The sequence below is a fragment of the Carica papaya genome, chromosome 5, assembly GCF_054855325.1.
Source record: "Carica papaya isolate Zhongbai chromosome 5, ASM5485532v1, whole genome shotgun sequence".
NCBI classification, from domain to species: domain Eukaryota; kingdom Viridiplantae; phylum Streptophyta; class Magnoliopsida; order Brassicales; family Caricaceae; genus Carica; species Carica papaya.
Window position 1 is genome coordinate 42,101,231 of NC_142313.1, and position 110,400 is coordinate 42,211,630.

General features: G+C 33.7%; 4 protein-coding genes and 1 long non-coding RNA gene across 9 annotated transcripts in view; 2 read left to right on the forward strand and 3 right to left on the reverse strand.

Moving 5' to 3' along the window:
- Nucleotides 1–18,094, reverse strand: part of LOC110825710 (Cyclin/Brf1-like TBP-binding protein) — a 19,383-nt gene extending 1,289 nt beyond the window's left edge. The window contains exons 1-20 of one of the 2 annotated variants that reach the window (XM_088221116.1): nt 17,774–18,094; nt 17,547–17,641; nt 15,548–15,632; nt 15,376–15,457; nt 15,066–15,141; nt 14,502–14,590; nt 14,343–14,419; nt 11,173–11,229; nt 10,939–11,051; nt 10,722–10,801; nt 10,534–10,620; nt 9,399–9,479; nt 8,969–9,106; nt 8,673–8,831; nt 8,426–8,489; nt 8,145–8,260; nt 5,478–5,558; nt 5,007–5,144; nt 3,211–3,300; nt 673–726 (exon numbers count right to left, since the gene is read on the reverse strand). In XM_088221116.1, the coding sequence (XP_088077242.1) occupies nt 673–726; nt 3,211–3,300; nt 5,007–5,144; nt 5,478–5,558; nt 8,145–8,260; nt 8,426–8,489; nt 8,673–8,831; nt 8,969–9,106; nt 9,399–9,479; nt 10,534–10,620; nt 10,722–10,801; nt 10,939–11,051; nt 11,173–11,229; nt 14,343–14,419; nt 14,502–14,590; nt 15,066–15,141; nt 15,376–15,457; nt 15,548–15,609 (1,644 nt within the window). In that variant the 5' untranslated portion in view covers nt 15,610–15,632; nt 17,547–17,641; nt 17,774–18,094. Of the gene's footprint in view, nt 1–672; nt 727–3,210; nt 3,301–5,006; nt 5,145–5,477; nt 5,559–8,144; nt 8,261–8,416; nt 8,490–8,672; nt 8,832–8,968; nt 9,107–9,398; nt 9,480–10,533; nt 10,621–10,721; nt 10,802–10,938; nt 11,052–11,172; nt 11,230–14,342; nt 14,420–14,501; nt 14,591–15,065; nt 15,142–15,375; nt 15,458–15,547; nt 15,633–17,546; nt 17,642–17,773 lie in introns of both variants that reach the window. The other variant, XM_088221115.1, reaches the window with a different exon arrangement.
- Nucleotides 18,095–35,793: 17,699 nt separating this feature from the next.
- LOC148266120 (DNA-directed RNA polymerases II, IV and V subunit 12) lies at nt 35,794–43,637 on the forward strand. The gene is made up of 4 exons (XM_088221122.1): nt 35,794–35,930; nt 37,185–37,279; nt 37,588–37,680; nt 43,388–43,637. The coding sequence occupies exons 2-4, from the start codon at nt 37,240–37,242 to the stop codon at nt 43,408–43,410; spliced, it is 156 nt and encodes a 51-aa protein (XP_088077248.1). The 5' UTR covers nt 35,794–35,930; nt 37,185–37,239; the 3' UTR covers nt 43,411–43,637.
- A 328-nt stretch (nt 43,638–43,965) lies between these two features.
- On the reverse strand, nt 43,966–79,276 carry LOC110817414 (putative LRR receptor-like serine/threonine-protein kinase At1g56130). Of its 4 annotated transcripts, XM_088221117.1 has the most exons (25): nt 79,112–79,276; nt 77,754–77,943; nt 76,892–76,963; nt 76,314–76,385; nt 76,140–76,211; nt 75,628–75,699; nt 71,033–71,104; nt 66,421–66,492; nt 66,244–66,315; nt 65,600–65,671; nt 65,447–65,518; nt 65,277–65,348; nt 65,018–65,089; nt 64,866–64,931; nt 64,551–64,616; nt 63,462–63,506; nt 50,320–50,384; nt 49,111–49,481; nt 46,654–46,849; nt 46,415–46,579; nt 45,861–45,979; nt 45,436–45,646; nt 45,120–45,351; nt 44,882–45,032; nt 43,966–44,547 (listed from the first exon to the last, which is right to left on the reverse strand). In XM_088221117.1, exons 1-25 carry the CDS (start codon nt 79,224–79,226, stop codon nt 44,179–44,181), a joined length of 3,153 nt encoding a protein of 1,050 aa, XP_088077243.1. In that variant the 5' UTR covers nt 79,227–79,276; the 3' UTR covers nt 43,966–44,178. The 4 variants fall into 4 exon arrangements, with proteins under 4 accessions (XP_088077243.1, XP_088077244.1, XP_088077246.1 ...); XM_088221118.1 differs by lacking the exon at nt 71,033–71,104 and having other exon boundaries at nt 79,112–79,275; XM_088221120.1 differs by lacking the exons at nt 77,754–77,943; nt 79,112–79,276 and adding an exon at nt 77,063–77,367.
- Nucleotides 79,277–80,612: 1,336 nt separating this feature from the next.
- On the reverse strand, nt 80,613–101,469 carry LOC110808798 (putative LRR receptor-like serine/threonine-protein kinase At1g56130). Its single transcript, XM_088221121.1, has 24 exons — nt 101,166–101,469; nt 99,541–99,730; nt 98,754–98,825; nt 97,976–98,047; nt 97,802–97,873; nt 97,293–97,364; nt 95,614–95,685; nt 95,437–95,508; nt 94,817–94,888; nt 94,664–94,735; nt 94,494–94,565; nt 94,245–94,316; nt 94,093–94,158; nt 93,777–93,842; nt 92,395–92,439; nt 85,670–85,734; nt 84,406–84,776; nt 83,260–83,455; nt 83,021–83,185; nt 82,474–82,592; nt 82,049–82,259; nt 81,733–81,964; nt 81,495–81,645; nt 80,613–81,161 (listed from the first exon to the last, which is right to left on the reverse strand). Exons 1-24 carry the CDS (start codon nt 101,278–101,280, stop codon nt 80,787–80,789), a joined length of 3,087 nt encoding a protein of 1,028 aa, XP_088077247.1. The 5' UTR covers nt 101,281–101,469; the 3' UTR covers nt 80,613–80,786.
- A 713-nt stretch (nt 101,470–102,182) lies between these two features.
- Nucleotides 102,183–104,051, forward strand: LOC110808816 (uncharacterized). Its single transcript, XR_002538698.2, has 2 exons — nt 102,183–102,355; nt 103,598–104,051. It is a non-coding gene; the product is annotated as an uncharacterized LOC110808816 (long non-coding RNA).
- Nucleotides 104,052–110,400: the final 6,349 nt, after the last annotated feature.

Below are 110,400 nucleotides of genomic sequence, written 5' to 3' on the forward strand. Positions count from 1 at the left end.
AAATTTCCAACTGACAGAACAATCAACTTAAGGCGCCAAAAAAAAAAAATCCTTTACATGAAGATTCAATTAATAGTTCTACATTTGAAAAACAGGCACCAGACTATCTATATACCCACCATAACTCCAAGTTCATTCGATCAGATGTTCTAACGAAAAAAGATACAAAACCTACATGTTTAGAGTTGCTGGATGACTTATTCTCTGTATTTTTCCTCTTACCTTAATATAATTCTTTTTCAATTCCCCCAGTAAAAAGTTTCAATGTTACAAGTAACCTTTTCTAGGAAAAAAGATGTTTACTCATCTCCGTTGGCTGAAAATCCCCTAGATCCTAGGCTTGATGAACCAGTTCTCTTTGTTCTCTTAACTACCACTTTGAGCATCTCTAACCCTTCATGATCCTTGATTTCCAAATCTACCACACAGGTTCACTAATATGATCTAATACTAAAGTTGAAAAGCTACACCTCAAAACATATGGTCCAAATCAATGATGAAATGAGAAGGATCTAAGCAAAAGGATACATATGTATTCTCATATTAGGTTGCAATAATTCTAGGAATTAAACAGAAAGCCTTTTAAGATATTGTGTCAAAAGAGCAAGAAACAAGGTGGAAAAAGCTATATTGTTTAATAAATCAAAGATGGAAGAAGAAGACAAGACATACAGATGCATCAAAAAGTTTCTCCAATGCATCATAGTTGATCTTTGAGCTGATTCTCTGCAAGGAAACCATATTATACACATCAATATAGCAGAAATAAGAAATTAATGTCATTCTGCATACACTATATTAACACACACATGTACCATGCATCACCAAAATTGATAACATTTAGTGTAACTTGGGCCCGGATAACTAAATACAAATATGCCTCAACTAGTTGCCCCAGGATGAGGCCATTGCATCAAGTAGTACAGCCAAGTCACCAACTTATGGCTCAGTCGAAGCCAACAAGGGAGAAGGATGATAATCCAACCAAAAGAATTAACCATATTGGAAATACCTGGCAAGCTCCGCACCTAGGATTCTGTAATCAATAATGGAATAGACATATCTATATTCAGGGAAATTAAGATTCAAGACAACCATTCATAAGAGAATACAAAACCTCAATGGAGATTATTTTTTATGGAGTAATGCATTTACATGCACGGCAAGAAAATAAGGAACTGAATACAGGAATGAAGTGGGACAGTTCCATCTTGGATGAGCACAGCTAGATCTCTACTCCTGTTCTTCTTCCCATTTTCGGATTTTGTAAAGAGAAAGGAATACTATAAATCTTGAAAGGTGAAATTACACTTCTCTACCTGGAAAATTATAAAAAATATCCAAATACACTTATCTCAACCTGTTTCCTTTTTCCCTTTTCCTTTCTTTCTGAAAGTGACCTCTACTTTTTCTCTCTTCTTACTCCCTTTATCCTTTAAACTATCTATGAGCAGTTATTTTTAACCTTGACTGGGATGAATCTGCTAAAAATTTTGGCTTCTGCTCCCTGAATTTCATGCAATTCGAAATAAAAATCTCATCCCAAACCCAAAGCTCATCCTTAACCCTTCCTGCAATTACCCAATTGATGTCCATTAACCCATAGACCAGATGCCATAAACTATATGCCACCGGACACCAAAGAAGGATATGATTGCATGATTCAACTGCTTCTTTACACAAATAGCATCTATTAACTATAGTGAGGCCCCTTCTCATTAACTTGTCGATAGTCAGAATGCATTCCTGACTGGCTTCGCAGGCAAAAAACACGATTTGCGGGAGAGCCTTCACTTTCCAAATCTGCATAGCCGGAAATCTCCCACCATCTCCATCCCTCTTAACCAAATGTTCATAGAACGACTTGACTGTAAACTTGTCATCTTTTTTCAATTTCCACACGACCTTATCCATAGTATCGTGTAACTGTACATTGGCCAATACCTGAAGAAGTGTCATAAACTCATCACTTTCCCAGTCATTTAGGTTCCTCACCAAGATAATGTTCCACCCACTCTTCCCATCCTCCCCGCTATAGGGCTCCTCCACCACCACATTCTTCCTAGTGGCTAAAGCATAAATACTAGGGAATAGATTCCTAAGGGTACCCCTCCCACTCCCGTCATCATCCGAAAAGTGAATACAATTACCTCTCCCAAGCTTCCACTGAATACAATCTGAAAACCGAACACTGTCCGAGCCAATCTTCCCCCACAAACCCAAGCCATGAGGATGTACCAAAGTCCTATTGTTACCCCTCCCATCCAATGCTCCCCACCTTGGCCTAAGGACCCTACACCACAACCTTCCCTCCTCCAATAAATATCTCCATAACCACTTCCCCTATAAAGCTCGATTCAGGTCGACCAATGATCTAAGCCCTAGACCAATCTTGTTGAAAGGATTCTTCACATCATCCCAATTAACCAAGTGATATTTTCTACTCCTTTCATCATCCCTCCATAGAAAGTGACATTGGATATTCTCCAACTTCTTGGCAATCTTCACAGGAATGTTTAATACCAATAAAATATAGCTAGGTAGGCTGATAAGAGTACTTTTGATAAGAGTTAATCTTCTACCTTTAGAAAGAAAATTCCCTTTCCACCCCGCAAGTCTCCTCTTAAATAACTTAATCGCAGTATCCCAAGTGTTCAAATCTTTGAATTTAGCGCCTAAAGATATCCCCAAGTACTTAATTGGCAGTTGCACAACTTTGCACCCAAGAACGCCTGCCAAATAGTCCCCACTGCCTCTTAGAATTAAACTAGGAAATAATAATATAGTATACTTATATTACTAAGAATAAGAAACTAATACCAACAATATTAGAAATACTATCCTAATGCAAATAAGAATAAAAATTGTAAGTTACTAAAATTACAATAATACTCCTAAATAATCTAATAACAGACTCCAAAATAGTATAGTTGTTTTACATTAATATAGTTACAATTTCTTATTTATTAGTAAATCTAGTGCTAACCTATTCTGCATAAACTTTAATCCAATCTGGAAAATCTTGTGATTTTCCATCAACAGATGAAATATCTATTTTGCTAACCCTAACTTTTGACAACCTTTTCTATCAGTAGAAGTTCTAGAAAACACTGGCATGGACTCCCAACCATGCTTTAATTTGACAAAATTCTATTGTCTGCAATCCAGATCAATCAAAGAGAAAGTTTTTGTATTTGTATGGCGTAATACCTTCTTAGACAGCATCTGGCGGGTGGCTTCTGCAGCAGTTTGAGCAGGGGCAGTATTTTTCGCTTCTGCAGCTCGTTTTTGTTGCCTTTCCTACAATTTTTTATTAAAAAAAAAATCACACAAGAAATCAAATTGTGGATGTAGTAAAACTTGAGAACCAGTAATTTGTGTCTGCAAATATTTCTTTTTTATAAAAGAAAATGTATATTAGAATTAGGATAAAGGTCACAATCTAGAGGAGAATAAGCTTTCTTCTGAACAAGAGAAAAAGGATAAAAAATAAAAAAAAAACAAAAGGATAACAAGCTATATCAATGCAAAACAGCATCCCAATCCCTTCAGTATCACAGATAAAGGAATCCCACAAATATTGGACAACTGTTTTCAATTTTTTTTTAACCAAAGAAGAAATAATTAACAAACCGACAGCTAAAAAATATATTGCACAATTGAAACTTGTAACTGATTAATGATTGATTCAATGTAAGCCTGTAAGCAATATAAAGCAACAGTATGTTCGATAGATTCATGGAGATATGTTAAAATAAAATGCAACTGCAGCCAAACAAAAATTAAGGACAAGTACCAAAGACAAGAGTAATATCCCGTAATGTCTCAAGTTTCTCTTACTTGCTTTGATTTAGGCTCCATATTTTCTCCTGGAGAGCTTGAGTTAGAGGGAACTTAGTCCTAGTTTTACCCTAGTAATAGGTTTATTTTGTGGGCTAAATCTCAAAAGGACATGTTCACATGAATGCAAAATTTCAAAGGTGAGATGGAGGCAGCAACATGATCATTGTCAAGTTCATATAAATAGCACATTCATCAAGTCATGCTAGTTGATGTAATTGAGGAAATGGATTGTTATTGGACAATTAGTAAGGGGCGACTCCAATTGCATGCATAGCTTTCAGTTTCCTTGTTACAATTCTCTATTTCCCCACAATTCTCTTTCTTTTCTCATTAACAGCAAACATGTTTCTGATAATAAGTAGAATACTGAAGTAGGAAAAGGGAAGAAATTACAGTCTCCATTTGGGTGGAATAGTTTACATATGTATTATCATTTTGCTATTAACAAATCAATAATCCGGGTTTTGGAAAGAGACAGATGAAAAGAAAAGAACAGAATCTGGTCCAAAGTAAATGTACACAACCACAATATCAAATGAATTGATTGATCAGCCAGAGTTATGCAGTGAAATCTGATATTTATAAGATTGTAGGAAGGGAATTATAAGTTCTGAAAGCAATTACAGCTGTATATCCCTGAGGCCGGTTCAAAATCCTCTGATAAAACAAGAACAATTTTAAGTTCCTATGGCACTTCCAGATTGCAGACATTTATAATTGACAGCCAGAAAGGAATTCACATAACCCATTATCTAATCAAAGAGATGCAGGTCTAAAAGGCTAATTCATGTATGAAAATTGCAACCAATATGCATTGAAGGATATAAAATGTTTGATGATTTTTTTTTTAAAAATGAGAAAATATCCAAAAGAAATTGATGTCATCTGATCAACTAATTTTGTTCTGAAAGGACCTTGAATTTAACTATGCTATCTTGTCTTGATGTGCTTTCATCGTTTCTTTTTCTTTTCTTGTTTTTGCTGGAGAAATGGAAAACCCATCATTTCCATCCTGATTGTAGCAGTTTTCTCACTTTTAAATAATATTTATTCTTTTATGAGAAGAAAAAAGAAAAGAAAAGTTTACTTTTTTGGAAAAGACTAATCTTCTCATAATTAGACATCATAAAATTATTTACTTCTATAGACATGTTGAGATGTACCTTTCTAGATTTTGCCAAAGCTGCTGCTGTAGCTTCAGCAAGCTTCCTTGCAGCTTCATAGTCTCCTGGACAGTTTTCATAATTAGCCTTCAAAGCTTCTTTAGCAGCTGCTACGGCCGCTTCCTTGGCTGCCTGTTCCTGTAAAGATTAAAAGAAAAAATGTTAAGTTCTAGCAAACATCAGAATAAGTGTATATCAGTATCTTATAAATGCCAAGAAAATGTTGGCTAATATGACCAAAGACAGATTTTACTCAAAGAAAAAATCGAATTAGATGCACATTAATTCCAGAAGTTTTTACCAAAAATAATGTATTTAAAATAGTAACTTTAATTATATTTCATACCATGATAATATATTTTTCAGCTGAGCATAAAAGTATGTAATACCATGCTTAATGAGCCACAATTAAAATAAGATGAGAGGGAAATAGGCTTAATGAGACTCTCTTAAAGAAGATTTCCTTATCACCTCAAGATACTCGCGGTTCATTTGTTCCCAAATTATCTTCTTGTAATGTTTTTCCTCCTCATTGTGAAGATAGCCATCGACCTGTATTACAAGTAGCATTATAAATATCTTAACATAACAAGTGGAAACAAAGAAAAATTAAGGTGCATAACTTGAACTGATAAATTAATATATAAATAGTTGAAGTAGGAGTTACAGTAGGAAACCAGATGGATATCCAGAAAGCGAACAGAAACTAAAATTCAAAGGGTTATGCAACTTCTTTTGCTAGAAACTGCAAGAGCTTCAAAATTACGATCTTGGTCCATGAAAAATATCCAGAAAGAAGACAGAGAAGTAGTAATAGCAAATGTCACTCTGGAAAGGTCTATAAGAATTGATAATATGGGAAAACACTTCCTAAAAATAAGATAAGAGAAAAAAACTAAATTTGTAATTGAGCTCTTAAGAACGATTATTTGATTACCACCTCTGTCATATCAAGAGTTCACTTGTGATGTTGATTACCAAAATATAACGGTTTGGATACAATAATATATAAATGATGTCACAGTTCATAGAGCCACCAGGAAGCCTACAACCTCCGTCATATCTAAAGTTCACTTGTGATGTTGATTTACCAAACATATAAATGGTTAGGATATAATAATATATAAATGATGTTACAGTTCATAGAGCCACCAGGAAGCCTACCACTAAAGATCTCTGTGAACTGGAGATAGATACTAGTAGTCAAGAAAAAATGGTGAACTTAAGGGAAGGATAATTACACCATATATAAGGGTAGGTTGCACAAAAAAACCATATAATTCTATCAATATGTCAAACTAGGGCTGACGTTTAAATTGGACCTTATCAGGACAATTTCTATATGAAACTATATATATATATATATATAACCTGATACCTGACATCAATTTTTACCTAAAATGCTTTCTAAACTAGTGTCACGCCTTGCACCAACAAAAAACTGTCACATCCTTTATACATACATCTCCATCAATCCTAATTTCCCAACTAGTAGTTATTTACATGGACGAAGAGTGTGAAACTTAATTTGTTGGAATAATTAATCATAGAGTGAATAACAAATCTTTTTTTTTTTAAATAAAAAGTGTTAATCTAGTATTATAAACAAAGTACCAAAAGGGGGTACTGCCCATATACAGTAAATTTACATTCTAGTGAGGGTATCAATGACAACCCCAAAATCTACTCCACTCATCATATCACGCCTCAATAATATATTCCCAAAAAAATGAAACCACCTATCTCTCAATCTATTCACCAGAGTTTCCCTTCCCTAAAAAACTCTAAGGTTTCTCTCTTTCCAGATGATCCACATTAACGTGAGAAGAATCAAATTGTTGCAATCATTTTCAAGCCTGAACCCACTCCATGCCCATATTTCTTCTTTGACAGAACTAGCCACCACCCAATTTAGCCTCAGAAGCCCATACATCATACTCCATAGTTCATAAGCCACAGGACACCACAAAAGAAGATGATTACAGGTCTCCTCAGCTGACAAACACATGTAACACCTGTTGACAATAAAATGACCCCTCGAGACTAATTTATCTTGCGTCAAAATACATCCCTTGCTGCCTCCCATGCAAAGAAACCAATCCTAGGAGTAACTCTAGAATTCCAAATCTGTTTTGCTGGAAAGTTACATATTCTGTCACCCCCTTCACCCTCGATGTAGCAGTAATAAGACTTAACAGAAAAAACCCCATTCCGAGTCAGCCTCCATATCAAACAGTCAGCAGAGTTGTTCAGTTTCTGCACTTCCAGAATACACAGCAAATTCTGGTAATCCTGGATTTCCCAATCGTTCAAATTTCTGCAAACATTCACTTCCCAACATCTGGTGTCATTGAGCTCCCTATACGCCTCCTTGACAACAATATTTCTAGACTGGGCTATCTCAAATAATTTTGGGAAACGGCTCATGAGACAGCCTCCTTATGGATCAAGGCGCATGGAAAATTCTCAGAACTAGCTACATCGGGTTTACACCGGAACTGGGAGATTATTATTTTTGGCTCTTAAGTTTGTTTTGTATTATATATCCTCATAATTTCTTTTGCTCCCTATAGGTTGAAACACTGGCAGGATGTCTTATCCTTCATTGTACTTTATCTTCTTTTCTTAATAATATTTCTTTTTTTGTCCAAAATAAAGGACAATAAAAAGTATCAATTCGAGATCATGCAAATGTTTCAGAAAGCCCTGTGGCGACTGAACTTCTAGAACACAATTCATAAAACTACCAACAGCAACCACTTACAATCTTGAGATTACAAATACCATTGGACTATGTGAAATAATAAGGAAAATATCAGTGAAAACAGAGAAGACACAAATAGTAAAGAAGAATGCTGCTACTAATGAATAGAATTCCTCAGCTAGCAAAGAAATCTCACCATAAGATGAAGCATTTAATGAAAGAAAAAGTAAACCATACATAAAAGCCTTCTTTTCTGGAAGCATTCTTTTGGAATATATGAATGAACTCAACAATCAAGATTGCAATTAATTTGGCTATTGGCTTCTGAAAATAATTTTTTTTCCAAAAGCTATTCTCTATAACTCATCTTGTTTACGTTAACCATTAAGTACAGGCAATGCTAAAAATTGCACATTATAGAGCACATTGCAAACCTCAACATCATCAATGTCAGAAAAGCTGTCTGATTCATCCAAAGTTTCAGGGTTGCCATCAACTCCAGTAGGTTTATCATCAACATGCTCATTGGCCATCGTTTGCTTTGCAGCGCCTGAAAGCACTTACATATTACACTTTGACGAAAAGATTTGAAAATTTAGACAGATGACACGAAGCAACATGCCGCAAATCAGATAACTTTTGGAGCAAATGAAAGGAAACATCATGCCATGAATCAAACATATGAAAAATGAGACACAGAAAAGACCAATATTACTGGGGTCCAGAGATGGTAAATTTTTGTCTTCTCCGATGATCGGGCTGCTACTTTCTTCATCCAACTATCAACACAAAAAACGACATTTTAAATCATGGTAAAGAACAGGATTACTATTATACTCTTGGAGATTTAATAGCTCTAATAAAGAAGTTTCAGGTGTGAAATAAAAATTAAAACTGAAAATTGACAAACTACAGAATTAATATAAAAATATAAATATAGGAAGTAAACATTAAAAATGTACATTTGATTTTTTGTTGTTGCTTAGCTCCTGCAATAGTGTGTCAGCTAAACCTCCATTAGCATTCGCTTCTGCAGATTCATTAGCAAGTCTCTCTCTTTCTGCACGCTGGAAAGCTGGAGGATCTGCCCCCCCTTCAAGTCCTCCTGAAACTGTCATAAACTGCACCAACCAGTTAATGTTCTGCTTTCACAATAATCCAACCAGTGTTCTGTGATAATGACAGAGAGACAATAGAAGGCAAAAATAAGAGAGAGAGAGAGAGCGAGAGAGAGATGAAAAAAGACATGAGAGCTTACATCATCATAACAACTCTGACACAATCCATAAGCAAAAGGTTTGTGATCCTGATGCTTACAGAGCACCCCATTTGTACTTTGTTGTTTTGTTGAAGAACCCTTCTTATATTCCTTCGCCTTCTCCATGAATTCCTCAACCTAGGTACATAGAGCACATGGAACAAGATGCAAAAGCACAATTTTTAATAATGATTTCCTTTTTTTACCTTTGTAAGAAATGCCACTTTAAATAAACTATTACAACACCAGACCTCTCACCCCCACCAAAGAAGTAATAAGGAGGAGTTTTAGTAAATTGCTAATATTTTATATCATTCCTTAAGGTCAATATACAGGGCCCTAAAAGCTATTAGCAGATAATGTTTCAAAAACTCCAATTAAAAGCCTTCTAATGCAAATTACTAAGACAGCCACCGAGCAAGAAATTTACCGTCAAGCTCCCAGACTCTGTATTCTCAAATTCGACCAACCGTTTTGTCAATGTTGCTTCACAAATATGCACAATCTTTACCTAAGGTCATCATAATACACATGAAACAGAAGTAAACAAGACATTTAATGGAGAAAATTGGAATACTAGCTTAAATCTTGATCATGAATCATACAACAAACTTTCAATTGAAAAATCAAATAGGGCATCACCCTTGCAAGTCAACACTTCAAATTTCTTTTTCTTAGACTAATAGGTCCTTTTTCCTGATTATTTTTCCTTTGGGTAGAAAAAAATTTAAATCTGACACTTATTGTTATCCCACCTTTTTAAGACTACATTCCCCTTTCAGAGAAATGATTAAATGCTTAACGTTATCCCACCCTTTTTAAGACTACAACCCATTTTCTGGGAAAGTGATCAAATGCCTCATGTTACACCCCATTTTTAAAATAACAGAATTCATTAATCCATTTGCCCAGAAAGGGATCAAATCTTTGAAGAAACTAAACATATTTTTTATGAATTTTTCTTCACCCAGCACGAGATAAAATATTCAAGAAATAATAGGTGGTAAACTACGTTGTAATAATAGAAATTACTTTCACCAAAATGCAGGAACTTCAGAACAGTGGCTCTATCTGCCACAAAATTTAACAAACAACCTTGCCCTATGATCACCCGTTTAAAACCATACCTAGCACAAGGTAGAGGTGCCCAAGAAACTTTGGTTGGCTTATCTCAAAAAAAAAAAAAAACAATAGTATTATTTTCACTAAACATCAAGGAGCCTCATAGCATGTCCTCTAAACCTGACATGCCAAGATCATGAACAAATTTTTTTCTCTCTATAAGCACCCATCTAACACTCCATAAACCATCACGTCAGGCAGGGAAAGAATGGGACCCAGATCAAGCAATGATTGTTAACTTTGTCCTCCATTAAACTTATTTTAGTATCACAGGCTACAAGAAAGCATTCCATAGTACTTCAATATCTATTTTATTTTCTTTTTTCATAACAAGCTATAACAAAATACCAATTTTGGTAAAAATTAAGAAGCAATATGAAGATTAGACTTTTATGAGTAAATCTTATCTCAACAAAACAACATAGATCTGAAGCTTCACTTACAATGTCTAACTTTGAACACTTGAGACCATGAGAAAGTGCAGCTATGTACAGTGCTGCACCGCATATTCCACTAGGTTTCCTTCCTGTCTGTGAAAATACAAAAGGATTTTATATTGACTTTCAAGATAAATAACTAAAACAGTCAATAGAACCCATATCACAATATAATATAAGAAAGGATATCACACCTGCATCCAATCCCGCTTCATGCTAGCTATAATATCTCGTGCAGTTCTAACAACTGTCTTATTCCCTCCCGCTAATAAACCTATCAAACATGTTTGTAAGATATCAAGGCTACAACTTCAAAGAATTAATGTTCATAAATAAGAACTAGTGAAGATGCTCCACAAAAAGAAAAAAAAAAAGAAGTTAGAGGAGATACAATCAATTTTAAAAACTTACTATTTGTGAATTTAGGTATGAAAATGGAAGGATCAACTAATTTATCAAAGTTCTTGTTTTCTGCCACATACAACAGCTCACACAGCTGCAAGTATACAGCCCCTAGCTCATAACTGCAAACCAATATAGACAAAACCAATAATGCACTACAACCTCTGATGCTAAGAGGAAAATCAGCATTTAAACAACCATGAAACAATAGTGAAGATGAAAGAAGAAATAATGTTTCCTTACACATTTATACTCAAGTAATTTGAAAAATCAATAAGGAGAAATGGCATATTCTTCTCCCTGCACAAGGAATAAAAGACAAAGGATTGAATGAAAAAAATACGATAAGAGCAACGGATAAGATTAAAGAGAGGTGTACTGGAAAAGTTACTGCTAAAGATAATGTTTGTCAATATTACATTAACATAATGAATAATACATCTAAACAACCATTTACGACCATAGTACATGGCATACCCATTTTGACTCTCCATTGCCACCATGTGTCAACATTGATTCCAGTGACACTCAAACAACATATAACCGAAAATAAGATTTTTGTTTCAAAAAATCAATGTGCACTTACAGAATCTTAAAAAAAGTATCTTAACTAGCTACTAAACGATTGTGAGAACTGTCTCTATACAAACCTGTTGAAAGGGGAAACTAAGAAGAAATCTAAATATTTCTGCATTTTTTTCACAAGAACAAGGACAAATGTATTTCAGAAAGAAAAATAATTTAGAGGTTGTTTGGGATTGTTGAGGGAGAATGCTTAAAGCAATAATAAACTTTAATATATTTAATACAGATAAATTGTGTTTAAAAGATAAACATTTATGCGTTTGGAAAAAGTGCTAATTGCAAAAAAGAAAAAATAAGCAATTGTTTTTAGTGAAAAAAATTTAATGAAGGATATGTATACATATTACAAATACGTTACTACCTATTTTGTCATACATATTGTTAAATCTTAATAATATGTCAAGAGAGTAATAAAGTAAATTGGTTAGCTAAAAAAACAAGACCATAAAAATTATTTTTTTTTAAATAAGAACATAATACTATAACACTTATTTTGTACCTTCTTAAATTCCACTTTTGAGAAACCTATACTTTATGTTACTAAAGTTGAATACTGGAGCCTAATCATTAAAGCTGCTTATAAACAGCAAAAAATAATGTCAAATACCCTCTTAAATTTCAAAGAACAACAAAAGATGAACAGGAGGCTTAATATCATTTTCTATGACCAGAACGGGACGAGAAGCCATGGTCAACATCTGTTTCAGCTGGCCCAACAACCCCATTTTCATCAACCCAATTAAAAATGCTGCAAATAGAAAGACAAGGAAACTTAAAGGACCTCCTTTTGGGATAAGATTTCGCACTTCTTTTATACTATTCTGTCTTCCACCTCACAATAGACATCATTTCTTAGTGGTTCAACATCATTTGAAGGCAAATTTTGTTACAGTAACTAGGGTAGAATAAATAGTAAGTTCTTTACTCTACCCTACTCAATGTTTGGAAACCCAAATTCTTTAATGTAAAATCCTCCCACCCTAAATTGGGTAGTGTTATTCATCCCATCAGAGATGAATAAACGCTAACCAGGTGGGTAACGAACCATTTCACCGAAATTCCCCCTTTACTATTTTTTTCTTCTTCTTTTTTCAATTGAAAAACCAGATATATTAATAGGAAGAAAAGATATAGAAAAGATAGATTACTGACATGAATCTTCCAAATGGCAAGAGCAAAAAAATTGGATAGATGTGATCCTGTTAAAAGTTTCCGTTAAGAATTTTATTTTATGTAGTACCATACTAGGATAGTAGGTGGTTGGTGACAGCTGTAGCAATACTAGGGAATATCATCATTAATGCTAACCAATTATTGCTGGCGGCAATGCTTTAAAAAAGCCGACCTAATCGAATGAAAAGCAGTGAACAATTATCAGGAGAACTTCTATATTATGTTCACTCTTCTTTCCATCCTCTTCTTTTCTCTTCTTCTTCTCTCCTCTTCTGCTCTTACTCTCTCTCAACAACCTCAGAAACTGCTACCCCCTGCCTCTATTCCTAAGCTTAACTAAAAACGGCCTATAAGGACCTTCCAATGAGTTAGTATCCTGACAATTAGGTACCCACCAATAAAACCAAACAAGGAGAGAGGCTAGCTAGTCATAAGAATAGCTAGCAAACCCCTACATAAAACTGATAAAGCAACATTTATAAAAAGTCCATTGGCCTAACCAAAACAGAAGCCAAAAAGAAAAACTTTATCCAAAGAACCAGAGCAGGTGTCACATTCCAAAATATTCTGAAATGGCATTCCAATCAAAAAACCCACATGCCAGTGAAGGTAGCTCCACACCACAGATTGACCTTCCATTTTCTATACGTTATTTTTCTTAACTTTTTTATCAAAAAATTGAATGTTACCAGATGGGACCTTTTCTTCTTATTCATCTTCACCCCTTACTTCTTGATAACTTCATCTTCCCTTCAACATTTATCTGCAACTTCTCTTCTTCTCTCCAATCTGGACGGCGTGCAATTTGATAAGAAAGCTCTACTTTGCTTTCTTCTCCTCTTTGATCTAGAACATGAAACAGTTTGCAAAATTGAAAAAAACTCTTCTTCTTCTCTTCATTTGGAATGAGTCAAGATTTGCAGAAGAGAATACCTCTTTTTCTTCTTCTCTCTAATCTGGAATTAGTGGTGTTTTCAAAAGTGAAAAGCTCTTCTCTCCAATGAAGCATTGTATGTTGCTTGTTTTTTGAATTTTTAGCAGGCTTTGTTATACCAGATTGTAATTGAATTTCTAATGGGATTTTAGTTCTAGCTATTTGTAATTGGATTTTTTATGGATTTTCTCTTACTATATCGTAATTGTTCCACCGTTTTTGTTTTACCTATACTTAACAAAAATAAGATTTTGAATAACTATATACTATATTCAAATTAATCAATGATATTTAGAAAATAAATTGCAAGGGTGATGTAGTCCTTTAATTTCACACATAACCCATACAAATTACTACCAAACTCTTTCCAATAATATCGTAGATTAAGAATCTTATCCATGAGTAATTTACCCTACCCTACCCCACCCAACTCAAATCCGAAATATAGCCAAAAAGTGTATGTCCAACCCTATAACTGAATTATGTGGAAAGTAACAAACCTCTATTGAAAAACAAAGTGGAGGAGTGTGATACAGAGAGGAGGGGCAAAGATGTAAATTAAATAACGGCATTCTGTAAGAAAGCTCTAAATTATAATTTTTGTTAGCAAGTATGGCCCAACATAGTGAACATGAACAACTCTACTACATGCATGCTTTAGAACAAAGATTACATCTCTAAGAATCACAATACTGAGCTTAAAACAGAAGAAATTACTTACCGGCATGCAAAGTAAAGACAAGAAGCCTGTACTTGCTCTGCTTTACGCCCCCTGGTGAAATTCCGTTCAACCGCGAGCTTCACAAGAAAATTATAAGAGTTCAGCAGCTAGCAGAGAAGATTTAAGACTAATAATAATAGTTAGATGCCAAAGACTTACTCCATAAATTCGATTAGCCATGTCAACCACGTCGTCTCGTTCATCACCAATTCCCATGCCATTTTTCATATTTGTCATTTCTTCTCGAGCTGCAACATAAGAAGATATTAGCACCTAGGAAATTCACATGCTAAGCAAGGTACTAGATAACAAATATTGACATCTAACGAAAATTTTGTTACAAGAAAGCAATTACTAAATAACCTCTAGCAAATACATGCAAGCATATATATGCTAAGAAAGTGTCTCTCTCAAATACCAACATGTTGTGTGTTACAAATGATGACAAGTTGCATATTTTGTATGTACGACACAGTTGAGCATCCAAGATTTGGTCTAAGGCCTGTCTCACCTACTAGTATTCAGCATAATAATATTCAATTGCAATATGAGGTAGACTCAACAATAACAAACACCAATCTAACAAATAAGCTAAGCCAATTATCAAGCATAGTAAATCAGCTACTTTCGCACTTAAGAATCAGCTATTATCCTAATTAATGCATCAGATGGGTGTGTTTTGTGTTGCCTAGAGACCACAGAAGAAAAACAAAAACATCATACATCTTCTCAGTGTCCTTTCCCGTGAAGCTGAGATGTCATTTTGCCTAGTCCTCACAATATTCCCCGATAATTGACTCTGGAAACAAAAAGAAATTCTGAGCACATCAAATTCATAAACAGATGCATGATCAACAATCAAAGCAGAGCATAAACATACTAAAACATAAATGTAAATATAAATACACAAATATACATACATCAAAATTGACAACTAGGGGTTGTATGTGTCCATGTAAGATCAGTGGGCAGTCGTAATACAGTATAAACCATTTGTTCTTTGAATAAAATTAGAATTGCTACAACATTCTACCTGCCCTGCTGCATTCTTAACGAAAGTGGCTTCAGTTGAGAAATTGAAATCTTCCAACACCCTCCCACAAATATCACATGACCTACAATTTAAGAGAATAGAACAAGTAAATCAACAAAAAGAAGGAAATGATTAATTAATTTCACACAACTGACTTATCAAATATACTCACAATTCACCATCAAATGGACGATAACCGGGCACATTTCTCGCACAGCTACTGCACCACACCATTTTCTAAAACAGCCAACGTAACTCTATAACGAGCAATCAGAAAGAGTATGTTAGCAACCCAGGAACAAAGACTCTAAATTCTTGCTACCTTGTTGAGAAAACCCAGGCAAAGATCAATTGAATAAATCTACTCTGTGTTCTTGCTAGTTGTATTTCTTTCCAATGAACACCTTCTACAGAGAGATCGCTGTCACAACTCACAAAAGTGAGGCCGAGGCACCCCAGAAAACACTCAAAGCAAAAGGCTTACTGGCCCTTTGAGGGGCAATCGGTCACCCAAAACATGAGTCTAAAAAATGCTCGAAGACAGGAAGGATAAAGCACCCATCCTGCATTATAAGGCTATATGTTTTCTGCTTTCGTAAAATCTAAAAGTCCTAGCTCAGAATAATCTAAAAAAATACAAATACACCAAACAGACATGAACTTTTTTTTTGAAATAAAAGAAAAATATTATTATGCACAGAGTACCAAGGGAGTACCACCCAAATACAAAATATTTACAAGTCAATCAAGTGATCCACAACTATACCAAAGTCTTCCAAATCTTGATGTCATGACCCAAGCCAAAAGTATGAATCCATCTATTTCTAATTTTTTTTAAATTAGTCCCTATACCCTCAAATGCTCTCGCATTCCTCTCCTTTCAAACCAAACATACATGAACTTTAATCACCGATGAGGAACCCATCCTATGTTATAAGTTTATTTGAATAGCAGTTGATGATGAATGGTTATGACAGTGAAGTCATTATTGAGATACTGTTTGTTATTACTTTTGAGGACCATAATTATTTTTCATGTGTGGTTGGTGCATTTACGTTTTCTTTATTATTTCTTATCTAGGACTTTTAATTTGTACATAAGCAGAATATATATATATCATAAAAATAATATGCAGCTTAATTTATCATCAATCTAGGTAATTCCATTTCCATTTTAACACCTTTTACCCCATCTCTCTTGTATGGATTATAAACAATTAAACCTATCAGGGACCTAATATGCTGCATAAATTAAAGGACAAAATGAGAAACAAACAGAGGCAAAATAGCACGTTAATCAAGACAAGAAAACAGATATTTTACATCCTCTAAATAATGGACATAATATGCTGCATAAAAATATGAAGAGAAAAAGAGGGAAACATTAATGAATAAACTAAGTGATGTAACAGAAAATAAGATTCTACATGCCCAAAACAAAACCAGTTCGCGATGGAGACGAGCCAAGGAAAAGAATGAGCAGGGCCAGAAACAAAAGCAATTCTAGAACCCCTTTAAAATCTCTGTTTTCTCATCCCAATCAGACCTAGTTTTTCATTAACTGTTCAATCACATGATGCTTAAATCTCAATTGCAAAGCTTAAAAGAAAAAGTCTTTATAAAAGTAGAGCCTAGTTAGACCATGAAGAAGTCTCTCTTCCAATTTTTTTCAACCAACGAAAAACAAAACCGCCAAGAGTACAAATATTTTAAAAATCCAAGCTGACCGTATATTTGTACTTTAAGATTTCATCCATGATGTGCTCAAACAGCTCACACAAGGCCCCAGAACCTTCATATACCATTCGTCTTTTTCATCCTATAGCTTACTAACAAATTATCCAAACAAAGTTGGCAATCACCCATGAAGCAAATACAAAAGGCTTTTAACAGTCCTCTACTTACCACTCCTTTTAACTAGACGAAAAAGGATTGGAACCACAATTTTTATGATTCCTAACAAAACTTTGATAAAATAAATGGGAGGAAGAAAATAAATTACTTTATAGTTGGAAGCTGGAACAAAAAAAAAAAGGATCATGCATGTATGGAGATTCAGTCACAAATCAAACACGTAGCATTTTCTGATCATCCCTTAATCGATCTTCAACAAATATAATCTTCCAAAAAGATTACACGACAAGAGCACTTCATATGAGAACAGACTCTCACCTATGCGCAATAGTTCACTGCAATCAATTCCTTCAGTAGTGCTTCTCTGTTAAAAGGGACCTCTACTGAATTTCTCTCCAAGAACACTATTCTCTCTGCTAAAACAAAAAAAAAATCAGAGCCCATAAATCGCTTTGAATTCCTAAGATTCTTCCCCTCGCGCTCAAATATTACACCCTCTCAACTAAAGCCCCAGAAGCCCAGCAAAACGAAAAAGAAAAAATCACCTTTTCGAGCTCCTCTGTCTTCTGTCCTGTTGTACACGGATAGAAGAACAGAGAGGCTCTCTGTCGTTACTCCTCGTCTCCACCAAAGCCAAGCAAAAGCCTCCTCTCCTCTCCTCCGCTAGACGTTCAGACAGAGGGAAAAACCCTTGGTCTCCTTTTCAAAACCCTAGTCACGAATTAGCTACCGCACTCAAATCACATACACTCCACCTCACAAACACCCCCTCTATTCTCCTCCAAACACCGTTTGATTTCGTATTCTTCTTCGAGCGTTTCCAGAAGGTTTCTCTGCTGGTGTCGTTTCTCCTCTTCAAATCGTTACTCTCGTTTTCGCTTTCTAACTCAACGCAAAAACGACGCCGTTTTACCCCGCGCCTTTACTCACGTCGACAGAACCTTGGGCTGGGCTGCCCGGTTCTTCTCTTTATTTATGAACTGGACCGGACTGAGAGCTCAAAAGGGCTTTTAGTTTTAATTATTTTTCATACCATAATTTATAATATTTTACGTTTAATATATTTTGTCACCTTAATAAATAAATTAGTCCCAGCAAGTTTAATTTTATATTATTGGAACATGAAAATTTATAATTCTGTAACTTAAAATTTCATCAGTTTATTTTTTTATTTCCTTCGAATAAATTCGTGTTTTTGGTCGAAATTATTTATGGCATACAATGAATATAAGTTTTACCAATTATTAACTTTTATTATTTACTTATTTCAATTACATTACGTGATCGTAAAAAGGGTATTAGGACATGCTTTTAAAACTAATTAAATATAATAAAATAGTAATTAGGTGATAATTTATAATTAATTACATGTCTATTTTATAATTAATTACTGGGGTTACCATTTTAGTTCATTCTCGTAGATTACGTACAAAATGTAGTTTTATTTTTTACTTTGATTTTTTCTCTGCGCACGTATCTGAATAATACATTTAATTTCACTGACATGCGGGAGATATTTGGTAAATATGGTACATGTACTTGTGCCAATTTAATTTTATTTCGTAGCTTCGGTTCGTGTATTTTTTAAATTTTTAATTTAATATTTTACTGTTAATTATATTTTAATTGTATTAATATTCACGTCAGGTAGTTAGGTATAGTAAAATTTAATGTATAAAAAAATTAATTTTTAATAAAAATTTTAAAAATAAATTTAAAATATCAAAAAAACTTTACCCGCAAATAATATTAAAAATTAGATATTTGATCTAATTAAAATATTAACATATGTTAATACAATAACTCATTTTAGTATAGTACAAGAATTACTTTTAATTTATTTTTTTTAAGCTTTTAATAAATAAAAGAATGACAATATATATATATATATAAAGTTCATGTAAATGTCTGGCAGTTATATATTATATAAATAAGTTGATATATGTATATATACACTAATTAATATCATAATTTAATTTTTTTAACAAATATTTATAAAAAAAAAAAAAAAAACCACATAAAGACAATTTAATTAAGCTGAACTTTGAAAAGTCAAAGTCCTCATTATTATTATTATTATTATTATTATTATTATTTTTATTACTGTTACTGTACGATGAGATGAACAGATCATTTATTAATGTGATTTCTTTATGGTAAAGATGATAAGAACATTTCACTGTTCCTTCTTCTTGTTCCGATCCACATATACATGTACATATATATACACACCCATGTATATAATTACTGGCTCATATATATATATATATATATATGTATGTAGGGTGTAACATATAAAAGCATACATATCAATGGGGCCTACATTGTTTCATTAAAAAAACATGTGGCTTACAGTGTTTCATAGAAAGAAAAAAAATGTGGCCTACAGTGACTTACAACTTTACAAAATTGAATTCGGTATTTCAAAAGTAAATGAAGACAGTGTTTGGGTGGCATATATTAATGTATTTTTATTTTTCCTCAGATCATACTTGGCATGGATGTAGACGGATCACATATCTTTTATTTCCTTTCGTTTAATACAATATAACAACTTCCCAAACTTATTCTATGATACATATATATATATATATTACTATATTATACATCATCCTCTCCTGTAACTGTTTTCTCAGAAAATATAGATATACTGTATGATTTTTTTTGACAAAATATGTGATAGTTTTAAGAAAAAATAATTCAATTGAAGAATATTTTAAAAATACTTGTTAAAGGTGTATACATATATGTATATCAACAACAAATAAAATTGAAGCAGATTTTTTTCCGGAATTGAGAAAACACAATATTTTACAAAAGGATAAGTAAATATTTAAAGAACAGTACTAATTACCATAATTTATACCGGTGAATCAAATGACTATGAGAATCTAAATCCATTATTTCATCAAAACAAAACTCGACTCGAGCATGGTTAGACCCATTTACATCAAAATTCAACCAACTAAAGTCAAGGGATCCTCGCTAGTTAGAAGTTGATGCAAAACGATAGGGGCATTGGGTATTAATGCTCGAGAAGAACCTAAAATTAATATTTGACCTCTTCATCATCAAAGGACTTAACCAAGTTCCTCTTAAAACTCTCATCTAGAATCAAGGCCAATGTACGCTAAACTTCACTCAATTTAGATAAATAATGCATGCAAAATATTTGTCACTGACGACCACCTCTACTAAGGATGTAACACCCTCAAAAATATGATGGTTAAAAATTGATATTGGGATCAAATGGCCCAAAGTCACCTAGAATTCCATATAAAAGCTGCCCTTTCAACCCCAGAAAAAAAAAAAAAAAAAAAAAAAAAAAAAAAAAAAAAAAAAAAAACCTAGCCTCCATTTAAGTAGAAAAGTGAAGGGAGAGAGAGAGAGAGAGAGAGAGAGAGAGATGGAGAGAGGAAGAGAGAGGGCAATGGCGAAAGGAAAGGACGGAGCCAAAGAGCTCTTCTAAATCTCATGAACATCGACGTGATGAGAGGTGAGTATTTATTTTTTCTTTCCCATACTGAAAACCAAAATATGTGTATCCCTTTTAGATTTGGTTTTGCAACAACACAGTGTTGTCGTGTGTGTTCTTGTGCAGCTCAAGAAGACAAATATCACCGCTGCGAATCAATTTCCATCAATATAATCCGAAAAGGGTAATATTCATCTAACCTTTTAATCTAACTGCGATTTAGTACAAGTGAACAATGTAAAATGATTTGTTGAATGATTAATCTCAAAAGACAAACATAAAATGATTTAAAGCTCATTACATTAAAAATGAAATACGCATCGTGAATGTAAATAACCCGAGATCTATAAGGTAGTCATGATGACAATAGAGAATATAGGGTTTAGGAGTCAGTAATGGAGAATAAGTTGTAGATCTTGTGGGCCAAAAACTGAGCGTGGCAATGGGCCTTATCCATGGCATAAACGGGCCATAACCCATTAAACAGAGAGATGACCCAATAAGCTAAATTTTGAAATTAGATGGGCCATATCCAAGGGCCAAGAGATTGGACCCTAATAATAAACCAAGCACACCAAGAATGCATAAAACAGTCCAGGCTACTAATCAACCTAGTGGACGAGTTAAAGTAAAGGAAAAAAAAAAAGCACCAAATACCATAAGAATTTTTATACAATTAAATAAACCTTACAAATGGAGTAGGGAACCCAAAGTGAGTAAGGGATGAGTAAGTTTAAGGAAAAATAAGGAAACATACACGAATAAAATTAAAATAAAGTTACCAAGGAATGACACCTCATTTGAAAAAGGGAAATGAAATTTTAAAGAAAACTATGATAATGTGAATTGATGAAGAGAATAAAGAAAAAGGGAGGAAGTAAGAAATAATATATCAAAATAATATCAAAAGGAAAGTTAGATAAGCTATGGAAATTAAGTTGAATAAAAAAGAATACATGAGAAGTACAGAAAAATTGTTATATGATGTGTTTGATTTCGTGTACCATTAAATCAATTATCATAGAGGGAGGGGTGTGTGGGTGATTGAATTTCTGATCGAGGTGAGTTTGATGATCCCTTAACAGGAGACACATGTTTTTGTTGATGGTGATGTATATTGATCATGTCCTATAGACGGTTTTGTGTATAAATGTGAATTCAGTAACTTGGTATTCGTAGTGGTATGGATACAAGTATGACTGCAATGGTTGTGCTCTTGGAAAGGCGTGTGTGTGTGTGGCCGGTTAGGGTCGAGTGGTAAACCCATTACAAAGAACATGTAATATACAGTAATATACTAGGTGAACAGAGGGGCGAGTGTGTGTGTGACCATTATGGTCGAGTTGGAGCCCCGTCTGTTGGTAGTATCATACGGTTTTCATTGGTAAGTGCATATGGAGTTGATATTGTATGATATGCGGTAGATACTAGGTGAATAGAGGAGCGAGTGTGTGTGTGTATGACCATTATGGTCGAGTTAGAGCCCGGTCTGTTAGTAGTATCGTACAATTTTCATTGTTAAATGCATCTAAAGGTGATATTAAATGATATGCAGTAGATACTAGGTGAACAAAGGGGCAAGTGTGCGTGTGACCATTATAGTCGAATTAGAGCCCAATCAATTGGTAGTATCGTACAATATTTTTTTGATGGATATGTATATGTATGTGATTTGTGTTCACGTATTATGGAATTATTTGTGTTATTCCCTCATGATAATGATGTGACAGTATGGCACGATGAAACTTAGTGTCCTCTTGTGAGGAAAAGGGACGAAAAGGATGGAAGTTAGATATACATGTTAAAAAATTTAGAAAGTTGATATTACTGAGCTAGTTAAAAGAAAGGAATTTGATAATGATCGTGAGAATTATAGAAATGAAGATTTGAAGATGTTAACATCTTTATACCAACTTACCTATTAATGAAAAAATATGAATAATTATGATTACAAGTCTAAACGAACAATAATATACACTTTAATAACATTATAATATAGAGTCACTTAAGATATGGTAAGAAAATCCCACTTATACTAAATACAGTTGTAGGTTAATATGTTAAACGTCTTTTATTGCGCATTTGCCGCTTACTCTTTTATGTCTTACAGAACAGGAAATCCAAGAATGAGTTAAGGATTAGCTAGGACAATGACGGGACCCCAAAGTATACGGGAATTATCCCATCTACAGTTAGGGCGAACTCAGTTTTTCTAATCCCTAAATGTTATCTCGTTCAGTGAGTAAAATGCTCTTCCATAGAACTGTTTTTAGGTTCTCTATTTTATTAGATATTGAGGATAAAGTATTCGTTTATAGTGATGTTATATTTCTCCTAAAAACACAAGTTGTTACAGTTGGTATCAGAGCACATGTTTTTCGAAATTATTTCATATATCATGAGGTCTAGAATTCTTAAGTAGTTCATAATCGAAAGGAATTAGGTAGTAAGGACTTTAGGATATGTTATGTAACTTCCTCTATAATAATTGCTAACATGAAAAGGTCCTTAAAAAAACCACATGATTAATCCTAGAAATCAAAGTAGTATGGCCTTGCCTCGAAGCCAACAATAGACAGTGAATAAATCACGACTATAATTAACAAAATAAATGACAAATGAACCATAGGAGTCTTAAAACCCTCATTGAAGAAATGACCCCAGCGAAGATGATAAAATGGTAAATCTTTAGGAACAAGTCAAATTTCTTTTTATTTTAAAAAATTGGAATATCCCTAAAAGGGAGAGACTCCTCAAATGAAGAATATCCCTCAAGAGTGATAAAATACCCCAAGTACGAGAAAATCCCCAATAAAGGAAAATATTCCTGAATACAGAAAAAATGATAAATATCCTCAAAGTGGTGAAAAAAAAAACCTCAAGTTGATAAGTCTTAAGAGAACCATTTCTAAGTCTGCGAGAGACTAAAAAGAAATAGAAATCCTGAAATCAGGGAACTTTATAACAAGCAGTTAAGGAGGTTGATGAACTACCCACGACTTTGATGGGTTTTGAAACACCTCGTGGATTTTTCTCCAAGAATAATAAATACCCTACTTACTTAATCCTTTTCAGTGATCCACGTAGAGGTTGCAAAAATGATCCAAACTGCAAGAGTCCAAATAATCACATGTTTAATCAATGGAAACTCGTTCCACTGAATGAGACAAGGTACATCTAACTAAACTATTTCTCTTAAAAGGCCTTGCTCCTTCTAAATAAAATTTATAAGGAAGAAAAAATTAAAATCCATGGGACACATTTTTTTTTTGAATGAAATGGTTAACATGATAATCCCATAACGTAAGTGTCCCCTGTATTTGAAGGAAAAATAAAGTTGAATATATATAAATACATTAAGATAACCCTTAAAATAAATATCATCAGGGTAGTGCAACGAAAACGTAGCAGGCCAATGACCCACAACACACGAAATACTACTCTATAAACCAACGATGAGAGATCGATAACGTGACAAACACACGATTCATATCTTAAGACCATACTTAGGGTTTCAGTACGTCGACACCACCATGCTCCAGCGCTATCTTCGTCGCCCATGCTGACGGTTCGCCTTGGCCTTGTCGATTTTAACCAGTTTTGACTGATTTTACATATATCTTTGCAAAAAAACACATTGAGATCTCAGTTGGCCAGAAAAATAAAAAATTTGAAACCTATCGATTAGGGAGGTCTCCGGGTGTGGCGGCTTCGTTGATTCTCCTTCGTGGCTGGGGTTCCTCTTCAGCTACCTTGCACTAGAAAGAGACAGTGAGCACAATGGTCAAATAATCGCGTGAAATGAAAAACGAGAATGGTTTCATCAAAGAGGATTTTGGGTTTAGGCCACGGCGATTTTGTTAATTCTCCTTCGCAGCTGGGGTTCCTCTTCGACTAACTTATACCAGAAAGAGACAATGAACATGGTGGTTAAAGAATTGCATGAAACGAAAAAATGAAAAGGGGGTCATTAGAGAGAATTTTAGATTTAGGTTGCAGTGGCTCGACCAAACTTTACCCCCAATTTTCTAGCTTATCTGTTATCCCTCTTGCTCTGGTATGACCACAGAGAGGATCAGAATTGAATTTCGAGCATGAATGATAAAATTTTACATTTTTTAAGAGTTGGCGGTGGCTCCAGTACAAGGACGGCAATGGTTACTCTCCTTCTCTAGCATCTGGTTCTTCTTCGTCAGCGAGGACTAGTGCGATTAAGATTAGAGTTTCATGAAACACAATGCTTAAATAGCCTCCCTGTGTCGATTTGAGCCTTCTGTTTGAGAATATGTGGTCCTCTCTTGTCCGTTAGATATATTTGATTCGAAAAATAAGTCTAACTATACGATCAATTGAATCTGATTGTTCGATTGCGTCTAAAGAAGAAATTCATCTGGATCGTTCATGCACCCAGTATGAGATCTGGACTGTTGGATTACCAAGCACGCGAATCGCTCGCATGGCCTCCCGTATGGTGCCGATGTCAGTGGGGTTCCCACACAACGTGCTCTAGTTCATCGGAGCTGTTGACCGGGTCGTCCTATGTGACCAAACTTTTTTTTTTGCGATTTAACCTCCTATATTTAAAGTTTCTTTCAAAAATACCATCCGGATTCAAAATTTCACCCATTTCCCCCTAAAATTATTTTCAATTTTGTCTCTAATTCATTTTTCTCAAAAATTTAATAAAACTTAAATTAAAATAAAATAAATTAATTATTTATAAATTTTTTCATAAATAAAAAATTTTTCTTAAGCGGAGTTTTGGACCTTAATATTACAAGTAATTACATAAATATTCAGTAAAGAGTTCTAAGCCATATATAAGCCACCTGTAGAGCCATAAATAGGAAAATAAACAAACTTCCTTAGATTGAGCTTATGGCATATGAGTTGTGTGTGAGAAGTGGAGAGGTTAGTTTCATAAAGAAAAACTAAAGACACATATATTATTTACAAAAGCCTTTAATGATCAAATTGCTGAGGCTTGACCAAGACCTCAATAGTTGGCAACTAAGACTTTCATTTTGAATTATTAAAATGGATTAATTATTTTAGTTATTTCTACGAAATTATTTAAATGCCCAAAATTTATGACTTGATCATGATGAGTTCCTTATTCCTATCTAATTTGTAATTAATTATCATCCACTCAATTACTACTTTAATGCTAGCTAATTTTATCACTTTGTTATGTTTAATGTAGTGCCCAACATAATGTTTCTTATCACTGAACCTCAACGTTTCATCCCATTCAACACAAAGCAACTGACTTATATTCTAATTACTCATCAGACATATCCTTACATCGCCAAGAATTTTCAAAGAATCAATCCTCTCTCACTAATAATTTCCCTTACAGTCATTGATATTCAAATACAATATATATTGATATGGTGTGTGTGTGTGTGTATATATATAACAAAATCAGCATCCTACGTGCACCCATGCCAACATTTATACACCATACTCCCTCCACAGTACTGTGGCCTTTGAGTTCTCCTTCTCTTCATCGACAAATGATATGTAATGAGCAACTACAAGCCAAGTAAAATAATTCTTAAACTAAAATTTCAGTGTCACAATTGGTTAAGGTTCTCTATTAACTCATCTACTTTTACCTATTCCTAACCCTTTGAAGACTCCCTGCTGTCCAACCCCGTCCTACTTTATAAAGTTATCAACTCGCTCCTAATCAGTATATAGAAACACTAAGTCAACTAAAAAAATAAAATAAAAGGACTTTCCCCCTCACCAAACTTAGAACATACCCAACCTTTCTAAGCACTGCTAAACCTTTACCCAAGAGACAAGTCACTCCATCAACAACCTGACTGGACCTTCTACCATTAAACTGGCTAATTGTTTCACTAACCAGTATGTAAGATAGTCCCGTCCCTATAGTGACAAAACACCCACAACACATCCACTCAATCCTCTACCTCGACTTTCATAAAAAATGTAACTTGTACATTAACGACCACCCCGTGGCCACACACGCACACCTACTCGCCTGTTTAGACTCTGCAAAAAAAAAAACTCAATCACTACAGATTCAGCACTTCACTGACCACTCACCCCGTCGCTCGCCTATCAAGCTTATCGACATACCAGTCCATAATCTCGAACCAACCCCGTGGCCATATACACACACAACCTCGCCAATTTCAGCTACACGTCGTCATCAACCACCAAGTGGCCACACACAGGAAACGTCGTCGTTTGGAGAAGAGGAGGAAGAAATGACGTCATTTGGAGGAAACGGTGTCGTTTGGTGATGAGGAGGAGGAAAAGACGTCGTTTGGAGAATAGGGAGTGAACGGTTGGGATGAGGCGAGGCGGACGGACAGGATGGGAAACAGGTGGGGTATAAATAGGAGGCAGGAAGGGAAAAAAAGGAGAAGAAAGAAAAGAAATAAAAAAAAGAATAAAAAAAAAGAAAGGACAAAGGAAAAGAAAAATGAGAGGAAAGGAAAAAAAAGAGAAGAGAGATTGGGGGAAGAGAAAGTTTGAGAGAGAGAGAGAGAGAAGAGCTGGAGCGGAGAGGAGCAGGAAGAGAGAGAGGAGGAGACAGAGACGGTGACGGAGCGAGCCACGGGAAGGAGGAAGATAGAGGTGGGAGGTATGGTAAACTTTAAGTTTCATGCGTTGGTTGGTGTAGATTTGAAATTTTGACCGTAGGTGGAGGATTTTGTGTGAGTAAGAGTGGAGATGTGTGGAGGAGGCCTCGGAAGGAAAGAAAAGAAGGAATGTGGCGTGTGAGGGAAGTTCGTGAGGGAAATGAGATGTTGAGTATGAGCGGGGGCATATGGAGGAGGCTAGGCCGCTGGAGGAGAGAAAAAGAGTGAAGTGTGTTAGTGAGATCCGTGAGGGAGAGGAAAATATTGAGTATGAGCGAGGGTATATGGAGGAGGCTATGCTGCAAGAGGAGAGAAAGGAAGGAGTGCGGTGTGTGAGTGAGGTTTGTGAGAGGGAGGAGATCTTATGTGAGCGTGAATGTAGGCTTATGGAGGGGGCCGCGGGAGGAGAGAAAGGAAGGTGTGCGGTGTGTGAGTGAGTTCGTAAAAGGGAGGAGATTTTGTGTGAGTACGAATGGAGGTTTATGGAGGGGACCGCGGGAGGAGAGAGAAGAAAGAACGTGGTATGTGAGTGAGGTCTGTGTGGGAGAGAGGATTCTGTGTGAGTATGAGGGGAGGTATGATGAGGAGTCCGCGGGAGGAGAGAGAGGAAGGAATGCAATGTGTGAGTGAGGTCCGTAAGAGAGAGGTGATTTTGGGATTTGAGAGTGGAGTATCTAGAGTAGGCCGTGGAGGGAGAGAGAATGAGGGATTTGGTGAGTGAGGTGGATTTGTGTAAGAGATAAAGTAGTGTGTAGATGTAGAAAATTTGGGATGAGGAAAGAGAGGCCGTAGAGCGTGGGTGTGAAGTGTCGAAATAGAGCTGTGTGGGTGTAGCTGTGTAAGGCGAGGGGATGAGTGGTGTAGCTATGTGGTATGAGGGTGTGGGTTGTATATAGGTTGGTATAGCTACTGTAATTTTGGTAGTTGGCAAGGGAACGTTACTGGTGTGGGTGTGTTAAGTGTTAGTGTGTGTCTTATGGGGAGACGCGTGTAGTTTAGGTATACAGGTTAAAGGTATAGGAGAGCTTCAAGATAAGGTAGTGGAGTAAGGACAAAATGATATTATTTTTGAGTTGGTAGCATTGGGGGACACCGATGTTGGTTGTCATTACCTAGAAGAAGCAAGTTGATCGCCGATAGTGGTGATGGTCGGGAGACTCCGACGGGAAGGGGTTTAGTCGCCAATATTAGTGACGGAAAAGAATGGTATCTGTGTGTGTGTGTGTGGTCTATTAGGGGTTGAGAGGTAGACGGTTTATTGATGGTCGCCGATACTGATGACGAGTGAGAATATTTGTATAGTTGCGGGATGTCGAGAGGCGGTCACAATTAACATGCATAATATTTAAATTACCAAGGGTATGTATTAGGTTAAGTAGGTGGAGTACATATAGAACCACTGAGTTCTCTACTGTTGTAGATGATACTTGTAACTTAATTTTTACTGTACTGAGTTGTATATACTCACTATTTATTATTTATAGATGAAGTAGGGATGAAGTTGGGATCGGAGTTGCTAATTTTCGAGCCTACCGGATAGAGGAATAGGGCAATAATTTTTTCGTTATTTGGCATGATTGAGTGTGTAATAATTAGTAGTAGTGTAGATAATATGTCTGCTGGAAATCTGTGAGATTATACTTCACTGTAATATTACATGTAAGGTTGCAGGTTTATTTTGACTTTGGATAATAGATTGCGGTAAGGTTTCTATATATGTGGTAGATTTAGAATGACACTTTCGTATTTGGTCGTGAAATTATCTTAGATTACATCATTGAGAAAAAAAAAACGAGACGTTACATAGTATGACCGTTTAGTTATATTTATTATTATTATTTTTTTATAATAAGAATAGACTAAAAAGTCAAAAATAGTTGTCTTAATTAATAAAATGTTTTACAATTTCCATATGTAAAAATATATACAACAGAAGATGGTTCAATAATATTATTTTATACAAAATAATCATGACTTATATATATATGGGGTTATTGTGGCTTATTTTATGTATAAAAAAAATTGTATGTTTAAATAAATATATTTAATATCTACTTTAGTTACCAACTTTTTGCACGGTATTAAATATTATTATTATTATTATTATACATATAATTTTCTAGAAAATATTGGATTTTGTATTGTAATGAATTTAATACATGGATTTTAATAATTAAATTAATAAAATATAAAAATATTGGTACCACTTCAACTACTTAAATCAACATCCAGATAGTTGGCAGCGGAAAAAATTGCATTACATTTTGATATACTTTCGTCCACCCAATTAATATGACTTGACACCGAACCATACTTTTGTTTTCTTCCTTTATTTGCAAATATCATTTTAATTATATTAATTATATATATATATATTCCTAAACTATACATACATATATGTGCTGTACATATATATATATATATATACATATAACTATGTACGTATATATAAATGGGTAAGTCTTAGTATCACTATCTTATAAATCTCTCTCTGTAATTGTCAACCTTAAAATCGAGTTTATTGTCTTTAAAAAATAATAATTTGGGTCTGTATAAGTCAAAATTAAAACTGTTATTATTTTGTGTATATAATATGTTTATATGTGAAATATATATTAACCCGATAAATTTATAATATTTTTAACTATATATAAATTAATATAATATTTGTCTCGTTTTATTTTAGAACCATCTTAATTTATTTATTTATTTGGGTAAAATATATAGCATATAATTTATTGATTTTATCAAAATGATTGCAAAAAGTAGTTTGATTAATAAATAAAATCATAATTTAATTACTAGTAAAAGTGAGTATATACTATAATAAAAATATTATTCTAATTTCTTAAATAAATTAGTCAATTATTATGACCAAAAATTAGTTTTTATTTAGCTAATTTATAATATCTTAATTTTTATTTTTTTTCTAATTTGATATCATGCATATATGTAGGGAATTATTTGTACGTATATGCTTTCAATATAAACATATATTATATATAATAACTCTTATCATATATTGACTAGCTAGCTAATTAGTTGAAACGTTTCATCAGAATTCGTATCTATACAAGTATCCTAACCGTATTTAATGTGAGTGGTGACAATACTACGTACATGTACATTTACTTACACGTATACATTATAATACAAACAACATAAGCATGTGATGGATGAGTATATATAACATCATATGATATAATATCATATCATATTATATCATATATAATATAAAAAGCTCATCCTGTCATGTGATCATGTTGTTTTTGCCAGCCTCTATAAAAGCTCAGTAACTGCATATCCTGTGGTGGACATTTTGACATGAGAATCCCTCTTCTCTCTCTCTCTCTCTATATATATATATGTATATATGTATAAAGTAATCGAAAACTCTCATAACACAAACTCACACTCACACTCACACACACACATATATATACACACACACATGTATGAGTGATATATAGAAGAGATCACGATGTACTCCTATTACATGTCACTGGTGGCGTATTATATATTCTTCAATTTTCAGAGAGTGATGTACGTGGGTTGTCTTGTAGGGTTTGCTCTCTTCTACTTGTTCTTTGTCGGAAATTCTTCCTCTGTAATTTGCAGAGACCGCCATGGAAGCCATTTCGAGTTCTTGCATTTTGAAGATAATCTTTCCATTAATGGCAGCAGCAGCAGCTTCTGCTATCATCAGTACTTCATCATCTTATCTTGAACTTGTTTTAATTAGTTTCCATCTCATCCATCGACTTTTAATATATATGTTAATTATCACAGTCTCCATTCTCTTTCGCCTGTTATATACATATATATACTTTCATCTCTCTCTCTCTCTCTCTCTCTCTCTCTCTCTCTCTCTCTCTCTTACCAGGTATACATATACTTATTTGGCATACAGAAACACAAATTAACTTGAAAATGTAATTTTTGATAGATGAAGTGATTTATTGATCATTCAGCTAAGTATTAGTTAAATATTAATGATTATACTTTCATCTATATTTTATATATATATATGTGTGTGTATATATATACATACTACCTATAAGTAGGTTACTCTGGACTGTTGAAAATATTAGCCAATATTTATTACACTATATCGTAACACTGCAGATCAAAATCTTTAAAAAATACACACCAATATAAAAAATTAAATCAAAAATATAATTTTTTTTTAAAAAAGAAAAAACATAATTACCATTTCATCAAGTCTTAACTAAAGATTAATGGATATACTTTCATCTATTTATATATATATATATATATATATTACTTAAAGAGCTAGCTACTGTGAACCTTGAAAATATTAACCTCTATTAATTATGCAATACACTATATTATGACATAGTAAATTAAATTTTTTTAAAAAATGACATAAAAATACAAATTAACTCGAAAATATATATATATATTTTTATAAAAGAAGACACTCACTGACCATTCGGCTACGTATACTTTCATCTATATTGTATATAGGTGTATGTATATATATAATGTAAGAACAAGCAACTCTGGACTTTTGAAAACATTAGCCTCTATTAATTATGCTATATCAACTGACCGTCGTCTCAAGTCTGGAACTACTCGACATATCAAATGGCGTAGTATTCTTACATATAAACAATTAAATATATGTAAATATCTATGTATATGAGTTGTTCCAGATCTGAAAGACTATCCGCAGAGCAATGCTGCAGTGTTATTATTGTGTGTGTCTGTAAATGTGAAACAACTCATATATCAGTGGCGTAGTACTCTTACATATAAATTGGTAGATATATGTTTATATCTGTAGATATATGTATATATCTATGTAAATGTTTGGCCAAGTTCATGAAAGAATATCCACAGAGCAAAGATACACTGTTATTACTCTGTGTGTATATATATATATTATATGTATCTATATTTATTACCAGCTCACTTCTGAAATAACTCAGACAACAGTGAAGTGCAGTACGTACGTACTATTATATACATATGCATTTGCACATATATGTATATATATGACATTAATATTCAACTTGTTCGGTAATATCTAATTACCCCACTTCTTCATTGTCCTTTTTAGTGAATATTTTATAGGAACAAGCTAGTAATGGGTTTTTTCTGAGCTAGTTAGTTCCCAACCTATATATATATATATGTATAAACAGTCATGCATACAGTCGAGATATTTGCTTGGTAAGTTTAAACACAGATATCCTAACATATATATATATCCGCAAGTGGCATTAGATATTAGCTAGACTTCCATTGTAAGAAACCCGAAATAAATACAAAATTATATATATATATATATATATAGGTGTGCCTAGATATACACAATGGTCAAGAACACCAGGGTTGAAATTCGCGGAGATTTAGATTCAAATTAATGATTTGTTTGACTTTCCCTGTGAAGTTGTTAATAGTTGTGAACTTGAATTAAACTATGCATTCTATGTGGGGTTTTATTAAAAATTTGATTATGATATTTTTTTATTATAATATTATTTATGTTATTATTATGTGTAATTACTATATAATTATTAAAATATATAAATTTTTACTCAAATAAAAAATTAAAAAAAATAAATAGTGCAATCCAACCTACTATATATTTTTTTTATTATTAAATATTAATAAATTAAATAATTAATTTTACTAAACTAAATATTATATGTCAATCATCGTTAACTTATAATATACCCACAAAATAATAAATTTTATATCATTCTTAACTTTCAAATAAGGCATAAGAATCTTAATAACTTAATTACCGTGTTAATAGTATTAATTTTTTACTCTTGCTATTCTATGTCCAAAAAATTAAGTCGAGTTTTTAATTCGTTGTGATTATTACAATTAAAAAAAATAATCATCACGAAATATTTTTTTTAATCTAAAAGTATAATAATCTCACTGAAACTTAGTTTTATTTGGTCGTTAGAATATCAATATTTCATTGTGTTCGCCCATAATACTAATTCTTTATCGTTAGAGATTTCCATAAAACGAAATCTTAATTTAACTATAAGAAAATAATTATATGCGTCGGCATAAATTCTATAATAAATAAAAGCACCTTACGATAAAATCATTTTTACATTTATTTTTTAAAATAAAATCACACTTTGCAAAAAAACGAGTTATAAATAAATTTTTTTTGAAGTATTTTAATTTAAATGAACAAATTTTTTAAAAGTAAATTTCACAAATATTATTCATTTTTTTTTTCCAACACAACCTTAATGAAAATAAAAAGCTTTGAAACACTCCTACACATACATACATACATACATACATACATACATATATATATATATATAGAGAGAGAGAGATGTCTATACATAATTGTGTAAATTATTTCCATGGGAATATTTTTGGTGAAAATTTATGAAAGAAATGTAATGGTGCAAAATGAGAAAGACAAGAATTGATAATTAAAGAAGCAAGATAAGGATATTAATTATATTAATTACGTGATTAAGAAAATAATAATATACATAATTATTACTTTCACTTATAATATTCTTGTATATATTATTTTAAGCAAATTAATTTTATTGTTTTTTGCAAGTTTCAATTATTAATTCATAAAATATATACAAATTTTTTAATAATAATTAACGATAAACACAAATTTTTGTATGGCTCTCGTGATTAGATATATATATATATATATATATATACAGTGAACACATAATTGTTTTATGGACTCATAAAAGTTGGAATTAAATTGCACAGTAGTTGGATGTTAGGGAACTTAATTAATACACACATATATATATATATTGATATATAGAGTTTTAATGACCATAATTTCGTACACAAAGATACTTTACGTTGATAGATACTACAGTACTGTCTTCTAATTCTGTGGATCAACGTGAGCCGAAGGTCAAACCTGTCAATTAATTTAATAAATATTATATCTTAAGAACTACTTTTGATTAATTGCTTTTTTTTTAATTATAATAAATTAATATTTTTATTCAAATTTTTGTCATTAAATTACTTACCTCAACCTTTATATATATATATATATGTATATGTATATTTGTATAGTATCTTATATGGCTGTTAAGCAAGAAATTGTAGCTTCTACATATATTTATGTATTATTTAACGATAATTTATTTATGTTTTAGGTTAATTATAATTAAGTTTGTCAACTAATTTTTTTAAAAAAATTAAAATCAAATACGTGTAATTTAAATAAACATAATTATTAATTTCAGTAAACAAATAGATGTTAAATTAATCTTAAGAATAAAAATTAATTTTTTGATAAAACACATGATAAATAACGAAATAAATATATATAAAATAAAAAAATCTTGAATAAATGCGAACAAAAATTTGGCCGAAATTAGAGAAAAAAACATAAAGAATTGTAATCGATATTTTAAGAACTTTTTATGAGTTATAATTTGTATAATCTAATTTGATAAATTTTTATAAAATAATTTTGACGTACGATTAGTTTATACATTATAATTATGTTATGATTTTTACTATTGCAAATTTATTTTATACATATGTCTATAACTAATAACATCATAAGCATAAAGATTATCGGTTTTACTTCACGTAATAATACGGTATCAGAGTCAAATCCTAAATCTCTCTCGTTTTCATCTCAAAGTCATTGTTGATAATTACGAGCCCAATCATGGCTCTGTAAATTGTGTCGCTCAACGAGAATGAAGAGGGAACGAACGATACGCTACGTGAGATTCAAAACTCTCAAAGTAGGGCCTCTTTAAAGATAAACTCAGTTTCCGAAGTGGGGGAAAATGATGAACAACCGAAAGGAAACCATGGGCCCAGGCCCATTTCCCAATTTCTTAGAGCTTTTAAAAGCCCACTCTATTGCCTTTGAAGGCCCAAGCCACAATGTTCTTGGGCATAGTCACGTGCACATGGGCCGGCCGTAAAAATAATGTATGGCCCGTAGATTAGGACTAAGTAAGAGACCCCACGACGAGAATAATTGAAAATATTATTATTATTGTTATCATCTTTATTGTAAATTATCAATTTGGTCCATGAAATATGAATTATGTTATAATTTAATTCTAATTATTTATGCTATAATTTAATTGTTAGACTTATAAAACTGTTTTGATTTATTAAATTCTTTAAACAAATAATTAATATTTGAATTTGTATAGTATTAAAATGACCAAAAAATATAATTTTTAGAACTGATAATTGGAAAAAAAATTTAAAATAATTACTACGGATTTATTTATTTTTTTAATATTTATTATTATTATTATTATTGCTTAAATAAAATAAATTTATTATTTAAATGAAGGTAATATTTGTAGTTTATATAATTCTTAAATCTCGTTAAATATAAAATATATATAAGTTAAAAAAATTTGTTATTTTATGTTAAAAGATTAAATTATAATGAAATTTTTTTATAACATTTTCTTTAATTAATAAAAAATTTATACGACTTAATTATATTTAAAGACCCGAAATGATAATTTAAGTTTAAATTCATATTATTATTATTATTTTTTCATTGGCCGTCTTCCTCTGGAACAACCGCGCGGCTAAAGACTGTATTGCAGCTGGACCTTTCGGGACTCTTCAAGCCAGGTAAATCACTGATCCTTTTGATTCCCCTTTCCCTAATTGTTCGTTTTGTGTTTATGATTCGACGTTTGAAGTTGAGACTTTCAATGAATCAGAATTGATTGTTTGGTCTGGTTTTGCTCAATCATTATGAATGTATTAGGTTTTTAAGTTCAGACAGAGTGGAGCTTATTGCGTGTCTTTCCCTTTTGTATTTTGTATGAGGCTCAGGCGTCCTAATTTTCTTGAACGGAATTTCGTTTTCTCCGGTGATATCTTCCGTTTGCTTCCGTTTCCCGTTCTGTCTGTTTTGTCCTGTTAGGTTTTTGTAATTTTTTACATTTTTCACGTATCACGGTCTGAATTGCTTGATCATTTTTTAGGCATTCACATTAATTCATATGAGTTTGGTTTTTCTCGTTGCATCCAATTGAATTACACATGTTTGCGGGTCACAGAGGTTGGTGTTTGAGGATATAGCCTCAATAGGTCCAGTCTCTTCTCTGGATTAGGGACATGTTCAGCTCCCTTCAGAACTGAATATTCTGCTTAATTCAACTTGTATATGGGGCTTGATTTGTTTTGGTTCCCTTATATGTGTTAGATTTTCTGTATGCATATAAGTCATGCTATTGGTATAGGTGTATGAATGTCTGTTAGTTTTCAGGATTTGTTGGCATTTCTTCCCTTTTCCTGATTAATTTTGATTTTCATTTGAAGAGCCATGCACATCTATTCATCCATTCTAAATTTTATTTTGTACTATTTATTCATGAGAACACGTTTTCTTGTCATTTTATGATGACATCGCATGCCTTGTGGGTTTTAGCTAACCTTTTTGAATTTTCATAGGCCTGAATGCTTTAGAATATTCATTTGATTAGTTTTAGAATTAATTTTTGTAGTTTCAGTTTGCAAATTGTTCTTTTTTTGCTTCATGTATACATTCAATTAGCTAGAACGCGATTATTATGTTTCTCTAGAGCCTACTTGGATTGGCATACACAGTTTTCTTACTGCTTAGCACCTCTTATCTTTATGAATTTGGTTTCTTTGTGTAGGTTTGTGTCTCATGTCTAGCATACTACATTTGTTTAAGCACAACTTCTTATGAATTATATGGTCATACATGGATAAATTTGAGGTTTCTAAAAGTATCCCTAAATTGCTGTCTCACTTTTACATGATATTGCTCTTCTCCCATATTATTTATTAATTTCATGACTAAAAATCCTAAGTGTGCTTGCTTGTTATTTTTTCATTTTTTTTGTTGGATAGGTGCTGTGGTTTCTTGACTCTCTTCTATTTAGAGCCAATCTTCGATCAATATCTGATGGACCCTCAGCCTGAGCCTGTGAGTTATATTTGTGGAGGTGTGTACATAGCCCCAACAATAAGTTCAAGTCAATGAAGCTAAACATCCACTTCTTTTACGAATTATTGTGTATAATTAAAAGAACTAAATGAAAAAGTTCACAAAATATGGTAATAGAAATTTGATTCTTTTTTTATTTATGGTGCAGTCAAATGAAGTCTCATGTTTCTATTATTTTTTAAAGATTTTAAATTTACAAAATCTAGTTTAAATGAAAAAGTTGATCTGATAATACATTCTATTGTGTTGGAAATTTTACATTTTGTTACTAACTTGATGGTAGTTTGTGGGTTGAATAACGCATAGATTGTGGGCAAGAGAATACGTTGAAGCCTGGTGATGTGATACAATGTCGTGAATGTGGTTACCGCATTCTGTACAAGAAGCGAACCCGCAGAAGTAAGCATATAGATTTATTTAAGAGAATGTAAATTTTTCTTTTTTTCTTTGTTATTCATTTATGCAATAGATGTTTTCTTACCTCAGGGCTTGCATCAGCTGTTCTAATTTTTTCTTTTAAAATAAAAGAGAAATATTATTATAGACAATAGTGCCAAGGGGGTACCGGGCATATACAAAATAGATTTACATATCAGTCAAGTAGTCGATAACCATTCCAATATCGTTCCAATCTTTCATGTTATGACCCAAAAGTATTAATCCATCTATCTCTAATTGTTACAAATTTAGTTTCTATGTTCTCAAAAACTCTCATATTTCTTTCCTTCCACACAACCCAAAAAATGGTAAGTAGAACTAGGAATAATTGTCTTTTCTTTTTGCAAATACCCGACCAAGCCCATAACTCTTTGCCAACAGTGTCCGCACTGACCCAATTTAACCCCAACATCCCATAGGCTGTCGTCCAAATATTTTAGACAAATGGGCAATAGAGTAAGAGATGATTGCATGATTCCTCAGTACATTTGCAAAGATAGCATCTGTTTACCGAAATATTGTCTTTCCTTTTCAACATATCAATAGTAAGGATACTGCCTCTAGCAGCTTCCCAGGCAAAAAAAGATATTCTGGGAGGAGCTTTTGACCTCCAGATCTGCTTGAATGGTGCTGACAGCAAAACATTATCCCCCGTTTTTGCACAAGAAATTATAATATGACTTTACCGAGAAGCCCTTCTGCTTGTCAAGTTTCCAAAGTCTGCTGTCCCCATTTCCGTCAACTTAATATTGGTCAAACAGGCCCGCAAATTACAATATTCATCCACTTCCCAATCCTTCAGATGTCTTTTGACCTTCACATTCCAGCTGCCCCCCACCCTTCTTTCCTCACCCTCACACGCTTCCTCCACCATAATGTCTCTCTCTTTAGCAATGGAATAAATTTGGAAATTTATCCATCAATCTACCCACACCCAACCATTCATCCTGCCAAAAACGAACCCCCCTCCCATTCCCAATCTGCCAACCGACACAATTCACAAACTCACTTCCTCCCTTACTGATTTTCTTCCAAAGACTCATCCCATGTGGTTTATATTTTCCCCTTCTACCCCCATCCCTTTCCCAATTTCCCCACCTTGCCTCCACCACCCTCCTCCACAGTTTACCATACTCATCACCAAACCTCCACAACCATTTGCCATGGAGAGCATAATTCATAGTCACAATAGATCTAATGCCAAGACCCCCAATTCTAATCATTTTTATATTTTTCATATTGATTCTCAATCCGGACACCAACTGAAAACTCAGTAGAATACACCTCTAATACAGCAAGGAAGACAAGTCAGGTTCACAAAAGATAAGGGCGTCATCCGCGAAGAAGAGATGGGACACCTTCTCCATGGACTCCTCTTTTCCCATCGATATACCTCTGAATAGATTAAGTTCACCAGCCCTATCCATCAGTCTACTTAAAGCTTCCATGACCGTAAGAAATAATAGAGGCAACAATGGCTCTCCTTGTCTAAGGCCCCTGGATGCTCTAAAAAAAGATGAAGGCCCACCGTTCACCAAAACCGCAAAAGAAGTAGTTGAGATACAAGTCATAATCCATTTCCTCCATCTCTCTCCAAAACCAAGTTTTTTGAGCATATAAATAACAAAGTCCCAACAAACATGGTCATAGGCCTTCTCCATATCAATTTTGCAAATGATACTCTCTCTTTTCTTTCCACCATATCGTCCACAACTTCATTAGCAACCATAACTGCATCAAGAATTTGTCTACCCGCAACAAAAACATTCTGATTTTCAGCAATGACCTCACCAAGCACCTTAGACATTCTTCTAGCCAACACGTTGGCAATCAGCTTGTAAAGGCTCTCCACAAGACTAATCAGCCTGAAATCCTTGATGTTATTGGCTCCAACGATTTTCGGAATAATCAACAGGAAAGTAGAATTGATGGATTGAATGAAAGAACCCGGACTATGGAAGTCATGAAACACAGCCATCACCTCAACCTTAATCACCTCCCAAAACTCCTGATAGAATTTCATATGAAAACTATCGGGATCTGGAGCCTTATCCCCATTACATTCTTTCAAGCAAATCAACACCTCCTCTTCCTTAAATGGGACCTCCAAACAAGCTCTACTTGTATCACTAATCTGTTTAAAGAAAAGATCGTCCAGGCAAGGCCTTTGCCCACCTTCTTCCCTGTAAAGGTTCTGATAGTACTCCCTGGACTTCTGCCTCAGCTCCCCATTGCCACAAATCCTCTCCCCATTGATACACATCTCCTCAATATAGTTATTTTTCTTTTTGTAATTTGCTAAGCAGTGAAAATATTTGGTGTTCTTCTCATCCTCTTTAAGCAACTTATACCTCGCCTTTTGTCTCCACGAAATAGCTTCCCTAGACATGTTGGAAGCTAAGTCAGTCTTCAATTTACCTCTTCTCTCCTTCCCATTGTCATCCAACATCCCATCCATATCTAAATTGTTCAAAGCATCAAGCTCCTCAAGGTTCTTCTTAATCAACATGTCGGCCTTGCTGTCCATATCCTTGGCCCAAATTTTAATCTCATTTCTCAAAGCTTTTAGCTTGGAGGCAAAAATAAAACTGGCCGTACCACTAACATTCCTCGACTTCCACACATCCTCCACCAACTTTCTGAACTCCTCCAAACCAATCCATTTATTGTCCAATCTGAACGGCCCCGGACCCCAAATGATGCCATCAGGAGTAAGACAAATGGGAAAATGATCAGAAACAGGTCGCTGCAACGCTTTCTGTGTAAACCCTGCAAGTTGCATAAGTAAAGTATTAGAGATAAAAATTGGTCGATTCTCGACCAAGCTTGGATATCCATTTCATTAGACCATGTCCATCTACTCCCAACCAGTAGCAAATCGACCAACTCCAACATATCCACCCATTCCCTAAACTCCTCTACTTCCCCCTGATTTGTGTTTCCCCCCAATCTCTCCCTATTATGCAGCACCATGTTAAAATCTCCCCCCACCACCCATCTCCCTCCCCATCTAACTTTGCTTTGATGAAGTTCACTCCACAGTCAATCTTTCTCCTCCCTAGTTCCCCTACAGTATACCCCAGAGAACGCCCAAGGCTCCCCACCACCCTCCTGCTAAAAAAAACACGTCAAAGAAACTCTACCCACTTCTATCTCCTTACAATTATATTTATCCCCATCCTACATAACAACCACCCCTCCAGCCACACTTACCGCTTGAAGAAACTCCCACTTCACCTTTCTATTCTGCCGAAGATCACTGATAATAACCTGGTTAATCTCCTCCATTTTAGTTTCTTGAAGACACACAACATCAAGTTTCCGTCTTCCAATGCACCCTTTAATCACTCCCCTTTTCTTCTTATCATTCAGTTCCCTCACATTCCATGATATAATTTTTCCGATCATGGAATGACATCTCTAGACAGAATCCTCTCCCCCTTCCCACCACTCTTTTTTCCTTCATAATTAACTGAGCATTGTAGTCTTCTTAGTTCTATGCTTTCCCCCTCCCCCTGCTTTTTTTTTACTTTTCTCACCGAAGTCTTACACTTTCATTTCTCAACATGCTTCATTTCAATCTCCTCAATCAAACTAAGAACTCTCTCATCCACACCAAGAGAAGAAACTTCAAATAATTTACTGACCTTTTGGAAGTTCCTTTGAACCCGTTCAGGGTACATATGTTGCATGCATCCCTCCTCTGTCTAGCAGATTCAATCACTGGATTCAAAGAGTATATCACATTGAATTGGAGTCACGTTCAAGACCTCTTCGGAAGGCTCATCCATAATCACTATATCGCACAAATTCTTTTCCTTCTCCCTACTCGCCATGTCCCCCGAAACCTCTATTTCCCTCCTACTTACTTCCAATCTGTTCCCCTCCCACTTACTTCCAATCCGTTCCTCTCAGTTAATTCTTCATTCAAACAATTTGATTCATTCCTGGCTTTGTTCTCCACCACACTGACCTCTGCCGTCATCAACTTCATTTCTCCTTCATCGATGAGTTTAGATTCCTCCTGAGCCCCTAGATTCCGTCGACTCTTTCTCAACTGTGGGAATGGGGCACATTTTCATGAACCGGGTTTTAACTTTTGGAGATTCGGTTTTTTTTGGTCTCCAAAACTGAACCCGTTTCTGCCCTGCTTTTTTGCTAGGGCTGGCGTGGTCACCCATTTACCCTTTTCAGCCCATGAGAGCCTCCTCTTCCCATTCAGCCCAAAAGCGTTACCCGGCTTAGGCCTATTTCTCATGAACCCAACTGGAACATCCCCCCAAACCTCCCTCACGTGATCACTCCCACTTTTGTTTTCAAATTTCAAATTGCCCCGACCCGCTCCAGTAAGATCCGAACTCCCCTCCTTCCTTGCCTGATTCTCCCCCTTCTCAGACTGGGACAGGACATCAGTAAATGATGCACCCCGTTGCTTCACCATTTTCGCCTCAAACACGTTCATACAATCTGGGCATCTGAACACATTGACCAGCAGCTCTATTGCTATAACCACATCCCTCTTCGGAGCCAAATTTTTCTTTGTAACCCACTCAAGCGGAACCAATGCCACTCCAGCCACCTCATGAGGAGCATCCATCATCTGTCACCAACCTTCCGCCTTATCCCCTTCAGGGATAAATACCCTATTCCCATCCCCCCTAGCATCCACTTTCCTTTATGTGAGAATCAGAAACTTGCCATTTCTATTACTGCTAAGCATCATCATGAGAGTTCTCCAACTATTCCTTCGGCTCCTTCCCCAAGCACCATCTTCTTTCACCATCTGAACTCCCTAAAGCACTGCAATAACCACTCAATGTCCTCCTCCTGATAGAAAATAGATTTCCGAAACCCCCTCCTATTCTCAAAAACCCCTAGTACCTTTGCCTTCAGATACCACATCGAAAGTCTTCCTCTCGACTGCAACAAATTCTCGAAGACCGATGACCATAGCCAAACCACGAAAACATTGTCTTTGCTTGGCGGGCCGCACACAGACAACGTACCAGAAAATGGCGACTATAGCATCTACGTCGGCATCCTAAGTTGCAATAATTCTCAAAGATAACAGTGAGAAATGTTTTTCAGAAGAGAGAGAAATTGTAGCCGCCTTTCAAAGAGAAGAAGATCAAAAATATTACTTTATAGATCCGAGTGTATGAACTATGGGAATAGTCAATGAAAATAAAATCAAAGAAAAAAGAGGAAAAATAGGAACTACATTGGATGCATCTAATTGATGTAAAATATATTGTAGTTTGCCTGCCTGGATTGATTTGCATGATGAAGTAAAGACAACTGACAACTACTCCATGGTTGTCTCAGCCTGCTAGGAGATGAGCAGTGTGATCTTTGCCTAATTCAACCATGTAAATATATGGCCAATGACTATTCTAGTTTAAATTTTGTTGTAATTACTCGAGTTCAGTTCTATAGAACTTCATTTCCGATAGGCTTGTTATGGATAACATTTCAATTAAATATTAATGGACTAACATAGAAATTTTTGTTAATAATTTCTATATTGATAGCCAACAGCAATTTTTGTTCATTTCATGATAAAATGTTAATAATTTTGCGTGAACATTACCTGTTAAAGTGTTTGCATCGTGTAATCATCTAAGCTTGTATTGTTACGTTGACTAGAAGACTTTTTTCATTTCTACAGTTATTCAGTATGAAGCACGCTGAAACTGGGATGCCAGGTGAAGAAGAGGGCTTGTGAAGGTCTAAAAATACATATAATAGAAACCAGTATGTGTCTTATAGGATGTTACATGTGTGGTTGATGTTCTGAATTAGGTGATACGGCTAATGTGGTGGGGAGTCCTTGTTCTTAATAACTCTTGCTGCCTACTTTATTGTATTGATGGTTAAACATTAATTTTGAGATATGGTGGTAACCTACTAATTTGTTAGGTCTTCGGTTTCTTGGTCATGGTGTTAAGAGTTTAGTAATTTTGGTGAATTAAAAAGCTTCTCTTCTCTTTTCCTGGAACCATACCATCCTCATTTACTAAAGTCTCTCTGTTGGTCTCCCCCTGTTTGTTGACGATTTTATATGCAACCCATCTTTTCATGAAAAAAAGCATAAAAATATCACCTCTGTAGTCAGAAAAGAGAATTTATTACTTGCAGTAACTTTTTTTTTTAAAAAAAATTAAAAGATAATTGAAATTGCAGATAAACATTGGATAGGAGGGGCAAAAATGAGCTCACAGAGACATAAAGAAAGAAGATTGATGGTAGACAAAACTCATAATTCTAATAAGTTGAAAGGTGAAAAAGATTCATAAAATTCCCTCAGCTACATAAACTTGTACGAGGAGGGAAAAGCTTGAAAATCAAAACTTGTTTTCAGGAAAGAACAGAAAGAAAGGAAAACATAGGTTAAAATCATCTGTGTCTCAATTAACAGCCCCTAATTACATACGTGTTCTCCAATCAAAGAAAAAGATTTCACCTACCCTCTCCGATGCTTTCAGAAAGCATGGGTTTATGATCATTTAAAGGAGAGTTGGAAATCATGCTTGTACTTATCGATGAGTTGCAATAGCTGTTATCAGCTTCCTTATAATCACTCATAAAGCTGGTTGTATCATCAAATTTCCAGTCAGTCAAGTATCCAGGCCTTGAGATTACTCCTGTTACTTCGATATCTCCTGAAAGCATAGCCACCACACGGGACATTGGTGGCCGTAGCGCAGGCGATGTCTGAGTGCACAGAAGAGCAACTCCTATCACTCGCTTCACTTCTTCCTCATTAATTTTTGTCAAGCTGGAGTCCACCAGTTCAAGGTCCTGGTTGTTTTCATGCAGGTTCCAGGCCTAAGAAATTGCAGGTAATAATCCATGTATCAGAACTTTAAAGGAAGAAGAATAGTAAAGCAAGCCACTTTATTACGTTACAAAGCAGAAGCAAATAAAGCCAGATCGGATCAAGTTATGGATAAGGGCCCCCCTGCGGACAACTATAGTTGCATAATTAAGTATATTTGTTTTTGTTTGAAATTCAGAAAATTTAGTTAACCGTGCATAATTGTTCACTAAACCTTTGACTGAATTAAACATTTTTACGGTTTGAAGATCGTAAGAAGCTCCTGAAACAGGCAATACAAAAATGGTGCAACTATGGAAAAAGGCATAAAATAGAATTTCATACCCATTCAAGAAGATACATCCTCTTCCCATCCAAACTTGAATCAGAATTTGGTCTCCCACTTACAATCTCAAGAGCCACAACCCCAAACCCAAAAACATCAGCTTTCTCCGTAAGATGTCCTCGCATGGCATATTCAGGTGCAAGATATCCACTACATCACCATGACAAAGATAAAACATGTATTATATAGAAATAATAATGGAAAATACCGAGATAAATGGAATGTCTATCATCTTACATTGTCCCTGCGACACGGGTGCTTATGTGGGTCTTCTTATCATCATAAAGCTTGGCTAAGCCAAAATCTGAAATTTTAGGAATAAGTTCGGAGTCAAGCAGAATGTTACTTGACTTAACATCTCTGTGTACAATTCGAACCCTTGACTCCTCATGAAGATAAGCAAGTCCTCTTGCTACTCCTAAGCATATCTCAAAGCGTGTTGACCAATCGAGATTTAAATTCTTATTCCCTGCCACATTCAAGCCAGTGATGTGTAAGTCTTCATGGTGCTATCCATTTAGAGTAGAAATAACAGAGAACTCTGTGCCCCTACCAAATAGTGCTTGATCCAGACTCTTATTTGGCAGAAATTCATAAACAAGGAGTCTGTTATCTCCCTCAATGCAGCATCCGTATAGTTTCACAAGGTTCCGATGTTGCACAGCAGATATTGTTGCTATTTCAGTGATAAACTGGGTCTTGCCTTGGTGGGAAGCAACAGATAGTTGCTTTACTGCTATCACTCTCCCGTCATTAAGTTTTCCCTGTTGAGTGCTAATTTAAAACTATGCTAAATGATATTATATCTATATAACAATCTTTGCATATCTGATGTACAAGAAAAATTGAGAGTTTGACGACCAATTTAGAAGGATCACATGCTAACATTGAATGTTAATTTTTTGATATCTGATAATAAACTTGAATGAACTGATGTGTGCTCCACCATGTTTGTCATTCTTCAGAATAGGTACTTACCTTGAAAACAGGTCCAAAACCCCCCTCTCCAACCTTATTAGCAGGACTAAAATCTTCTGTAGCAGTTCTCAGTTCAGCATAACTAAATGTGTATGGCCTGGCATCTATACCTAGGAGCTCTGCAAGTACAAACCAAATGCACGTTATTGAAGTGAAATTGATCCAATTGTTTATGTATTTTATCCTCTGAGAATACATATTCATAATTAACCATTGACCTAATTGGAGGAGAAACTCCATGAAATGGTTCTGATACTACTGTTCTAAAACAAGGAAACTTTTTTTTTAAATGATATACCAGAACAGTGATTTCTCATGAAAAGAAATGCTTTTATTGACATTTCATAAAATAAAACATTAGAAAATGATGGAAGGAAAAATTTGGAGGATACACAATGCCTCCAATACTTTTATCCAAAAATGGATCAATTTTCTAATTGGAAATTTTTTCTCTAAGAACATAAAAAAAAATTTAAATGCCGTGTCCTGATAAAAATACCCTCCACATATTTGGCTTTTGAAAATGCATGCTCGCGGCAAGATTCTTTGCTTACCGTCATCATCATTAGCACGTGACTTTTTCCTTCTTTGAATAATGCAGAAAACTGCAAGAATACATATGAAGCCTACAACTGCCACTCCAACGATGATCCCCGCAATCATACCAGTTTTATTCTTTTCAGTTGAAGGAGGATTGTTCCTCACAGTAGGTAGAAAATCTATGTAAAAATTCAGCAATCAGTTACTGGAAATAGTGCAAGAGCAAATGAAGAGCACAAGATTTGCTTCTTACCTGGGGTAGCACTGATGGCTGAAATGGAAGGTCCATATGCACCTTGCTCAGGTACGCAGCATGTCCCTTTTCCAGCCCAAAAAAGATGGACTTCAAGGTGATTTTCAGACACCTGTGCCTTAAATTCCTTTGAAATAGCTCGTTTAGAGCCACCTGCCTCTTTGAGTATGTCGAAATCCTTAAAAGCAAGAATTCCCTGGAGAAGAGAATTCAAAATTCAAACACATTAAAAAAGGAGAAAAAGCTTTATCTTACAACTAAAAGAAATTCTACAAATTATTTTTTACCATGGTATTGAACAATATAGCTGTTAGCAGGGAATGTTTCCCTCGAAGGGTTAATCCCAATATCATGATTTATAAATGAAGTATGTAATGGAAGATTGAAGTGAATGGCATAACTAAATAATTTGCACCTGTCATCCGGCAGGCCAGAATAGCAAGGATCAGTTAGGATGGTGCTATTTACCAAGGATTCAAACTTTTTGCATATTGCCATACAAAAGAGGGGAGCATGATAATCACTCTGCTCATTTCCAAATTTTCTTTATGCAGTTTAACAATTTACTTTTCTTTAAGAAATTCTGTTCCCATTTATTGTTTCTTTTGAGTGTAAACTTAAGTTCTTTTAAATGTTTAGATGACTTTAGATTATGAAGTGGGGCTAAAGATTGTAGATTTTGGAGAAAAAATATAAATTTTTTTCTCATCTTTAATGTTATTATACTTGAAGTATTTATAAAATTTATATTTTACTGATAGAAAAATTCTTATTTTATTAAATTTCTAATTATGTGATTATTATCCTCGTAAAATTTTAATTACATAATATTAACTAATTAAATAATAAAATATGATAGTTAACACCCTCTCTCAAATTGGTACAAAAATATCACACATACCTAACTTGTAAACCAAGTTCTGAATAGTCATTTTGCAGCTTACTAGTACTAAAGGATGCCAAAAAAGTGTTGTACACTGGAACTAGATCCATGAGGCAACAACTTGGCTTGGCTCGGCTCGACTCAAAATGGTTTAGCTCGGGCCAAAGGGGATCGATTCGATTCAAAATGGTTCGACTCGGCTCAAAACGGCTCGATTCAACTCAAAATGGTTCGATCCGGCACAAAATGGTTTGATCCAGCTCAAAACGGCTCGAGATTGGTTCTAAAATGGCTTGGGCTCAACCGGAGTACCACATGAGCTCTCACGCGTTACTTGACGCCCTGTCACTGAACCACCACGGGCCACCATGGCCCACCACTGAAAATCACTGAAACACCATAGAACACGCCGGCGGGTTTAGATCCGACATGAATTTGGTGATTTCGCGCCGAAAATGTGCTGATTCTGCCTTCGCATGAAGTGGACCATCGTGGCTGGGTCTTCTTCTCCGATGCACGTTCTCTCTCTCTGGCTCTGGTTTCATGCGCAGACGGCTTCGTCTGGCCTCTCTGTCCTCACGCAGATCTGGTCAGAAATAGCACCACGCTAATGCCGTCGCCGCACCTGCAAATTGCGCAATTCATCTTCTTTCTCCGGACAAGGTCACTGCATGCACCGATCTGTTTCTGCTGGTACAGATCGTGCATGATTCGTCTTCCTCCGTCCCGACGCACAGATCTAGTCGCGCTGGAGACGCGACTAGATCTGTTTTTCTTTGGCTCTCTCTCTCTCTCTCTCTCTCAGATTTGGCTTTCTAGAGTGGTTGTGTGTAGATCTAGATAAGTGGGTACCAACCCACCTTATGTTATTTTTAGGTTTGAAAAAAATTAGAATTTAAAAAGTTTTATTTAGCTCTACTATTATGTAGATTTTAAAAAAATATATAAATTTTATTTTTTACTCTTTAAATTATTGCACTTAGTATATTTATAGAATTTATATTCTATTGATTTAAAAAAAAAAATTATTTTACTAAATTTTTAACTATATAAAATTATTAAATAATAAAATATGGTAGCCAAACAAAAAATCTCTTTTTTTCCAATTGACTTTGTAGATTGTATAGAACAAAAGAGCAAAGCAATATTTTCTTCAAAGCTTTTAAATCCTTAAACTTAACATACCAAAGTGTTCCTCTAAAATAATTACTTAAAATAGGACACGGAGTAGACAATCTAAAAAAGTTCTCTGACCTTCAACTAGATTTCCCTCTACGTAAACCCATAACCATATCACATAACAAATGGTTATTTGGATATATATTTGAAATATATTTTAAGAATAAATTTAACTTTGATAGGCAAACACATCTGGGTTAGGTTATTATTTCGTGTATGTGTGTCATCTAGTTCATGTCATTTTAACTGTAGATGCGATGATAGTTCTATCAATCATAATTTAAATTAAGGTAATGAGCACTCACTTGTGACATAAAAGGAAAGAAAAAAAAGAAGCTTAAAAAGGCAGCAGTCAGAAAGTAGTCAGTAAAACAATTTTGATATACAATACAGACCTGGACATATATGTCAAAAACACGCCTCCCAACACTTCTCCATGTAGAATCTTCAATTTGCAATTCAGCAAATTGGAGATTCACAGTGTAGTTGCCATTCTCAAGCCCCAACCCATAGTATCTCAATGATGAAGCAGAGATTCGTGCTGTCTGGAATAGCTCTGAGTCCATGTTTGCAAATTGTGATTGTGACTTGAATATGAACTGGGGATTGTTGCTCCCGGTAGGAAGTCCAACATTACTGACTGCCCACCTGTTTGTGTTAGCCACGAAATATGTTGCTGCTCCCAGAGTCTCATTATCCCTCTCAAATACAATCCCACTAGTAGATGTGATCTGAGGCCCACCACTCTTGATTGAAAAGTTAAAAACTGCATCCATCAGAAAAAAGAAACCTGATTTTGCAAAGTTTTCATAGAGATAATAGTCGGTGATATTTTAAAAAGTAATCCAGATGGACCTTATAAACATGATAAAATATATAGGGTTTGTTCTTTTTGTAATAACCTTCAATATCATGTTTACATAGAGTTCCACCTCAAAGTAAACTCTCTTTTTTGTATAAATACTCATCATCTATAAAAACAATACCTACCAAGTGAAATTATCTGAAATTTAGTAAAATTATCTTATTAGGAGAATTTTGGCAGCTATAAACTGAAGAGACTGATAGCTTTGTTTTCATATACTTTGATCTTGAAGTTAAGTGAACTAAGTTGATGAGTGGACGGACTGGTGCATCTGGCCAATATTTTAGGGTGTAGAGTGGATAGCTTGCAAATGAATGAGACTTGCATATGGACTCCTCTTACTAAAACATTTATTAAAAAAAGTGACTGGGTGGAAGAAGCAGCATCTTTCTTAGGGAGACAGGTTGACTATAGTTGAGGGTGCTTTCTCAAGTTGTCAATTCTATTACTGTTTCACCCTCTATTGAGCATTTTTCAGAATCTTGTATAGTTTTATTTTCTTTGCAAGGGAATTGATTGGGGTGAAGTCGTAACTAATGTTTTTATAGGAGGAACTAAACTTAATCTTCTACCAAATATCAGGTAAGCAAAGAGTTACTGCATTCTAAATAATAAATGAACACCACAGAAATAAAGCAAATTTAATTTGAATAAACAGCAATAACATATCAGACATTTTTTACGGTTATATTTTAGACAAAGCAACAGTTAACAAGGACATTATTTCAGTTCTACTTACATGCTCCCTTGCCTCGATTACAAGGAAAGTTCCTTTGAAGACAGTTCAGTCCAGATGGCAACGCTCTGAATGTAAAAGAAGAGATTGCTTGGATGAGAAATATGAATTCATCAAGCAACAGGCACTAGTCTTTTAGGTACCTCTAGTTGCATCAAGATATATGGGTTAGAGTTGCAGACTAGGAATGAGAATGGCAAAGTGAAAGAAGCATAATCAATTAATAATGCTTTATCAGTCATCTCAGCAAAAAAAAAAAAAAAATTACACACACTTAAGAATAACAAAAACTCCTAAATTAATTTCCCAAAGGACTGTCATCAAAGTCTTCAATAAAGAAAGATCAGTTATGCCATAGGATTCTTTGTTTTTAACAAACTAGAGTATCTTTTCTACACGGATGATGAAAAGCAAGAGAAAGTGTCTCTTCTTATATCTAATGATACTTGCAATGTTTTTATTTTTATCCTGAGGCACTCTTCCTCGGCCTAAAATTTGTCAGCTATCATTCTCTTATTTCGAGAAACAATTAGATCCTTAGCTAGTAGGAACATATACTGCAAAGGAAACACAAACTGGCTTGAACTGTTCAAATGAACAGACCCTCCATTTCCTTTAGCAGATTACTTAGGAACTATTGGAGATACTGAAAGGTTTGGACTCAATTACCTAAATTAAGAACGTGGAATTAACATTCTTCCTGTATAAATTCCGAGCCCTTTATTGGACTGCTAACTCTTATATACTGTCAGGAACGTTAGTCATGGTTCTGATCTTGAGAAGGAAGGAAGAAGAGGAAGAAGAAGAAGAATAAGAGGATGAAGAAGACAAAGTAGAATTTGAAAAGAGAAGAGATGTATTTTTTTATTGATTCAATTGATGCTTACAAATGATGGAAGATGGCCTTTTATAGGCTTAAATGCAATAAAGGAAAACGTTTTTGTTGACGGAATCAGCTTGTCGGAATTGTGCGGTGATGATAAGCACGGCGTCAGCTGCGGAATGAGATGAGGATGGTTGAGGCACTCAAAAATTCAACAGGAAGAATTTCTTGCAATGGTCTCGTTCGGCAGCTTTGGTGATTAGGGGAAAAGGCAAAATAGCCTTCATAGACGGTTCCTCTCCTCGTCCTGATGTTGATGATCCCTCGTATGCATTATGAGACGCTAACAATTCTTTAATCATGACGTGGTTAATTTATTCTATGGAGGATGAGATAGGTGAAGCCTGTCTTTTTCATTCCATGGCAAAAGAGATCTGCGATGCCGTCATTTTTGGTTATTCTGATCTGAAAAATTCATCACACTTGTTTGAATTATGAAATCACGTACACAAACCTATGGTGTGGATTATCAAGAGACTTTGGCTCCTATTGCAAAAATTAATACGGTACATGTACTTCTATCTCTTGTTGCTAATTTAGATTGACCCTTACAATAACTAGATGTAAAAAATATCTTTTTAAACGGAGAACTTGAGGAGGATGTCTTTATGGACCTACCACCGAGATTTAATAATGGCAACCATGACAAAACAGTCAAATTACGGACAAGTTTATATGGCCTTAAGTAGTCTCTGCGTGCTTGGTTTGACAAATTCATGAAAGCAATAAAATGATAAGATTATATGTAGGCACATATGGATTACACATTGTTCTTCAAGCACATAGAGAGTAAAGTGATTATCTTAATAGTTTATGTTGACGATATTATTATAATAAGAGATGATATTGAGAAAATTATCTGAGTCAAGAAAGGTTTTACTTCAAAATTCGAAATGAAAGATTTCGGTAAACTTCAATACTTTCTTGATATGGAGATAACTCGAAGCCGAGAAGGAATTTTAGTGTTTCAAAGAAAGTATGTCATTGATTTATTAAAGGAAACTGGTATGTTGAGTTGCAAACCTGCGAACACTCCTATGGATCCCAATGTAAAATTAGACAATTTAAAAACAAGCAAACCGGTTGACACGAGAAGGTTTCAAAGATTAGTTGGCAAACTAATCTCCTTTTCATATACTAAATTTGACATTAATTTTACTGTAAGCTTGTCAGCCAGTTTATGCATGAACCCATAGAGGAACACATGGCTGCAGTTACACGAGTTTTAAAATATCTAAAAAGATCTTCAGAAAAAGATTTATTTTTCAAAAAAACCTCAAATCGGAGTATTGAAACATTTATAAATGCATATTGGACAGGATTGGTCACACATAGTAGATCAACTTCAGGGTATTATTCATTTGTCTGGAGAAATTTAGTCACTTGGAGAAGTAAAAATCAAATTGTGGTTGCAAGAAGCAGTGCAGAAGCTGAGTTGAGATCCTTGGCTCACGTTAAGTGTGAGATGATATGACTAAAAAATTTACTGGGAGAACTAAAGCAACAAGCAAGTGAACCACTAAAGCTATACTGTGACAACAAAGCTGCTATCAGTATCATTCATAATCCAGTCTATCATGATAGAACCAAACACGTTGGAATAGACGGTCATTTCATTAAAGAGAAGATAGAAAATTGGATGGTGTCTATCATCTATGTTCCAACTTTGAGTCAAATAGCTGATATTTTAACTAAGAGTCTTTGGAGACCCAATTTTGAGAGATTAGTTGACAAGTTTGGACTCCACAACATCTACAACCAAGCTTGAGGAGGAGTGAAGGAAAGTCAATTAATTATTTATTCTATATTTAAGATGATTGACTGTAATTTAGGATTAATTATTTATTATATATTTAAAATGATTGATTATAATTTTAGAATGTAGGAATATTTTGTAATATCTTGTAAATCTTCTATATTTAGAAAGATTAAATTAAGATAGCAGAATTCTATTAATTAGGATATGTATATTTCTCTTACTCAGCTATATAATGGTTTTGTACATTATTTTCTTTTCAAGCATGAAGATTATTCTAATCAGTTCAGTATAGATATAAGGTTTTTTTCCTTCTACTCTCTTTTAACTAGGATCCATTTATTTGTAGTATGCTAGGGTTAATAAAGAAAGACTGAATTTTCATTTATAATTTTCTTCTACATTATTTTGCAATTTATAGGGCAGAACACTCAATTGTTATCCTTCAAAATCTGAAAAACATATTCTTAAGAATAAAGGAAAGTTTCAGTTTTTTTTCATGATTCTATCATATATTTCTCTCCTATTTTTTCTCGTATGCATTCTAACATTAGAGCATATTTTTCCTTATTTTCCTCCTAAATTTTCTCTTAATATTTCTACACGCCCCCAAGCTAGGCATAAATGTTAGCCATGCCAACCTTCAAACTTAAGTCTTCGAAGTTATTTCTCAACAGAGCTTTAGTTAGCATGTCAACTGCTTATTGTTTGGAAGAAACATGTACCACTCAAGTTGTTCCTTTTGCTCTATCTTTTCTCTTATGAATTATCAATCTATCTTGACATATTTAGTCCGATCATAGTGAACTGGATTTTTTGTGATACTAGTCAACTGGATTTTTTGCAATGCTTATTGCAGATAGATTGCCACACATAACATTTATGGAGTGATATTCTCAACTATAATTCCTTCAGCACATGTGAGAGTCATACTCTTTTACGTATTCCTAATGTCATTGCCTTGAATTCTACCTCAGTACTACTTTGAGACACCATAGGTTGTCTTATGCTCTACCATGTCACTAAGTTACCTTATACATATGAGCAATATCTTGAGATTGATCTCCTTTTAGTGATTTATCATGCCCAGTCAGCATTAGTGAATTGTACTTTTTCCAAAGAATGATCCTTTCCCTTGAGTCATAAGTATCTCAAGATTCGATTCATAGCCCCTAAGTGTTCCTTCGTTAAATTATTCATAAACTAACTTATATTACTCCCTAGGAATACTGTATTTGGCATAGTGTGCAAAAAATATAGTAGCTTCCTCACCAATTTCTGATATTATCCTTTGTCTACTAGAGGACTTCCCCTTGTATCCCAAACTTGATATTTGAAGTGCCTACTAGCTTGCATCCACTCATTTCAGTTTTGTTAAGCAAATCAATTACATATTTTCTTTTTGACACAGTAATTCCCTTTTTGGATCAAGTTACTTCTATCCCAAGGAAGTATTTTAGATTTTCTAGATCTTTAGTCTTGAATTCAGAGACAAGGATTCTTTTGAGTTTCATGATTTTTTCTTCATCATTCCCTTTTATTCCTATACCATCCTCATAGACGTAAGTGTTGTAATCTTTTATGTTTGGAAGTGTTCCACAAATAATGCATGATCTGTCAGACACTGTATATCTACATTTTTAACTACTTTATTGAATCTAACAAACCACGCTCTAGGACATTGCTTCAAACTACATAGAGAATTCTTCAACTTGCAGACTTTATTCATATTAGCTTGTTCAAAGACTGAGGGAATATCCTTGTTTCATTCTTTTGTAAGCTCACCATTCAAGAAAGCATTCTTTACAACTCATTGGTAAAACGGTCAATTGAGATTTGCTGCCAGAGATAACAGTACTTGTGTTATGTTTAGTTTAGCAACTAGAGCAAATGTCTCTTGATAATCAATGTCATATGAATGTGTTGCACCCAATCGAGCCTTTAGCATGTCAATTTTCCATCAGCCTTATACTTCACCATAAAGACTCACCTACATCCTACTGTTTGTTTTCCATCTAGTAATTTTGTTAGTTCGCAAGTGTCAAAATTTTAAAGATTCTCATTTCTTCAAATACAACCATCTTCCAATTTGGAATATTGATAGTTTCCTAAATTGTCTTAGGAATATGAGTGTTGTCCAGTGTTGTAACAAACGTTTGAAATTGAGGTGATAATTTTGCATAAGATACAAAATTGCATAATGGATGACTCGTTTAAGATCTTACCCTTTTCCTTAGTACAACTGGACGATCATCTCTGATTGTTTCATATTCAGTATACTCTAATTGTGAGTTGAAACCCTCGTATGGAGGAGATTCTTGGCTGTGCTCAGGAAGTTGCTGTACTATATCCTCTCTCTTTTTCTTTCTTTTGGAGTAAACAATGATTTCTCCATTCTGATTTGATGGATTCTCTTAGGAAGTTTCCAAGGTAGGTGCAGGTTCTAGAATCCATGATTCAAGCTCAGAAACTGTTCAAGAGGTGGAATAGGACTTCCCTGAAAGATGTTTTGTGGCTCCATAGATTGGTCATGTTCCCCCATTTGTTCCCAGTAATCCAAAACATGATATTCTTCTTGGTTTCTCTCCCTCTGAGTGTCAGATTTGAAATAAAATGGTTACTGTTCAAAGAATATTACATCCATTGAAGTATAAAACCGTTTGTTTGTAGATGAATAGCATTTATATCCCTTTTGGTACCCTAAAAAATGCACTTGACTTATTTTAAATCCAACTTACTGCAGTGTTGTGGATAAATATGAATAAATACAGTCCATCTAAAGATTTTTAATAGAATTAACGAAATGATTTTATTATGTGGGTAGGTTGTGAGTATTTCTTGGACTGGAGTTAGGAATTCTAATACTTGGGATGGCATTCTATTGATTAGATAGGTGGCATCCCCAGAAATGATTTGGTACATTTGCTGAAAAAATAAGTGATCTGTCAACCTCAAAGATGCGACAGTTCTTTCTCTTAACTACTCCATTTTATTAAGGTGTATCAATGCATGAGCTTTGATGTACAATGCCTTAGTGTTCAAGATAACTTCCAAGAGTGAGTTTGAAGTATTCTTTGGCATTGTCCATTCTAAGGATTTGGGTTTTAGTATGAAATTGGGTTTGAATCATGTTATTGAGCTTTTGAAATATTTCCCCGATTGTCAACTTTTCTCCCATTAAGTATATTCAGCTAACTCTAGTATAATTATCTACAAATAAAACAAACCATCTAACCCCAAAAATATTTTTCATTCTTGATGGTCCTCATACATCACTCTGTACCAAAGAAAAAGGTTATAGGGTTGTACCTATTATGTATTCTGTGTGTGCTTTACAAGTTGACATATATCATACTAAAATTCGTAGAATTTTTATCGGTGAATAATGAGAGAACAAGTCGTTGTAGGTAACTAAAGTTTGGATATCCTAATTTACAGTACATCTATATCCCAACTAAAGGAGTGACAAGGTGGTCGTGATTTTGTGGAGGGATGAGAGATTTCAGTGTGTGAAAATGTTGAGGGTTGAGACCACACTGTATATTCTTTTCAAAAATAACATGGGAGGGGAGGAATGGGTATTCACTGGGGTGTATGGTCGTGGTAACAGTGAGGAGAGGGGGTTGCTATGGAGGGAGTTAGAAGAATGCAAACAAAAATGGGGTGACAATTGAGTTGCGAGGGTGGGGGGAGGGGAGGGATTTTAACATGGTATTGAGGAGGGAGGAGAGAAGTGGATCTAGTTTTTCTGTTGCTGGGGCTACGGAATTCAGTGAGGTGCTGGATAGATTGGAGTTGGTGGATATGCCACTGGTTGGAGGGCAGTGGACCTGTTCTAATCAGAGAAGGATCCCTTCTTGGTCTCAGATAGACCGTTTCATGTTATTTCCCAGGTTTTTGTTGCAGCTTGCAGGTGTTTGCCAGAAGCTCTTGCCACGATCCATCTCTAACCACTTCCCGATCTGTTTCGAAGTTGAGGTTACTCAATGGGGACCTACCCCATTCAACCTTGAAATAAGTGGTTAAGGGTGGATAAGCTCCTTGTAAAAGATAAATGAAAAAACTCCACTGTTCAGGGCAAAGCCAGTCACAGGATCGTGCACAAGTTTAAGATCTTGTTAAATCCTTGGCTAAAGATGAAAGGATGAAAGATGGGAAGGAGTTCAACACCTTGATGCGTGAAGCCAGTGAGTTGGATAAGAAGGGGTGAGTGGTCTGGATAGCTCAGAAAGCTATAGAAGAGACTGCCTGAGGGTGAAACTGGCCAATATAATATTTTCTGAGGAGCACTCTTGGAAACATAAATCTAGAGAGAAATGGTTGAAGGATGGGGACCGAAACACCAAATACTTCCATACACTGGCTAGCCACTACAGAGATGCAATTACATTGAGGAGATGTGAATTGATGAAGCTAGAGTAAAAAGAAATAATGAAATGAGGACTGCTGCCCACACTTATTTTGCTGGGCTGTATGAGGAAGATTTCCAAAAAAGGCTTAAACTTGATGGTCTTAATTTTAAAAGTTTGGCAGCTGGCAGTAGACAGATGTTAGAGTCCGAATTTACTGAGGAAGAAATATATGAGAGCTTGAAATTAAGCAATGGTGATAAAGCCCTGGGACCGGATGGCTTCAATATGAAATTCTTACAAGAATTCTAGTATGTTATTGAGGATGATGTGGTGGAGATGTTTAATGAATTGCATGAGATAGGTAAATTCGTAAAATCTATGAACTCTATTTTTTTTTATCCTCATTATAAAAAGGAAAGGTGCAAATGATATCCATGACTTTAGACCAATTAGTTTGGTGGGTTGTATCTACAAACTTATAACTAAAGTGCTACCCAGAAGATTATCTAAAGTTCATTGGAAAGTTGTTGGGGGAATGTCAGCATGCTTTTGTGGAAGGCAGACAGATTTTAGATGCTGTCTTGACAGCAAATGAAGTGGTAGATGAGTTGGTTTCGGGATGTAATGAGGAATTGATTGGTAAGCTCGACATGGAGAAAGCTTATGACCATATTAGCTGGGATTTTGTGGATTATATGATAGGTAGGATGGGCTTCGGATTCATATGGAGAAGATGGATGCATTCTTGCATGATAACCACTTCATTTGCGGTGCTCATCAATGAGGGACCGTCAACTTTCTTCACTTCTTCTAGGGGTCTCCGACAAAAATTATACCGAACTAAATGAACTTAACTGTCAAAAAACTTATTTTTTCATAACCTAACTAGCAGGGACCTTGAAAGTGGATTAAAGGTTAAAATAAGGGCCTTATAATCCAGATTGTCATATAAAATGACTTCCACTTGTTATTCTAGGGTCTACTGGCATGTGTTACGCATATAGCTAGCCTTCCTTCTTATTCTTAGCATCACAAGCTTATGCTTATGTTGAATCGAGATTTTATTGGTAAACTTTTTCCCTTCGGGGGATATGCTCTTTTATTATCTGCTGTTGGTGTCTATCATTGGCTCAGGCTGTCCCTGTATCTGGTCTTTCAGTCACCTTTCAATGGCTCCCTTAATTATGCGCGAGGAATTTCCCTCTTGAGGAATAGGTATTGGATGTTGGTATGCCCAGGCACTCTAATTATTGATTGTGCAGCTCTCTTCTATTAGCGACTAAGAGAAAAAGGGCACATGAACAGTACTCGATTGATGAGCCAGCCCTCTACACTATAGATTGTTGGTCCGCCCACCCTCTAGAATGAATCAGGGGAAGGCAGCAGTGGAGTAACGGGGGATCCCGAAGCGAAGGGATCAACCCCTTCTTTGTTGGTACTTGATTCTATCTTATATCTCACATTTCAGGGGGATCCTTTATCCCTATTTATTATTGTAATGGAAGCATTAAATGGATTGATGTTGAAGGCCAAGGAGCTCCAGTTGGTAAAAAGTGTTTCAGTGGGTAGAGGTGTCAATTTGCTTGAAATATCACATCTATTTTTTGCTTATGACACTTGATTTTCTGCCAACCAGATGTGGGTATTCTGCGACACCTAAGATGCATCCTTTTATGCTTCCAAGCTGTCTCAGGACTAAATATTAATTTGAAGAAATCTGAGACTGTCAGATTTGGGGGATAAGGAGGATGAAAACCAGCTGGCTAAGGTACTAGGGTGTAAGATGGTCAAGCTCCCAATCAAATACCTGGGAGTTCCACTTGGGGCAAAGCACAAAGACATGAAATCATGTAAGCTAGTGATAGAGATGTTTGAAAGAAGACTTGTCGATTGGAAGAGAAATTTCCTATCCAAGGGAGGTAGATACACTCTAATCAAAAGTACATTTGTTAACCTCCCCACTTATTATTTTTCTACCCTCACGATTCCAATAAAGGTTGCTAGAAGGTTGGAAGCAATCAAATGCCTTTTTCACGGGGCGATGAGGAGGGGAATAGGAGATATCATTTGGTTAATTGGGGTGAAGTCAAAAACCCATTCAATCAAGGTGGATTGGACATTAGATTCCTTGTAGAGATGAATGTGGCCTTTCTTAAAAAGTGGTTGTGGAGATATTTAAATGAGAAAGACAGGATGTGGAGGACGATTATTGAGGTGAGGTGGAGCGAGACAGAATTAGAAGACAACATGGAATAGGGCTGTGGAGGAAAATCTTTATGGAGTGGCCTTGTTTTGAGGAGTGCACTCAGTGGAAAATTGGGAGTGTGACAGAATCAGATTCTGGTTGGATGAGTGTATGAGCCGATTGCCAAGTATTTTTGCAATCACACAATCTAGAAACATGGTTGTAAAGAAGACTTACAAGGAAAGCAATGGCAGCAGGGCTTGGGAGGTGAATGTTTCCAGAAATTTGAATGATGGGGAGGTTCAGGAGTATGAAGCTCTTCTGCATCTTCTGGAGTTCCAACAGCTTAATAATGAACCAGATCAGGTGCTATGGAAGTTGAGTCAGAATGAAAATTTTTTTGTTACGTCTTACTACAACCATATTAGGAGGGAAAGGTCTGAAAGGAGCCACAATTTCCCGATTAAACAGATATTGAAATCAAAAACACCTCCTAAAATAGTTTTTTTCGCTTGGGAGGCCAGTAGGGAATGTATACTGATCATTAACGTGGATCGTGGTAAATGATAATCAATTATTGTATGGTACTCCACGAACGTGAAAAAATCATATTCGTTTCAACTTCCAACTTGATGAAATAGTAGTAAATGGTATCCGACTAATAAATTTGAGATGAATTTTAAAACCATCGAATCGGTGGTACGTGACCGACAAATAATTTTTTTTCCGTTATACCCTCATAAAATATACTTAATTCCAGTTACGCCTTCAAATAAAAACCTTATTTTTCTTCTCTTTTTCTCAAATTAACTCATTATATGTGATTATTTCAAATACATTTTAATTTTTTATTTATCGAAATAATTTTAGATTTAATATAATAGTATATAATTACAACCATTTGTTTTTAATATGTAAATAATTTTATTTTTATTAAAATTAAATTAATATGATAATATAAATAATAACTATTTATTTTATCAAATATAAAAATTTAATTTGATTATGTGTAATAATTATTTATTTAAATACAAATTTAATTATATTCTTATATAATTTTTTTTTAATTACATATTTCTTATATACTATTTACTATTACATATAATAGGTAGGGGTAAATTAATAATTTAACTAAAAATACAACTATATTATCTTATCATCCAAACAAACCGTTGCTATTAACATACATTAACACGCAATCATCCAAATATAAAAAATTTTACCATTGCCATTCTGTATCATTATCATCTAATCACTGTTATTGTCATACACTAATTACCTATCACTAAAATTTATTCAAACAGAGGGTAACAAGCTGATGTCTAGAGGCCATATTCTTGTCAACAGATGTTACCTATGTATGAATGCAAAGGAGTCATGTAACCATCTTCTTTTATGGTGTCATGTGACTTATGATATGTGGTGCATGATTTATGGGCTTTTAGAGATTAATTGGGTGATGACAGGTAATTGTTAGGGAGGAAATTTTGGCTTGGGGTGGATTATATAAGAAAAAAAGAATGTACTAATTTGATTCCATTGACTATTTTTTGATTATACGAAAAGAGATTAACTATTGACCTTTTGAGAGTAAAGAATTTGACTTATAAGTTGAGAGATAGGTGGTTCCATGTTTTTGGTTCTATATTACTGGGCATAACAAAATTAGGGATTAAAATTTTGGAAATATCATTAATACTCTAACACGATTGTAATTTTTTTGTACGTGGGTAGTACCTCTTTGGTACCCTGTTAATATATATACCTCATATTTTTTATTTAAAAAAAAATAGTGCGATAATATAAATGCACTAATCATTACATGAGGTAAAACAGGAGAATTCAAAGAATGAAGATTCTTAAGAATAATTGCTTTCGAGGATATAGAGCCCTGAATGCATTTCAACATTGTCAATCGTCTTCCCCGAGCATAATCTTAAAATTCAACCATGGTGGAACCAAATTTAGCAATAACTCTCAATTCTCGAGTTAATTTGCTTGCTAACAATAAATTGCAACTTAATTCAGGAACATAGAACACAGGGTTTAATTCTATATTTTTATATAAACATACAATGCCTTTTTCAACTACCATTTGATAAAGATCTGTCTGCAATTTTGATATAGATTTTTGCTTGACATAGTTCATATGTCTTGAACAACTTTAGATTACCAGTCATGTAATCTGAAACTTTGTGACAATCCACGCATTAACTGAATTTTAAGGACTAAATGGAGCATCAGTTAGGTTATCTGAATGAGATATGATCCAGTACCTGTTGCTAGTGTTAGTTGATGGGCACTCATTAAGTTATTTAAATATTCCAATGCTTCTTACTGAATACCATCTTCTGCTCATCTATTTTTCCCTCAGCATCCACGTCCACCAGACCAGCCACATTCCCTCTGATTTCTCTCTCCAGATTTCCTCGTCTCTTTCTGTCTCTTGGGTTTCAGTTTTCTTTCCTTCAACTGGCCGACAATAGATTTTCCAGCAAGAGTGGTTGGATCTCTCGCAAAGCTCGCATCAAAGCCCTTTTCTGCTTCGTTCCTGTGACACTGTGTGTGGCCCCTAAACAGAAAATGCCAAGCTTTCTGGAGCCGAGACTGGTAGTCAGTTCCCAACCATTACCTTTGTCCTGGCTTTCCTCCAGACATACTTCAGCAAAGGCCTTGCAGATCCTGAGAATTGGTCTGGTTCCTAAAATCCTTCCCCGAACTTTGTCCAGTTCTACGTTGAGGCCAAAAAGGAATTTGTACAGCCTCTTCTTCTCCATGATTCGTCTGTACTGGAGCCCATCTCTGGAACAGTTCCACCTTTGTTCCTCATACAAGTCGAGCAGCTGCCAATTCCGCAACAGGGCATTGAAGTACTGAATCACGGTCAGGTCTCCCTGTTGCAGGTTGTGGAGCATACTCTCCACTGCAAAAAGCTCCTATGTGTTGTCTGTCTTTGAGAAAGTTTCACAGCTAGCATCCCAAATATCCTTCCCCGTCTTGAACAGAAGAAAATTTTCTCCTATCTTATTCGTCATCAGGTTAATAAGCCATGACATGATCACACAGCCTTCAGCCTTCCATACCTGATATCTTGGGTTGTTGATGGCCAGTGGATCAGTGGCTCCTGTGAGGTGGTCCTCCTTTCCTGTCCCAGACATAAACATCAGGACGAATTGCTACCAAGGTAAGTTTTGGTCGTTTATGTCCAGCAATGGACATTGCCGAATTCTCCATGTTATTGTTCCCTAGTGGAATGTTTGCTGTTGGATTCACGCTTTTTCGACTTTGAACTTAGGAGATGGCTAGTCGTTTCATATTTTGGCACGTCAAATGGGTTTTAGGTTAGATGGGTGAGAGAATCATGCTCTGATATCATGAAGAAAGACTAAATTTTTATTTATAGTTTTCTTCCACATTATTCTGCAACTTATGATACCCAGTTGATATCCCTTAAAATCCAAAAAAATACTCTAAATAATAAAGGAAAATTTCCCTTTTTTTATGATTCTAGCATATATTTCTCTACCTATTTTTTCTCCTATGTCTTCTCACATCAAAACATTCTTTTCCTTCCTATTTTCCTCCTAAATTTTCTCTTAATATTTTTGCAGTTAATTTTGAAAATTACATATGGTAAAATGTACATAACATTAAATGAAAAATGGAAACGCAAGACAGTATCAGTTTGTTAAATTAAATGCTAACAAGTTAAAAACAATCATCGAAGCAGTCAATTAAACCACTACACAGGAAAACTTAACTAAAATACTTCTCTAACAGAGTTAAGGGGAAAATTAGTCTGTTATACACACAAAAAACACTGACATCAATTCTCTGAGAAGAAAATAATAGCAAGATCACTCATAGCAATGCCACAGACTCCAGTTGGTTTAGGTAGGCAAATACATCAAGTTAAAGATAGGGTCAATTCAAAAGCATCCAAACAAATTATAGCACCAAGAAAATGACCTGTTTTCCGAGCTTTCCACAGTGAAGTTGTTGACAACTAGGTTCCTGCATTCGTATTGGCATTAAAGATTTCCACGTTAGTTTCGTCACTGATAAGAATGTTGGATAAAAGCCCAAATCTGTGTTGAGCATACACCACAGAAGATGCCCTTCAAGTATGTGTAAAAATTTTTTTATTTAAAGCATCATGGGCGAGGGGGGTTTTTGCAAATAGACTATCTTCTATGAGGCTTCCGCCATCTCCCTTGTTGCAACTGTTAAACCAACAATCAAGGGCATGCAAGCATCTATCTCCTACGATGTGTTTGATTCAATTATTATTCAGTTTCCTAGTTAGTTCCTAGTTCTAATTTTCCTTAGACTTATTATGTTTAACTAGAACATATCTTGTTATGTTTAAGTTACTAGCATACCACCTTGAATTCTTTGATGGTGGGAATTGAATTACTACCATTTAATTTGATGGTTGAAATCCCAACATCAAGGAATTCAAAGATGATTTTCAGTCACAGCATTCTCCTTGCCAAATAAACTATGGTAACCCAGAGAGCCATTTTTTCATAGAATACTCTCCCAAGCGAAAAAACAGCAATCTACCTTAAGAGCCCTCTTTATTTCTCAAATAGCTAACCAAAGGGAAAATTGAAGCACCGTTCTCAGAACTATCGTCTTAAGATCATTAAAATAATATTTTACATACAAACCTCCTTGTGCTAACTCCAATGAACACCATAGTAGAAGACAGACATATTTCTTATTTAATATATTATCTGTGCTATTCTACTCGATATCTTGTCTATTGTCATTAATGACAGCTCCTCATACCACCTGTTTAACATAGAATTGGAGAGTAAAGCCATCTAACCTAGGCAAGGATTTACCATTGGATCAGTGATTCATTACTGCATCAGACCTCATGCCAAGACAAGGATTTACCATTTTTACCCAAACCATTAAAATGCAACCAGAATTCGTCCATTTTTCTATTCATTACTAAACTTCTGGTCATTAGGAATATTAAACTAGAAATCGGCTGGCAATAAATCATGAAACAAAATCAGAAATAAGAATTATCATTTGAAGACTTACACTTGCAAATTTTGTTCATGAACCCAAGAAGGAAGTGTTCCAGCTAGATTGTTGTATGATACATCTCTGTAATTGCCAATTTAATAAGAAAATAATTTCAAGTGGACATTCCAAATAGGAATTACTAAATGCATTTGATTTAAGACTCATTGAAATGATATTGATCCATATAAGCTCAGCACCTTCCATGTTTCCATATTTCACCAGAAATCTGCTCTTTAAGATAGCAAAAGATCTGTTTAATTGAATTTTGAGAAAAATAACTTCAATTTTAAAGCATTTTGAGATGCCAATAGCCATGTTAGATGTACTCACATGGCGAGGAGTGACGAACTCTTTTGGGCAGGCAAGGATCCATTCAACCTATTATTCCCTAGAAACCTGACAATTAGAGCAAAAATACTTTCTTCAGGATGCAAGTACTTGTGTGCAAGTGCATGACATAATTAAGGATAGTAGCATCTTACAAGTGACGAAGTCTGCTCATATTGAAAAGCGCGGCTGGGATATCTCCAGTCAAATTGTTGAAACTCAAATCTCTGAGGAATGGACAGATTACACTTCCAAAGTTAATAAACATAACTAGTTAACAATATATTAAAAGAAACAAATCTGACTTGCCCATCCCGTGCTCTCATTCGTAAATTTGCTTTAAATTTTTAGTACAAATTTAACTTTCCATCTTTAGTATATATAAGTAGTTACTCATCAAGAGGAACAACTTACAGTTGTGTCAAATTCTGGAATTCGCCAATGTTGGGTGGAATTGAATCAGAAATATTGTTGTTCCTTAGTACTCTGCAGGACATGTAATTATCAGGTTGTAAGAGTGAAGCAAAAAGAAGAAAAAAGCATAATAGTAAGATGCCCAATGGAGTCGATTTATGTTTTCATACAGGATACTTAGGGATTTCAAATCTTTTATAAACTCCAGCGATGAACTTCCATTCGTCAAATCACTTATTCTCCTACAATTTTATTTGACAGAAAGGTTAAGATCATAGACACAAGATATAAAATAAACATGACCAGTAAGGGAAAGTACTCACAACTCTGTCATCGAAGTTAGATTTGAGAATGTTGATGGAATAGGACCTTCAAAAGAGTTACCTTGAAATCTCCTACAAAGAATACAAACAGGTATATATAGCAAAGATTGTAAAGCTTGCAGGCCTTTGAAATAAGAAAGCAGTGAATTAAGATGGTATTTTCCCATATTTTCCACTTAAATTTGCAGTTGGAAGAATAGAATTTTCTAAAGTTAAACAAAGGATTAGATCGAATATGTTTTCTACTTTTCTGATTCAGAAGAAAGTTAATTTTTATAATCCTAAAACTAGACACATTTTCTTCTTTCTGTTTTATTAAATCAGAAAAAAATAAATAATGTTCTCCGAAAAAAGAATAGAAATAAAAAACATCTCTTTTATAAAACATTCTTGGTTGAAAAGAAAATGTAAATAAAATATCCCATTAGATTGAATTTGGTCCATGAATTGAAGAAATAGTGGAAATTCTTGATCTCTCTTTATATTTTCAATTAAAAAATTCAGGGTTTGAATTGATCTCCTTCATTTATGAGTCGAGTATAACCAACTTATGCTGCAGTGTTAGACATTAGCTTTAGAGTACAAAGAAAAGTAAGTAAACTATACACAAAAAACAAAAGAGGAAAACTAAATAATATACTTACAGTGTAGCAAGCTTCGACCAATTCCCTATGAAATCAGGAATTCTGCCTGTAAGTTCAGTGTCTGATGCCCAGCTGACATGAATAAATAAATTTTCTCAAAATTTCTATTTATCTTTTGATAAATTCTTGTTTTAAAATAAATTCAATTATTTGGATAATATGATCAAATTTCTTTACACTGTCACCAAGTTCTGTAGATTAGAAAACGTTCTAGGTATCTCGCCACGAACCCCAGAGCTATCTATATAACTGTCGTGATAGACAAACTTCCATTAGTTTTGCACTTACCTCTTAAGACAAGAAAAATAATACAAATTCTCATATCATATGTCAAAAACCAGAACAAAATAAAAGTAGTCAGTTAACTTGATCTAGAAGTTTACATTAACCGAACTTGTAAGGGGATCCACTCCTTCGGACCATAACAGAATACCACGCAATGACAAACTTCCATTAGTTTTGCACTTACCTCTTAAGACAAGAAAAATAATACAAATTCTCATATCATATGTCAAAAACCAGAACAAAATAAAAGTAGTCAGTTAACTTGATCTAGAAGTTTACATTAACCGAACTTGTAAGGGGATCCACTCCTTCGGACCATAACAGAATACCACGCAATGTATACCTACTGCACAAGATAATTTCCAACTGCCTAATATACTTACTAGAAAAGTAAAAGATTTTGCAAGTGCTTCCTGTTAGAATTCATTTGAAGAATGTAGCTATAGCAGTTTAGAGTAAAAGTTTATATATACAAAAATTTACATGTGTACATATGTGCTTGCTGACATGGATAGGCATGTATAAGAGTTTAGCATGCACAAAAGTAACACAGGGAGAACTCACAGTCCAATGTAAACATGAATATATATATATATAAATATTTGCACACAATGACATAATTGAAAATGTATAATTTACTAGTGTTTGAGAAAACATACCCAAGGTATTCCTTTACTGATAGCAATAGAAACAGAGGCAATATTGGTTTGCCATGGGAAAACACTAAGACCGTGCTTGGTATATTGGAAAAAGTTTTAGTTTTTATTTCGTTAATTTGTATATGTACATAACAATAAGTATATAGATAGCTAAGTATACATGTAGGTACATACATAAAGTTATCGTTTTAAGCGCACAATATATATATATATATATAAATATACACGTACATATGTATCCATATATGTGTGTGTATATTCACTATATTTTGTAAATATACATTTCTGTATGAATATGTATATGCCTATTAATAGAGAACAAACATAGATACATATATAGGTACAGAAGTTGATATAGACATATATACGTATATGCACATGTATGTATACATGTATTTATACATACGTATTATTATTATGTGTGGTACTAACTTAAGTATAAATAAAAATAATTTTCTAAAAGTTAATAAAAGCAGCATTCTATTATATTCAAATTCATGTTGTACTTACCAAGAGCATCTAACTTAGATGATTGAGAGTTAACGACTAGTTCTATTACTATCCCCCATTTCGTGTCCAATAGAAAATCATGCTGTAGTTTTTGTAATACCCAAATTCGAAATTTGATCCGAAATCAATTTCAATATTTAAAAAAATAAATAAATAAATTAATTTTATTTAATTTTATTAAATTATTGAAAAAAAATAAGTAAGAATATAACTGAAAGCAATTTTAAAAAAAAAAATGAGTGAAAATTTGAATTCATATAGTATTTTTTAAAGAAAAATTAGTAACAGATGGTCAAACTACAAATAGAGAAAATTCAGTCATGTAAGACAGCGCAGTTAATAATCCTGACAAATCGGAGCACACCGCGTGGCAAGGCACGCTGATGTCGGTGCCACGCGGGAGGCCACGTGGACGATCTACATGTCCTGCAATCAGACGGCTCAGGATCGATCCCGCGCGTATAGACGGCCTACATTCATTTCCCCCTTAGACACAATCGGACAACCAAGATCAATCGCAATGGACAATCCAACTTCATTTTCTCTTTATGTGAGATTGGACGGATGAGATCAATCGCAATGGACGAATCAAATCAACACGGGATGAGTATAAATACTTCGCGTTGCTTGGGAACCAAAACCCTAACCGCCAATCCTTGCCAGAGAAGAAGAACCAGGCGCCGGAGAAGAAGGCCGACCGCCGACCGTCGCCGCACTGTAGCCACCATCGGCCGCCAAAGAAGGTAAAAATTCCCCATACCTGCTCGGAATTCGATTCCGAGTACCCTTGTACCCGAATCGGAGCAAGAGAGACAGTGGGTGAGCCATAAATCGCAGACAGCAGCCAAAACCCCAAAATCCCTTCAATGAGCCCATTTTTTATTCCCGTTTCACGCGATTTTTTGATCATTATATTCACTGTCCTTTTATGTACAGATTAGCTGAAGAAGGAACCTCAGCTGGGAAGAAGGATCGGCGGAGCCGCCGCACCCGGTGACCCCCTGCCGGCAAATTCGGCATTTTTGGTGATTTTCTGGCCAATTGAGGTCCTCTATCGTGTTTTTTCGAAAAGTTTTGGACAGTGATTTTAGATTTTTGAGATATTTTCAGATACGTGACGAGTATTTTGAATTCTGCATGAAACATTCAGAGAACCCAGTACCTATTAGGTGTGGTAAACAGCACGACGTCTTGAAATACTGATTCGGGTAAGGATCCATTGTCTTATTCTCCGTTACAGTAAATTAGAGCTTAACGATGTATAATTTTGTATTTTTGTGAAAATTTAAAAAATTCTAAAAATAATTACAAGCCACTAGTGGAGGTGCAACCAGTTAATTCATAATTGTCTTAATTTCCTGTTTATTTTCCTATACTGTGCTACTTACTTGATTTTCGCATAGTACAGGTTCTTAATTTATAGTTCAATGGTCTGATCAACTTATCTGATTATTTTGTTTATATATCGTTTGTTGGTTGTTTGTTGATTAAAATCTGTATGTAAAAAACTTGCTGGTTAATCAGGAAAAGGGGAACGGGCCCGGTAAATAAAGAACCTTACCGTGAAAGTTATCTCAGTCGAACGAAACTGAGAAGTCCCTTACTAAAAAAGTTTAGAAGATATGGTTCATTCTCATACCGGACGGGGTATCAAGGCGATTGAATGTTTGACGCCCATTACCGGATGTGATATGCGGACGACCGGTTAATTGTAAAATTGGATACTGGATTTACGAGTAGGAAAGTAACGTCCCTATGACCCCCAAGAGTACCAGAAAACATGTAAAAAATGAAAATTACTGTCTTTTATTCTCTTATGCATGAAAGTGAAAAGTAGTATGATTTGGTGTTCATAGGTTGTTTTTGGAAAACTCGTTACAGTAAGTATCAAACAAACGTCTTCAAGTTTAAAGATATTTAAATAAAGTAAGAGTTTCATTAGTTGTTTTTTTTATTTTTACCAATCTTCAGCTTTCCGTATCTATGATGAATGTGATATTTTTACTAGATTAGTGTAACTCACCCTTTCATTAACCATTTCAGATCAAGAGAATCAGGATCTAGATCCAGATCCAGATTCCGATCAGCAAGAGCGTTGTGAGTAATTCATCACCTGAACTCCTTTCAAGTGCTAGTGAAAGTTGTCATAGGGTATTTTTACATTCGCTCTTCTTTTCATTTCTTTAATTACTGTTTATTTTTTAGAAAAGACATTCCCGTAACCCTATTGGGTATTCTAAATTATTGTGTAAGAAATGTAAACCCTATCTCTATTAATCGCTTCCACATTTAATTTTATGAATTCATCTCCATTTAAGTTCCAATCTTTTACAGTTTTTATTTTATTTTTCTAAATTTTTTCCAACTATCACATTTTTTATGTATCAACATAAATGTTTATACGAAGTAAGACTTAGAAAACATTTTCATGGACCACAAGGAACCTAAACGTATAATCATCTTAAAATAGTCATGAGTTCTTACAATCTTCGATTTTGGTAAATCTGACCCTAGTTTTTATGATCTTGATATCTTTGCTAAAAAAACTGATTGTTTATAGTTAAAAAGTACTCAAGATCTTGGACAATTGGTAATAATGGTAAATTCTCAATCAAGACTTTCTACCAATATCTGACCCCATACAACAGAACAAGTAGACTAAATTTTCCAATAAAAATTATTAGGAACAGTGCTGCCCCTCCTTGGGTTTCTTTTTTCACATGGGAAGCAACCAAAGAAACGATTCGTACCTTAGATAATCCCATAAAAAGAGGTATTATTCTTGCTAGTAGATGTTTTCTTTGCAAAGAAGATGTTGAGTCTTGTAACCATCTCTTACTACCTTGTCCTTTCACTCATAAACTATGGTCAATGACACTTGGGTTACTTGGCACCAGCTGGAGTACTGCGGGCACTATACAAGGTGGATTAAAAACTTGGGAATTTCTATCCAAACGAAACAAGAATTATCGGCTTATTCCCTTTACAATATTTTGGATCCTATGGAAAGAAAGAAACAACCGTGCCTTTGAAGGTAAAGAGGATAATTTTGAAAACATCAAGAATAAATGGTTTCACTTTTTTGGGGCCACCATACTCGAACGTCACTTTTGTAATCTTGATGATTTTGGTTTTATTATAGATATGCTCTTTGATTTGTAAATCTTTTGTACATGGGCGACATCTCCTTGATGCCTACACTCAATATATTTCTTACCCTTTTATCTCAAAAAAATAAAGTACTCAAGATCTGCTTCTTAGAACAAGTAAATGCAATTCAAAGTGTTAGAGAAATCTTGCTTGTGAAATGGGCAAAACCAAATACTAAAACTTACAGTTGTTCTAGTCTCAGGCAATTTCCAAGCTCAGGAGGGAGAGAACCAGAGGAGTTATTTGCCCCAATACCACTGCAAGAAAAAAGAATTTTGTTTCTATAGTTTAGATTATCAAGGTTCAGTAAGCTCATCGTAGGAGGGAGTTGAGCTTTGAGGTAGGGGATTATGTGTTTTTGAAGGTGTCCTCAATGAAAAGTTCGTTAAAGTTTGGGAAGAAATGGAAGTTGAGCCCACGGTCCATAGGCCTTTTTGAGATTCTCGAGAAGGTGGATATGGTTGCGTACCGAATCGCGCTTCCTCCGCAGTATAGCGGGGTTCACGATGTATTTCACATTTCTATATTACAGAAATATCACCCTGATCCGAAATACATTATACAGTATGAGTCATTGCCATTGGAGGAGGACTGGACCTACGAAGAGGAACCGATCAGGGTCCTTGAGCGACAAAAAAGGAAATTGAAAAGTAGGATGATACTTATGGTGAAGATACAATGGCGACATCACGCAAATAAGGAAGCAACGTTGGAACGGGAGGACAGGATGAGAAGTAACTATCTGCAACTCTTTGAGATAATAAACGAAATTTGATGGACCAAATTTCTTTTCAAGGGGGAAATAATGTAATAACTGTTTTTTTTTTGGTTGTAAAAGAAAAATTAAATTATTATGAATGATAATAATAACAATAAGGATATATATATATATATGGGTGTATAAAAGAGGGAGAGGAGTGAGAAAGAACGGTATGGATTGTGGGATAAGAGTGGACAGATGGGATAATTGGCAGGTGGGGTATAAATAGAAGGAAGAAAAGAAAAAAAAAAGAAAAAGAAGAAAAAAGGAAAAACGAGAGGAGAAGAGAGGAGATTGTCGAGAGAAGATTTGAGAGAGAGAGTCGGAGAAGGAAAAGACGAGAAGAGAGGAGTCGGTCGAGGACAAGAAAGGGAGCTGGAGAAGGAGGAGACGAGTTAGACGACGGAGTGAGCTATGGCAATGTGGAGGACGATGGACATTGGAGGTATGGTGAATTTAAATTTCAAACATAGAAATGGTGAATTTGTAGTGTGAATTCAATCTTGCAAACTTTGAAACAACGTTTGGCATTTGAGGTTTTATGATGTTGTCGAGACAGTGTAAGAAATTGAAGGAGGAAATAAGTGCCTGACGGAATAGGAAAGCGAAGGAAGGAGATCGGTTACGGGAAGGTTCGATTAGGACTGTGAGTGAAGAGGAGTAGTAGAATTTGTGGGAGGACAGGTAAATAGGTACGGGAACAGTGTTGTCGAGACAGTGTAAAGAATTAGAGGAGGAAATAGGTGTCTGAAGGAATAGGAAAGCGAAGGAAGGATTTTGATTACGGGAAGTTTCGAGTAGGACTGTGAGTGAAGAGGAGTAAGGGAATCTGTGGGAGGAGAGGTAAACAAATACGGGAAGGGTGAGTCGGGAGAAAACAATATACGTACAGGAGAGTGGAAGTTAGACGAACACCATAAAGGGAAGAAACAAGAGATGCGAGCATTAAGCGGAGAGGTAGAGTGTGTGTGTGCTCTAGGTAGTTATCGGGGAAAGGTGGAGATAGGGAAACATACCAAAATCGGGTTATAGGAGGGGAGGCGAAATACAGAGAGAGAGAGAGAGAGGAAGAAAGGAATGTAGGGAACATGTTCTGATGGACGCGTAGGGGTTTACGTGGTGGTTGATGGTGATAGAGAGAAAAGTGCTGTGAGGCGAGAAAGGCAGAGGTGAGGGAAGAGAGGAACTGAGAGCAAGGGAGAGTTTGAAAGAGGTGCAGGTGCTAATGAGAGGTGAACTGTTGAGTGGAAGAGAAAGGGATTGGGGAAGTAGGATAGAGAACAGCAAGGGGGTGTGTGTGCGCGTGTGTTTGTGTGTGCGTGTATTTGTGTGTGCAATATAAGTATGATTGTGTGTTTGAAAACTGCATGGAGATATTGATTGCTTATCAGTATTTTAAATTGAAATGACTTGCATGTGGGTTAAGTGTGCATGTATGTGTGGTATACTGAGTATGAATGTGGTGATGATATATTAGAGGTGGTCATGTGGCGTGGGGTTGGGACGCCCGTCACTCAAAAAGGTAAGTCGGTTGCCGATATTGGTGATGTCTGGAAGTTGCTAGACTAATAACGAGTTGAGTCGTCGATATTGGTGATGAAAGGAAACAGTAACGGTGTGTGTGTGGGTGGCCAGTTGGGGAGTTTTATCTGGGAGTAACAATGCGAGTGAGTGGCGGGGTCAGGGCCGAAGGGTTAGGTATCTTGGTAATATTGGGTGACTACACCTAATAGAGTTGATAATTTTTCATCCAGGAGATGAGACAATTACGGTAAAGTTAGATGAGTAGTAGTAGGAGAGTGAGGGTAGAAAAGAAGGCGTGACCAATGTAACAGGGGGGGAAACATAGAAGAATAGACATTTAGCTGGATTTCCATGCTATATTTCTGATTTAAATTTACTGTGCTGAGTTTGTATATATACTCATTCCCTATCAATTACAGATAAAGTAGGACCGAGAACTGAATCGGAGCTGCGTGCTTCTGAACCTAGCGTATAGAGGAGAAGGAACAAAGAGTATAACTAGTAAAGGGAATAATTACATAGTTGGTTACAATGTAACTCATTTTTGAAACAGGGACTTGTGAAATTCGTAAACTAGTATAATTATGGATATACAGTTGAGAAATTTTAGAAATTGAGCAACTTGTTTACAGTATTTTCTTTATGTGTATGATCGAATTTATTTATGAAATGATATACGTTGTATCATGTATACTAACATGGTTGAGGTAACACTACTGAAAAAAAATCGGTGTGTTACAGTACATATGTGCTTGCTGACATGGATAGGCATGTATAACAGTTTAGCGTGCACAAAAGTAACACAGGGAGGAGAACTCACAGTCCAATGTAAACATGAATATACATTATAAATATTTGCACACAATGACATAATTGAAAATGTATAATTTATTAGTGTTTGATAAAACATACCCAAGGTATTCTGATAGCAATAGAAACAGAGGCAATATTGGTCTGCCATGGGAAAACACTAAGACCGGGTTTGGTATATTGGAAAAAGTTTTAGTTTTTATTTCGTTAATTTGTATATGTACATAACAATAAGTATATAGATAGTTAAGTATACATGTAGGTACATACATAAAGTTATCCTTTTAAGCGCACAATATATATATATATATAAATATACATGTACATATGTATCCATATATGTGTGTATATATTCACTATATTTTGTAAATATACATTTCTGTATGAATATGTATATCCCTATTAATAGAGAACAAAACATAGATACATATATAGGTATAGAAGTTGATATAGACATATATATGTATATGTACATATATTTATACATACGTATTATTATTATGTGTGGTACTAACTTAAGTATAGATAAAAATAATTTTCTAAAAGTTAATAAAAGCAGCTATTTTATTATATTCAAATTCATGTTGTACTTACCAAGACCATCTAACTTAGATGATTGAGAGTTAATGACTCACTTCTATTACTATCCCCCATTTCGTGTTAAATAGAAAATCATGCTGTAGTTTTATTTTTATTTTTTCTAATTTTTTTTCAACCATCACATTTTTTTATGTATCAACATATATGTTTATACGAAGTAAAACTTAAAAAACATTTTCGTGGACCACAAGGAACCTAAACGTATGATCATCTTAAAATAGTCATGAGTTCTTACAATCTTCGATTTTGGTAAATCTGACCCTAGTTTTCATGATCTTGATATCTTGTGCTAAAAAAACTGATTGTTTATAGTTATAAAGTACTCAAGATCTTGGACAATTGGTAATAATGGTAAATTCTCGGTCAAGACTTTCTACCATTATCTGGCCCCATACAACAGAACAAGTAGACCAAATTTCCCAACAAAAATGATCAGGAACAGTGCTGCCCCTCCTTGGGTTTCTTTTTTCACATGGGAAGCAACCAAAGAAAGGATTCTTACCTTGGATAATCTCATAAAAAGAGGTATTATTCTGGCTAGTAGATGCTTTCTTTGGAAAGAAGATGCTGAGTCTTGTAACCATCTCTTACTACCTCGTCCTTTCACTCATAAACTATGGTCAATGATACCTGGGTTACTAGGCACCAGCTGGAGTACTGCAGGCACTATACAAGGTGAATTAAAAGCTTGGGAATTTCTATGCAAACGAAAAAAGAATTATCGACTTATTCCCCTTACAATATTTTGGATCCTATGGAAAGAAAGAACAACCGTGCTTTTGAAGGTAAATAGGATAGTTTTGGAAATATCAAGGATAAATGGTTTCACTTTTTTGGGTCCACCATACTCGGACGTCACTTTTGTAACCTTGATGATTTTGATTTTATTGTAAATATGCTCTTAGATTTGTAAATTTTTTGTACATGGACGGCACCCCTTTGGTGCCTACACTCAATATATTTCTTACCCTTTTATCGCAAAAAAATAAAGTACTCAAGATCTGCTTCTTATAACGAGTAAATGCAATTCAAAGTGTTAAAGAAATCTTGCTTGTGAAATGGGCAAAACCAAATACTAAAACTTACAGTTGTTCTAGTCTCCGGCAATTTCCAAGATCAGGAGGGAGAGAACCAGAGAAGTTATTTGCCCCAATAGCACTGCATATAAAAAAAAAATTGTTTCTGTAAGTTTAGATTGTCAAGGTTCAGTAAGTTATTGAGGAAGGAGGAGCATCAACTAGTCATTGTTTTTAATTTAAAAAAAAAAAGACTACATGGACTATTAGCCTATTCTGACCACTCCAACTAATGACATTTAGTAGCCACGAATAGATATCTTCCCACCAAATGTGGTGATTCAAGTCATTCCACGAGAAACGTACTCTTCTAAATCATGCACATTTTAGGGAAGATCTAATTGTTTTATCTTTTCTTTAGTAATAACTGATCAAAAAAAAGAAAAAATTGAAGATTATAATGCTGGCAGGAAGAGGAGTTTGAGAAGATGAAAATTATTTGAGAGGGAAGTCACTCATTTCAGTAGAAAAAAAGAACTACCTGTGCTTTGATAAATTACATGAAAAATTAGATCAACTTACAATGATCTTAAATCAGTAAGCAATCCAACTTCTTTGGGAATCTCTCCTGATAATGAATTGATGCCAAAGGTCCTAATCAACATAGGTTAAACATCAGAATAAGAAACCTCTACATTCAATCTCTTATAACTCCAAGCAATAGATGTTTTGGAATGAAAATCAAATTTTCCTTACAGCCATTGCATTCGTGTCAGATTTCCAATAGATCTAGACAAGGGACCTGTCAAGACATTTTGGCCTAAATTCCTGTAGGAAAAAGAGAGAGAGTTCGTTACAAGACGTAACAAAAAGTTAACATATTCAAGTAAAACTAGTTTATTGATTAATTCATTTCACCAAATCCTTAGTTTTGGTCAAGTGTATGCGTAGTCCTCAAAACTTTGAAGCATATATCAGTTTAATTTCCAACTTTTAAATAATTCAAAATCTTTGTCTGACACCGTTAAACAAGCAACTGAAAAGGAAAATTGCATGACACTCTGCTGACCCATATATCATATTTTGGTGACAAAAAGAAATTAACCACACCATTTTCATTCACACTCAAGTTAATTATTAAGCTGAGATAGAGTTCCAAGTGATTTTCTTCATATTTAGTCATTAAAAGTTGAAGAAGTAGGAGTTCACCAAACCAAACTCCTTTTCGTTTGATCCAATCTCAAGCAAAGCGGGATCCAGCAGTGGCTGGAAGAAATCAAGTATAAAGTAGAAGTAGAGCTAATTTCCTCATAGATTAAGAAAAGACATCATACAGATTGGTGAGGCGAGTCAGAGTCCATAGCTCCTCAGGAATTGGTCCCTCGACGGATAGTCTGGAAACCTTCCTGCAAAGAGAATTTCGCGCGAGCAAAATGAAAATCAAATACGAAAAATTCTGGTTTAAGTAAAGTCAGATTAATGTTTTGAGAAAAAAACAAAAATACATGGCTTAGTTTAGCTTCTCTCAGCCATTTATCGAATAGGTTTGTCGCCAACCAACCCTAATCCACCATAAGAAACACACTCCATCCCTCATCACACCTTTCTTTCCCAAATAACAACACCAAACCTCCATGGAAGTAATCGATTAAGGACTGTAATGCAGAGTGCATCAATTTCCGATACTCGTCGCTTCACTATGAATTTGATGAACAAGTACGCAGACACTTCTTCTAGTAACCAACATCTCACCACTGTTTTTCACTCTCGAGTAAATGAAATGAAAGAAGTAGAATTGTATGTATGCCCAACTGATTTTCAACGCAAGTTTTATTAAGAGGAAAAAAAAAAAGAATTAATATTAAAATTATATAAAATTGGAATAATAAAATTTAAAATTTACTAATATTTTCTGTAATTTTAAAAATTATTATTAACTTTTTAAGTAAGCTCAAAAATTAGTGTTGGAATATATTATTTGAATTCTAATATATACTAAATTTTTTTTATTACCATAATTAATTAAATTAAATATATGAATAATATTTTATAATAAGTATTTTATTCAAAATTAATTACATAAATTAAAGAAAAACTCAGACAGGTATTTTTTATTTTTATTTTTATTAATTTTGAATTATTGTATATAAAAATAGAAATAGAGAGAGGGGAGTGGAAGAAGTAAAAAAAACTCACAGTTCTCTAATGCGACAGAGAGTGTTGTTATTAAAAGAGCAATCACACTTGATCAGAGGGCTGATCTCAGGATCGTCGATTTTGGTGGCGTCGGTTGATAATGCCACGCCACTGCAAATCTCTCCGCTGATATTCCACCCCGGTTCGGCCGTTATTCCCCATTTTGAGAATATTGAATTCAGAGTTCTTGCTGTCTCCTCCAAAAAAAATTATTAATTATTTAAAAATTTAAATAAATAAATAAATAATATTAATTAATTAAAAAAGACTGAATACCTACCACGTGTTGTTTTTATTATAGTTTTTGTTTTTTTCAGCCGTCAACGTGACATATTTAATTAATTAATTAAATAATATATTTGAATTAATTATAATTCAATCAATTGGATTTATATTCATAATTTTTTATAAAATAGAAAAATAAATTAAAATAGGTATTATTATAAATCATAAGGTAAATTTAGTACATGAGTTTGATATTTATTATAATATGATCTTTAATATTTATTTATTTATTATAAATAATTTTAATTAATTTAATTTTTTAAAAAAAATATCAGATAAAAATATTTAAAATTAAATTATAATAAGTACAATAATTTATAACATATTTTATTACAGAGCCTGGGTGGTCAACTGGTGCAAATTGAGTATTTATATATATATATATAATTAAATATTCTCAATTTGTCAATTCCAGAATCTTTTTTAATGACTTCTAGATAATTAATTAAAGTAAACAACTGTCTCGTATTAATTAATCTTATAAATTGCTTAAACCAAATTATGAAGATGATTAATTTTTTTAATTCTCTTTATACCTAATTAATTGAATTGACAATAAACTATTTATTAGCATTTTGATAATCTATTTTAATTATAAAAAAAAAAACTATTTCGTCTTATATTAATTAAAATTAATCGAATTGACAATAAAATTTATATTAATTGAATTAAAAAAAAACTATTAATGTACCAAAATTTTCAAATAATTACTCAATTTTAGTGCACAAAAAATAATTATAAACATTATATATAAAAATTAAAATGAAAAAAAATATATATATATATAAGTAAAATTCACGTGCATATATATAGTTTTTATTTTGTTTTTTTATTAAATAATTTACTTAATTTAAGAATTTTGAATTAATTCATATGGTGGCTATAAATGAAACGCTACCACCCGTAACAAATAATTTAATAATAAAAACAAAATAAAACTGAATATCTGATGGTCGAAGAAGAAGAAGAAGCAGAAGCAGGAGGAGGAGGAGGAGGAGGAGAAGAGGAAGAAGAAGAAGCAGAAGAAGGAGAAGGAGAAGAAGAAGAAGAAGAAGAAGAAAGAGCTTATATACCTTCGTCGGGATCGGTAGTAGGTGCCGTTTGATTTTGAGAACGAACCAGACAAGTCGATATGCAAATTACGTACAAAGCAACGAGCGGAAATCGAACCGGTAATCTGATCAACATGATCGTCAAAGCTAAGGTGAGTTTCAAATGATGAACATGTAAGAGGACGATAAAAAGAGTTATAATAGAAAGAAGCTCTGCGTCTTGGCCTTCGATCATTTTATACAGAGAGAGAGTCCTAATTTCATCCATATAAAATTACTAGCTAATACGACGACGTTTTATTAATACAATACAGACATATATATATATATATAAAATATAATATAATAATGTTCGAAAGCGTTGCTCGCCGATATATCTCTTTTTTACCCATGTACAATTGAATAAATTAATGGTCAATTCGAGTCAATTAACTAATTAAATTATCTACCAATCATTTTTCTACACGTGGTAACTTTAAAAATAAAAATTCAATGTTTTCAACCCTATAAAAAAGTTCCCTCAAAATTTCTAAATTATATATATATATATATAGATATGCGGATGCATCACTTCAAATTTTTTAACTCGGCGTGTTCATGGGTATGTATATACGTATAATATTATTAGGATTTTGATAAAAGTAATGTCGTGTGAAAACTATATTTTTTTAATTAAAATAATTACAATAGTCAAATATTTAGTTTTTTTAATTAAAAACGAATAATATTAATTATTACAATATCTCGATTAGTTTAAACCGAGTAAATTAATAGTTAAAAATTGTTCTTTTGTAATTTTATAAAAAATAACTTTTTGCCTTTTTTTTTTTTCTCTTTTAACCTTTGGATAAAGAGAAAAAGAAAAAAAAAATCTCACAAAAGTAGTAATGTAAAATTATTAATCGCAATTAAAATATACATCATTTTTTATAATTGAATGGTATGATTAAAAAATCAGGAGTTAATTTAAATTTAATAACGAATCACAAAAATGGGTGAGATAGTGAAAAAATAATACAATACATTGAAGAGTATAAAAATAATAATACAACATGGTATGGATGGTTGGATAGTTTGTTTGGTGTTTTGAATAATGTGGCGGAGAGGAGAGAGTCTTCTTGCTCGGTATTGATGGGTTATCAATGATTTTGAGATACGGCGGCAACCTACTAATTTGTCAGCTCTTCAGTTTTTTGTCAACTATACGATTCTCATCTCTTAACTGGTCTATGGTTCACCTCTCGCTTCTTGTTGATTTTAAATGCAACCCATCTTTTTTTTAAAAAAAAAAGCATAAAAATATCATCTTTGTAGTCAGAAAAGAGAATTTGTACCAACGGTAACATTTTTTGTTTTTTTGAATAAAAAGATAAAGTGAAATTGTGAAAATAAACCAAAAAGTTGAGAGAACTCTAGATGGACATTGGATAGGAGAGGCAAAAATGAGCGCACAGAGACAAAAAGAAAGAAGATTGATAGCAGACAAAACTCGCAATTCTAATAAGTTAAAAGGCGAAAGAAATTCATAAAATTCCCTTTTAACTACGTAACTTGTACGAGGGAAAAGCTTCAAAATCAAATTTTGGTTTTCAGGAAAAGGGAAACAGAAACAAAGGAAAACATAGGTTAAAATCATCTGTGTCTCAAATTTACATCCACTAATTCCATACATGTTCTCCAATCAAAGAAAAAGAACTCACCTACCCTCTCTGATGCTTTCAGAAAGGATGGGTTTGTTTTCTTCTAGAGGAGAGTTGGCAACCATGCTTGCATTTGCTGATGACTTGTAATAACTGTTGTCAGCTTCCCTACTTGCACTGTCACTCATAAAGCTGGTTGTATCATCAAATTTCCAGTCGGTCAAGTATCCAGGCCTTGAGATTACTCCTGTTACTTCAATATCTCCTGAAAGCATAGCCACCACACGGGACATTGGTGGCCGTAACGCAGGCGATGTCTGAGTGCACAGAAGAGCAACTCCTATCACTCGCTTCACTTCCTCCTCGTTAATGTTTGTCAAGTTGGAGTCCACCAGTTCAAGGTCCTGGTTGTTTTCATGCAGGTTCCAGGCCTAAGAAATTGCAGGTAATAATCCATGTATCAGAACTTTAAAGGAAGAAAAATAGTAAAGCAAGCCACTTTATTACGTTTCAAAGCAGAAGCAAATAAAGCCAGATCGGATCAAGTTATGGATGAGGCCCCCCTGCAGAGAACTATAGTTGCATAATTAAGTATATTTGTTTTTGTTTGAAATTCAGAAAATTTAGTTAACCATGCATAATTGTTCACTAAACCTTTGACTGAATTAAGCATTTTTACGGTTTGAAGATCGTAAGAAGCTCCTGAAACAGGCAATACAAAAATGGTGCAACTATGGAAAAAGGCATAAAATAGAATTTCATACCCATTCAAGAAGGTACATCCTCTTCCCATCCAAACTTGAATCAGAATTTGGTCTCCCACTTACAATCTCAAGAGCCACAACCCCAAACCCAAAAACATCAACTTTCTCCGTAAGATGTCCTCGCATGGCATATTCAGGCGCAAGATATCCACTACATCACCATGACAAAGAAAAAACATGTATTACATAGAAATAATAATGGAAAATACCGAGATAAATGGAATGTCTATCATCTTACATTGTCCCTGCAACACGGGTGCTTATGTGGGTCTTCTTATCATCATAAAGCTTGGCTAAGCCAAAATCCGAAATTTTAGGAATAAGTTCGGAGTCAAGCAGAATGTTACTTGACTTAACATCTCTGTGTACAATTCGAAGCCTTGACTCCTCATGAAGATAAGCAAGTCCTCTTGCTACTCCCAAGCATATCTCAAAGCGTGTTGACCAATCGAGATTTAAGTTCTTATTCCCTGCCACATTCAAGCCAGTGATGTGTAAGTCTTCATGGTGCTATCCATTTAGAGTAGAAATAACAGAGAACTCTGTGCCCCTACCAAATAGTGCTTGATCCAGACTCTTATTTGGCAGAAATTCATAAACAAGGAGTCTGTTATCTCCCTCAATGCAGCATCCGTATAGTTTCACAAGGTTCCGATGTTGCACAGCAGATATTGTTGCTATTTCCGTGATAAACTGGGTCTTGCCTTGGTGGGAAGCAACAGATAGTTGCTTTACTGCTATCACTCTCTCATCATTAAGTTTTCCCTGTTGAGTGCCAACTTAAAACTATGCTAAAAGATAGTATATCTATATAACAATCTTTGCATCTCTAATGTACAAGAAAAATTGAGAGTTTGATGACCAATTTAGAAGGATCACATGCTAACATTGAATGTTAATTTTTTGATATCTGATAATAAACTTGAATGAACTGATGTGTGCTCCACCATGTTTTTTATTCTTCAGAATAGGTACTTACCTTAAAAACAGGTCCAAAACCCCCCTCTCCAAGCTTATTAGCAGGACTAAAATCTTCTGTAGCAGTTCTCAGTTCAGCAAAACTAAATGTGTATGGTTTGGCATCTATACCTAGGAGCTCTGCAAGTACAAACCAAATGAAGTTTATTGAAGAGCAATTGATCCAATTGTTTACGTAATTTATCCACTGAGAATACATATTATAATTAACCGTTGACTTAATTGGAGGAGAAACTCCATGATATGATTCTGATACTACTGTTCTAAAACAAAAGAAACCCTTTTTTATTGACATATTAGAACAATGATTTCTCATGAAAAAAAAATGCTCTTATTGACATTCATAAAACAAAACATTAGGAAATGATGGAAAGAAAAATTTGGAGGATAAAATGCTCCTATACTTTAATCCAAAAATAGATCATATTTTTAATTGGATTTTTTTCTCTAAGAACATAAAAAAACTTTAATTGCAGTGTTTTGATAAAAATACCCTCCACATATTTTGGTTCTTGAAAATGCATGCTCATAGAAGATTTTTTGCTTACCTTCATCATCATTAGCACGTGACTTTTTCCTTCTTTGAATAATGCAGAAAACTGCCAAAATACATATGAAGCCTACAACTGCTACTCCAACAATGATCCCCACAATCATACCAGTTTTGCTCATTACAATGGAAGGAGGATTGTTACTCACAGTAGGTGGAAAATCTATATAAAAATTCATCAATCAGTAATTGGATCTAGTGCAAGAGCGTATGGAGAGCACAAGATTTGCTTCTTACCTGGGGTAGCACTGATGGCTGAAATGGAAGGTCCATATGCACCTTGCTCAGGTATGCAGCATGTCCCTTTTCCAGCCCAAAAGAGATGGATTTCAAGGTTATTTTCAGACACCTGTGCCTTAAATTCCCTCGAAATAGCTCGTTTAGAGCCACCTGCCTCTTTGCGTATGTCAAAATCCTTTAAAGCAAGACTTCCCTGGAGAAGGAAATTCAAAATTCAAACAAATCAGAAAAGGAGAAAATGGTTTAACTTACAACTAAAAGAAATGTTACATATTATTTTTTACTATGGTATTACACAATATGTCTATTAGCTGGGAATTTTTCCATTGAAGGGTTAATCTCAATATCATGATTTATAAATGACGTAGTGGAAGATTGAAGGGAACAGCATAGCTAAAATAATTTGTGCCTGTCATCCGCCAGGTCAGAATAGCAAGGATCATTTAGGATGGTGCTAGTTACCAAGGATACAAACTCCTTGCACATTGTCACACAGAAGAGGGGAGCACGATAATCACTCACTTGTTTTCAAATTTTCTGTATGCAGTTTAACAATTTACTTCTCTTTAAGAAACTCTGTTCTCATTTATCGTTTCTTTTGGGTGTGAGAGTCAGTTCTTTTAGACGTTTGGATGACTTCAGATCATGAAGTGGGGCTAAAGGTTTCTTTTTTTCCAACTGAATTTGTTGATTGTATGGAACAAAAAGAGGCAAGCAATATTTTCTTCAAATTTTTTAAAGTCCTTAAACTTTGCACACTGAAGGGTTCCTCTAACAAGCCCACTCTAATACTCAAAATAGGACTCTGAAAAGGTGTCTTCCAACCTATTTCCCTGTAAGTAAACCCATAAGTATATCACATAGTAGGGACCATAACAAATGGTGATTTGGATATAAATTTGAAATATATACTAAGAACAAATTTAACTTTGATAAGTAAACACATTGTTAGGTTATTATTTCATGTATGTTTGTCATCTAGTTCATGTCATTTTAACTATAGATGCCATGATAGTTCTGTCAATCATAATTTAAATTAGGGTCATAAGCACCCATTTGTGCCATGAAGGGAAAGGAAAAAGAAGATTAAAAGGCAGCAGTCGAAAAGCAGTCAGTAAAACAATTTTGATATATAATACAGACCTGGACATATATGTCAAAAACACGCCTACCAACACTTCTCCATGTAGAATCTTCAATTTGCAATTCAGCAAATTGGAGATTCACAGTATAGTTGCCATTCTCAAGCCCCAATCCATAGTATCTCAATGATGAAGCAGAGATTCGTGCTGTTTGGAATAGCTCTGAGTCCGTGTTTGCAAATTGTGATTGTGAATTGACTTTGAACTTGGGATTGATGCTTCCAGTAGGAAGTCCAACATTACTAACTGCCCACCTGTTTGTATTGGCCACAAAATATGTTGCTGGTCCCAGAGTCTCATTTTCCCTCTCAAATAGAACACCACTAGTAGATGTTATCTGGGGCCCACCACTCTTGATTGAAAAGTTAAAAACTGCATCCATCAGAAAGAGAAACCTGACTTTGCAAAGTTTTCATAGAGATAATAGTCGGTGATATTTTAAAAAGTAATCCAGATGAACCTTATAAACATGATAAAATATATAGGGTTTGTTCTTTCTGTAATAAAGTTCAACATCATGTTTACATAGAGTTCCACCTCAAGGTGAACTCTCTTTTTTGTACAAATAATCATCATGTACAAAAACAATACCTACCTAGTGAAATTATTCTGAAAACTTAGAAAAATTATCTTATTATTAGAACTTTTTTTTTAAAATAAATCTTATTATGAAAACTTTGGCAGGTATAAGCAGAAGAGATTGCTTCTCATATAATTTGAGCTTCAAGTTAAGTGAAGTAATTTGATGAGTGGACGGACTGGTGCATCTGGCCAATATTTTGGGTGTAGAGTGGGTAGCTTGCAAACGACTTCCTTGGACCTTTTCTGCATTTGAAAAAGAATGAGACTTGCGTATGGACTCCTATTACTAAGACATTTGTAAAAAAAGGTGACTGGATAGAAGAAACAGCATCTTTCTTAGGGAGACAGGTTGACTGCAGTCGAGGTTGCTTTCTCAAGTTGGCAATCCTTTTACTGTTCCGCTCTCTTTACTGAGCACCTTTCAGATCTCATGTAGTTTTATTTTGTTCATGGGGTGATTGATTGGATGAGATCATAGCCAATGTTTTTACAGGAGAACCTAACCTTAATCTAATACCAATTATCAGGTCAGGAAAGAGTAATGCATTCTAAACACTAAATAAGCTCCATGGAAATGAAGCAATTCTAATTTGAAAAAACAGCCATAACATATCAGACATTTTTTACTATTATATTTTACACAAACCAACAGTTAATAAGGACATTTTTTCAGTTTTACTTACATGCTCCCTTGCCTCGATTACAAGGAAAGTTCCTTTGCAGACAATGCAGTTCAGATGGCAATGCACTGAAAGTAAATGACGAGATTTCTTGGATGAGAAATACGAATTCATCAAGCAACAGGCACTAGTCTTTTAGGTACCATTAGTTGTTTACAAGATATATGGGTTAGAGTTGCAAACTAGGAATGAGAATGGCAAAGTGAAAGAAGCATAATCAATTAATAATGCTTTATCGGTTATCTCAGCAAAAAGGGAAAATTACTCACACTTAAGAATAACTAAAACTCCTATTAATTTCCCAAAGGACTGTCAAAGCCTTCAATAAAGAAAGATTAATTATGCTATAGAATCCTTTGTTTTTTAACAAACTATAGTATATTCTTATATCTCATGATACTTAAATGTTTTTATCTTTTTTTTTTAGAGAGAAAAGAGAAGTATTATTATGCACATAAGTAACAAGAGAATACTACCCATATATAAAAGTTAGTTATAATAAATCAATTAGTTCATGACAATCCCAAAATCCTCCCAATCTTTAATGTCATGACTTAACAAAATAAAAACAAAAGTGTGTATGTATCTATTTCTAACATGTGTAAAGTTAGTCTCAATGTTCTCAAAAGCTCTCGCATTTATTTCCTCACACACAATCCAAAAAATAGTTAATGAATAAGAAATAAGTGTCTTTTCTTTTTACAAAAATTCAGCCACGCCCACAGTTTACTACTCATACTCTCAGCCATAACCCAGTTCAGCCCCAGCAGCCCCAAAACAGACATCCAGATGCTATAAGTTTTCGAGCACCTCAACAATAAATGGTTACAAGTTTCCTCATCAAATTTGCAAAGATAGCATCTATTAACCATGGTGTTTTCTCTCCTTTTAAGCATTTCAATTGTCAAAATACATTCTTTTGCTGCTTCCCAAGTAAAAAATGCCAATCTAGGAGGAGTTCTAATCTTCCAAATCTTCTTGAAGGGTGCATTATTGCTGTTGCTGCTGTTGTCATTCTTACACAGGATCTTATACAATGATTTCACAGAAAAGCCGTTCTTCTCATCAGGTTTCCACACCCTCTTATCTCTGTCATCACTCAATTTTTTTGCTGTTTAAGCACCATAACAGATTGCTATACTCATTGATTCTCCAGTCCTGTAAATTTCTTACCACTTTCACGTTCCAGACCCACCCCTCCCCCACCTTATCATAAATATCCTTCAAGTTAGCCTCTTTATCAGCAATTTCAAAAATTCTGCGAAAACGATCTTTAAGCTTGAAGTTACCAACTCATTAATCCTGCCAGAAATTGATATCCCCCTCATTACTAAGCAGCCACCCAACACAGCCCATGAATAAGAAGCTGTCATCTCTAATTTTCTTGCAAAGGCTCATGCCATGCGGTTCGAATCTCCCTTTCCTACCTCTCTCCTCCCAATCCCCCACCTCGCCTGCACAAATCTGCAGCCACCCCTCCTCCACAAGGGACTTCCATAATCATTTCCCATGAAGAGTGCCGTTTAATTCTCTAATAGACCTCAAACCAAGCCCCCCCTCTCAAACCGGTTTCTTCACCCCCTCCCACCTAAGTAAATGGTACTTTCTATTCCTCTCTTCATCACTCCAAAGAAATCTACATTGAATTCTTTCAAACTTATTAGTAATGCTGACCAAGATGGTTAAAATAGAGAGATAGTATATAGGTAAATTTAACGTGTTTTTTATCAAAGTAAGTCTACCCTTTTTAGAAAGAAAATTCTTTTTTTATCATGCCAATCGTTTTTCAAATATCTTTATAATACACTCTCAATTTTTTAGATCTTTGAATTTGGCCCCAAGAGGTTAGGTTAAATATTTTTTTTTTTTAAATAAAAGACATATACTTGATAAATATATTATTTTCACAAATTATGACGCCATATGTGGGAATCGAACCCACGGTAAGGCTAAATATTTGATTGGGAGTGTAGTTGTCTTACACCCTAACACCAAGGACAAACTCTCCTCATCCCTTGTATCACCGATTCTAACCACTTCTCTCTTCCTCATGTTAATTTTAAGTCTAGACACCATTTGAAAGCAAAGAATGATGCATCTCAAGTGCAATTATAGTATTAATAGAAAGTTCACAAAAAGTTAGGGCATCATTCGCAAAGAAAAAATGAGAACTTCTTACTCTCTCCTTCCCCCTCCCAACCTCCACGCCCTTCAATAAATTCAAGTCCCCCGCTCTCTCCATCAATCTACTAAAAGCCTTCATAACACTAAGAAAAAGTACAGGTGACAAATGATCCCCTTGATGGAGGCCTCTAGAAGCTTTAAAAAAAGTTGAAGGATGCCCATTAACCATAACTGCAAAAGAAGTGGAGAAAATACATTTCATGATCCAATTTCATCATTTACACTCAAGCACCATCCTCATAAGCATGTAATTCACAAAATTCCAGCAAACATGATCATAAGTCTTATCCATATCAATTTTACACAAGAGGAGGCCATCTTTTTTCTATCCCATCAAATCATCCACAACTTCATTAGCAATCATAACACCATCAAGAATTTGCCTTCCTCCAACAAACACATTCTGGTTTTCCCCAATCGCTTCACCCAATACCATAGAAAGTCTCTTAGCAAGCACTTTAAAAATTAATTTGTAAATACTTCCCACCAAACTAATCGATCTAAAGTTTTTAATATCTTTAGCACCTACCACCTTTGAAATAAAAACCAAGAAAGTCGAATTGATAGAGTTGACAAAACACCCCATTCTATGGAACTCATTAAAAACAGCAAGCACGTCTTTCTTGATCACATTCCAAAAAACTTTATAGAATTTCATATTGAACCCATCCGGACCCTTAGTCTTCTCCCCATTGCAATCATCAAGGTATCCCTTGATTTCCTCTTATGTGAACGGAGCCTCCAAACCATCCCTACTCTCGGCACTCAGCACCCTCAATTGCAAATTATCAAGGCTGGGCCTTCTAAACTCATCTTCAGAATAGAGTTGCTGGAAATATTGTTTTGCCTTCCTCCTCATACCCTCATTGCCTTTCACCAAATCTCCATTACAGCAAAGTTCTTCCACATAGTTGTTTTCGGGTGGAAATTGGCCAAACAGTGGAAATACCTTTTGTTTCTATCTCCCTCCTTAAGCCATTTCTCCCTTGCTTCTTGTCTCTATGAAATTGCCTCCAAGTTCATCACCGCAGCCACACATTTCCTTACTTCCTCCCTCCTCATCCTTCCTTGTTCACACAAAATACCTTCCATCTCCTTATTGTCAAGATTGGCCAGCTCATTAAGATTCTCATTCAAAGAACTCTCTAATCTGCCACCCTCCACCTTCACCCATCTATTAATTTCATTTTTAAGAGTTTTCAATTTTGTAGCAAAGACATAATTGCTAATACCCACCACAACTGTTTCCTGCCAACATTTTTCTATCAACCTCCTAAACCCTTCAACATTCAGCCACTATTGTCCAATCTAAATGGTGTAGGCCCCCATATAATGTTCTTTCAGAACAAGACAAATCGGGAAATGGTCTGAAATTGGATGGCTTAAGATTTTTTGCCTCAAACCTGCAAGCTGCATTAACAAACTATTAAAAATTAGAAAACGGTCAATTCTTGACCATGAAGGGCACTCCCTGCCACTCGACCAAGTCCACCTCCCTCCCCTAAGTGGAAGATCCACAAGCTCTAACTTATCAACCATCTCCCTAAACTCCTCAATCTCCCCAATTCTATTACTCATCCCCCATATTAAAATCTCCTCCAACCACCCATCTTTTACCCCACTTCATTTTAACCCTCCCTAACTCATCCCATAGATACTGCCTTTTCTCTCTGTTACCTCTGCAATAGATGCCAGAGAAAACTCACCTCTCACCTCCCTGCAACTCTCCAGACAGTAAGACAGAGAAATCCTTCCCCTTTCCACCCACATACAAGTAAATTTTTCAATGTCCCACATCACCGAAATCCCACCCACAGCCCCCATAGCCGGCAAAAAATCCCACTTCACGTTTCTGTCTCTCTATAAGCTGTTTATTATATTTTTTATTATTTTTTCTATTTCTGTCTCTTGGAAACAAACCACCTCCGGTTTCCACATTTTCATATAGCACTTAATCACATTCCTCTTGTTACCTTCATTCAATCCCCTCACATTTCACGAAATAGATTTTCGAATCATAATTTACATTCAATAGAAGACTCACCGTCCCCCCTTCTTCTGTTTTTTTGTCCCTCATAGTTCACTGATCACTCTAATCTTTTTAACTCTCTTCTCCCTCCTTCTCCCTTTTTATTTCCACTCTTTTTTTCTTTTTTCTTCTCCCTCTCAGCTTCTAAGAATTTAATTTCAAGTTCAGACAGCAAAGTCAACACCCTCTGTTCCAGCCCTTTGAAACACATCTCAAACATTTTACTCACCTTAACAAAATTCCTCTGAACCCAAGTCGAATATTGGTCAGCCAAATCACCATCGGCTAGAACCATCAAATTGCTATTAAAGCTGTAGGTCTGGATAGGACTCATATTCAGCACACCACCCTCATCATTCTTTAACATCTCAAACTCAATTAGAGCATGGTCATTTCCGGAACAATCTCTACTCGCCCTCACCACGTTTCCAGCGTCTCCAGGATCTCTGACATCATCTCCATCACCAGCAGACAAGGAAGTGCCCATTGAAATGCCGGAAAGAACCGAGCCATCTATCTTGAAGCCATCCTCCCTCTCTTCTCCATCTGACTCCGCTTCTTCTTCAACGATTTCCTCCTCAGCATTTATCGGGTTATCAGAGCATATCCCACTTTTGCCCTCCTCAGCATTTTAAATTTTTCCTTTTTTGTTGCTGGCGAGCTGGGCTTAATTCTTTTGTGCTGCCAGATTTTCTTTGTTTTTCTTTTAGCCCTTCTCATGCTCCTTTCCGAGTTGTCCACCCATTTTCCTTTTTCAGCCCAAGAGCATTTTCTTTTTGAACCATCCTTTGGCCCACAAAAACCCCCCTCCATAATTTCTTCCCGCCTGCTTACCTGCACATGATCCCCTTCAGTTCTCGATTTGAAATTTGAACTGTCCCGACCGGAAGGGCTTCCTACCCTACCCGACTCAACTTCGCATCTGGCAATCTCAGCATCTCGGAAAAAGTAGCCATCTTCTTCCCCGTTGGAGTTCCCACTCCAGGTTACAACCAAGACATTTGAACTTACCAGCCGCCAGTTCAGCCGCCTCAACATACTCTTTCTTCTTCAACGATCTTTTTCCTTTCAACCATTCTGGAGGGATCGCCTTCATGCCAACTACCTCATGTACAGTTTCCATTAATTGCCACCACCCCTCTACCTTGTTTCCTTACGGTATATAAACTATTTATTCTACCACTATATCCATCTTTCTCCTTCGAGAACACCAAAAAATAACCTCGCCTATTTCCACCCTCATCCGCAACGACCTCCAACTACTCCTCTGATATCTGGTCCATGCCCCTTCTGACATTTCTCATCTAAATTCCTTAAAACTCTGAATAAGTCATTCCACATCCCCCTTCTGGGAAAAAAATGGACTTCCAGTAACCCCTTCTGTTCTTGTACACTCGAACCCCATTCCCCCCCTCCACCATGTCGAAAGTTTAACATTAAAAATTTCCGTCGACCCACTGGCATGGTCAGCCAGGGGTGCGTCGTCAGGGGACGACCCTCGGTAAACAAGGAGAACCTCTAAGTTTTCTCTCTCTAGGACACTCTCACTCAACAAGCTCATCATGAAGATGTCATGAAGGTGTTATGTTTTTATCTTTATCCCAAGGCAATCTTCCTCCACCTAAGATTTGTTGACTATCATTGTCTTATCTCGAGAAACAATTAGACGCTTAGCTAGTGAGACCATATACTGAAAAGGAAATATGAACTGGCTTGACCTGTTCAAATGAATAGACCCTCCATTTCCTTTAGCATATTACTTAGGAGATACTGGAGATACTAAAAGTTTGCCCTCAATTAATGAAATTAAGAACATGGAACTAAACATACATTATTCCTGTATAAATTCTGGGCCCTATATTGGACTGCTAACTCTTATATACCAGGATCCATTTACTTGTAGTACGCTAGGGTTTATGAAGAAAAACTGAATTTTTATTCATAGTTTTCTTCTACATTATTCTGCAATTTATAGAGCAGAATACCCAATTGATATCCCCTCAAAATCTGAAAAGTATACACGAGAGGAATAAAGGAAAATTCCCTTTTTTATGACTCTAACATATATTTCTCTTCCTATTTCTTCTCCTATGTCTTCTCACATAATATCATATTTTTCCTCCTTATTTTCCTTGTAAATTTTCTCTTAATAAATTTTACATTAACTTTAAATATTACATATGATAAAACATACATAACATTAAATAAAAAATGAAAACACAAGACAAGATTACTTTGTTAAATCAATGCTAACAAGTTATAAACAATCATCGAAGCAGTTAGTTAAACTACTACGCAAAAATTTACCGAAATACTTCTCTGATATAGTTAAGGAGAACTTTAACATGTTATACACACAAAAAACACTAATGTCAATTGTCAGAGAAAAAAATAATAGCATGATCACTCATAGGAATCCCAAAGCCCTCAGTTGGTTTAGGTAGGCAAATACATCAAGATAAAGATAGGGCCAAGTCAAAAGCATCTAAACAAACTATAGCACCAAGAAACTGACCTGTTTTCTGAGCTTTCCACAGTGAAGTTGTTGACAACTAGGTTCCTGCATTCATAGTGGCATCAAAGATTTTCAAGTTAGTTTCATCACTGATAAGAATGTTAGATAAAAGCCCAAATGAGCATATAATACCAGAAGATGCCCTTCAAAGATTTAAAGCACCACTCAGGGAGGGGGTGTTTCCAAATAGACTATCTTCTTAAGGCTTTTGCCATCTCTCTTGTTGCAACTGGTAAACCAACAATCAAGGGCATGAACGGATCTATCTCCTAGGATATGTTTGATTCAATTATTATTCAATTTCCTAGTTAGTCCTAGTTCTAATTTTCTTTATACTTATTATGTATAACTAGAACATATTTTGTTATGTTTAGATTAATGCTGTACCACCTTAAATTCTTTGATGGTGGGAATTGAATTACTACCATTTAAGGTGGTGGTTGAAATCCCAACATCAAGGAATTTAAAGTAGGAGTCATAATAACTCAAATACCATAAGTTATGTTCTAATTAAAAAAAAAAAGAAGACTAATATAAAAATTGGAACTAGAAATTGACTGAAAATTGAACAAGTATTGATCCAAATGCATCCTTAATATAATATATAAAGAGCACCCACAAGCTCTCCTACTTATTCCATTCCAAACTATCCAAAAATAGAACAAGGCACTAAACAGTGGTTTTTGTTAATGTTGACAGAGGCATATTAATTCCAAGCCCACAGTTTTTTGGCAACAAATTGTTCTATTATTCAAGATGTTCCAACATCAAAAGCAAAGATGATTTTCAGTCTCAGCATCCTCCTTGCCAAATAAACTATAGTAACAAAGAGAGCCATTTTTAATAGAAGACTCAATAGCCAAAATACTCTCGCACAAAAGCTACTTCCCAAGCTAAAAGCAGCAATCTGTCTTTATTTTTCAAATAGCTAACCAAAGGAAAAAATGAACCACCCTTCTCAGAATTATTGTCTTAAGATCATGAAAATAATATTTTACATGCAAACCTCCTCCTGCTAACTCCAATGAACACCGTAGTAGAAGACAGACCTATTTTTTATTTAATTTATTATCTGTGCTATTCTCCTCAATGTCTTGTCTATTGTCATTACTGACAGCTCCTCATACCACCTGTTTAACATAGAATTGGAGAGTAATGTCATCTAACCTAGGTATTCCTGTCTCTAGTTATAAAGAGGAGACTGCTGGGTCAATGACTCATTACTGTACCAGATCTCTTGCTAAGACAAGGATTTACCATTTTTATCCATGCTTTTTCTATCCATTACCAAACTTCTTATCATTAGGAATACTTAACTAGAAATCAGCTGGCAACAATTCATGAAACATAATCAGAAATAATATTATCATTTGAAGACTTACACTTGCAAATTTAGCTCATGAACCCAAGAAGGAAGTGTACCAGCTAAATTGTTGAATGATACATCTCTGCAATTGCCAATTTAATAAGAGACGAATTTTAAGTAGACATTCCAGGAAGGAATTTTTAAATGCATTTGATTTAAGACTCATTGAAATGATATTGATTCATATAAGCTCAGCATCTTCCATGTTTCCATATTTCACCAGAAATCTGCTCTTTTAGACAGCAAAAGATCTGTTTAAATATTAAAAAAAAAATCATAACTCCAATTTTAAAGCATTTTGTGATGCCAATACCTATGTTAGCTGTACTCACATGGTGCGGAGTGAAGAACTCTTTTGGGCAGGCAAGGAACCACTCAAACTATTATTTCCTAGAAACCTGACAATTAGAGCAAATATACTTTCTTCAGCGTGCAAGTACTTGTCTGCAAATGCATGACATAATTAAGGATAGTAGCATCTTACAAGTGACTAAGTGCACTCATATTGAAAAGCGCAGCGGGGATATCTCCATTCAAATTGTTGAAACTCAAATCTCTGAGGAATGTATAGATTACATTGTTAACTAGTAAACAATAGATTAAAAGAAACAGATTTAACTTGCCAATACCATGCTCTCATTCTTAAATTTCTTTGAATTAGCAGGACTAATACAAATTTAACTTTCCATCTTTAGTATATCTAAATAGCTATCAATCGAGAGGAACAACTTACAGTTGTGTCAAATTCTGGAATTCGCCAATGCTGGGTGGAATTGAATCAGAAATATTGTTGTTCCTTAGTACTCTGCAGGACATGTAATCATCAGGTTGTAAGAGTGAAGCAAAAAGAAGAAAAAAGCATAATAGTATGATACCCAATGGAGTCGATTTATGTTTTCATACAGGATAGTTAGGGATTTCAAATCCTTCATAAACTCCAGCGATGAACTTCCATTCGTCAAATCACTTATTCTCCTACAATTTTATTTAATAGAAAGGTTAAGATCATAGACACAGGATATAAAACAAACATGACCAGTAAAGGTAAGTACTCACAACTCTGTCAAAGAAGTTAGATTTGAGAATGCTGACGGAATAGGACCTTCAAAAGAGTTACCTTGAAATCTCCTACAAAGAATACATACAGAAATAAGAAAGATTGTAAAGCTTGCAAGATTTTGAAAAAAGAAAGCAGCCAATTAAGATGGTAGTTTATGTTCCACTTAAATTTGCAGTTGGAAGAATAGAATTTTCTAAAGTTAAAAAAAAAAGGATTAGATTGATGATTCAGAAGATAGTTGAATTTCAAACTCCTAAAACTAGACATATTTTCTTCTTTCCGTTTTATGAAATCAGAAAAAATAACTAAATAATGTTCCCCAAAAAAAAAATAGAAATGAAAAACATCTTTTTACAAAATGTTCTTGGTGGAAAAAAAATTTAAATAAACTATCCCATTAGATTGAATTTGGTTCGTGAATTAAAGAAATAGTGGAAATTATTGGTCTCCCTTAATATTCTAAATTCAAAATTCAGGATTCGAATTGATATACTTCATTTATGAGTCGAGTATAACAAACTTATGCTGCAGTATTAGACATTAGCTTTAGACTACAAAGAAAAGTAAATAAACTATACACAAAAAATAAAAGAGGAAAATTAAATAATACACTCACAGTGTAGCAAGCTTCGACCAATTCCCTATGAAGTCAGGTATTCTGCCGGTAAGTTCAGTGTCCGATGCCCATCTGACATGAATAAATAAACTTTCTCAAAATTTCTATAGATCTTTTGATAAATTCTTGGTTTAAAATAAATTCAATTATTTGGATGATATGATCAAATTTCTTTACACTGTCACCAAGTTCTGTAGACTAGAAAATGTTCTAGGTATCTCGCCACGAACCCCAGAGCTATCTATAAAACTGTCATGGTAGACAACTTCCATTAGTTTTGTTGTTTTGCACTTACCACTTAAGACACGAAAAAGAATACAAATTATCATATCATAAGTCAGAAAGCAGAACAAAATAAAGGTACTCAGGTAAACTGATCTAGAAGTTTACATTAATCGAACGTGTAAGAAGATTCACTCCTTTGGACCATAACAGGATACCATGCAATGTGTACCTACAGCACAAGATAATTTCCTACTGCCTAATATACGTACTAAAACAGTAAAAGATTTGGCAAGGGCTTCCTATTAGAACTCATTTGAAGAAAGTATCTACGTACATAGCAGTTTAGAGTACGTCGAAGTTTAAATATACAAAAACTTACATGTCTACATACGTGCTTGCTGACATGGAGAAAGTATCCTGTTAGAACTCATTTGAAGAAAGTATCTACGTATATAGCAGTTTAGAGTACGTCGAAGTTTAAATATACAAAAACTTACATGTCTACATACGTGCTTGCTGACATGGATAGTCATATATAACAGTTTAGCATGCACACAAGTCACACAGGGAGGCAGTCCAACACAAACAAGAACATATGTTATAAATGTTTGCAACAATGACATAACTAAAATTATACAATTTTATTGATCTTTGAGAAAACATATCCAAGGTATTCCTTTATTGATAGTAAAAGAAAGAGAGGCAATAATGGTACTGCCATGGGAAAACACTAAGACCATGTTTAGTACATTGGAAAATTTCTTAGTTTGTGTTTCCTAAATTTTTATATGTACATACAAATATGTATACATATAGATAAGTATATATATATATATATATATATATAGGTAGATACATAGATTTATAGTTTTAAGGCACAATATATGTATGTAAATGTACATGTACTACTTATCCAAAATATGTGTATATATACACAATATATATTATATGTATATATAAATTTCTGTATGAATATGTATATGCCTGCTAATAGAGAACAGAACATAAATATACATTTAGATATAGATGTTGATGCAGACATATGTATATATATGTTTTTTGAATAAACATATATATATGTATATGTAACATATATTTATGTGTGTGTGTGTGTATATGATTATGTTTGGTACTAACTTAAGTATGAACAAAAATAATTTTCTAAAATTTAATAAAAGCAGTATTTTATTATGTCCAAATTCATGTTTATTTACCAAGAGCATCTAACTCAGATGATTGAGAGTTAACGACTTGGTTTTATTCCTATTCCCCATTTCATGTCAAATAGAAAACCATAGTATAGTTTTATTTTTATTTTTCTAATTCTTTTTCAACCATCAAGTTTTTTTATATATCAAAATATATGTTTATATGAAGTAAAACTTAGAAAATGTTTTCATGGACCACAAGGAACCTATATCTATGATCATCTTAAAATAGTCAAGAGTTCTTAGAATCTTCAATTTTGGTAAATATAACACGAGTTTTCACGATCTTGATCTCTTGTGCTAAAGAAACTGATTGTTGATAGTTATAAAGTACTCCAGGTCTACTTTTAGCGAGTAAGTGCAATTCAAAGCATTAAGCAAATCTTGCATGTAAAATGAGAAAAACCAAGTATTAAAACTTACAGTTGTTCTAGTCTCCGGCAATTTCCAAGATCAGGAGGGAGAGAACCAGAGAAGTTATTTGCCCCAATAGCACTGCATATAAAAAAAAAATTGTTTCTGTAAGTTTAGATTGTCAAGGTTCGGTAAGTTATTGAGGAAGGAGGAGCATCAACTAGTCATTGTTTTTAATTTTTAAAAAAAGACTACATGGACTATTAGCCTATTGTGACCACTCCAACTAATGACATTTAGTAGCCACGAATAGATATCTTCCCACCAAATGTGGTGATTCAAGTCATTCCACGGGAAATGTACTCTTCTAAATCATGCACATTTTAGGGAAGATCTAATTGTTTTATCTTTTCTTTAGTAATAACTGATCAAAAAAAAGAAAAAATTGAAGATTATAATGCTGGCAAGAAGAGAAGTTTGAGAAGATGAAAATTATTTGAGAGGGAAGTCACTCATTTCAGCAGAAAAAAGAACTATCTGTGCTTTGATAAATTACATTAAAAATAACATCGACTTACAATAATCTTAAATCAGTAAGCATTCCAACTTCTTTGGGAATCTCTCCTGATAATGCATTGATGCCCAAGTTCCTAATAAACATAGGTTAAACATCAGAATAAGAAACCTCTACATTCAATCTCTTATAACTCCAAGCAATAGATGTTTTGGAATGAAAATCAAATTTTCCTTACAGCCATTGCATGCGTGTCAGATTTTCAATAGATCTAGACAAGGAACCTGTCAAGACATTTTGGCCTAAATTCCTGTAGGAAAAAAAAAGAGAGAGTGACAAGGTGTAACAAAAAGTTAGTATATTCAAGCAAAACCAGTTTATTGACTAATTCACCAAATCCTTAGTTTTGGTCAAGTGTATGCGTAGTCCTTCAATTTGAAGCATATATCAGTTTAATTTCCAACTTTTAAAAAATTCAAAAATCTTTGTCTAACACCATTAAACAAGCAACTGAAAAAGAAAATTGCATGACACTCTCCTAATCCATATCTCATATTTATGTGATAAAAAAAAATTAACCACCCATTTTTATTCATACTCTAGTTAATTATTAAGCCGAGATAGAGATCAAAATTTTTTGTTTTGTCCTAATGGCTCACTTCCACGTAAGTTGAACCCTTTATGGGATCTCCAAAAAAGGGAAAAAGAGGAGAGACAGAAATTATGAGCTCCATACCTATATCTAAGCTCTGATTATCAATTAGAAACATACATGTTAATTAAAGAAGTGGTTTCAAATATCTTATTTCCACATAATTACATTATATGCAAATGAGTTCCAAGTTTTCTTCCTATTTAATCAGTAAAAGTTGAAGAACTAGAAGTTCACCGAACCAAACTCCTTTTCTTTTGATCCAATCTCAAAGCAAAACGGGCATCCAGCAGTGGCTGGAAGTAGTCAAGTATAAAACAAAGGTAGAGATGATTTCTTCATAGATTAAGAAAAGAAATCATACAGATTGGTGAGATGAGTCAGAGTCCATAGCTCATCAGGAATTGGTCCCTCGACGGATTGTGCGAAAACCTTCCTGTAAAGAGGATTTAACGTGAGCAAAATGAAAATCAAATATGACGAATTCTGGGTTAAGTAAACGCAGATTAGCGTTTAGAGAAGAAAAAAAAAACAAAAATACAAGGTTTAGGATCCTCTCAGGCATTTTATCGAATAGGTTTATCGTTAACCAACACTAATCCACCATAAGAAACACACTCCTCTCTTATCACACCTTTCTTTGCCAAATAACAACACCCAACCTCCATGGAAGAAGTAATCCATGAAGAACTGTTAATGCAGGGTGGATCAATTTCCGAAACTTGTCGCTTCATTATGATTTGATGAACAAGTAATCCACCGTAAGAAACACACTCCTCCCTTCTCACACCTTTCTTTGCCAAATAACAACACCCAACCTCCATGGAAATAATCCATGAAGAACTGTAATGCAGAGTGGATCGATTTCCGATACTTGTCGCTTCACTATGATTTGATGAACAAGTATGCAGAGATTTCTTCCAGTAACTAATGGATTCAGACCTCCCAACATCTCCTCTCTGTCTTTCACTCCCAAGTAAATGAAATGAAAGAAGAATGTGGAAAGAGTGAACTGTGTGCTAAGAAAAAAAAAAAAAAAACCCGAAACGGGTATCTTTATATTTTCTTTCAAATAAATTTTATTTTTAGTAATTTTGAATTATTATAAATAAAAATAAAAAAGAGAGAGTGTGGAACAAGTAAAAACGTACAGTTCTTTGATGTGACAGAGATTGTTGTTATCAAAAGAGCAATCACACTTGATGAAAGGGTTGAAAGCAGGATCGTCGATAACGGTAGCGTCAGTTGATAATGCCACGCCACTGCAAACCTCTCCGCTGATATTCCACTCCGGTTGGGCCGTTATTCCCCATTTTGAGAATATTGAATTCAGAGTTCTTGCTGTCTCAACCCAAAAAATTATTATTTATTTAAAAAATATAAATAAATAAATATAATTAATTAATTAATTAAATTATTAATTATTTAAAATATATAAGCATGATTACTCAACTAATTAATTAATTTGAAAAAGACCCAGACCCACCACGTGTTGTTTTGATTTTAGCTTTTAAATATATATATATATATCTATGTACGTGTATATATTTAATTAACTAAATAATATGTTTAAATTAATTATAATTCCACCTTATTCATGAAGATACATTAAGCATAATATAATTTTTTAATAAAGGTAAATTGAAATATGCAATTCGATTTATACTTAATATTTTTTTTTTATAAAACATAAAAACAAGTCATGAAGATATTATTTATAAATTATAAGATAAATAATTAAATTAATTTTTAAAATTTATCATTTCATATAATTTATAGTTTTCTACTGCTTTAAATATTTAAATTTTTTTAATTTTATAGCATAAAATTTTTAAATAATTATAGTATAATTAAACATAATATTAAGAAACAATTTTAATTAATTAATTAAATTAATAACTGAATAATTATTATTATTTTTAAAATATCTGAATAAACTTTAATTATTTTATAAAAATTAAATCGTCATGTAAAAAAATATTTTGAATTAAATTATAATAAAAAAATGTTTAAAACTAATTGAAATAATTTATAATATATTTTATTACTAAGTCGTCGTCAACAGCAGCAAATTGACCGTACAATTGGGAGACAGCTAAACCTTAAAAAATATATAAAGTATTAAAATATCCAAAACTTTTCAATTCCAGATATATTTTTTTTTCTTTTCATGAATTCCAGATAATTAATGTAAACCATTTTGTCTCATTAATTATCTCTGCTTATATTAATTAATCTCCTAAATCGGTTAAACCAAATTATGAAGATAATTAACTCTTTAATCCTCCCTAAACCTAATAATTTATTTGTCTATTTCAATTATAGACAAAAAATTTCCTCTTATATTAATTAAATTAACAATAAAATAGATACGTTTTATTAGCATTTTTAATCCTAAAATATTTAAATCTGTAAAATTAATATGATACCAACAATTTCCAACGAAAAATTTACTGCTAATATGCAAAATTTTTATAAAAAAACTGAAGTTTATTTCACCAAAAGTACTATAAAAATTATATTTAAAATTAAAATGAAAAAAAAAAATCTATACACCACATCACATTCGTATATATAGTTTTGTTTTTGCTTTTTAACTAATAATTTAATTAATTAAGAGTTATGAATTAATCTACACAGTCGCTAGAAATGAAATTCTACCTACCGATAACAAACAATTTAAAAATAAAACTGAAAATCAGAGAGTCCGAAGCAGAAGAAGCAGAAGAAGAAGAAGAAGAAGAAGAAGAGAAAGAAGAAGAAAGAGCTCATATACCTTCGTCTGGATCGGTAGTAGCTGCCGTTTGATTTTGAGCACGAACCAGACAAGTCGATAGACAAATTACATACAAAGCAACGAGCGCAAATCGAACCGGTAATCCGATCAACATGATAATCAAAGCTATAAATTAATTATCTGGTGGATCAGGCGAATTCAGATGATGAATATGGAAGAGGAAGATAATGAGTAAGAGAAGCTCTGCATCTTCGCCATCGATCATTAAATACAGAGAGAAGATCTCAATTTCATCTGCATAAAATTACAAGCCGACACGACGACGTTTTATTAGTAATGAATTGGTAAACAGAGGCTTGCGGCAGCTTTTCAAAATTTGAAAGCGGGCTCAACATCACTTTTTACCAGCGTACAATTGGGTAATTAATATTCTTTTTTTTTTTTTTAATTAACGGTCAATTTATTAATTAAATTATCTTCCAATCATTTTTGAACACGTGGTAACCTTAAGAAGGAAAATTCAACCTTTTCAGCCCCATAGAAAAGTCCATCCGAAAGTACGAATTCACATCAACCACACTGGAAAATTATACATACGTATGTAACATTACATGAAAACTTAGACAAATTTTTATAAAATTATTTTAATTAAGAAAAGTATATAAATTATATCTTATGTTAATTTCATAAATTTTATAATTTATATAAAAATTTAAAAACTTTTTGAGACGAAATTTGTTTATAATTCTTTTTGCATATGTTCAATTTTGGAAAAATTAAAAAACCTTTTTTGAGTTATAATAAAAATTTAAATATCAAATCATATCATAACTATAATTTATTTTTTCATGCATTTCAAAATAAAAATAATTAAAAATTTGATCAATTAATTAAAACCTATACGATGAGTAATACAAATGTTTGTATTAATTAAATTAATTTATTTTTAAATCAAATTATTCAAATTGATTAAAAATTATTCTAATCGATCAAATTAGTTTTAAGTTAATCAGCAAATGATTAACATACTTTGTAACGCCCGGCCCAATACTTTATTCGGTCCAATCCAGAAGACCCAGTCCAAAGTAGAGGGAAAAGTGAAATCGAAGGAAGCTAAGGAGAGGGTGAGCAGTAAGTGAACTTACCAGAGCACCATCACTAACGCGGGGGCATGGGGAGAGGAAGAAAGGGGAGACTGCGTTGAATCATCCTTACACAGATCCGAGAGGGTAAGTACCATTTGCTCTTCATAGCTCGAATAGAACTCTACATTCTAAATTCTTTGTAATTTCTTCTTTTTGTGTGAAGTCGTGAGAAGGAGCTTAGAACTAGGAGGTCTTTACTGGATGGGTTTAGAGAGATTCTGAACTAAGGGAATGAGGGGTCGATGCCCCAGGTGTGTGTGATTGCCATTGTGGGCAATTTTGATAATTACCGTTTTGTGATCCGAGATGGAAAGAATAAGAGATTCTATTGTGGCCCAATGGCTGGGTCTATGCCCCAAGTGTGGGTGATTGGCATTGATATGTCGTTGGTGGGCAATTGTAATATTTATCTTTGGGGTCGATGCCCCAAATGTGGGTGATTGGCATTAGTATGTCATTGGTGGGCAATTGTACTATCTGTCGTTGGCCCGGTGGCTGGATCGAGGGGTCGATGCCTCGAATGTGTGCGATTGGCATTGATATGTCATTGGTGGGCAATGGTAATAATTGTCTTTGGCCGAGTGGCTGGGTCGAGCGGTTGATGTCCTGGGTACTAATTAATTATCTACGTTGTTTTCTTTCTTTCTTTCCTCTTTAGTTTGGTTACTTTTCTCTTTTCTTTTCTGTTTGTAATTTTGGTACATCCGATGGCTGTAACTGGTGAACGGGTGAATATCCAGTGGCTCAAGTGTCGTGGAAATGTTGTAAATATGCCAAAAAGGAAGCCGGATTGATGACAATTAGTGTTAGAGGTAGAAATTAGGAGAGGGGCTGGAAGGAAAACAAAATACGAGCGGGACTGAAATGGGAAACAAAGGGAGTATGGTGAGGGTGTTCTGAATAATTTGAGAGGCACTAGTGCTCTATTAAGCAAACTCAGAACGTTGGTAAGAGACTTACGGTGGGGGTTTGACTAAAGTACTAGGCAAGTTCTGGTTAAAGGAAAATAGACCTGCTTGGGGTAGACTAATTTGGGAAGAATTAAGTAAGGACATATGTGGGTATATGGTTGTGAATAGACGACTCATTGGGAGGGGAATTAGGAGTAAGCAGAGCGAAAGCCTGTTGCAGTGGGTTAGGGTTTACTATGCTGAATGCAGAGATTGCATATATGACCTGTGATAGTGGGAGAAGGGAGGGAGAAAACGGTTAAGTTGGATAATGCCCAGTATCGAAAAGTTAGATGTAAATGTTCTATTTGTTTTAATGTGAATTTCAAATCTTACTTATTAGACTATGTAGCTCATTACGTGTTATATATTATAGAGCAGGTAAGACAAGAGCAAGAGTTAGATGTACCAGAAGTGTATGTTCAAACTTAGGGACAAGCAAGGCATACCGTATGGTAATTATCATTGACTTGGAGCATAGTGTGAGGTCGTTTTGATATCATTACATACATACATGTGTCATTTAGATGGACTTACTTATACTTCTATTATTGACATTTGATAATCGAGTTTGGTGTTGCAAGTGAGGTAAATGAGAATCAGTGCACACCAGTATATATGTATACATGAGTTTCAAATGGAAGGAAAATTAGGCAGGTTGAGCTATTACCTTGACACCAAAGAATATTTCAACCCAATGCTTTATTTCTGTCCTAGTTGATCGTAATTCGACATTAGATGTATGTTGATTTTTTTTCAATAACCGAATACTTTTGTCTGTAAATACTGTATATTTGATTCCATATATAAATCTCTTTTCTTCCCTATGAGTTTTAATCTTAATAAAAATGCTAGTTCTTACTATTTATATATTATGATATGAATATACCAAACCAATTCGTTATGTATAGATGATGAGATTCCGTTGATACAGAGCCAATTCCAATAGACTTATTGGAGTGTTCCATTGGCATGCATCCAGTAAGAATTGAACCTACGAATTCGCCAATTATGAGTTAGGCGCTTTAACCATTCAACTATTGATGCTCAGCAGAGATTCTCGTACATGGTGAATAATCAAATTTCAATTGAAATGAAATTTTTAAGATAAATCAATGCAATTTAGGAGGAATCAATGAAAGAACATCAATTCAAATCTTGAATTTTCGAAATGAGAGAAACATTGAGAGAGATCAAGAATTCTCACTATTTCTTATATTCATGGACCCAATTTAATTCCGTGGAATCTTTCATTCACAATTTTTTCCACCAAAAATGTTTTATAAAACTCTTGAACCCTCGAATTACATGTTATTTATTTTCAAGAATGTGAGTAAGTCTTACAGGTGTGATTGATATTACAACCGTTTGTGAAAATTGGAGTTGTTACATACACTTACTAACCATTTCTTATATATATTCATTATGAAAGAACTCATTATTATTTTTTTTTTAGTTATTATCTGTAAGAATTTACAAAAATAAATATAAAAAAATACGAAATAAAACAAGAATAAAAACAATTGTAAAAGAGATTTCGAGAGAGTGAAAGCGGTTAAAAAAACGAGGTATTTATACGACTACTAAAAATATGGTGCACATACTCCTTTTAGGCACAAAGTGAACACCTATTTAAACCTAATACACCAATATACACACACACACACACACTCATGCCACAAGTGCCTTCATTTTTATCACATGACCCATTATTTCACTATACATGGGCTCAGGTAACCGGGCTTTACAGATAAGCCCTTTGACACACTAATAAGTCATTTTACATGTAGTATATTAAGTATTTGTGTTTGACACACTAATAAGTCATTTTACATGTAGTATATTAAGTATTTGTGTTATTAGTACTGTGAAAATATTATATGAAATGTATATATATTTATTTAAAAAGGGAGTCAAATATAAATTTAATGACAAAATCAATGGATGTATAAAAATATTTATTAAATACAAGTTATAGAAATTTCATAAATGGACCGCCCCGGTTGTATCATTTATCGATTTTGGCTTGTGAGAAAAGATTACAAAAAGCCCAATTTCCAAAATTTTTTAACATAATTTTTCGTGAATTTATGAGTCAGTCGTCGATTTTTTTTCTTTAAATTTCATAGTCCTAGTGTGAATTTTTAGCTTTATTAGGTATAAGAAAAAAAAATTAGTGTGAACACACGTAAAAATTGGACCGAAAATATTTAATTTATGTGAGAATTTCAAAATTATCACTATTCATTTACTATCTTATAATTATATGCTTAAATTTTCATATCATCTAGGAAATTGATTTTAAAAGAAACAAGGATTAGTTAAAGAGAAATATAATATATAGTTTATATATATTTGGAATTGATTCTTCTTCTTATAGGAATAATTGTGATATTCCCACATACTTGTAGGAATTTATAGTATAGCCCAAGTATCATTATTCTAAGGTAGCTATAATACTTTATAGCATATATTTTATTCCCTTTTTCTAAAAATTATAAATAAAAAAAATTATATTATATTTTTAACTCGTTTTAATTATCTAAATTAAAAGATTATAATTGTTATAAAATGTTATTTTCATTTAAAATCGTAATAAATTTGTTAAAATTTAATCTAATTTGATCACTATAATATCATAAATTTACTATTAAATTTAAATAATTAATTTTATTGGATTATAAGTTCAAATTAATAATCATTAATTTATAATACATTAAAAAAATAAAGAATTATATTGTATAGTTAATAAGTGATATATAAAATTTTAATATTTTAACGAATCAAAAATTATAAAAATGAACAAATTATTATTTTTATCAAAAATAAGAAATTATTAACATGTGTATGTGTATATATATATTTATTTATATGTAAAGATGTCGCATATCCACTAATGAGTTTAAATTATTAGTATGCTTTAGATTAGTTATCATTCAACTTATAATATATCAAAAAATTCATGAATTATATTGTATAATTAATAAGTGATATATAATATTTTAATGAATTAAAAAATATAAAAATAATTAAATTATTATTATTTTTATGGAAAGTAAGAAATTATTAACATGTATATATATATTTATATAAACAAAGATGTCAGTGAATTTGCATTTATGATTTTATAAGAGGGAATTCATTTTTTTCTCCATATTAGAATGAAATGAAGTGGGATCACCATTAAATATTTTTCAAGCAAATGTCAAAAGGTGTAGCGGCACGTTTGGATACTTCTCAAATACAATTAAGCTTTTAATTAACTCCACCAATTCATTCATTTCCACACCTACCTCCCCTCCATTACCATTACCATTTATTCAACCTTGTCTATTATATACATATACATATACATACACACATATATATATATATAGTTTATTTCTTAAAATTTTAATTCTTTAGAAATTGAATGGCAATGTTTCATTGGAGATGCCCTTTTTCTTTCAAGAAAAAAAAAATCTACAAGAAATATTGAGAGCTTCACAAGTCAATGAATTCAATTAATTCGCGGTGTATGCGAGATCGAATCTTTCAATTTGATTTCAAAGAGAAGGTCTAAGTTTATTTGAATATGTTACGCCATTTTCTTTATAAGAAATTATAATTTAGAATCATATTATATATTATCGAGATTATCTTATGATAAATATATAAATAACATTTAATCAATTAATTGAATATATATATATTTAATGAAAAAATTAAAAATTTTAATACAAATAACACAATATGTATGAGTGAACGGAATTAAAGAGAGATTAGGAGTAAGAATTAAGAAGATTCAATTGTACATACGTGTGTGTATATATATATATATATATATATATATATATATGAGAAAAACAAATAATTAATTATTATTATTATTATTATTATTTTGTAAAAGGAGATTTATGAGTGGGTAGCCGGTGGGTGAGATGAGATGTAGCGCGTCTGACCAAAAAAATGGAAGCACCACGACTGAATTAATTGACACGGCTGAACCCACCTGTCTAATCCCATGGCTATGGCAGCCTGACAAGGTGGGTTCTTTAACAACTCAACCCCAACATTTCTGTCTCTACTCGGAAATACATACACATATACGTACATATATACATACACACACACACACCCAGTTCCCTTCCTATTACTTTCTTTGTACCTAACCAATTCCAAGTTTAGTCACATACATATACATGAACTAAATTTTGTATTACATGAATTATATAGTACGTGGGAAAAATCAAAATTTGATCCCAACGTATATAATGCATGCAACGTAAGACGTACGTATATGTATATATATATATTAGAAAGTATATTTTAAATCTTACATAATACAAATTGATCGTATAATATATTGTATTAAAAAATTAATGTATTGTGAAAATTTATTTTATTTTATTTTAAAGAAATTTCGTACGTAAAAGCAAAGATAATGATATAAAGGCATGTCTTTTCAAATCTATAATATGAATTTTATATAATATATATATATATATTTTATATCATTATAAAATATGAAATATTTAATGATGTTGCACCACAACTTGACCATACACAATCTTTTATCGTATTATGCATGGGAATTACATAATATATATGTATCTTTAGGAAGACTGTGAAAAGCAACCATATATTTATATATACATATTTATATATATATATATATATGTAGACATAAAAACTAAAATCAAGTCAGAAAATTAAAATACACATATATACATGTATATATATATATAGATATATTAAAATTTGAGTTTTGTGGGAAAGAAAAACTGTCGATGAATTGTCTAATATTGTTTATATATATATATATATATATATATGTATATATATGGTTAGGGTGTCTATATATAAACAGTTGATGAAGACAACCGAAAATGCTTGTTTCATGCCTTGCTTCGTGAATGAGGATCCCATGGGGTTCACACGGTATTAAGAAGAACAAATAAATAAATAAATTTATTTTATATTAATTTGATAGATCTCATAATTATAATTAAAATATTTTCAAAATTTGTCACTAAATTTATGATTCTAAAATGTCTTATAATATATATTTTACTTTAAATTATATCATTTTCGCTAACTTTAATTTTCACGATCACCCGTAATATTTTGAAGAGATGTTTTTTAAATATGAACATAAATTTTAAGATAAATTATAAAATTAATTTCGATCATTTTGAACTTATTTTAATTTTATTTTTAATATTTTTTTATTTTAAATGTATGTATTTTTCATAAAAAGAAATTAAAATGATTAGGTCATAATTGAATACTTTAAAAATTGTTCAAAATAATGATTTTAATTAACCTAATAAATTAATATAATTAATTAGCTAAAATTATTATTTTTAATTATTTTACCTTTTTTCATTAAGAAATAAAAAAAACTATATATTTATAATAAATAAAAATAGTTAAATATCGAATTCTAACAGAGTACCAAATATTCGAAACTCAAAAATAATAATTTGTCTTAGATTTTATTAGCAGTCATTAGAGAAAATAACAACAATAAGTACCAAATTAAATCAACTTAAACGACTGTCTGTTATATTCATAAAATAAAATAAAATTTTTAAACTGACGAAAACACACCCTAATTTTTTTATAAACTCGTATCATTAATTTTTTACATTATCTTTAAATATTACACACATAATATATTTGTAAAGTATCAAAATTTATATACTAATTGAAGTTTAAACTGATAACTGTATGTAATAAATAGTTGAATTATTTATTGACGGAATTAAGTGTGTAAAAGCTCGTAGTAGTATAGATAATATGTCTACTTGGAGTGTATGAATTTATATTTTACTGTGATATTACATGTATCGTTGTACGTTTATCTTTGACTTTGAATAATAGATTGTGATAGTATTTTTATGTGTACGACTGATTTAGAATGAAATTTTCGTATTTGATCATAGAAATATTTTAGACTAGAAACGGTGCATTGCAATTAAAATTATATATATGCACATATTTTGCTGTATATATAAATATAGTAGAAATATTTTCACAGACCCAACTATTTCTAGAGGCTTCGTCCGTACAAGATAATATAGTTGAAATTGAAAGAGAAGACTTGAATTCAATAAAATAATAAATAAATAAATAAATACCAGAAATGGAGGTGCAAGTTGTGAAGTGGGGCCCACTGTTTAATAGTGAGTGAATTTCCATGTCATGTCCTCAGTCTTTTGGTCAGATGAGATTCTTAAATTAATATATATATGTATATGTGTATATATGATATGTATGTATACATGTACGTATACATTTGGTTTTTGGTCTTTGGTCTTTTTCCGTATATTTAATTAATTATTATAATTAATAAATAAATAAAGAGGCAGAAGAAAAAGTCGGTTGGAAATAATGTACGAATGGATCGTACGGCATTTAGAGTTGGAAAGGCGTTCTTTATGACAACATTTCCACTTTAAAAGCTGTTTTCGCCTTCCTTTGTGGTCCTTCCTCCTCACCCTCCTCCCTTCTTACATATATATATATATATATATACATATTATTATTTAATATTATTCTCTCTTTTATGAAATTTGCATAAATATAAATGGGTATAAAACCCAAAAGAAAAAAGTTTATCCCAAATTTAAAAAAAAAAAAAAACTTTTAATTATATATAAATTTATATTCTTACCTAACATAAAATCGATATATAACATTATGCTAAAAAAAAAAAGTATATTGTAGTTGATTTTAATCCTAAATATAAATGGGTATAAAACCCAAAAGAAAAAAGTTTTATCCCAAAATTTTTTAAAAAATAATAATAATAATTTTAAATATATATAAATTTTGACTCTTACCTAACATATAAAATCGATATATAACATTATACTCAAAAAAAAAAGTATATTATAGTTAATTTTAGATGTAAAAATTTAAATGGGTATAAAGCTAAAAACAATATCTCTTACAATATTAAAAAATAAAAAAAAAACAAACAAATACTTATAGTTATAGATAAATATTCATTCTCGTGTAAACTAAAAAAGTATATATATATAAATATGAATTATTATATAGTTTGTACTTAGAGAGCCAAAGAGAAACTTGTAGTAGCAACAAAGTATGTCTTGCAAGGCAAAAATTCATGTAGCTTTCATCATATATTTAATTATAAATTAAATAAGGTAATTATTTTTGTTTGTACAAAAA

Excerpts from the sequence above, each read along its gene's own strand:
- LOC110817414 (XM_088221117.1), bottom strand. The coding sequence starts at position 79,226 with ATGTTGATCAGATTACCGGTTCGATTTCCGCTCGTTGCTTTGTACGTA. Across the intron at positions 65,672-66,243 it reads TGGTCGAAGCTTGCTACACT|GAGATTTCAAGGTAACTCTT; the intron begins GTAAGTATATTA and ends TATTCTTTGTAG. Across the intron at positions 65,090-65,276 it reads TTCCAGAATTTGACACAACT|AGATTTGAGTTTCAACAATT; the intron begins GTAAGTTGTTCC and ends TCCATTCCTCAG.
- LOC110808798 (XM_088221121.1), bottom strand. The coding sequence starts at position 101,280 with ATGTTGATCGGATTACCGGTTCGATTTGCGCTCGTTGCTTTGTATGTA. Across the intron at positions 94,317-94,493 it reads TTCCAGAATTTGACACAACT|AGATTTGAGTTTCAACAATT; the intron begins GTAAGTTGTTCC and ends TACATTCCTCAG. Across the intron at positions 94,159-94,244 it reads ATGAGTGCACTTAGTCACTT|GTTTCTAGGAAATAATAGTT; the intron begins GTAAGATGCTAC and ends TCTAATTGTCAG.
- LOC148266120 (XM_088221122.1), top strand. The coding sequence starts at position 37,240 with ATGGACCCTCAGCCTGAGCCTGTGAGTTATATTTGTGGAG. Across the intron at positions 37,280-37,587 it reads TGTGAGTTATATTTGTGGAG|ATTGTGGGCAAGAGAATACG; the intron begins GTGTGTACATAG and ends AATAACGCATAG. Across the intron at positions 37,681-43,387 it reads CAAGAAGCGAACCCGCAGAA|TTATTCAGTATGAAGCACGC; the intron begins GTAAGCATATAG and ends TCATTTCTACAG.